Source organism: Mirounga leonina, unplaced genomic scaffold (assembly GCF_011800145.1).
Source record: "Mirounga leonina isolate KUSES-001 unplaced genomic scaffold, KU_Mleo_1.0 Mir_166, whole genome shotgun sequence".
NCBI classification, from domain to species: Eukaryota; Metazoa; Chordata; class Mammalia; order Carnivora; family Phocidae; genus Mirounga; species Mirounga leonina.
The window spans coordinates 28,499,947-28,602,384 of NW_023270418.1; the positions used below are offsets into that span (position 1 = coordinate 28,499,947).

The following is a 102,438-nucleotide window of genomic DNA, read 5'->3' on the forward strand; positions in this document are numbered from 1 at the left end:
TTCTTTCTTTCTTTCTTTCTTTCTTTCTTTCTTTCTTTCTTTCTTTCTTTCTTTCTTTCTTTCTTTCAGCACATCTCTAAACATCCTACTGAAACTGCAGGGAAGGAAGACTCTGAAAAGGGTCCAATGAGCAGGGGATGATACCTGGGGTGGAATTGTAGCATGCCTGTTGTTACGGCTGAAAAGGTGTAAATACCCCTGGGGTTTGCCTTTCTTATTTTTGTTTATGGATTTCAGTGGCGGAACAATGGGGTATAAGGGCTCTTGAGGTTCACTGCTGACCTATGATGTTGTTTAGGCTTATATTCAGCTGAAGGAGATAGAAAAGCCCAAAGAAATAGTGCATCAAACAATATAGAAGTTATTTTTTCTCCCAAGTAAACAACATTTGGCAGAATCGAGTCCAAGACTGATGTGGCAGCTCCACAAATATCAGAACCCAGATCACTTCTTGGTTGCTTGGTACCTTATGATCCAAGATGGCTGCTCCAGCTCCAGCAATCACATACATATTCCAGCCAGCAGAAAGGAAGAAGAGGCGTAAAGGGTGAATGGCCATGTACTTTCTGTCCCTGTGCCTCAGGTAGCCTGGGACTGCCCTTGACTTGTTACTGTTACTCTTAACTCCCCATCACAAAACCAGAACCACGCTGAGAGCAACACCCAGAGCCCTTATTCCGGCGTTTCAAGGCCCTTGGCCATTGGGTTCCTCACCTGCCACGATGGCATGCAGCCTTTGCCCAACCACTCTGAGCTACCTGCCTGCTCCATTTCTTGCTTCACCAGATTGTGCCCTCTGCCTTCTGCCCCCTTCCGGACCTCCTCTGCCAGGGGACTCCTGTTCAACCCCAAAGATTCACCACAGAAATGTTACCTTATCAGGGCAACCTCACGGAGCCCTTCTCAGGAGAACCAGAATCCCTTTCTCCAACCCTCCCTTGGGCTTCCGGAGCCTTCCGTCATCCCTCTATTTATAGCCCTCAAGTCAGGTGCCCCTGGACACATTGCTGGGAGGGAGGGAAGGGCCCCAGGCTGGGAGAGCATGTTCTGTGACCTGCCTGGGGGAAGGGCTGGGATTTTCAGGACAACTCCTCTGGCCTGAGGTCCCTTCATTCATGCCTGGAGCAACCTCACCATTGTTGACTGAGGGCTGTTGCCCTGTGCCCTGGGGCCTAGGTGTGTCCATCTCTGACTCCAAAGCCAAAGCCCAGGCCTGGGCCTGACCCCACCTCTGTCACTGTGTACGGACCTGAGTAATGCAGGCAGGGTTAGAGGTCTCTGTGCTGGGGCAGGTCCTAGCCAGAAAGGGCTTGCCTGGGTGAGAAGGCAGGGCTGGCTGTAACTTTGGGGGAGTCAAAGGGGTGCTCTCTGTGAACACTCAGCTTCCCTCCTGCTTCCCTGGCAGGTCCAGGCCGCCTGCCATGGATGGTGGAGAGGCATCAACCCTCCAGGAAGCCAAGCAGGGAGAGAAGAGCCCTACAGCCCCAGGACCCAAGTCACTGCCCACTGTTGCCTCCCCTTAGCCGGCCCAGCCCCTCCTCTTAGTCAGCTCGACACCAACTCACACTGGATCCTTCAGCCTGTTCAAGCCATCGCTCATCCCCATCCCCAGATCTCAGGCTTCCCATCCTCATCCTTAAAGGCCTCTCCCCACCCCGGTTCCCCAGCGGTTCCACCCCTATTCCTCCAAAACACTGACGAATCTGAATTCTGAGTCAGCGTGACCCCTTCTGCCCTCACCCCCCACCTACACACCCACTTTCAGATGAAGACGGTGACGCCAATGCCAGGATATGTCCCGGCTGCCAGCAGGGTGCCTCCCCCTGCCCTTTCATAAGCCCCCATACCTGGCCCTGACCTCCTGGGCGGAGCCCTTGACCTTTGAGTGGCTGGAGAGGCACTCCATGGAAGACTCAGCCTCTTTGTCACCACTGAGGCTCACAGCCCCAGCTGACCAGGATCTTCCTCCTTGCTACGGGCCACATGACAGGCTGAGTCCAGCATACCTGCCCTGAGCCTCACCTGAACCAGGACTGGGACCCAGCATTTAGAATCAGACAGGCCAGGCTGTGTGACCTCTGGCAAGTTACTAACCCTCTCTGAGCCTCTGATTCCAGTTTGGCACATGGGGCTCCCAAGTGACCAATGGGCCCTCACCTCCCTGTGGGTTTGAGACCCCTCTCTTCCCTCCCTCACCCTGGGAAGATCAGGGCAAGAGACTCCTTCCTCCATGGGAGTGGATTAGAAGGGAGATGGAAGACTAGTGTGCCTTCGGCCCTTTCCCCAGGAGCTGGCCTCCAGCTCCACCTAGCTTAGAAACCGCTAGTGAAGTGGGGGAGAACCACATGGCCTGCCTGGAATCTAGGTGCTTGGTGCCAAGGAGGAGAAACAGTCTAGGGCGCCTCCTAGTGGACACCAAGAAAATATCTACCTTGGCTGAGGGCAATTGAGGGTCTCTGGTCCAGCCCCTTAAGTATGGCTCTCAGCTTGGAGTTGGGGTCCAGTACCCACCCATCACTGCCGGCTGTGGCAAAAGCCACCCCCCATCAGGGAACCCCAGTTTCCTCATCCACAAAACAGAGATGATGATCACACCACCACCACACAGGACCACAGTGAGGCTCCTGTCCGGTCGCCAGGCAACCCCGCCTTGCACCCTGTAATGTTTTCCAAGGTCCGGAGAGGCTGGATCTTGCTCAAGGCCTGCAGTGAGCTGGTAGCTGAGCTAGGGTGAGGAGACAGGGGCTCAGCCTCCTGGTCCAGTGGTCCTTCCACTCCAGGGTGCTGTTCAATGTGACCTTGGACTCCCCGGGCCTAGTAATTCCTCTCGGTGGCTCTGGGCGTTTTCAGATGTTTTAGCACTATTAACACACCTGTCCCAGGAACTAGCTTACGACCGCATCCAATTAACCTGCCTGCCAACAGTGAGTTCTTTTCCATGCACTTGCAGGGATATCTCTGTTCCCATCTCTTTCCCCAAAGACAGAAGGCTTGCGTGAGCTCGGAGGTGGCTGTGATGTCCCTCCAGCTGGGGCCCCTTGGGTCCTCTGCTAGGAAGCAAGGAGGACCTGCTCAGCCAGCCCCCACAGCCCTGGTGCTGGGATCTTGCTGCGGTGCCAGGTCAGGGTGTTTGTGTGTGTGTGTGTGTGTGTGTGTGTGTGTTGTGGGAGGTAGAGGAAGGAGACCTCCCCAGGGCAGAAGGGGGATGCAGAAGCGGAGCCCAGAGCTCCAGACCCAGACGACCAGTCTATTTGATCTGTCATGGAGTGAGAGGGGCCCTGGATACCAGCCATTCCTGAATTCCGGTTCCTCTCGGGTGGTGTTGGGGGCGAGTCTGGGACACAGAGCGACCGACGGGCGGGGAATCGGGCCAGCCAGGTGCGGCTGCATACCCAGCTCGGCTGGAGCTCTCCCAGCTCCCTTGCGCCGGGTCCCTCTCGATGCCGCCCCAGAAGCCCGTCTTATATCCCGGGAAGGCCCCAGGACTTCGCTAGAATCTGAGGGGGCCACACTCATAAACCCACACCTGCTGTGACACATCCAACTTCTAAGAAACTTCCTCGAATACATAGACCCAAGGCAAAGACAGGGACTGTGTGGCCACATGACCAGGATGAGACTCACACAGACACACAGCGACAAACACACTCAGGCAAAAGGAAAGGAGCAGGGTCTAAGGGGCAGGCCGGCCCTTGGGGAATGGGCTGAGAGCTAGCCGTATGAATGGGGAGTGGGGGAAGCCATGGGGGTTCCAAGCAAAGGGAGCTGTGCCCCCTCCTGGCCAGATCACCTTGTCCAAATCCCCATCATCAGCCAGCTCACTGGGCCTGAAGCTGGTAACCTGAGCCAAAGCCTGGACAGCCACGCTGGGGATCGGATGGCTCCAGGAGGCCCTCGCCCCCACCTCCCACTGGTACCCCCGCTCAGTGGGGCTTTACTTTCTCCCTGCTAACCCCTCACCCACCTCTCTGGCTGCCAGTTCCAATCTCCCAGCTCTCCTCTCCCCTCCCCTCCTCTCTCTGGGGCAATGCCCTCCTTGCCTTTACCCACCTGTCCCTGGCCTGCCCCCTCCTACTGTGCCCCCTCCCCGAGACAAAATTAGTCTCTGCCTCCTGGTGCTCCGGCGGCCCTTGCATGGACCTCTGCCTTCGCTCTGAAAGCTTCCTGATGCAATGTTCTGGCAACGCACCTGACTCCCTGACCCCGCTGAGAAGCTTGTGCTTTTTCTGCTGTGTACCAAGGGCACCAGGAAGCCTTGCAACACTTTTAACCGAGCTGGGCAAGGATGGGATTTGTGATTGAGAAAGGTTACCGGGGCAGCTTCATGGCAGCAGGAGTCAGGGAGAGGGAGCGTGGGAGGGGCGGGCAGGTGGGGAGGTGGGCAGAGTCAGATATTCAGGGTACCACCTCCCCACAACCGGTGTTCCCCAAGCCTGGCTGTGCACTGGATCCCTTGGGGGAAATTTAAAAAATAAATAAATAAATTCCTAAGCTCTACCCCAGATACACCTAAATAGGGTCTCAGGGGTCAGGGCCAGAATCTGTATTTTTTTTTTAATTAAAGTTTTATTTATTTATTTGACAGAGAGAGAGGCAGTGAGAGAGGGAACACAAGCAGGGGGAGCAGGAGAGGGAGAAGCAGACTTCCTGCCAAGCAGGGAGCCCGACGCGGGGCTCGATCCCAGGACCCTGGGATCATGACCTGAGCCGAAGGCAGACGCTTAACGACTGAGCCACCCAGGCGCCCCCTGTATTTTTTTTATAGTAGTAAAAAAAAACCATAAAAAATCTTAACCATTTTTAAGCATACAGTTCAGTAGTGTTAAGAACATTCGCCTTGTTGCAAAGCCGATATCCAGAACTCTTTCCATCTTGCAAATCTGAAGCTTTACACCCGTTAAGCAGCTCCCTTCCAGGCCCCCCAGCTCCTGGCAACCTCCATTCTCCTTCCTGGTTCTATGAATGTCACCTCTTTAGATGGGTGAAATTATATAAGTGGAATTAACCAGTATTTGTCTTCTTGTGACTCAGAATCTGTATTTCTTTTTTTCCCCAGGATCTGTATTTTTTAGACTCCTCTAGTAGTTCTGATGCACCTGGTGTGTGGCCAGGAGTTTGGAAACCACTGTCCATGTTACTCAAGCTAGAAGGTGCCCACTCTCTGTCACTCTGCTCTTAGCAACAAAAATCAGATCCTAGGACCTCTGACCTTGAGTAGGTGTTCCCTATGACCTCGGGGAGAATTTTCTTCCAAATAGCCCTTGTAATCTATGGAAATCAGACCAGCTAATATGTCAATACCCCAAATGATTATTACTTTTTATGCCCTACGTTTATATAATGTTTTGGATCCTGGCTACTCCAGTCTGGTCCCAACCCAGCAGCATCAGCATCCTTGAGAGCTGGTGAGAAATCTGAACTCCCAGGCCCCTCTCAGCTGTTGAATTAGAATGGAGCTCCTCAGGGCTTTGTGTGTACAATAAAGTTTGGGAAGCCCAGTTTAGGGTTTACAGAGTGAGGTCTGCTGGGGGCTGGGGGAAGGAGACTTGACCCCAGAGGCCCCCCCCACCCAAGAAGGGGTAGCTGACAGACTAGGGAGGTGACCCAGACTGAAGTGGGCTTGGTTTTGTCTCTGCCACCCCACTGCTGGTCACCTTTGAATGAGGCTGTCTGTCCCTACACGCCTGTCAAAGGCCATCTGCCCCAGGGCAGCCCCTGCTGGCTTAGCCCCTGGCCCTCAGTCACCTGCCTCATGGTCAGCTCTCCCAAGCCTTAGCCGCAAACTCCTAGGCCTTCGGCCTCTGCCTGGGAAAACCACTGTGTCCTTTGCAGCCTGGCTGGGGGAGGATGGCCCTGCACTTGGCCTGACCCAGACCCTTCCAGTAGGGCACCCGCTCTCGCGACATGCCAGTGACCCCATCTGGTCCTCACAATGACCCGGAAAGGGCATACTTAGATGATGGCTTCCTGAGCACTTATGAAGCAGCAGGTACTGGGGAAAGGCTGGGTCCTCCCAGGAACCCCGTGAGGACGTCTCAGGGATGTTTCACATTCGGCAGGTGAGCTAACGGAGGCTCAGGAAGGTAAAGTGATTTGTGCACTGCCCATAACTAAGTGCTAGCGTCGGGATCTGCGTTTAAATCAGCCTGTCAGTTCTGAGGGCTTAACAGAGGTGTCCCGGTCCTTGCTGTCCTTTTATAAAGGGGAGACACTGAAATTCAGTTTTGCGACCTGTCTGAGGTCTTATCTGCTAAGTGCTGGACCAGGGACTTGAACTCAAGACTGCGTCCGCCAGGTCCTCAATTCCTAACGGGTGAGCCTGCTTTCTGTACCCCATCTTACAGACGTGGGAGCTGAGACTCCGAAGCAGAGCCATGTGAGCTGGGTCTGTCCGCCCCATTTCCAGCTGCCTGTGCTCACCCCTGGCATCAGGCCCCTCCGCCTGGGCTGTCTTCCTAGTGGTGGTGACACCGACCGTGGGAGTCCGCAGCCGCAGCCCAGAATGTGTGGGGAGCTCAGGGCCGTGGGGAGAAATGGAAAGAGACACTTCCCAGCTGCACGGCTCGGCGCCCAAGCGGGGGTGCAGATCGCACACCTGGGCCCCAGAGGTGCAGAGCACAGCAGCTGTTGGGGGATCAGGCGGCGGCGGGCATGGAAACGGACAGCTCAGCCACCCGGGCGCCACCGGGCACCCAGCACAGCCGGGGCGGAGGCCGGGGCGGAGGCCGGCGGGGGGTGGGGGAGCCGTGGAGCTCCTGGGGCCACCCCTGGCTGGCCAGGCAGGAGGGGCGGCGGCTTCAAGCTGGCTCCCCATAAGCAGGCAGGATGTGTGGGGGCTACAGCGTGATTCGGAGAGCAGCCTGACCCCTCACGGGGTGAGCCGCTTGACCTCTCTGGGCCTCAGCTCCTCATTTATGAACTGTGGACGGTAAGAGCATCTCGGGCATGGCGGAGAGCCTCAAGAGCATATATTAGGTGCCAAGCACCCAGTACACATCATCATGGGGGCTGCCCAAGTCTACGAGGCAATTTGCACCTGGCTGCAGTGAGGGGACAGACAAATTATAAATAGGAAAAGCATGGAGAGCCTGGCATGCAGTAAGCTCCGTGTCACTAATAGGTATTATTATCAGGAGCAGGGCTGGCTATGTAATCTGCAGAGCCCAGTGCAAAATAAAAATGGGGGGGGGGGCTTTTAAAGCAATTATTAAGAATTGGAAGACAGATAGCAGAGCAGTGAACCAAGCATGCGGCCCTGTGTGACTGCCCTGTTGCACTGGGGAGCTGGCCCTGACTGGGGCACTGGACACGGGGGTCCTTAGAGCTGCACAGCGGTCTGCCCTGGGGAAGGCTGCCCGCCCGCTCGGCGCTGGAGCTGGGTGGAGGTTTCTCCACTCCAGCCTCCCCTGGTCTCCAGATTATTCCAGGAAGCCTCCTTGTGGCAGGGAGCTCCTGACAGCACCCTCTCGGTAGCCCAGCCCCAGATTCGCTTGTCCTGCATGACAGAAGCACTTGAGTCGGCCCTGGGCTTTGAACCCTTCCCAACAGCCTGAGAATCCTTGCGTGTCAGGGCCCTTCAAGATCATCTCCATGCACGCTCCCCCAGGACGAGAAGGCTCTGCCCAAGGAAGCACGGGACTCAGTGGCAGGATGGGAGAAAGACCCCACCTCGGACCCCCAGGCGAGGAGTCCTGGCTCTCAGAACTGGCTTCAGACACAGCAACGGATTGCAGGTGCTGTGGTGGGAGAAGGGTGGGCTAAGGAAGGACATCGGCCCATAGGTCAGCCTGCGCTGTCCCTGGAGGTGGACGTGAGGGAGTTTCTGTTCTCTTGGCTTCTCTGTGTTTTCTGCAATTGCTTTTGTACAACTTGCTTTGGTAATAACGGGGGAAAAAATCAGAACGGAACCTTCATTTAAGGAAAAGCAGCGTTTTCACAGGAACCAAGAAGACAAGCCCTTGCTACAAAGTGTATTCAGAGGGAAGACAAGAATACAGCGATGGTGAGATGAGAACAACGGAGGTTGTAATAAGACCTCGCAGCTCCAGCCTCAGGGCCAGCGGTGATTTGCAGCCGAGGGAGGAGGGGCTCTGCGATTCCGGGTGGGGGCCGGGCGTGCGTGCGGGCCCGTGCCAGTGTGTAGGTGGTGTGACTGTGTGTGAGTGGCCGGTGTGTGCGGTGGGGGGCCCGGCGGCCCCTCTAGAAGCCGTCCCAAGGCGGGAACCCCAGCCCCATCAACGGCCCTGTTGGAGCTGCTTTCCTCTTTAATAAAACAGAGGAAACAGCGTCTACTTCACAGCTTGGAGCTGTGAGGATTCAAGAAAAGAAGGCCCGCACAAAGAGTTAGCACATAGTAGGTGTTCGACCCTCGCACCCGCCCCCTCCTCCCCCAACACCGAGAGTGCCCGACAGTTTCAGAAGCGGGATCCCAGGGCGGAGCCGGTGGCATCCGCAGGCTAGGCCAGGGCATTCTGGCCTGTCACCATCCAGCCGGGGCTGGGGGGTGGGGTGGGGGGGCGCCCCCCCCCCAGTTGCCACTGCGAGCCCTGAGCAGCGGAGCCCGCGGAGGGGCCCTGGAGCCATTTGGCGGAGCGTGGGGACCTCTAGTGGCCTCCTGGGGGATTGCAGCTCTCTTTGTGAAGCCTCCCACCAAGTGGCGGGGCTGCTCTCCGCCCCTGGGACTTCTCTCTGCCGCCCAGCAAACGTTTCTTGAGCTCCTGCTAAGTGACAGGGCTCACGCTAGGTGCTGCGGTGGCAGAGAGGAAGTGATTCGCACCCCAGAGGAGCCCACCACCACCAGAGTTGCAGAGGCTGGGCTACCCTACTCCCACCCCCACGTACAAGTCACAAAGAACTCAGGAATGAGTGAGGAGCCTTCTGGCAAGACACCCCAGCCCCTGTGTCTTGCTCTCCACATCTGCCTCGTGGGAGTGGCATCCCACAGAGCCCCTGGAATGAGCAAGAGTTTAAAAATGATCATGATGGGGCGCCTGGGTGGCTCAATCGTTAAGCGTCTGCCTTCGGCTCAGGTCGTGATCCCGGGGTCCTGGGATCGAGCCCCGCATCGGGCTCTCTGCTCTGCCGGGAGCCTGCTTCTCCCTCTCCCACTCCCCCTGCTTGCGTTCTCTCTCTCTGTGTGTCTCTCTCTGTCAAATAAATAAATAAAATCTTTAAAAAAAATAAAATAAATAAAAATAAATAATAAATAAAAATGATCATGATATTAAAAGTAGAAAAGGGCAGATGCATTGAGCCAGGGGTCACACTCCTTTGCTCCTCTCAAAGCACATTGCAAACTGCTAGATACTTGCTTAAACAGCGCTCACGATGTGCCAGGTACTGGAAGGAGCCCTTTGCATGCGGCATCTCACTGATCTCCAGCCCGTGGATAAGGAAGCTGATGCTCCCTCCCCCTGGGCCCAGGTCTTCTCAATTACCTTTCATTCCTTATTTATTAGATAAGACCTGCCCCTTTAAAGTGTACGGATTGGTGGGCTATAGTGTATTCACACGGTTGTGCAACCACCCCCTGCTACACTTAAATCACCCTAAAAAGCAACCCTACACCCGCTAGCAGCCACTCCTCATTATCCCTCCGTCCAGCCTCTCGAAATCACTGATCTACTTTCTGACCCTACAGATTTGCCCTATTCTGGACAGTTCACGTAAATGGAATCACACAATCGTATGTGGACTTTTGTGTCCAGCTTCTTTCATTTATCATACTTTCTTTCTTTTTAAGCTTTTTTTTAAGTAATCTCTTAAAACATGGGGCTCCAACTCATGACCCTGAGATCAAGAGGCGCATGTTTTTCTGCCTAATCCAGCCAGGTGCCCTACACCGTATTTTCAAGGTTCATCCATGTTGTAGCATGTCCCATATTGACAAATAATATTCTCTTGTATGGATGTACCACATTTGAAAATCCATTCCTCAATTAACAGACAGTTTCAAGGTTCTCACACTCTCTTGGCCAAGAGAGGTGGCTTGATTTACCCAGGTGGTGGGGCCAAGAGAGGCACCAGGGAGTCCGGACACCGCCTCTGGAGCCTGCATGGAGGAAATCCAGCGGAGAAGGGTTGTGAAAATCAACCCTGAAGACCTCCCAGGGGCACAGTGGACACCCCTGAGCACCCCTGTCCCCCCACGTCTTTCAGTGAAGATCAGCAGGGACCTGGGCAAAGCTGGATCCCCAAAGCTGCATCACCAAAGCGTGGCTGAACAGTGGACAGAGATAACTTCAATGTCTGACAATAAAGAATTTGTTGAATAAACTGTCATGTCAATCCAAGGGAATACCATGGAGTCAAAAATGATTCACTCCCAGCCAACTATTTTTTTTTTAAGATTTTATTTATTTATTTGTCAGAGAGAGAGAGAGTGAGAGCGCAAGCAGGGGGAGTGGCAGGCAGAGGAAGAAGTGAGCTCCTTGTGGGACTTGATCCCAGGACCCTGGGATCATGGCCTGAGCCGAAGGCAGACGCCCAACCGACTGAGCCACCCAGGCACCCCATCAGCCAACTTTTATTATGCTTCCAATGCCAAGCCCCATGTGTGCATGTCACATGTACTAACTCAACCCTCAGAGCACTCCGATGAGGTAGATGCTCTGAGGATTCCCGTTTAATTTAATTTAATTTTTTGGGAAAGATTTATTTATTTATTTATTTGAGAGAGAGAGTGACAGAGAGACAGAGAGAGTACAAGCAAGGGGAGAGGCAGAGGCAGAGGGAGAGGGAGAAGCAGATTCTCTGCTGAGCTGGGAGCCCGATATGGGGCTAGATCCCAGGACCCTGGGATCATGACCTGAGCTGAAAGCAGACGCTTAACCGTCTGAGCCACCCAGGCACCCCAGGATTCCCATTTTAAAGGAGGACACAGAAGCAGGGAACAGCTAAGGAGTTTGTTCAATGTTCTGCAGCTAGAAGGTGGTGGTGCTGAGATTTGAAGCAGGATCCACGTGCTTAATGTCTCTGTTCTACCACCTCTCCGAGGGTAGGAAAAATGTTAACCAAAGCAAGAAACCATTCACAAAATATTGGCTCGGGGAAGGAATCAGGTTATGGCAGAGTATGCGAAGTATGAATCAAGACTCGAAGGTAAGATGCCCAGCTGCAAATAGGGAAGCTCTCTGCCCATTTGCAGTAGGTATAATTTTATTTTCTGCTTCATGATTGTATTTTCCCAACTTTCTACAAGGAGCGTGTTTTTGTTCTTGGGAAGAGAAATGTTTTATTTGGCTCACTTTGAAAAAATAAACAACTTACATGCTTCGCTGGCAGGGCTCATACTGGGGTACCCCCAGTGGAGGGCAATTTTGCAGTATTTCTCAAAACTGCAGATGCCTTTGTCCGTTGACTCAGCAATCCTGAGTCTACATTTTACCCTATAGGTCGAGTGAGTATGAGGTTACTCACTGTAGCATTGCTGATGACAGCAAAAGAGCGGAAACCACCTAAACATGCATTTTATAGGGATTTGTTTAAATAAACTCTGGAAGGAATAATATACAACTGTAAAAAAAAAAGAAAGAAAAGCAAGGAAGCATTCTATACTGCTAGGGAAAGAGCACTGAAATATTTTTAATGAAAAGGGCATGATCCAGAACAGTGTATTCATAATGTTATTTCCATGTCAGAAAGAAGGGAAGGGAGAAAAAATACTTTGTATCTGCTTGTACTTTATCCAAGAGGTGCTGGACAGTGGAGCGATAATCAAAATATTGCACATCCAGTCCAGTACAGAACAGACTACATCTGGCCCTGTGACCACCGCAGGAGAGACAGCCAAGAAACTGAAGAAGTGGCCGCTGGTAGAGACAGGAAAATGGGGTGACCAGGACAGGGGTGGGAACCAGACTTCCCAGCTTCTGACTTTTTAGATTGTTTTCATTTTTGAACCATAAACTTGTATTGCCTGGGGACGCCTGTGTGGCTCAGTCGTTAAGCCTCTGCCTTCCGCTCAGGTCATGATCCCAGGGTCCCGGGATCAAGTCCCACATCGGGCTCCCTGCTCGGCAGGGAGTCTGCTTCTCCCTCTCCCTCTACTCCTCCCCCTGCTTGTGCTCTCGCTCTCACTCACTCTTTCTCTCTCAAATAAATAAATAAAATCTTAAAAAAAAAAAAAAAAAAAGATTGAACCACAGGAAAAAAAAAAGATTGTATTGCCTGGTCAAAAAAATGATAATTTTTTAAAATACCACATACAAGATGGTGGCTTCCAGTCCCTGCTCCCCCCACCCCCCTGGGGCATGGGGATGGCTTGGGGAGGAGAGGGCTTGGGGGATTGTGGTGAACTTGGGTGTTGGGGACAACCCCGTTGGGGCTGCACCATCAGTCTATCTGTCTGGTGCTTCAGCTCAGGGGTGAAGGCTCACACCGTCTCTGGGGCGTCACCTCCGTTGTATTGGCCCAGGTATGCAGAAGATGACAAAGTTCTAAGGGCAGCGGTGTTCCTCCCCTCCTGGAGGACCCCTCAAGCTTTCTACTGGGGACCAAGAGCCTGGGGCTTCCTCAGCTGCCTCGGCTTGGCCCAGTGCTGGCACATAGTAGGTATGCATTTGATACGCATTTGCTTAATTAATTGCTCCCTTGCCAACCTGATTAGCTCACCCTTGGGGTGGTAAGCCTCTTACTCACACAGATCTGCCCCAGCGGCTTAAGCCGTTGTGTTGCTGGTACGTGGGGCCATATTCCTTTAATCAGATAATCAGATTACTCCCTTCCCTTGCATCTGGCCGAGACCAGGGCATTACAGAAAGGGAAATGAAAGCCTCAAGTTTCCATCCCATTGGGTAGACGTTTATCACATACCAGCCATGTGCAGGCCCCAGGCCTAGATGCAGCAAAGCGCATACCCTTGGACTTCCTCTCCTGGGGCATCCCATTCTCTGCAGCCCCTCTGCAGGGGGGATTCGCCGTAGCTAACATTTATGGAGCACCCACACATGTAAAGCTCCATGCTGAGCACTCTTTGGCATGCAGCCTCTCTCTTGGTCTTCACGATAGTCCTGCATGGAAGTGTTTTCTTTATTTGCAGCCTGTAGGCCCAAGGGACACGAACCTGACTTAAACTCACTTACGCAAGAGGAGATTTTATTGGCCCATACAACTGAAGGTTTGTAGGCTTCAGGTATGGTGAGATCAAGGCTCTGGCTGTGTCTCCAACTTCCCCTGTGTCCTCTTTGTGCTCATGCTGGCCTCCTCATGGCTGAGATATAGCCACCATAGCAGCAGGGCAGGTATGTTTCTTTGTCTGTGTCCAGCAGAAGAAAGACTAAGCTTCCCAGCATTCTGTCTCAAGAATAAGAGTTTTTTCCAAAAGCTGCAAGCGAGCCTCACCTCCCATCTCATTAGCAGAAATTGGCTTAGTCCATCCCATAACCCGGCGGTTCTCAACCCTGGGGCTGCACATCATAGTCACGCAGGGGGGTTTTTGGAAAAATTACCTGGTGCCCAGACACTACCCCAGTCCTGTTAAGTCAGAAACGTTGTGGGTGGGACCCGAGGATCAGCATTTTACAAAAGCTTCTCGGGTATTTCTGATGCATGGTAAGGGCCTCGGGGTTAGGCTTTCGGCATTGTCTCCCAAGGGAGTCATCTGTCCAGTGACAGAGAGCTGGCCTGACTGAACCAGGAAACTTCCCACCTGCGCCCATGGCTGGACCCTGCCTGCTGCCCGCAGTGTACCAGCAATTAATAATTTTAATAAGTCCTATAATTTTCTTGTGAATAGCATAATTATATTGCTTGGCAATTTGTGTGTGTGCTAAAAGCATTAATTTGTTCAATGTAAACATCTAAAATATGCCACGATTATTGTAAGCCTTGTTAGCCTGTCTTTGGTTTTTTATTCAAGCTGGGAGCTTCCAAATCCAGAATTGGCCCAGGCCCCTCTCTGCTTCTGAGACATTCCCAACCCGATGTCCAGCCACAGGCCAGCTCACCTAGTTCTGGACTCTTCCCAGCGTGGGACGCTGTGTTTTTGAGCCCAGCTCTCCATCGTCCTGGAGTTGCATTATGCATTAGCCTTTTACCGTGGCCTCATGGTGTCTGGATGCACTCTCTGCTCTTGACACTGAGCTTGATCATGTGACTTGCTTTGACCAGTGGATTATGAGCTGAGCAGAGGCTTGAAATGTGCTTTTATGGATGAGTTGGCCCCTTTGCACTTCTGCAAAGGCACTGGAAGAACATGTCCCGGATGCTGCTGCCCCTTCAGTGTGGCCCCAGGATGAGCCATGCATCTGGGCTGAGCCGGACCTGCTGCCTGCAGCTGAGCCACTTAGCCGAGCCCAGCCAAGCTGCAGACCCATGAGTGGGAGAATACGCGGTTGTCTTTTTAAGCCCCTGAGTTCTGGGGTGTTTTGTTATAAAACAGTCTGCGTTGCCTACTACGCCTTTGCAGACTGCACTGTGGGCAGACATACCAGCCTCAAGCTCTTTTGGCTTCAGAGCACATGAGGGGCTCAGCACAATGGTGGGGAGTGTCTAAATCAAGAATGTTCCCCTCCTGGGACCCAGTGATAGCATCTAGTGTTTATGACGGTTGCGACCAGGCCTTATTGGAAACACGGTGATTATAAGCACAGGTTAATTTGGAGCCAAACTGCCCACTGGTTTGAAACCCAGCCGCCCCACTTATGCGCTGCGTGACCTTGAACAGGTCACTAAACTTCTCCGGGTCTGGGGTACCTCCTCTGTAAAATGAGGGTGAGAATAATACTACCTACCTCTGTCACACAGATTCAGCAAATTAGCTTGTGGGAAATGCATCGAGCGTGCCTGGCACGGAGTAGTAAACACCATGTCCGTTGATTATTAAGCACTCTCCATACTTCTCATTCTCTCAACAAAGCAACCAGAGAGATTTATCGTTGTTTTGTGGATAAGGAACTGAGGTTAAGAGAGGTCAGCTGACTTGTCCGAGGTTAAACAGTGTGTGAGTCACTGAGCCAAGGTATGAAAACAATTCCATCTGATTCCAAAACATTTTTTTGGTTTCCATATCCCCCGCATTTTGTGCGAGCCTGGTGCACATCAGGCAACAATAAATGCTGATGAATGAACGAACAGCACGGGAAGGTGGAAAGCAGGTTGGACCGTGACTAGGACTCCTTATCCAGTGCTCTCTTTACTTCACCGGGCTTTTAACTGGGCTGGGGACTGGCTGGTGAGTGGGCACCTCCACTGGGATGGTTTGTGGGGAGTGCGGTACAATGGCAGCCGCCCTGGGTTGGGAGGCAGGGCCCTGCATTCTCTGCCACATCCAGCTGTGTGTACCAGGGCCAGCTACATTCCAAACCCTCTGAGACTCAGTTTACTCCGGAGTCAAAGCAGGGTCTTGCAGGGAGGAGGGCCAGGGAGCAGCAGGACAAAGCCAGGACTGCCTTCAGAGCCCCAGAGCCTCGCCTCTGCCCTCTGCCATCTGCACAAAGGCCCCCTCCTCCCCAGAGGGAAACCTGAGCCCAGCTGAGCCGGCACATTCCGGGGTCCAGATCTCTGTGTCCCCCGCCTCCCAGCCCAGAGTGAAGGCCTGTCAGTCCAAAAGGCAAGGACAGGTGCCAAACCTCCTTGGGACAGCAGCGTGCCCTGGGCTTGACCCACAGGCTGGGCCCAGAGGGCTCCAGGGCCAGATAGGCCCAGGCCTCTCCTGCTGGAGAAGGGCAGGCAGAGTCCCGTGGCCAGGCCTAGGGAAAGAGAAAGGACCCGGAGGCAGGGATCAGGTCCCCACTCTGGCCACTTCGCCCCACAGACCCCCAGTTTCTTTGAAATGGAATCATAATTCCTGTATCTCAGAGCTGTGCAGAAGCTCCCAAGGAGGTCCCTAGAGGAAGAAGACCCTCTGTTCCAAATATATGAGGGTGACAGTGTTACATCTTGACTTAAAACCCTTCCATGGCCCCGGGTGCCCTGTGGCTCAAGTCGGAGCCCCTCTGCCTGGCCCGCAGAGCCCCCCTCCCCCCGCCGTGAACCATGTGCAAAGCACAACCTCATCTCAGCCCTCACTGCCAGGGCCAGTGCTCCAGGACTCAGTTTCCATGTCTGAAACGAGAGCAAGGAGCTCAAAGGGTTCTTCAATCGGGGAAGCACTCTAGTCCAGCCCCGTAAGAAATCGTCACCCCATCTCAGCTCACGCATGTCCTGTGGCTTCTGTGTGACACACCGTGAAGGGCCAGCATCACCCACGATCTGTCCTCACCCAAATGCCTCATCACCTGAGTCCAGCAATTTTACTGGAAGTACAGGAGAAGAAGGAACGCACCTAACAAGAGGGGAAACAGGGAGACAAATCCTGAAGGTGGCACATTTTGCAAGATAAGTGGTCCTATCTTCCCATGTCTTTGTCATAAGAAAAGGATCTGCCAGACCAAAGGAGCCCAGAGGGCATCCGACCAGAGGGTCCTGACTGCACCCTGGCTTGCACGAGTCAGCCTAAAGGATGGTTAGCAGACAATGAGGGCATTTGAATACAGCTGTGCACAGACAAATAAAAGTGTCTTGGCAGGGAGGGGTCGAGATTGCTAACTGAAAAAAACCAAAAAGCTGATTGCAAAGCAACAGGGACACTATGTTCTCGTTTTTTGTTTGTTTGTTTTGTTTTGTTAAGATTTTATTTATTCATTTGAGAGAGAGAGAGAGAGAACACAAGCAGGAGTAGAGGCAGAGGGAGAAGGAGAAGCAGACTCCCCGCTGAGCTGGTAGCCCGACGTGGGGCCTGATCCCAGGAATCTGAGATCATGACCTGAGCTGAAGGCAGATGCTTACCCATCTGAGCCACCCCGGTGCCCCGATCTCATTTTGATTAAAAAAAAAAAGTTATATATGCATAAAAAGATCTGGGAGGACAGACAATAAGGCGTGGTAAGTGATACAGCCCGGATGGTCGGAATAAAGGGGATGTGTTTTCCGAAGTTTGCTAATCGGTGTGCTCTAACTTCCTATGATATACAGACACCGCTTTGGTGATTTTCAAAAGTTATTTTAAGTTAGAGAAGTTCTCATGGCGCCTGGGTGGCTCAGTCGTTAAGTGTCTGCCTTCAGCTCAGGTCATGATCCCAGGGTCCTGGGATCGAGCCCCGCATCAGGCTCCCTGCTCCTCGGGAAGCCTGCTTCTCCCTCTCCCACTCCCCCTGCTTGTGTTCCCTCTCTCGCTGCCTCTCTCTGTGTCAAGTAAGTAAATAAAATCTTAAAAAAAAAAAAAAAAGAGAGAGAAGCTCTCTGCTCAGTCCCTAACTCTGCCGGTTTCCTCTGGCCTCAGCCATGTCTCCCAGCTCCCACCTCATCTGCGACACCATCTGCATGACCTGAGCACTGACGTCTGGGGCCATAGCCTCCTTCCCTCCCTCTCATCATGTCTCCTTGTGGAGGAGTGTCCACTGAATCACAGTAACCTTCTGGCCCCTCTCCCACCTCCTCCCTTGCAGGGAAGTGACTTATCAGATGGCCCAGGCTGGGAGGAGCTCTTTTGGAAGCCCTTACTGACGGTCTGCTCCTGCTGGGCAGTCAGGAGCCTCCTGCGTCCCCACTTTGGGCCAGGGACTGGGTGGTTTCGGTGAGGGAATGTCGTGTTCAAAGATGAGATGGTAGGAAGCCCCTTGGCCATGAATCTGAAGTCATAGCCGTAGGGAAATATTTTGATCTTTATCTGTCTGGCTGTTGTGTGTCTGTCTCTCTCAGTTGGTTCCAAACTCGGAGCGTCCTTTACTGGATTCTCTAAACCCAACATGCTGCTCTCCCGCTGTGGCCCCCGAGCCCCCCAGCTCACCTCTAGGGCCTGGAGGAAGCCGATCCTTTAGAAACGTCGTCTAGAGATAGAACCTCAAGATTGAGTCTCTACTGAAGAGGAGAAGACTAGGAAGTCCCTGGGTAGAGCCAGAAGTGGATGGTGGGGACTGGGCATCCATCCATACAGAGGAGACTAGACGGGCAGAGGCAGAGGCTGGTGGCCCAATGGGAGGGGAGGGGGAGCGGAGATGGGGTTGTGCCTTGCGCATGGCTCACGGGGGGCTCCGACTTGAGCCACGGAGCACCCAGGGCCACGGAAGGGTTTTAAGCAGAGCTGTAACAGTGTCACCTTCGTATATTTGGAACATCTCTTAGGGCCGCTCCCTGAGGACAGATCCAGGAGCAGGGAGACCAGCAGTGGGATTGTTAACTCTGAACATTCACAGAGAAAAGGAAAAAGAGCCATTTTTAAAAGAATAAATGGCAACAGCCTTCCCATTCAGGGGAACTGAGAACTTCATCTCAGGAACAAATCACTCCTGGTTGGCAGGGGCTCAGAAGTGGGTTTCTTAAATTATGCCAAGGGGGGCCCTTGGGCGGTGGTTCTCAACCCCGTCAGACCCAAGCCCCCTTCGGATGGCAAATATTTTGTAAGGTGCTGTTCACCAAGCTGAAATGAAATTCATAAATAATCACAGATGCTTTAAAAAAAAATCAATGTAATAGCCTAACCATAATATGAAGGAGAAATAAAAGGAGAGTGATTTATAATAAAATAATTTTGGGATGAAAATGCGCAAGCTGACTGCATCAGGAGACTGGCTGACGTGGCCACACACTTACTCCTAGAAGTGGGGCCACTGGGAACACCACAGCCAAACAGGCAGACGGACCCAGGTGGTTCCAGTGGTGACTCAGACACCTCGAGCGGTGTTGTCACTGCTGATGTGAAATGGGCAACAGGTCTTGGCAAAATTCCGAACAAAACAAAGGACAATCTTCGCTCTCCATGTACATAATAGTCGCCTTCCTGGAAAATTCTGTGTATGTTAAAAGCATGCAAAAATTATTTCATGTTTTTATATAAATAGGTCACACACACACACACACACACTATGACAAAGGAAATACCCTTACAGATTTCCCAGACTCCTCCTGAGGGGGTTGTTTTGGCCTCATTGAGCATCATTATCTTAGATATTGACAGTAATTGAGACCAAAATGTAGATGCTCTGCAAAATCAACTTTGTATCTTCTCCAGGTGGCTGAGAGGGGGGTGGGAGGCTGTGGAACTGGGAGGAAGGTCCAGAGAAGGAGCTGGTGAGCAGGGCCCAAGAAATGGCATCAACCCCGAGCCAGAGGACACAGCTGACTGGGGAGAACTTTTCTGTGATGGGGATGGACATGATAAACGGGGCAAGAACTGTGGTTCAGTTGTAAGTTGTTCTGATGCTGTAATTCCCCTCCCCACCCTAAACCTCCCATAAAATCAGTTCCACACAGTACTGCTTGGTGGGAAATAAGTAAAAATGAGGGTTGGGGCACCTGAGTGGCTCAGTGGGTTGAGCATTGGTTTCAGCTTGCTTTTTGGTTTTTGGCTCAGGTCGTGATCTCAGGGTCATAGGATCAAGCGAGACCTGTGTCGGGCTTTGCACTCAGTGTGGAGTCTGCTTGAGATTCTCTCTCCCTCCCCTTCTCTCTCTCTTAAATAAATAAATAAATAAATAAATAAATAAATAAATAAATAAATAAAATCTTTTTTTTTTAAAGATTTTATTTATTTATTTATTAGAGAGACAGAGAAACAGCATGAGAGGGGAGAGGGTCAGAGGGAGAAGCAGGCTCCCCGCTGAGCCGGGAGCCCGATGTGGGACTCGATCCCAGGACTCTGGGATCATGACCTGAGCCGAAGGCAGTTGCTTAACCAACTGAGCCACCCAGGCGCCCCAATAAAATCTTTAAAAAAAAAATGAGGGCTCATGCCTCCTAACTGCCAGGCACTGGGTTCTCTACCCACATCAACTCCTGTGACCTTCAGTCAGCTCAGAGAGGGGCTGTTTTCCCTGTTTTTTGTTTTTTGTTTTTTTTTTAAGATTTTCTTTATTTTTTGACAGAGAGAAAGTGAGAGAGGGAACACAAGCAGGGGGAGTGGGAGAGGGAGAAGCAGGCTTCCCGCGGAGCAGGGAACCCGATGCGGGGCTCCATCCCAGGACGCTGGGATCATGACCTGAGCTGAAGGCAGATGCTTAACAACTGAGCCACCCAGGCACCCCTTGTTCCTGTTTTATAATGAGAAAACCCAAGCCAGAGAGAGAGAATACCTTGCCCAAGGTCAGCCAGCCTGTGGATGGCAGAGCTGGACCTGGAACCCTGGCAGTCTTGTGGTCCTGCTCAATCACCCCGTCAGCAAGGGCCCGGGCTGTGTCCTGGTGAAGCACCAGGGAGGGAAACGGCATCCGCAGGTGCAGAGCTGGGGGAGGGGAGCAGAGAGCTTCACGAAAAGGTAACAGGAGACTGATCACAAGCATCCCTCAGAGATTCTCGGAGACACGGAGAAGGATGCTAGATTTCCCCTGGGACAAAGAAGAGGAATGCAAGCCATTCAACTGGGTCTTTCAGGCAGGGCTGACTCCAGGGAGGTGAAAGAACCAAGTGTTCCATCATCACACCCTCCCCACCCCATTTTGAGAAGCCCAAAATGGCAGCACAAGCTTACACCCAGGGCCCATGTGAACACTTCTGTTTTCTACACACTAACATGTCCGCCATTTTACCAATTCCCACCCCATTTGCTAATAACTATATTTTTATGTATTCATTGGCTGAGAAAATATAACACAAAAGACCACTGTGAATTCAGAAACGTTTTTAGTGAATTTGAACGTCATTAACACAATGGCATCCACATGCATTTGAAAAACATTACATATGTGAAAATGCTTTCCAGCTGCCATGCTTGGGAAACGTACGGACACTGCTGGCTGAAGGTACAGGTGGGAACTCAATCCCCCAGGCCCCAGAGCACACCCCTGGGGAGGCTCTGGGTCACCGCGACAGTCCCAATGCATGATATGTCACCTCCTCCCTGCTGGTATATGCCCGGAAGACAGGCTTTGACTGGGTGGTCCTGATGCCACACGACTTTTGTTCCCGGCCCCAATTCCAATGTGTGGGGGAAGGGTGAGGGGCATTCCCCACACCAGCTAGGAATTCTCCTACACCAGCAGCGTGTTCAGTTCAACTCAATTCTAACACGGTCTACCTGGAGACCGCATCAGATTCCACAGGTGAAGGGCTCAGTCCCGTAAGACTGTACTCCACTTTAGGTGCCAATTGCAAGTCCAGGGTGTTCCCTGTGCTTCTGACCAACTAGCTATATATCAGAGGTTCCCATAACCCCCTCCTTGGGTTCCACTAATTTGCTAGAGTGGCTCACAGAACTCCGGAAGCCCATATACTCACTAGATTACCAGTTCACTACAAAGGATATGAAAGATACAAATCAACAATCAGATGAAGTGACGCATAGGGCAAGTTCTGTCCTCGTGGAATTTGGGGCCCAGTATCATGGCACATGGAAGTATTCTGGTTCCCCAACCTTGAAGCTCTTCAAACTCTGCTTTTGGGTTTTTATGGAGGCTTCTTTACATAGGCATGATTGGTGAACTCATTGGTTATTGGTGATTGATTTGACCTCCAGCCTGGAAATTAGGATGTGGGTATGGTTGGCTCCCCTGGCAACCCTCCCCCATCCTCAGGTGCTTTCTGAAAGTCACCTCATTAACATAAACACAGGTATGGTGGAAAGAGGCTTGTTATGAATAACAAGACATCCATTTCACCTTTATGTCTCTGAACGGATTTCAGGAACTGAGGACAAGAGGCCAAATATTATAACAAAAGATGCTCCCAAGGCTCTTTTGCTCAGGAAATTCCAAAGGTTTTGAGATCCGTGAGCCAGGAACCATGGAGGAAGACCAAATATCTATGAGAAACATATTCTGGTCATCTGAATGACTGAATATATATTTCTTAGGAATCACAACACCACACACTCACTATGGAACAGCTCAGTGGGGTGGAGCTTAGACCAACTCCCACCAGGGGCTTAGCTGACCTGTCCAGCCCATACAGTGGCCTTCAGACTGGAGGCCAGGCCAGGGAAATCAGCTCTGACCAAGGGACCCACTGCAGTGGATGGGGAAGAGAACACATTGGAGACCCATTCCTCAAAAGGTGGCTGGAAAATTAGCTAAAACTGAAAGGAGTGACCATACCAAATGTTGGCAAGAATGTGAAGCAACTGGAACTCTCATACTCCATGAATGAGAGTGGAAATTGGTAAAATCACTTTGTAAAACTGGAAGAATTGACCAAACCTAACAAACATATGTCCTATGACCCAGCAATTTATCCCTAGGAACATACTCAACAGCAATAGATGCATGCATAAGTTCACCAAGACATATACACAAATGTTCGTAACAGCAAATATCCATCAACTATATAATGAATCCATATTAGGGTGAGCATTATGAAATGGCCTTTTTTTAGTAGACAAAAAGGTTGGAGATTAGCAATTTCATTTGATTAATCCTCATAGATTTGGCATATTTATGCCATGGAATATTATACAGCAATGAAAAAGAATAAGCCCCTGCTACCTGAAATGATATGGATGCATCTCACAGAGAGAACAATGAATGAAAGAAGCCAATCACAAAAATAAATATACTCTATGTTTCCATTTCTTTGAAGTTCTAGAACAGGTAACCTTATCTGTGGTGACAGAAGGTCAGAATGGTCATTTTCTTCAGGTAGTACTGACTGGGAGGGGGCATCAAGGACTCCTCCAGGATGCTAGAATGTTCTAAATTTGGATATAGACAATGGTTACCCAGTTGATTAATGAATTAATCAAGTTGTTCAGACTTAAGATTAGTATGTAACGGGCGCCTGGGTGGCTCAGTTGGTTAAGCGACTGCCTTCGGCTCAGGTCATGATCCTGGAGTCCCGGGATCGAGTCCCACATCGGGCTCCCTGCTCGGCAGGGAGTCTGCTTCTCCCTCTCCCACTCCCCGTTTGTGTTCCCTCTCTCGCTGTGTCTTTCTCTGTCAAATAAATAAATAAAATCTTAAAAAAAAAAAAAGATTAGTATGTAACTTTTATCTCAATGAAAAAGTAAAAACAAAGCAAAACAAAACAAAAACCACCTTAAAGATGGCCAATAAGCACATGAAAAGATGCTCCACATCACTCATCATCAGGGAAATGCAAATCAAAATCACAGTGAGATGTCATTTTACACCCATTAGGGTGGCCGTTATAAAAAACAAACAAATGGAAAACAACAAGTGCTGGCGTGGATGTGGAGAAACTGGAAGTGTATTACTGGTGGGAAGGTGAAATGGGCAGCCACTATGGAAAACAGTATGGCAGTTCCTCAAAAAAATTGAACACGAGGGGCACCTGGGTGGCGTCAGTTGGTTAAGCGTCTGCCTTCGGCTCAGGTCATGATCCCAGGGTCCTGGGACCGAGCCCTTGGTTGGGCTCTCTGCTTGGCGGGGAGTCTGCTTCTCCCTCTCCTTCTGCAGCTCCCCCTGCTTCTTCTCTCTCTCTCTGTCAAATAAATAAATAAAATCTTAAAAAAAAAAAAAAAAGAAATTATCACAGGATTCTGCAATGCCACTTCTGAGTATTAAAAGCAAGACAATAGGCCCAAAATGGAATAGCTTATGCTAAGCCTCAACTACCAAACCGAGGCTTTACTTCACGACGCTTTTGGCTCTCCCAGAAATAAAATCTTAAGCCAATCAATCAGGAATCACCTGATGGGCAATGAATCACTGGATTCTGCTCCTGAAACCGGTGCTGCACTGTATGTTCACTAACTTAAATTAAACTAAACAAAAAGGGCGCCTGGGTGGCTCAGTTGGTTAAGCAACTGCCTTCGGCTCAGGTCATGATCCTGGAGTCCCGGGATCGAGTCCCGCATCGGGCTCCCTGCTCGGCGGGGAGTCTGCTTCTCCCCCTGACCTTTCCCCCCTCACGCTCTCTCTCTCTCTTTCTAATAAATAAATAAATCTTAAAAAAAAAAAAAAAGGAATCACCTGGCCAGCACTCATTAATAATCTGCCTGATAAACGCCTGCCATCCCCTAAAGGAAAGTAACTTAGCAGTACCTAACCCACTTTCCCTTGTTCTCTCTCCCTTCTGCCTATAAAAGTCTTTCATTTTTTTTTAAAGATTTTATTTATTTATTTGACAGAGAGAGAGAGAGCACAAGCAGGGGGAGCAGCAGAGGGAGAGGGAGAAGCAGGCTCCCTGCTGAGCAGAGAGCCTGATGCGGGGCTCCATCCCAGGACCCTGGAATCACGACCTGAGCTGAAGATAGATGCTTAACCCACTAAGTCACCGAGGTTCTCCCGAAGTCTTTCATTTTGGACAGCTCCTCAGGCTCCTTTCTATCTGCTAGATTGGATGCTGCCTGATTCAAATCAATTTTTGCTCAAACTCTTAAAATTTTTAACATGCCTCAGTTTCTCTTTTACCATAAAGACATACCCCAAAGAACTGTAAGCAGGGACTTGACCAGATATTTGTACACCCATGTTATATCATTCTTGTTATTATTGCCAAAAGGTAGAAACAACGTAATTGTCCATTGATGGATGAAATGTGGCTTCTGTATACAATGGAATATTACTCAGCCTTAAAAAGAGGTTCAATTCTTTTGGGGGGGGGTTTATGTATTTAAGCAATCTCTACACCCAATGTGGGACTCAAACTCAAGAACCCTAGATCAAAGAGCTGCATGCTCTACAAACTGAGCCAGCCAGGTGCCCCAAGATGCAGTTCTGACACCTGCTACAATAAGAATGACCTTGGGCCGCCTGGGGGGCTCAGTTGGTGAAGCACCCAACTCTTCATTTTGGCTCAGGTCATGATCTCAGAGTTGTGAGATTGAGCCCTGTGTCGGGCTCCTTGCTGGGTGTGGAGCTTGCTTAAGATTTTCTCTCTCCCTCTTCCCCTGCCCCCCCATTAGAAAAAAAAAGAAAAAAAATAACTTAAAAAAATAGGGATGACCTTGAAGACATTATTCTAAGTGAAATGAGCCAACTCACAAAAGGACAAATATTGTATGATTCTACTGATAGGAGGTTCCCTAGAGTAGTCAAATTCATAGAGACAGAAGGCAGAGTGGTGGTCATGGGGGGCTGGAGGAAGAGGGGAATGGAGACTTCTTGTTTAATGGTTATAAGCTTTCAGGATGGGATGACGAAAAAGTTCTTGAAATGGTTGCACAGCAATGTGAATGTACTTAATGCCACAGAAGTGTACATTTAAAAATGGTTAAGATGGCTAATTTTATGTTATGTACATTTTAGCAGACACACAGGATGTTTTTTTAACGGCTAAGAAGGGGTGGGGGACGGGCAAAATGGGTGAGGGGGAGTGGGAGATCCAGGCTTGCAGTTATGGAAAGAATAAGTGACGGGAATAGAAGGCACAGCACAGTGATATTGTAATAGCCTCGGATGGTGACAGATGGTAGATACACTTGCGGTGAGCGCAGCATAATGTATAAACTTGTCAAATCACTATGCTGCACACCTGAAACGAATGTAACATTGTGTGTCGGCTAGACACAAATAATTATTTTTTAGAGAGGGAGAAAGAGAGAGAAAGGGGGGAGGGGCAGAGGAAGAGGGAGAAAGAGAATCTTAAGCAGACTTCATGCCCAGCCCCATGCAGGGCTCAATCTCACGACCCTGAGATCATGACCTGAGCTGAAATCAAGAGTGGGATGCTTTAACCGACTGAGCCACCCAGGTGTCCCTTAAAAAAGTGTCTTAAAAACTACGAAGGAGAGGGCGTCTGCAATCCAAGGCCAGCCCTGTGGTTTCCTCGACTGGCCCCACGGGTTGCAGCCGGGCTGGTTCTGTCCCCTCTGATACCTGCTCTCCTAGGGAGACCCACGGCAAGCCTGTACCAATGTCCTACGGAGCAAGAGCTTGCTCACCCTCTGGACACCGACTTCAAAAGGCAGGGAGGCCTCTGAAAGAGACTTTGGAGCCCATTAGGAAGCCGCTGTCAGTCATAAATTTACCAAAAAGTCACCTTCTGACTCACACCTCAGGAGGGGACGTGTGACGTCAGTCGGTCTGATCTCGGGATCAGCCTGGAGTTTCTGCTAACTATGCTCCAGTTTGTCACTGAAAGCCCAGGGCAAAGGGCAAAGCCCCTTGGCTGAGCACCTACTATGTGCCAAGCGTGCCATGCCTGGAATCCTTATCACCGCCCCACCAGGGCAATACGATTAGACCCATTTTCCTGACTAGGCAACTTGAGCCTCAAAGAGGGTCTCACAGCCAGAAAAGTGGGGGCAGGGGGTGGACTTTAAAGCCGGCTTTACTTGGCGCCAAGGCCTGTTTGCTGACCTTCCCGCTTCAGGCCTGGCCGGGGAGAAGCAGGTTCTGGGAGCTTGGTAGCCCAGAAGTACTTTCTCAGAAGAGGCAGGAGAGAGGGCAAAGTCCACTCTTGCAGGCCTATCAAAATAGAAGTCCCAGCTCACCCCACACCCTGCGGGGCTTCTTCATCCAGAAGTCGGTCTGGTAGAAGAGGCTTCTGCTAGAGGGACTTCCGGGGTCTCCCACAGACTATAGCTCTCCTCTCGCCTTTGCCTGTCTCCCCACCCACTGCCAGGGTCAGCTTGACCCTTCCCAGAAAGGAAAGCCTCAGGAAGAGAGAGAGTGCATGTGTGGGGGTGGAGGGCGGGGACAGTAATCCTGAATGGAGGAGAAGCTGATGGCTCAAAGCAGGCTGAGGGGGTGGGGCAGGAGGGATGGGGAGTTGGTGGGGGGTGGGGGGGGTCGGCTAGTGATACCAAGTGGACGGAGCCCTGGAATGGAAATCAGGGCCTTGAGTTTTAGTCCTAATAGCCTCCATCATGCTGTGCAGCCGGGCGGATTCCCTACCTTTTCCGTTCCCCACAAGCGTGGGGTTGGTGTTCATGATTGCTAAGGGTCCATCCACCAATTACCCCAGTATAAACTGAGACTCTGGTCTAGCCAGCAGCCAAGTTGTGGGGACACAGAAGACAGACGGGTCCCCTACCCTCCTTGGGTTGGGTCTAGTGGGGAAGATGGACACTGATAAGTAATCACAAGCACACTGTGTGCCATGGGGGGAGAGACATGGGGGGCTACAGAGACCCATAGCCAATAGATCCAACCCCACCTCAAGGATCAGGCTCCAAGAACAAAGAAATCAGCTCAAAGAACACCCTGCTCTCTGTCTGGCCTTTATTCTGGGACCCCACATGGCTCCCCCAAGTGCTCTAGACCCCATCGCCTGTGAGCAGCATGTCAGGGGCACAGGGATCCCAAATGGGGGGCTCCTATCCCTGCTTTCCTGATGAGCCTGGGAAGAGACAGAAACCTTCTTTCTCTGAAATGGAAGCTCTTCACAATCGACCAGAAAGGGCTGAGAGGAGTGAGGGCAGAAGAGCCTGGCACAGAGCAGCTTGCAAAAGGGAGCAGTGGAGACCGGAGAGGTCCCGAGGGCTCTTCTGGGAGGCCAAGAGCAGAACAAACGTGGGTCCTGCCAGCACCGTGGTTCTCAAACTCCACTGCATGCTGGGATCGCCCAGAGAGCTTTACAAACTCCTGATGTTAATTCTTACCCCCGGAGATTCTGCTGTCACTGTCATGGGGGGCAGCCTGGACAGATGCGTCTAATGAGCTAAGCTGAGGACCAGTGACCTGGCAGGAGGCTGGAGTCCGCTCAGAGGCCACGGAAGGCGGTTCGAGGAGGCCAAGAGGTCAGGGGGCACCCAGGGGACCAGCAGTCTGTGTGATCGGAACTGCATGGGGACACTGGTGCCCAGAAAGGCCTGCTTGGTGGTGAAGCAGAGATTAATCCCCACCTCACCCGCAGCCCCACCCTAACCCTGACCCCCACCTCGGATTGCCAGATAAAATATAGGATGCCTAGTTAATTTGAATTTCAGATAAATGGCAATAATTCTGTATATGTCCGTGCAATATTTGGGACATACTTGTCTTAAAAATATTATTTGTTGTAGGGGTGCCTGGGTGGCTCAGTCCGTTAAGTGTCTGCCTTTGGCTCAGGTCCTGATCCCAGTCCTGGGATGGAGCCCCAGGTCGGGCTCCTTGCTCAGTGGGAAGCCTGCTTCTCCCTCTCCCTCTGCACCCCGCCCCCCGCTTGTGATCAATCTCTCTCTCTCTCTGTGTGTGTCAAATAAATAAATACAATCTTTTAAAAAAATTATTTGTTGTTCACCTGAAATTCCAATGTAATTGGGCATCTGGTTTTTTTATTTGCTAAATCTGGCAACCCCTCCCCATCCCACCCCTGACCTGTTTCAGAGAGACCTGTTTTGGGTCTCAGCTCGGATTCTAACATGTGGGGGAGGGGGAGGCTTGGGCAACTCACTGTCTGTTTCCCAGTCTTGGTCACCTCACCCACTTAAAAATCCCTCCTGCCTTGGGGGCCAGGCCAACTCTTTCCAAGGCAGTAAGCATGAGTCACAGGTCCCTGGGAAGGCATCGAGCTGTCTGTTAAGGAATACAGGGCCTTTCTCACTAAGAGATCATTTCCCTCCTGGGGGTCTGATGCACATGAAAAGTTTTTTAAGAGTCTTCTTGCCCTGGGGATCCTGGTGAACCGAGACTGCAGCAGAGGGCAGAACGTGGGCTGGTGGTCTCCGGGTATATGCTTCTTTCTCTCGGTCTCATCTTTTCTCTCTCCTCCTGTCATCTTCCCTCTTCCCTGCTCCTCCTCTCTGACTTCCTCCTTGAGTCTACTCCCCCTGCCTCTCAAACAGAAACCCTTCATCCAACATTGAGCAGGTCGGTGCTGTGGGCCTGCTGTGTGCCAGGCACCGGACGACGTGCTGTGGACACCGCGGTGACCCAGAGTCTGCCCACACGGAGCTTTGGCTGGGCGGGGAGGGGGCAAGACTCGATTACTTAAAGGAACATGCCATGGCAGACCTTGACAGGGCCCTGGAGAAAAAGAACACATCAGTTAAGGAAACTGATCTCCCTCCTTGAGGACATATCCTGGGCTCTGGTATCTAAAGAGTCAGGGAGGGGGTGCATGCAACAGTGGGAATGGCACGCGCAGAGAGACATCTGGGGAATAGCGTGGCTGGTGTGGCTAACGTGGCCGGAGAGTGGAGGACAGAGCAGAGAGTGGCTTGAGATGGGGCTGCACCTGCTGGCAGGACCAGACATGCTGGGGGTTGGGGACCGTGAGAGGAATTTGAGACGTTAGCCCATCCTAGGACCTAGCAATTCCACACCTACCCATCCACCTGTACGAATTTCCTATTGCTGCCACAACACATCGCCACAAAATTGGTGGCTTAAAACAAAAACAAATCTACTATCTTATAGTTCTGAAGGTCCAAGGTCCAAAATGGGTCTCGCTGGGCTAAAATCAAGGTGTTGGCAGGGCTGCGTTCATTCTGGAGGCTCTAGGGGATGATCCATTTCCTTGCCTTTCCCAGCTCATTCTTTGGTTCATCTTCAAAGCCAGCAATGGCTGTTTGAGTCTTTCTCTCGCTGGTTTGCTCATTGGGCTTCCCTTTTCTACGTACAAGGACACCCTTGTAATTATAGGAGGCCCACCCAGATAATCCAGGATAATCTCTCCATCTCAAGGTCAGCTGATTAGCAAACCTAATTCGATCTGCAGCCTTAATTCTCCCTTTGCCGTGTAATGTAACACATTCACAGTCTCTGGGGATTAGGATGTGACATCACTGGAGGGCCATAATTCAACCCATCACACTATCCAAGAGAAATAAGCATGAAGTCCACCAAAAGACTTGTACAAGAATATTCATAGCAGGCTTATTCATTAGAACCCCAAACCAGAAGAGACCACATATCCATCAATAGCTGAAGAGACAAACAAATCATCGTATATTCACCCAATGAAACACTACACAGTAATAAAAAAAAGAATGAGCTACTGATATACAATAACATGGGTTAATCTCACAGACTTAATGTTGAGCAAAAGAAGCCAGACATAAAAGAGTACATGCTACCGATCTTCCTTGACTTACAGTGGGGTTATGCCCCAATAAACCCATCATAATTGAAAATATCGTTAAGTCGAAGATGCATTTCATATACCCAACCTACTGGACATCATAGTTTAGCCTTGCTTCCCTTAACTGTGCTCAGAACATTCACGTTATCTCTGGTTGGGCAAAATCATTGACGCAAAGCCTATTTTATAATGAAGTGTTGCCTTCCTCATGTAATTTATTGAATAGTGCCCAGCATCGCAAGAAAGGATCACACTGCATGTCGCTAGCTTGGGAAAAGATCAAAATTCAAAAAAGTGTGGTTTCTACTGAATGTGTATTGCTTTTGCACCATTGTAAAGTTGAATAATCTTAAATTGAACCATGGTAAGTTGGGGACCATCTGTATATGATTCCATTTGTAGGGGGGGCGCCTGGGTGATGCAGTTGGTTGAGCGTCCGGGACTCTTGGTTTTGGCTTGGGTTGTGATCTCAGGTTAGTGAGATCAAGCCCCGCTTCCAGCTCTGCACTCAGCTTGGAGTCTGCTTGAAATTCTCTATCCCTCTGTCCCTCCCCCGGCACTTTCTCCCAAATAAATAAATAGGTCTTTAAAAAAATGATTCCATTTGTAAGAAGTTCAGGAACAGACAAAACCAGTCTATGGCGTAGAAGTCCGAATAGTGATTACTTCTGGGCAGTGTGGGTGGGTACTGATTGCACCAGGAATTGGAAATGTTCTGTATCTTCCGCAAGCTGTACATTTTACTGTATACTGAAAAGAAATGGGGTCTGTATTTTAAGAGCAATAGGAAACCACAGCAAGATTTTAAGAAATGACATGACATAATCTGATGTCCATTTATAAAAGGTCACACTATTTATTGGATAGAAAATAAATGAGCAGTCAGAGCAGAGAGGAATCTGTTGCAGTTGCCCTGAAGAGAGACAAAGTTGTCCTGGATTGGGTGGTGCTGGTAGAAATGGATAGAAGTGAGTAGTTTCAAAGACAGTTAGAAGGAAGAATCAAAAAGACGTGATTTAGGATATAGTTGGATAAATGGATGGGAGGATGTATGAAAGAGTTGATGGACAGATGTGTGGATGAGTGGATGGATGGATGGATGGATGGACGAGTAGATGGATTGGGTGGGTGGATAGAGGAGTAGGTGGGTAGATGGATGGATGGATGGGTAGGTGGGTGGGTAATGGACAGACTGGGTAGAAGGGTGGGTGAGTGGATGAATAGGTGGGTGGCAAGATGGATGGGCGAAGAGGCAGGTGGGGGAATGAGTGGCCGAGTGAATGGGTGTATGGATGAACTTCCTCAAGAGTCTCTCTTCTCTTGTTATTTGTGTCCAGAAAGTGCAGATGAGTTGCACTAGTCAGTAAGCACGCAAGCTTTCCCCTGAGATATCTGTGTTTACACTCCCGTAGTTCCCCAGGAGAAAAATTAGTTACTACAGTACCCATCAGGGAGCAGACACTTACAAATAGGCTGGTTTAATGAGATGCAAGGATCCCCCAATCCTCTGGGCATTACAGTCAAAATGCTGGTGATACCCAGGTGGATGGAGGATGAGGCGGGAATAGAAAAGCTTCCCAGTACTTCCCCCATGGAAGCTAGCAGTCCTCCTCCTATCATCACCGCCACCCAAACCATCTTCACCATCACCTCCTTCAGCATCTCCACCCCATGATCACCCCATCACCATATGGATTTGTTGAGGCTCTGCAAATTGTGCTTGCTCAGGTAAAAGGTACAGACTTGTAGGCTCCCCTCTGTGGGGCAGGAACAACTTTTCTCCTCCTTCTCCTTCTTCTCCCCCTCCCCCTCCTCCTTCTCTTTCTCCTTCTTCTCAACTTGCTTCTTGCACAGGACCTCAGCACATCCCAGTAGTGTCTGGCCTTTTAATGCCGGGTGGTCCAGCCCCCACTTCCAGGCTATTTGCCCCCATGACCCATCCCTGTATCTCCTAGCAGGAGAAACAAGAAGGCAGGGAGGGCAGCAGTTTTCAGAGGGAACAAGGGCTGAAATCCTGCCAGTAGGTGCCCTGGATAATCCAAAGCTGGCTCCAGGTGCCCTAAACCCCAATTCACATGCATTCCCTAGTCCTCACAACTGGCTCATTTCTCTCCCTGTGGGAGTCTGCCAGCTCAGCCTCCTGAGAGCTTTTCTCTCACCTCCCCAGGCAGGCTGAGTTTGTGCTATTTGGGTAAACAATATTCCCCTTGGTTGTCAGATGCAGGCTTATTTACCTGGTGATGGGACCGAATGATTCCTTCCCACCACAACACAGGTACTGGGACTCAGGGTGGGAGCCAGTACCCGACAACCCTCAGGGAAGGGGACTCAGCATCTCACAACAGCTACGGGGACAGTCACATTCACAACTACACTCAGGGGCCTCTCTGGACTTTTGCACCTGGGAGCAAGCTAGAGCTAAAGTCACCATGCCCCAGAGCTGTGATTTCATCCGGTTATCCTATACCCTGCATCCAAGCTGAAATAGAGTCATTGGATCTTCCACAACCACGAACAGATACTCTGTACTTTAAAACCCTGCAAGCTTTGAGTCCCCCCAGCCTTCAGCCCGTGTGCTGTGTTGGCCCTCCCTCCCTCAGGCTGTGAGGAAAGGTGGTCACTGAGTCCCCTGTGCCATGGGGTAGTGCAGTCGGCGGCTTGGTGCCCAGCTCAGAATTCTGCAGTTGTCCTTCTGCAGGCAGCTCTGCCCTGAAGCAGTCACTGGCCACGCCATCCCATTCTGCAGCTGCTGGGAGCTGAGAGTCTGGGGCAGGGCACAGCTGTGCCAGCTTTCGGAGACAGGTTACGCTATGGAGCTCAGCCATGACACATTCCAGTACAGGGGAAATGTGCAAAAGTTATACACTGTCTTTGGAGTGCCAAAAATCATCTTGGTTTTTGTCTTGCAAAGTGTTCAGCTTGCGGAGCATGGGGCAGACGGAGGAAGGGGGTGGGAAGAAGGCGAAGGGAGCAGATCGGTCTCCAGTCGACGCTGCCTGTCACCCATCCTCCGAGGCTCTAATAACAACGCTCAGCATTTAATCAGCCCCTTTGTGGAAGCAGACGATGTCACACTCATTAATTAGTTAATCTGCACAGCACCCCCTGGGATGAGAAGCCATGTTATTATCCCCACTGGGACCCAGAGGGAAACTGAGGCCAGAGTGGGAATTTGGCACTGAACTGAGAGAAAACAGCCCGGCAGCTGGACCGGGACCAGTCTGTGGCTTACGGCCCCTTCTGGGAGCCTCACTGTTGTCCTCCCCCCGCCCCCCGCCCCCAGGATTTCAGTCTGCTCACAGCGCTGGTGGCTGTCTCCAAAGACACCTGGCCAAACTCTCAGAATTGGGCCTGAAGGCACTCCTGGGAAAGGAAGCAGGGCATTGGAGCAGAGAAAGTTCGGCCTGGCAGGTGGACCAGACCAGGCCCCTGGAGAATACGTGCTCTGAACCAGACACCTATTCCATTATGCTTCTTCCAAAAGGTCTCAGAAGTGGGGTTGGAAATGATGGTGGTGACTCTTGCCATCATCAGAATGTCTTCCGTCTGCTTCCTGTTCAGACCGCTCTGGGTTTTGATTGTCTTTAAACTGAAGGAAGGAATAGTTCCACCAGGAGGCACAATCATGGCTCCATTGAATTGGAAATTGAGACCACCACCTGGCCATTTGGGGATCTTCATCACACACACACACACACACACACACACACACACGGAGAGGGTGTACGGGTGGAACCGAGGGTCCCCAAGGAGTACCTCCTACATCATCCTGCCCGATGGTAAATGTAGATGGAAGCGAGTTGTGATGCTTTACAGCTGGGATCACCAATGGCTCAGGCCTGCAAGGATGAAGACAGGTCAGTCCACCAGGCGAAGAATCCTGACCAGAGGAGACGCAGGCTGGAGGCCAGCGGAACGTGAAATAAGGAGTCAGAGGACAGAAGTCATAAACACCTTTCAGGAGTTTGCAACTGTTGCGAAAATAAAGAGTTCAGCCCCTGCTTGTGTTTTCTTGCTGGCCACTGGAGTTGCTGAGGATGAAATCATTAACCCCTCCCTCCTTTTCTTTTTCAATAGGAATGACTGCAATGAAAAAATATTTTTCATATCTTTCCTTTTCCTTCCCCCCAATTTTTATAACAACAATTAAGTCAAAGTTATATTTATATCAAACTTTAATATGCACACAAATCGCCTGGGGATCTTAACCTGCTGAGAGTCCTGGGCCTGAGATTCTGCATTTCTGAAACACTTACAATGGTGTCAATGATACACTTCAATCAGGAAAATTTAAAAGACATGTTGGTGGTGGTGAAATGTGCCCTTTAATTCAGTTGTTAGATGCCCAGATGGACTCACTTGAGGAGAAATGGACAGCACCTTGAAAATCTTGGACTTGGATATTAACCATGACATGACATTAAGTCTGGAGGGGCCTGACCATGGAATATTGATACTCGTTTGGATGAATGGAAGGACGGTGTGTGTGAGTGTGTGTGTGTGTGTACGTATACATGCAAATTTGTGTGCACAGGGCAGCTAAGGTTGTAAGTTACTACGATCGACCATGGGCCAAGCTGGACCAATAAGATTCCTTCTTCTGGGAATCTAGAACTTGGAACCAAGAGACATTAGATTTGGCAGTTTTGATTCTGATTAATTACAAGGATCTGGTAAAGGTCCGTAAACTGTTAGTGCTACAGTCAGTCCTTAAAGCCTCCCTGATCATCCCCTTCCTTCAGGCTAGGAGGGTGCAACATTTCCTTGAATCCTCTCAGGCACCCCACCCCACTACTGGTTTCCCCACCCACCCCATTTTCTTTGTTTTTTTAACCTAAACTGGAGTTTGCCTTCAAAATAACACAAGTAACACAGAATTCCTTCTAGAAGTAGTAGCTTCCACCTGCTTCAGCAGAGAGGCAGTCTGCTCTGAACTCAGTCTCACTTCAAACCGGAGTGGCCAGGTAATTTTCAGGCTGATGCTCCACCTCAGACCCCCTTACACACAGCTTCTTATGCTCTACTGTGGCTCCCGTTTGCACTGAGCCAGTGCCAATCACCCTGTTTTCCTGGGATGACAACAGGGCCCAGGAAACACTTTAGAGGCCTTTCCCCTGCAGAAGCACACTACTCCCCTTTTTGCCTCTGAAGAACTTCTGCTGGACTTTTGAGACCCAACTGGGTCATCCAGTCCTCCAGACCCAACTCCCTCCCCTGGGGCTTCCTTATAAGTGCCCCTTGTAAAGAGCCCTCCCTGCTTAGGTCCCACCCACAAACACCCTGAGCTCCCTGAGGGCAGGGCCTGGCTTCTGCTTCTCTCTGTGCCCACTCGCTCTCCCCACTCCCCACCCTTATTAGCACAATGCTCGGGGACAGTAGTGCTCCCAGCTCAAGAGCAGCTCTCAGGGAAGGTGTGGTAAGTGATTTACAGCTTGAATGAATGGGCGTGTGTGTGTGTGTGTGTGTGTGTGTGTGTGTGAAGCCAAATAGGAGGGGAGATTTTCTTCAATTACCAGGAATTTACAATTGACCAAGGGCCCCTCTGGATGTCAGGCACGATGCTGGGCACTGGGGGGATGGGGAACGGGGGGCAGGACACAAGTGATGGAGTGTTCCGACCCCTCACGGACCACTCAGTCACCCCGAGGAGGTGGAACCCATCTCTCTCTTTCCTCCCCCTAAATGAACCAGTTCTCCAGTGATCCTACTTGCTTCTTTACCTCTCCCACGCTAAGCCCGGTCACGCGGGGCCTGAAGGAGGTGGACCCAGGCGCTCCCTTCCCCGCGTGCCGCACGGCGGGTCCTGCCTCTCCCGGCCGCCTTCGGAGCCCCCGCGGCTGCCGGAGCCGGGCGCCCACCGCCCCCACGCTGCGGGCCCGCGCCTGCCAAGGCTCGGAGGGCCCCGGCCTCAGCGCCGCTCCCCTCCCTGACACCAGGGGGCGCTGCCGCCCCACGACCGTCGCCATGGTCACCGCTGGCGGCGGAGTGGGGTTTACGTAAAGGACGCAGCGTCCCCCGGGGGGCGGAGGCGGCCTTCGCGCCGGCGCCGGCGCCCTGCGGAAGCGGCGTTGGTGAATCGGGGCCTTGGGGAGCCCAGGATGGAGGTGGCGGTCGCGGCGGCGGCGGGCCGAGCCCTGCGGAGGGCGGGAGGTAAGGGGGGCCGCGGGCGCGGCGCGAGCGGCGCGACGGGCTGGGCAGTGTCCAGGGCGCGCGGTGGCCGGCCCGACGGGTCCGCTGGCGGCGGTGCGGCTGCCACGAGCGCCGGTGGCAGGTGTGAGATCCGTGGAGCTCCTGGCACCGGCGTGGGGATGGTGACACCCGTGGCACGGGCGTGGGCAGCGTGGGGCTGGCACGGGTGTCAGAAGACTCACCCCCACCCTGGTGTGGTGGTGGCCGCCCAGGTGGGAGGCGGGTGCAGCCCTCTGTGCAGGTCGGTGGTGGGCACCGCGCTAGGACTGGCTCGGGGTGTCAGTGGCCAGTTGGTAGGCGCGTGGCGGTTCTCCTGGCATGGGTGCTAGGGTGTTGGATGGTTCTGGCCTGACATGGTCTGGAATGATGGCACCTGGACTTGAAGAATCGGTGTCCTCAGCATGACAGGACTTTCTGGTGTGACTGCGAGAAATGGCCTTGGCACAGCGTGGTGCCGGAGGCTGCTTGGCCCCGGGAGGGGAGACTCCGTGGCTCCCAGACCCTGGTGGATGGGAAGGGTAAATGTCCATCCTGCCACTCTGGTGATGATGAGGGGCATGGCCTCTGTCACCAGGGCCCACTTTTAATGCCTCTTGGGTACACCGGCACTGAGGAAGGAGAAAGGCTGGGAGAAGGTTGGTGTCCTTTATTAATGGACATGAAAGAGCGATGCCAGGAGATGCTTCTACCACGAGGAACCCAACGGTGACCCAGATGGAAACCTGACCAGGTACTAGCATTGTCCTGGGCTCATGTATTCATCTAGCTTTGGAGAAGCAGGAAGAGGGGAATGGTTCTCAGCTGCGATCACTATACTTGAACATGTGTCACGAGAAATGTGCAGGACTGAGAGTGACCGTGTCAGAGCACTGGGAGAGGTGGGGCACCGTCTGTCTGTACTCTCCGGGCCCTGTCTTCACTTTGGGTTGATGCTTCACTCCAGGGTAGCTGGGAGTTGCTTCTCTTCTTTGATGCTTGGGAGCCTTTGAGTCCAGAGGATCATTGTTGGGGGGGGGGGGAGGTTACTTGAAAGATGAATCTGCAGCCACTGGGAGTGTGCCAGGATTGCGTCTGCTCCCACCAGTCTTTTGGGAAGCATTGGGTGAGGGTCTCACTCTGCACCGCGTGGTGTCTACCTCGCAGAGGGGCAATTTAGAGTTCCAGGGAAGTCTTCGGATGTGGGGGGCATCTTTAGGACTTTGGGGATCTCTGGGGGCAGTGGAAACGGGGTAGAAGAATAAAGGGGGTGAACTTGGGCTGGACCTGGGGAAGGCCTTTAGTAGGAGTCCAGAAGAACAATGTGGAGGGTATGGGAGACTAGGGTGGTGGATGGCATCTCGTTTGCCAAAAGGTGGGTGCTTGGAGATGCCACTGAGATCCCTTAAAGCTGGCGTGTCGTCCCGGTGCACAGGGAGCCAGAAGACTTACACTCCGGTCTTAGCTGTGTGACCTTGGGCAGGTGACTACCTCTCAGATCCATGTCACCAAGTGGTCACAGAGCAGGAAAGGAGATGGTGCACATGGAAACAAACGCTCTGTAAACAGTGAAAGGCTGTACAAAGGTCAGAGATTCTCATCAGGTAGAGAGACCAGGGTGGGAGGCCATGGAAGTGGAGGCCTGGAATGTGCTGGGGAGAAGGCAGCCGGAAGGTCGAGAGCCTGTCACAGGGAATTAGAGGCCCTGAGTGTCAAGGCTCCTGGTGGGGGGAAAAGTGGGATCTGTTGACACTGTGAGTCAGCTGCTGAGCTGGAACCAGGCCCCAGGTCTCCCGAGGACGGTCCCGAGCGGGTGGCCGGAGCAACTGTGTTGTCCTGCAGGAGCGGCCCGAGCGCGAGGAAGCCCTCGCTTGCCCTGCAGACACGCCTCATGGTTGCACAGGGTTGGGAGGTGTATGTGGCTGACGGATCTGGGGGGCTCGTATGGCGGGGAGACTTGGAAGGCTGTGTGTTTTCTCTTGAGAATTTCCTTTGGCTCCGGGTTCTGAGGATGGGGGTGGGGAGCAGTCGCATCAGCGTTTTTGGGGCTGTGGCCTGAGGAAAGCAAAGTGGGTCAGAGCCACCAGAGTGGACGCAGGGCTGGGTGGTCCTGCCAGAGAGGTTGGGGCTGCGTGACAGGAGGTCTGCGGGCAGTGGCGGGTGCTAGCGGACCCCGGGGCAAGGAGAAGGGGCGATGGGCACCCTCCAAGGGGTCCTCGAGGGCGGATGGGTGTGGCACAGATTCCCCAGGACGTCTCACCCCGCATGGCCCCGCTTCTGTCCGAAGGGCCTTCCCACATGGGGAAGGTGAGGGTGGATGCAAATTGCTTTGCTTTCTGCCTCCAGGGGCCTAGTTCCTGACAACAGGCTGAATTATAGACCCCATGAGCTCAGGCCAACTTCTCCAGCACTCCGTGTGAGGGTCTGTTTTAGCCAGCAACCCATTCTACCGGCTTGCTCCCCGAGGCAGAAGGGTTTTGCCCCACGTCCAGGCTGCACTGTCAAGCCTCGTGGGTAGAAGAAGGACACAGCTCCGCCAGACCCAGGGTGGTGAGCTGACTCTTCCATGCCGTGGGACTCACCCTGGCGCCGTGGCTGCTGCCTGGGCCCCGGCAAGGGCTTCCGGACCATTCCTTCCCAGGTTGGTGGGAGGGTTCCGAGGCCTGTCCCACACGCTCCCGGCAGCGCCCTTCTCTGCCTCCCTGGGAGTTGCCCACACTTCAGCTCCTGCTTGGAGAGCTCTCCACGGTGGAAGCCCGTTAAGAGGCAGCCTGGAGCCTCCCCGTTGTGAATGTTGAGCATTCACGTCCCCTCAGCTCACCCTCCACACCTCGGCCCGTTTGTTCTGATTTGTGGCTCCGCCTTATGGGCTTGGGCTTCGGGAGCCCTTTGCAGCTGCCCCTTGCCATCTGCTTGGGATGCTGGGACTCTGCACAGCAGGGCTGGGTGGCAGGCGGGGCAGATAGGAGACGAGGAGGAGTTGGCCTCCGTTCCCCAAAAGCAGAGCTGAGCTTTCTTCCGAGGCTTCAGGGTTTGAGCCAGCAGGGATCCCAGCCAGGTCACCACCCCTGGTCCTTAGGCACAGATGCTGCTTTTGAGCAGACTCCAGCTGGGGCAGGGGGCTAGTCCCATAGGAGTGGACATCAAGGGCCGAGATGTTTTCAACTCTGGTCCTCAGTCCTGTCCCCATTGCTTTGTCCATGTTTCTCCAAAAGTTGCTTAAGTCAGTTCCTGGCAACCTTCATTCCTCAGCTGCCTCATAAATCATGGTGCCCGGCTGCCCTGCTTCAGGGGTGCCAGGGAATCGGGCATCTCTGGACAGAGGATTCTGGACCAGAGCTGAGAGTGCCAGGCCAGCCGGCCACAGCTGAAGGCAGCGCCTGTCGCTGGAAGCCACTCCTCCCCCAGCCCTCCTGCCAGGGACCAGAGGGGGACCTCAGGGTTTAATCACCTGTTGGCCCAGCGCTCCACCGGAGTTCAGCTTCTCACTGGAATCGCTTTACATTACGCGCTAGTGGACCGAGCAAGTAGCGCTGGGGGAAACATCAATGAGCGTGTGGTCAGGGGAAGATAAATCTTTTAGAACCGCGGAGCCCGGGACATTGCAGGATGTGGTTACCTCCCCAGCGGGCAAGGCTGAAAATGGTTTATCTTGATTTTCTTTTCTCCTCTCTGACTTTGGCTGGGCTGGATCTCTCTGGGGTGGACCGGGGAGTGTGCGTGTAGGTGAGGAAGACCCAGGAGACCGCCCGCCCGGACCCCCCCCCCTCTCCCCGACCTTGGCCGCGGAGGGAGCAGTCCAGGAGATGAGGTGCAGGGGAGTGCTGTGGCCACAGGTGAGGGTGTTTGGCAGGAACGCCCAAGCCCTCCCCACGCCAGTGGTTGAGATGAGCAGGGGTGGGGCTGTTTCCGAGGCAGGGCGGTCCAGGGATTGCACGTGTGTGTAGCCGCGTGTGCCCGGAGCTTTCCGTGGGAAGTGAGGGCTGAGGGGGCGGTGTGGGAACTTGTGGGCTCCTGTGTCTGGCTGGCCTGGTGTCAGTGGGTGTGAGGAGCGGGGCGTTGCTGGGTTCCATGGAGCAGGAGAGAACAGTGGGAGCGGGGCGGGGGGTGGGCGCCTTCCAGCTGGGGGGGGGCCCATGTCTCTGGTTGTGATTCCTACGGAAGGAGCCTTTCTGCTTTCTCGGTATTCCTTAGAAGGAAGCCCAGGATGGAGGTGTGGCTCTCCAACGCCCATATGTGCTCACTCATGCCTGCTTCCGTGCTCCTCCTCAAGCCCCCCTGGAAGTCAGCTGGACATAGTCCACTCGGATGACAGAAGGTAGCATGGTAGCCACGGGCATTAAGACTTGGGGCTCTGTGGTCAGACAGACCCGGATTTGAATCCTGGTACCTCTCTATACCTCAGTTTCATCATCTGTAAGATGGGGACAGTAAAACCTCCAACCAGGGTGGTTGTAAGAATTCCACGACCTAATAATGTCTGGTGAGCGGAAAGATCGTGATGAAAGCAAGAACACACACACACACACACACACACAACACACAGGTATTTTTGCTCTTATAGTCAGAATGTTTTCTACAGAAAAGCAGTTACATCATGATCTGCATTATGTTAGTACCAAGGAAGATGTAATAGGTCATGACCTTTTTCTTGATAAGGAGAAGTTAGCTCCACCCAACCCTTGGCTTGGATAGAATCTTGCTTATCTGTCAACAGAATCCTACACAGGAATAATATCTTGACCCCTGGGGACGGTTTCCACTTGGAATTCATCAGAAGTCCTTTCTTGAGCACCTGCAGGGGTTTGGGCTCGGTGAGGCCATGGAGATGAATTGGGCATACGAGCCTGTAAGGTATAGACTCTGCCCTCCAGGTGTTCGAAGTCTATCGAGAAGCTATGCGACCGACGTAAAGGTCTGTGCCACAGTTCCAGGAGAGGGGTCCCTATAGGCCAAAGGAGGTTGAGCAACTTGAACGAGGGAGGTCAGCAGAGACTTGGGTGGTGATGGCCTTTAATCTGGGCTATCCAGGTGATGGTAGAGGAAGTGGCAGCAATGGGGGATGTGGCCGGGAACGTGAGGTGCTGGCGTGTTGTGGTCCGGCTTGAGCGCAGGGCACATGGAATGGAAGCAGCGAAAGCGAGGGTTCACAAAGTGACTTGGAGCTGGGTCCCCGGGGGCGTGACAGCAGGGTTGGGTCTGTGGAAAACACGGGCAGCCACTGAAGTGTTCTGAGCAAGAGGGTAGTGGCAGGCATCTCCATGGGCGTCACCTCCATCGGCATCTGGCAGCAGGTGCCGGGAGTAGGGAGGCCGGCGGGCGCTAGGGCAGTTCCCAGGTGCGGAGGGCCCTGGGGAGGAAGGGGGAAGGGCCAGCCTGCCTGTATGGAGGGGAGGTAGAAGCCAAAAGATCTGTCCGTTTGGTCAGTAAGGGGTGGGCCTGGGGAAGGGCCAGGAGGCCAGGCCCAGGATCAGAACTTTCTGTTGTCTTGATTCCTGTCTGTTCCCTCCTGGGAGTCTGAGGAGAGGCTCTCAGGGACCCCTGTGAGGCTGGTTGTTCTGCCTGCAAGACTGCTCTCATCCCTGAGGACCCATCGAGGGGGTTCCAGCGTTCCTGGCATTTATTTCCAGGCGTTTGATCATTTTCTCACCAGATTACCCCTTGAAATTTTGCCTGCCTGAGTTCAGCCCAGAAGGTTACTATTCTGGGAAGTTTCATCAAAACCCTTGCAGCGTTTGAGAGTTCTCTGAGCTGGGGGGCAGGTGGGAGGAGAACAGAGCTTGTCTTCACCTGTGTTTTAGGGGCCACCAGTTCCAGTACCAGGAGATGCTCCTGGCCACGGAGCCTGCCGGGCAGGGGGCTGGGGACGCTTCTAATCCATCCCCAAAAAGCCTCTTATCGTTGCCTCTTCTGGAGCCATTTAATTAATTTATGATTGATGTTCCTAGACTTACTTGAGGTTCATTTATTATTGATGCGCCTTCATTATATACAGGGTGGGGTGAGTGCTGTGGGGCTGCTTCTCTGGCCCTTACCCCCCTCGCCGCTGGGGACAGAGCCCTGCACTCGGCTTTTGTCCGACTCTCTCAGGTTTGGGGGTCCGAGCAGACCCCAGGGCTTCTGTCTCCGGGAGGCTTTGCTCAGACACAACGTAACAGTAATAATACCGGTTTCCTTTTTGTGAGCTTGGGGGAACTAATCCGACACGGTGCATTCTCGCTCACTCCTTCATCTCTCCGACCCCCAGGCTTACAGGAGGCTCAGGGAGGACACATGGCAGGTAGAAGGGGAGCCAGGTGTGAGCCCAGGACCCTCACCTCCCCTCTCCAAACCCTGCCTCTCCTTCGGGCCCCACACAGGTCGTTCCCCAATCAAGCCTTTCTTCTGCTCTCCTGAACTCCGGCTCTGTCCTAGCTAACATTAGGGCCCGTAGCCCCAGCCCCCCACCCCCACCCCATATGTCCCTCTCCCTAATCCATGGCCTCATTGAAGACTAACAATAAGGGCCGGATAGCACTTCCTGAGCAAAGATGCCAGGCGCCGTGCTAAGCACTTTTCATGCATTAGCTCATTTAATCTTCATGACCACCCCAAGGAGCAGGTGATGTTAACCCATTCTGTAGATGAGGTTTATAAATGTGCTCTGGGCACTCAGCTAATAGATGGCAGAACCAGGATTTGGACCCCGGCAGCCTTGAGATCCAGGGTGCTCACTGATTCTCTCCCTGCACTCCCTCTCTCTCCATTCATCTCCTTGGGCCTGTTTATCAAACATCTGTATGTTTATCCAGTGGCCACATCCTCCTTCTCACATCTGGCCTGAAGTGTTGGCCTGCACAGGGTCGGGGGGGGGCCTCCTTTGCTTTGGGAATCGGGAGTGCACACTCAAGTGGGATGGGTGATTTTAGGGAGACAGCAAGGCATGTGGAGGGTACTGGGCCTGGATTCTGCTCCTGACCCAGCTGGGCAACTTCAGATGAGTCAGCAGCCTCTCTGAGCCTCAATTGCCCTGTTTGTATATCAGCAACAGTGGTATTTATTCTCTCCCTCGCCGGCTGTGCCCATGGTCAGAGGTGATGAGGCATAGGAAAGATGCTGTACTGATCAGGGGTTAGATTGCTTGTGCGTGAGTTCTAAGAGCTGTCATGAAGGCCAGGAATACTTAAGGCTGGACGCAGAAACCCAGGCCAGGGGATCTGTACCCACCTTCTGAGCCACCCTGGATGGGCTGATGCACTCCGTGGCTTGCCAGCTGGCAAGGACTTACTCGAGGACCCTGCGTGGCCAAGAGCTGGGCAGGAGGTCCCTCCAGTGGGGGCCAGGCCACAGTCTGGTGTCCCAGTTGGCTGAGTAGTCCCTGGGTCCCTGGAAGTGGTCCCTCACGCACTGGGTGCTTGGGTTGTGTGCAAGGGCATGGGGCCCTCCTGGTGGCCCTGGGCCCCACTACCCTCTCACCTGGGCAGCCTGCCTAGGTCGGTTCAGGCTAGGTTTAGTGAGGACGGAGGATAGCTTGCCAAGCAGCTCCTGGACCCCCCCTCACCCCTCAAAATATGCGGAAAGCCCGGTGAAGAGGTGAGCCCGGCGTCTGTTCCGGAAAGCCGTGAGGCTGGCCGCCTCCCGATGGCAGGGTTCCCGGGGCGTTGGCTAGGCATCCGCTGCTTTCTCGTCAGCCTGGGGAACACGGCGCGGGCTGCCAGGGGCCCCCGGGGCCCGGAGAGGCGGGCAGAGGTCTGAGACAGTGGGTCGGGGTGAGGCAGGCCTGGCATTGCTGTTGGGAGTCTGTGGCCGGACTGCTGTTAGGGGACGTTCTGCTGCGCTTCCCGTTTCGGACTCCCATCGCCGGGCTCGCCCTTCAGCCAACTCCCACCTCATCCCAGGGCCCACGCTGCCCTGGCATGGCCGGTCCCCTGCAGCTTCGGGCCGGCCGCAGAATCTGGCGGCGGAGGGGGGCTGTCCCGGCCCGTCCCAGGCACCCCGCGGGGGGTGGTCTCCCAGTCCACACCTGCCCGCCTCACCCCTCAGGACCACTGGTCTCCGAGACCACGCCACCCTTCGATTCCTTTGATTATCCACCTCTGATTTGTTCTCTCTCTCTCTCTCTATATATATATATAAATTTAGCATAGCATAGGCCTGCAAGCATGGACTTTAGCATAAAGATGGAGCTTTTTTTGAGTCCACTACTGCTCGGGCAGGTCACTGGACCTCTGAGCCTCAGTTTCTTCATGTCGAAAATGGGGGCTCTAATGGAATATGGCACATGGGGTTGCTGCCAGGATCCAGTGAGATACCACTTTGGAAGTTCTGCCCGGTGCCAAGAACATCATAGGTACTCAATAAACGTTACCTGCCGTTATTAATTATCGTGATTATTTCGGCTCTTCTCGGTCAACCCAGGTGGGCGCTCAGCCGAGAGGACCCTCCCTTTGCTGAGGCTGCTCCCTTTCTCCTCTGCAGCCAGGCAACCCTAGCATGGCTCCTGAGATGCAGGCCGGCCCCTGGGGCTTCCTCCTCTCCCCTCCCACTTCTGGGCCACTTCCCAGGGCCTGGCAGTGTCCCACCTTCCCTCTGGCATCTTACCCTATTCCTGCCTCAACCCTCTTTTAGGCTGGCCCCCATTTCCCCACCCTTCCCCTTTCCTTTCATTCCTCTCCTGGTTCATTTCCTTCCCCTTCGCATCTCTTCCTTCTGGCTGCTTTTCTTGGTACATCTTTTCCTGTCCCGAGGCCTCTGGGGAAAGCCAGTGTCTTTCCTCAGAGACCCTCCGCCTCTTGTGCAGAGTGGTGGCCTCTCAGCCCCTGCAGTTGCACTCGGCTGTGGGAAGCTGGCCTGGGGGTCAGATTGTGCATCCTGAGGGTGGGGGTCACGACTTGGCCCCTCAGCCAAGAACACTGGCAACCTTGACAAATCCAGACTCCCACAGCGCCCACCTCCAGCCCTGGGAGCCTGCCGGGAGGACAGCCACTCCAGGGGCTGCAGAAGGAGGCCCCTGCTGCCAAGGGGAGGGGGCGGGCACCCATGGTGAGCCCACAGTGTGGGGGCCCCAGAGCCCCAACCGAGGCTGGAGGTTCCAGTCACAGCAAATCCTCTTGGGTTCTAAGGACACGCAGAAGGAGAAGGCCGGAGACAACCCCCGCTTCCTGGAGCCAGAAAACCAGCCACATCTGGAGTCTCTTTCCTTCTGGGAAGTCAAGGAATTTGTCTCAAGAGGTTGCTTCAGTTTCATACCTTTGAAAAGAACTTGGTCTTCCTCCACCTCCTTCCCTGGGACGGGGGCCAGGCTGTGGAGAATTGTTTTCCCCCTCTGTCTGGACAGAACCCGGTTCTTTCCAGGACATTTGTCAAGCACCTGCTGCATGTTAAGTTTGTGCCTGGAGCTGAGAATGATAAAAGTTCTCATGTGGTCCTCAGGGAGTTCCCAGGTTGGGGACTGACCTATAACAGGACAGATGTAACAGCAACGTGAGCACGCACTTCCTGGCCTGTCCTCTGCCAGGAGCGGTAATGAGTGCTTTACGTGTAGTAGTTCATTGAATGCAAAGAACAGTGACAGTGGGCAGTGCCCACCCACCCCTCGGAAGGACGCCCTCGTATTTCACAGCAGAGGGGCGGGTCCAAGACCTCAGCTTTCTTAGAGAATTGAAGGGACCCGCTAAAGGCCATAAATTTGCTGCTGGCAGATTGGGACCCAGACCCTCATCTGTCTGGGCCCTGTTCCCGGGGTGTTCCTTCTTGCTCTCCCACCTTGCATCGGGTTTAGGGACCCTCTGAGCCATGGGAAGAGTGGGCTCCTACAAAAGGAAGGCTCCCTTTGGCCACCCTATTGCTGGGAGAGCGGCCTCGCCCACCGCCAGGAGGCCCTGTCATTCCCCACATGCAGGCCGTCGGTGGCTCGCAGCCACCTACCTCCTCAGACCCCGCACCTCTCCGGCCTCGGCAGGCGGCTTTCAAGCACATGCAGGATTGTTCCTCTCACCCTGCATGCCCCCTGCCAGTAACGCTGAGCCCTTGCAGATTGTTCTCCATGCTGCCTCCCTGCTCTCCCGTATGGTTCGATTAACGGGTTCATGGAGGGCCCCTGTTCCCTGGAGCTGCCTTCTCCACTTCTTGGCCCCTTTTGAGAGCCTGGCCCCCTCCCTTCGCCAGGTGAACCCTATTCAGCAGGCTTCCGGCAGTGGTACCTAAGCCAGGCACCCAGCCCACCACCTGCTCAGTACTTTATAAAAGTTTAACCTAATGGTGTAACGAACTCCCATCATAAAGCAGCTGGAGCAGTGCATCCTGGGATGTATAAATTAGAGGAGCCCTCTGAAGTTGTAATTGGAAATGGCAGCAACTGGAAGGTTGAAAGAGGCCAGCCTCGTTGGGCTGAGCACAGCTATTCTCTACTTCCTTTCAAAAGGCACACAGAACTGAGCCTGGCTGTGAAAAAAGAACGTCCTCAGACCAGACCGAGTTCCTGGTTCCTCTGCCCCACTTCCCATTTCCTGCCCCCCGACTGTGTCTGCAGAGCCTGTGGGCTTTGGAGGCGGGACCCCCACCCAGGCGCTGTGCTCAGGCTCTGTGCCGCAGACCGAGTGAGCCAGGGGCCGGGAGGGACTGTAACTCGGGCACGGCTCATGGCCTGGGCCCCGGGCTCACCGTTTCCCAGTCTCCCAGGTCCCCTCTACAAAGTGGAGAGCTCGAGCCCACCCGGGTGGTGGGTTTTCAGCCGGGGAGTCCCCGGGAGTGTTGGGGTGTGGGGTTAGGAGCTCAGGCTCTGAAGCTGGACCATCTCCTTCCTGCTGCAGCTCCGGCTCGTGGTACCTGTGAGACCTTAACCAAGTCATGTAACCTCTCAGCTGCACCTGTAAAATCAGGGGACTCATTGACCTACTTCTGAGGCGTGTCAGAGGATGATGTGGGATGCTCCTTGTTAACGACTCAGCATGGTGCTGCCTTTAATGGGCACACGGATCACCTAGGGAGTTTGCAAATGCAGATCCCTGCGGAGGCTGGCTGGGGTCCCAGATCTGCTCCTAGTGATGTGGCTCATGGACCACACCTTGAATGGCCAGGACATGGTGTTTGACCCATAGAAGTGCTTCGTGAGAGCTAGCTGGGATTATCCGCCCAGGAGAAGTGCCCGTCGCCTGCACCTGCTGCCCTCTTGGCTTTAGTTCAGCGCTCCTGAGTGTGGCCCGTGGGCCAGCAGCAGCACCTGGGAACAGGTTAGAGACACAGAATCTGTGCCCCGTCCCCCAACCCCGGCTCAGAATCTCTGGGGGTGGAGCCTGGGGACCCATGGTTTAACCAGTGCTCCTTGTGTTCACTGCAGTCAGGGAGGTACTGCTGGGCCTCACCCTCTAGAGCAGGGCTTCTCTGAGTGCAGGCTGGTTAACCCGAGCCTCAGAATCTCCCAGGGATGGCCATGGTGGGGCTTGCTCCAAATATAGGTCCCTAGGCCCTACCCCAGACCAGTGGATTCGGAATTTCTGGATGGAGCCTGGGAATCTGCATTTATCCATCTCCTCACTACCATTCCAGCTGAGAGTCACTGGGACTCACTGTGGAGAAGAGCAGGGCCCCCACCCCCGACCCCTCCCCACGTTGTGCAGGAGGCTTTGCCTCTGCTGGTGGTGGGGTGTGGGAAAGGAGCGCTAGGTGGGGGCCAGGAGCCTGTCCCACCTGGGGGGCTGCAGCTGCTCTGCCTTGGGCCCAGCTGTGGGGTTTTCTCACAGTGAGAAGAGGGGAACAACCACCTATGGGGAATTGGGCGAATGAACTCGCGTACGCCAGGACATGGTCTACTCTACAACGATGAGGGAAGATTGGGCCAGAACAGTGTTTAATGAGGAGAAATGCTCACCTTCTCTACTCAGTGGAAAAAAGCGGTAGGTACAGAATGATCCCATATTTGGACAGAGGAAAGACTAGACGGATGTTAATAGTTAATCATTTTCCTAGGAGGATCATGGTGACTTCTGTTTCTCTCCTTCTATTTTTTATTTCTGTGTTCTATAGAGAACATGTATTTGGTAATAAGAAGAAAAAAGTAGACACAGATAAGCATGGGTGGCCCAGGGTCCTTGGGTCACCTTTCCCAGTGAAAGGCTAAGACTCCCAAGACAGTGCTCCTTCCACTTGACCTACCTGCTGGGGTGACCTTCACCACGATCCCCCTTACCTCCAGGCTGTGACCTCATCCCCTCTTCCCCTGCCCAGTCCTTCACACTGTTTTTCCCACCTTTTTTTACTTCCTCTTTGCTTTGAGTCTTCCCTGGCAGGGGCGGAGAACATTTCATGTAAGGGGAGCTGGGAGGGGAGAGTGGAGGGGTGGGAGCACCCCCCCCCCCATCCTGCAAGCCTCTGGCAGAGTTCACTTTTCATCAGGGGGCCACCTAGGCAGGCACCTAAACCTCTGTTCCAGAGTCTGGCACATAGGATGTGTTTGGGAAGTCATGGTTGAACGGAAGTTTGGATGCAGCCGGGGACTGGACAAGACGCATAGCTGTGCTGACCTTGGGCACGTCAGCTTGCTTCTCTGGGCTTAGGGTTTTCGTCTCTAAGATTCGCAGAGGCTTGAGCTCTGCTTCCCCCCAGGCCCTTCCAGATCCAACTTGCGGGGAGTCATGTACCTTCCCACTCCTGCCCCCTTGCCTGGTTTTCTAAGCAAGTTGTGCTGTCCAAGAAGACCCCACCTGTCTGTCCCAGCGGCCCTGGGAGGGTATGTGCAGAAGCAGCTGCTCAGGGCTGGGCCTCCAGGCAAGGGCGGTGGGAGGGAGGGGACCTTGGTGCTGGGAAAGAGAGTAGGCCCCAGAGCCAGAGGACACTGGACGGTCCCGAATCCGCTACTGGTCCCTCGTGAGCCCCGGGCAGCCTCTGTGCCGTCTGTGGGTCAGGTGTCTGCGGTCCAGCTCTCCTGGCCAGAGCTGCCTTTATCCCAGTCCCCCTGGGCGGCTTGGCGGCCGAGACCCCGCTTCCATCAGGCCCCAGCTGCCCGAAGTCTCTGGCCCTTTCAGCTGTTTTCCAGTGAGTGGCTCAGGGAGGAGGAAGGGTGGGAGAAATCCATTCAAGCCATTTGTTTTAAAGACATTTAAGTAAACCCATGGGATTTGTGTGGCCACATCTTTTCAGTCTTCTTTCAAAGAAATGGATAGGTTTCTGGGACTCTCCCACCACCGGCTTCCCTGCCCAGCAAGTGCAAGAGGCCCGGGCTTCAGGAGGAATCATGGAGAGGGGAAGTCCAGCCAGGGTGGGAGGAGCAAAGGGGTGGGGGTGGGGAGGCGGGGGGGGCAACCTGAACTTGAGCTTCATTTCCCCAGCTGTGGAGGGGCTCCTGTCCAGGTAACGCCAAGGGTGTGCCTGCCCTTTGCACCCTCCCTGGCCCAGGGAGCCTGTAGAAATCAGCTTTGCCAGCAACCCAGGGGCAGGAGTTGGGAGCTAATGGTGGTGCTCGGCACACAGCCCTGCAAGGGCAGAAGTGAGGGAGGCAGGGTTCTGTGCTGGCTGGGGTCTGGCCCAGGAATAAGGTGCATTTGCCTCTGGGGTTCTGGGAGGCTTTCTATGGGGCAGGAGAGAACAAGTGAGCCTTACTTTCCTGCCTTTTTCTTCCTGGCGGTGATCTGTTCAGCCTCCAGCACCTCTGGGAAGCTTTCTCTGTCCACCGTGGGCTGATAGGTGTCCCCACTGTGGGGTCCCCAGCATCATAGCTTCATGGCCTCTGGCCTACATGTGGGTTTCCTTCTGCACTGTGAGCTCCTCGGGGATAGGGCTTGCCACCTCCATGTTCTGATCCCCAGAAGCTCCTCCTTTTTTTTTTTTTTAGATTATTTATTTGAGAGAGAAAGAGCATGTGTGTAGTGGGGGGAGGAGCAGAGGGAGAGGGACAAGCAGACCTGTGCTGAGCACAAAGCCCAAAGTGGGGCTCCATCCCACGACCCCGAGATCATGACGGAGCCGAAACCAAGAGTCAGATGCCCAACCGACTGAGCCACCCAGGTGGCTCCCAGAAGCTCCTTCTTAAGGTCCCATTGAGTGGATCTGAAGCCCCATCTGGCAGTCCCCAGGCCCCGGGTCTGGTCTCCTGCCCTGGTCTCGGAGCCTACTGAGGCAGTGTGTGGCGGGAGGCATGCTCAGAACATCACTCTCCCCTCACTCTCCTCTCCTATGCCCTGGCCAGGAGTCAGGCTGGAAGGGAATGGGGTAATGGGGTGGACAGTGAGGCACTGGCCAGAATCCACCACAGGACAGACAGAGCCTGCAGCTGCCCCAGGCGGGATCTCGCAGACCCCCTCCCCTGCACGCTCAGCCCGCAGCAATGAAGTGGCTGCTAACACCAACCGGTCTGGCTGGTTTGTGGGGACCTGGCCCGGTTTCTTGAGGGACAGGATGTCCTGCTGGGAGCAGCCTTTGTGCCTGTCCTTTCTGGCCTTCCCCTTTCAGGCTCTCAGGCTGGTCCTCTCCTGGCCTGTTCTCCTCACTGCCCTCTTGACCCTGTCTTCCTTGAGATGCAGGGCTGCATGTGGTGGGCGTGCCCGGGCAGGAGTCACGGAGGCCAGGGCCTCGCAGGCATGAGGTGGGAGTGTCCGTGACCCTGGCCCGGTGAGGCCCGGGGGTGCTGAGGCCCTGGCAGCAGGACACCCAGTGGCTGGGGGGACGAGTCCCAGGCAGGAGCTACCATGGCTCGTGGAGGCCAGGCCCCCACCTCCTCCCATACTGCCACGCCGAGGCTAAGGGACCGGAGGCCTGAAGAGCCTGCAGGACCAGCGCCTCATGGCAGGGCTCCTTGGCACTGTGACTCCTCCCTGCCGCCACCGCCAGGCTCCCCTCTCAGGGAACAGGAAATGGGGGTGGGGGAGCCCGGGTGTTCCTCTCGCCCTCTGCCGGGAGGGGCTGGGTGCCCCACTCCGTAGGTGTCAATGGAACTGTCACCCAGCGGCGGGCGCCGGGCTGGGATTTCCCTGGCTGACTCAGCCCCGGCCTGGCTGTGCCGCAGCCTAGGCAGGAGTTACTTGTGAAGGTGTCTGAGTCGCTGCAGCGACTCGCACGGGGGGAGTCCCGGGAGTAGGGGAGCAGGTCCCTGGGGCTGGCTGTGGGCAGGCCCCCCATGGGGCGGGAGACCCTAAGCTCTCCATCAAGCACAACAACCGGACTTCCCGACCCAGGAGGACTGGTGAGGAGGCATCTAGGGACCTGAGCACCAGCAGGGCTACTCCCTGCCTCCCTGCGAGAGTCTCCCCCCGCTCCGAGGGTGAAATGCCTTCCCTCCAGAGAATAGAGAAGCCATTGATTCCCTTGTTCCCCAGGCACTGCACAGACAGGCCCCGGTGGGGGGGGGAGGCAGGAAGTGGGGCCAGCACAGTGACCCAGCCAGGGGCCAAGGACCCTTGGAGAAAGGGGAAAAAACCCGCAGCCCAGAGGAATTCACGTAAGTCTGCGTGAGATTTCCAGGCCCACAGACGCCCTGGAGCACATCGCGGGGCCCTCCTCGGCCCCAGCTGCCGGTGCCGCCCTCAGCTGAGAACTGGCAGCAGGGTGGAGTGTCACAGCCACGGTGTGGGGGGCTGGGGGCGGGCCGTGCCGACGGAAATGTGGGGTGTGCGCCTCGCGAGCAGGCCTGTGGGTGGTGGCAGCAGAGCAGCGTGGGGCGGGCTGGGGGGGGAGGTGGGATGGGATGTGCAGTTCAGAACAATTGCCCCAGAGTCTCTGCCTTCCCCTTGTTGATGGGAGGAAGAGTCACCCCCTGACGTCTGCAGGCTGGAATAGCTGGGGCCTGGCAGCTCCCCAGGGGCCAGGCTGCTGCGGCCGAGGTTCACAGGGTGACATTTGGGCCCCTGGCCCAGCTCAGTCTCAGCGGACAGACGTCTCAGTCCCCTACCCACTGCCTGGCCTGCTGAGAAGTGGAGCCATTTCTGTGGGCCAGGTACCACGGGGCAGCCCCAGTGTGTCTGATGAACAGGCCACTTAAACCCCTGCAAGCATGCCTGGCCCCTTTGGCCACACTAGTCCCTCCACGAGCAGGCACAGGGCAGGGTGGCCCAGGGAAGGAATGTGGCCTGTGGGCCCAGCCTCCTGAGTGACAGGGCGGGGGGCACAGCCAAGGGGGCGGGGCAGCAGTGAGTCTGACTGGCAGTGGCCTGAGCAGGCAGCGTGGACAGGCAAGGTGCGGGGGAGGCCTGGCCTGAACCGCCGTGGCCCTTAAGGCAGGGCCAGCCCTCTGAGGGCAGCGCTCTTTGAAGGACAGAGGACAGCCCTGCCTGGGAGCCTGCCAAGGGCCCGGGAACTGGGCAGCGGGGCAGAGTTCCAGGTTCTGCTCCTGGCCCACGGCTGACCTCAGCGTTGCCTAGGGCAGGGGATCTGCATCCTTGGCCCTTACCTTCCTTCCTAAAATGATTGTATGTGACTCAGGGGTCCAGAAGGTTCCTTCATACCCAGATGTTCTCCTGTCATTTACCGAGCCCCCAGCATTAGAGAACAAGGGAGGGCCCCAGAACTTTGTCCTGGCATCTAGGTGGCCAGGCACTTAAACTGAGGAGCACGACAGTGATCCCCCCCTTGGACTCTCTGTCTCCTCCTGCCTCCTCTCCAGGATGATGGGACAAGTCAGATGATGGCCCAGAGTTCCTTCAGCAGATAGTTGGGCTGGAATCGTACCCTTATTATCACCATTATTGTGGCGTTGGCTCCCTAAAGCCTGCAGGGGGGCTCCCTGGAAGAGGCAGCATGGCTTGTGTCCTGGGCTGGCTTCCTGGCCCCATGGTCAGGTGAGTGAGTAATGAGAGGTCAGAGGGGGGCAGCCGGGGGCTCCGGGTGGGCAGGAGGGGTCCCTGGCACCTCTTGGGCTTGGCTAAGCCACCGGCTCCCATCTGCAGAGGGGCGGCTCACCCTCCCTGAGTTGGCGGGGAGACCTCAGAACTGAGGAGTGCATGTCCCCAAACATCTTGTTCACAGCAGATGGCAGCCGCAACTCCCTTTCTCCTTGCAGTGACAGTTGCATTTCCCGTCCCTTTGCTCACCCCTCCTGTTAACTTTTGTTTGCTTTCCAAGTTGGGGAGGCAGCCTGCAAGGCCGCAAAGCCACCTGTGACTGTGGGTGAGGCTAGGTGCTCAGATCAAGTCTCCAAAGGAGAGGAGATCTCCAGCCCCCATCTGTTTGTCAGGGAAGCTCGGTCTTGCCCTGGTTCTCAAGTGCTTAGTCTCTAGAGGCCGCAGCCAGGGATCCGCAGCCACAGGATCTCAGAGGAACGAGGGAGCAGGCCCAGGGCCTGGTCTGACATTCTTTTCTTTCTTTCTTTCTTTTTTTTTCTTTAAAGATTATTTATTTGAGAGAGAGAGAGACTGAGAGAGAACATGACAGGAGAGAGAGTCAGAGGGAGAAGCAGACTCCCCACTGAGCGGGGAGCCCGATGTGAGACTCGGTCCTGGGTCTCTGGGATTATGACCTGAGCCGAAGGCAGTTGCTTAACCGACTGAGCCACCCAGGTGCCCCCTGGTCTGACATTTCTGGGGCAGCTGCAGAGCACCAGGCCCTGAGCTGGGTGCCGAGGATGCAGGCAGAGGGTGCAGCCCTGCCCTCCGGGAGCTCCCAGCATGGTGAGGAGCCAGGGTACTCAGGGGAGGGGTGGAGGGACACCGATCTGGTCTGCTTCGGAGTTCGCAGGCTTCTGGAGGCTTCACAGAGGCTGTGGTATTTGGGCTAAGCCCTGAAAGACTGAGGAGTTCCCAGGCGAGCAGGATTAGAAAAGGCATTCTGTGCAAAGGCACAGAGGCATGAAGTGCTCTGACCCCGCAGAATGCTTGGCTGTGGCAAAAAGCAGAGCAGATGAAGGGCAGGCTGCCTCATCAGCATGCGCCGTTCATCACTAGGGGGGATCTGCAAGGGGAAACCTCGCTCCCCTGACCAGAAGCCCTGTATAGGGAATAGGGGTGGCACAGGCCTGGCTCAGCTGCAGGGATTCTGGGACCTGGCTCGTGGCTGCACTGAGTTGGGGCCCACAGGAGCAACCCCCTGCTGCTGGAGCATCCTGCCCTGGAGAAATCTACCCTGGAGGCTGAGGCCAGGGGGTCACGGAGTAGCTGAGTGAGTATGCCCTTGGAGGGTGAGGTGCCCAGGCTTCCGGAGTGCCGCCCCATGTTCTGTGACCTGCCCCGGCTCTACCCTACGTCCGTGTGACACTGGGCACAGCATCCATGTATTGAGACCCTCATCTATGCCAGACTGTGCTCGAAGTGTTTCCCATACAGACCTCGTCCCATTTAACCTTCCCAAGGGCCACTCAGATGGGCACTGCTAAATGCCCCAGCCAGGGACATGACTTGTTCAGAGTCCCCCAGCCAGGACGTGGCCAAGCAGAGGCTCCAGGCCCAGGTCAGCCTGACCCTCCTCAGCACACCTCCTTCTGGATGACGTACCCTGTCCCCTAGAGAAGGCTCACGGTGCCTGGGGGGTTGGCACCCAAACATGATAAGCCCGGCTCCCTGAGGACTTGTGCCCTGCCCATTCGCCCCTGCCGCTGCCTCCCTCTCTCCTCACGCTCAGGTTCCTCCCAGGGGCCTCAGCAGCAGCTGCGGGCAAGGCCACCGTGAGCAGCCGAGTGCCATCCTGTAGGGCAGCAGGCCCAGCAGAGGAGTGGCCTGCGGTGTTTGCTTTTCCCAGCCCTGCGTTTGCTGTGTCACTCACACCTGGCTCACTGTTTGCCCAAGGATTTGCCCTCCAGGAAGATGGGGTGGGGTGGGGTGAGGCTGGGCAAGGGTGGCAGGCAGGTGGTCCGCCGCTTCTGGGCGTCCAGCTTTTCTGCATGACCAAGGAGGTCCGCACTGCCCGTAAGGGCCAGCCCTCCAGGCCCGCTGCTGCCCCAGCAGGGCCTGGCGTCGCCCGCGCGGAGCACGTGACTCGGCAGTGCCGGGCTTCGCATGCCTGGCGTGCCAGGGCGGTGGTGGCCGCGGCAGCTGGACAGGCGGCAAGGAGCAGAAGAGGTCCCCCGAGCCCTTATGTGGGGCACTGGCCTCAGAGTGTGGGGGCGAGGGGCGGCATCAATGGGGCTTTTGTGTGACTGGGCAGGAGCACGGGCCCGAGCCAGGAGCATCCTGCTCAGGCGCATTTGCCCCCTTCCTTCTCGGAGCTGCTGCTGGGAGGGGGGGGGGGGCCCGCCTGCCAGGGGGGAGCTTGCCTGGACTCAGCCAATCCCTGCCCTGCCCTTCTCCCCTTTTCAGATGAATCAGCCCCCGAAACCTGACGATTTCTTCTTGGGCCCTGGGCCTGCCCCTCTGCCTGGCCTCCTGACAGCAGGCTTCCAGCGCCCTCTCTCTGGTCCGGCTGAGCTCTCTGCTACGTGGGCAGGCGCTGACCAGGGGATGTGCTGCTACCTCCTTGAGGCCACGGACCTGCTCCTCGCGGCTGACGGGACTAGATTAGGTAGACAGAGGCAGGCTGGATCTGGCATCCCAGGGAAGAGGCCCTTTCTTCCCTGCAGCTGGGACCCCAGGGAGAGGCCTGCCTGCATTAGCTGGGGGGAGCTGGGGGGGAGCCAGCACCTCCCTCCTGGCAGTCCTGCCTCTGGTCAGCCTACCGAGTGGCTCTGGTCCTGCGAGGGTGAGGAACCTCGGCATGCCATGGGGTGTCCAGCCTGCTTTGCACTGTGGCCTTTAGCAAACCCACTGCTCCGGCCTGTGCTCTCCCCGCCACTTGGTACCTGTCAGACAAGCTGTGAGGACAAGCAGGCTGTCACCAAGAGGCTGCGTGGCCCCCTCCATGGGCAAAGAGCTCTGTAAACAGAGGGCGGCCGAGAGAAGGCTTAGGGACAGCCTTCCCAGGTGGGCACAGCTTGCTGGAGGTTGCCTGGTCACTCCCATCCTGGCCCTTGGGGAGCTGGCCGAGTGCGTCTGGCTCCTGGCTGTGGGGAGCCCAGTTCCCTCCACCACCACCTCTTAGCTGGGGAGGATGACAGATGCAGAGGAAGGCAGCGTTGGTCTGCTGTAACTTGTTTAGGTCACTGTGGCCGCCAGGCCCTGCCCAGCCTTCCCTCCAGCAGGTCCGGGATGGGTGCCCGCCCCAGGATGGACAGTCCTTGTACCCCACCTGCCACTCCTGCATCAGCAGTAATGACCCCGATGTGTATCGTGCCCCATACCCAACTGTTGCTCCTCACGGCAACACTGTGGGTCTGGTACCTGGTGACCCCGTTCACGGGGAAGGGAACACCTGTCTGTGTCGTACTCTACCTCACATCGCTCAGATGCTATTTATCCCCCTTTTACAGGAACTGGGGTCCAAGGGGCTGCGACGTACCCACATGTATTCATGGCTGGGCCCAGGACCAGGCCTGGATTCTCGGACACCAGGCTCCACGCATGTCCCACTCTGGCTCCTGCAGTAAATCGAACTGCTAATAAATGAGCACATTGATACATAATTAATCCCACCTTGGATCCCTCTGTTCTTTTCTCTCTGGGGAGCTCTGAGCACTTCCCAGACGTGATCTCATGCATCCTCCCGAGGCCCAGAAGAGGTGAAAGGAGGTTCTGTGTAGAGGGCGGTGGAAGAGCTGGCACAGGGGGCTGCGCGCGTCAAGAAACCAGCCCCCTTCCCTGTCTGCGCTGCCCCTGCCTCTGGTCCCTCCAGGGTTGTGCCTGCGTGAGCCAGGAGGAGAGAACCTGGCGTTAGGCCCACGGGGACAGGGATGTAGAGGCCCAGGGCTCTGTCTTCAAGGGAAGTCATCCCGTTGCCCAGGCTTTTTATAGAGTTTTCCTTCCAAGAAGCCCCTGCTACTTCCTGTTTGCTCTCACACTCCTGGGAAGTTGGCAGAGAGCAGATGAGGGTCACGGGGAGGGAGGCAGAATGAGGACCTGCAGGGCAGGCCCTTTACCAAGCCATCTGCTCCCCAGGTGGCCCAGGAGGCAGCCCCATTCTCATCCTCATCGTCTGGAGAGGAACCCAGGTGGAGAGACTTCCTGCGGTCACTCGGTCATGGTCATGGGCAAGTCAGCGACTGGTTAGGTTTTGAACTTCGTTCTGGCTGACCTCACAGGCTGGTGCCCGTAAACTGCTGGGCTGTAGTGTGGCTGTTCTGGCCCATTCTCCCTCCCAGGGCACTCTGAGCCTTCGGGGAGGGATCGCATTCTGGAACCGGAGACTGAAGAGCCTCGGAAATTGAGCATTCAGGGGACTAAACAGGCGAGTCCTAGGGAAATTGGAAATGATCTGGTCACTCACCTTGTTTTCGGGTGAAGATGCTGAGGCTCTAGGAGGGGAAGCCAGATCCCCCCTTTTCTTCTTGCTGACACCCAGGCAGGCTGGATCTGGGCTATAGGCCACGAGGGTTCCACGGGGAACCCTGTTGCTGGGAGAGGGAGCACCCATGGAGGTGCTCCCTTCCTCCCTGCCGCGTGCTTGTCGCCCTCCCGCGGGCGGGCAGGGAGAGCGGGGCGTGGAGGTGCAGAGGAGCCCCTCAGACGGCAGGCCTTGGGCATTGCTCTGCCGCTCTCTCTGTGCCCCCTCAGGCAAGTCACCCAGCACCCCCTTCCTGCCAGTTTTCTGCATCCGTGAAACAAAGATGCCGCCTCCCCCTGCCTCACCCGTGGCATGGTCATCAGGGGCGGGAAGGCCTGGGTGCACCTGCTGCTGGAGGAGGGCAGTTCTTGGATCCAGCCGACGGGGCCAGTGGATGCTGTGCAGAGGGCCCGGGGCTGGAAGGCAGGAGCCCTGGGTTCCGGGCTGGGCTCTGCACAGGCTCCCTCAGCCTGTGCTCTGGCCCAGCTCCTCCTCCTGCAGCAGCAGGGACTCGGTGGGTTCCTGCCTCCTGCAGGGCTCCTGCCCCAGGAGCTGCACCCTAGTGGCGGGGGGGAGGCAGGTAGTAACGAGGCTGACAGACAATAAGGCCAAGAGTGCTAGATGCTGGCGAGTGCCCAGAGCAAAATGCAGGAGGGACAGAGAGGTGATGGAGAGGGACAGGGATGGGCACAGCTGAGATAGGGCAGGCAGGTCAGAGGAGTGAGGTTTGAGCTAGGAACTGAGTGGTGGGACAGAGCCAGCCACGCAGAGATGGCAGGGACGGGGGGCATGTCCAGGCGAGGGGAGGCCTGAGGGCCTGGATGTTGAGACAGGGCACACTTGGCTGCATGAGGGACAGAGAGTAGGCCCGAGCATTGGGGGGTGATCTGCAAGGGCAGCCTGGGAGGAGGTGAGGGCAGGCAGGCCAGCAGAAGAATCCCTGTCTTCATTTTCTAAGTGGGGAGACTGGAAATGGTGGTGGGGGGTTGACCAGCAGACAGACATCCTCTCTCCGAGCCTCTGTTTCCCCTCTTATGTGGGGTTGGCATCGGCTCTGAGATGTCCCCTGCCTGGGTTAAGGCCCCTCCCCGTGGTCATATTTGTGGTCAGAGCTTGGTGGCAGGAAGAATAAGGAGTTGAATATTCAGGGGAAACGCCTCCAACCTCAAGCTCAACACCGGCACCCTGAGCAGTGAGAGAAGAGCCTAGTGACTCCCCTTGAGCAGGTGTGGGCTGGCCGGACACCGGAGCCTGCCGCCCACCTGAGGGCTGGACCAGACTGACCTGGAAGTCCAGGAGAGGACGTAGATGTTGGGGTGGGGCAGGCTGCCCCAGGCCTGGGTTCGAAGGGTGCTCCTCCAGGGTCAGGGGAAACCAGAGCGCCATCCATCCTTCCCTGTCTGCAGGGAGAGAGAGGCTCCTGGAGTATGATGGCCTCCGGAGTCAGGATCACTTGGTGTTTGTCCAGTTACACAGACCACCTGGCTGGGGTGTCCTTGACAGCACCCTCTCCCTTACTGCCCCGTGTCATCTGTCACCACTGCCTGCTGAACCTCAGTGTGGGCCCCCACTTCTCTCCAGCCTCTCGCCTGCTGTGGCCCGTGGTTGCCCTCTGTTCTCCGGATGAAGTGCAGACCCCCTGGGCCCACTGGCCTTTCCACCTCGGGCCTCCTTCTTGCTTCTATCCCGTTCATCTGGTCTCCGCTCGGTCCTTCCTCCTCCTCCTTCATGGGCCTTCCTGCTGAGGGGCGTCCTCTGTGTTGCCCCCCCCTTGTAGCCTCTTTCCTCTGGCTTGTCCTACAGTCCCAGTTCTTAAGGCAGCCGGTCCTCACCTCCTCACTCAGGCTCTGACGGGTCACCCCCTCGGAGCACGCGTCATGGAATTTTCCCTGGCCGTATGTGAAGATTAGCTTCAGGTCTTTATTTTTTTCTGGCCTGTGGGCCCTGAGAAGGCTGGCCCCACATCAGCCCCTGGTGTGTGGCAGGTACTCTGATGACTTGCTGGATGGATGGAGAATGGCCGCATGCACGCATTTCATTTTAACTAGATGTCGCCTGTATTTGCACCACCTGGAGCCCACCCCTGGAGCTGTTCCTAGTCTTTCTTCCTTTCACATCCTCCCCTGCCCCAAGGCAGGGAGCCTGGAACCAAACCCTGGCCCTGTGGGAGGGTTGGGGGTCCTCATAGCTGCTGGGCCCAGGGCCACCTCCTGTCTTGTGCTCCTGGGCTGGGCAAGCAGGGGGCCTGGGGCCTGGGCCTGTCAGGGGTCTATCATGGAGAAAAGGGCCCTCTCAGAAGCATGCTAGCGGCTGGAAGAATGAACAAGGGCCACACATTCTAGTAGAGCACTATCAGGGCCACTCCGGGAGGCTTCCAGGGTGACGAGAAGTTGGGAAACCAGGTAGAATCTTGGCATCACAGTGGGCCCAAGGAAGTGGGGGAGGGGGCCCAGGATCAGGTGGTTTGGGAACCTTCTCCCCTGAGCTTGAGGCCAGAGGTGGGTGGTGTCGGGGCCGAGCTGGGAGCCTTAGGCACGGCATCTCCTTTGCAGGCTGGCCAAGCCTTTGTTCTGCAGGGACCTGGTGTCCTCAACACTTGCCATAAAATGGTAGAAATGCTGGTCTTAGCAGGCTCGGGGCTGGAAGCCATAGCTGTCGCCCTCGGTGTTGGGGCTTTCCCGTTCCCGGCCAGGGCCCCGCTTGGTGTCGGTGGGCTCCCAGGCTGCCAGGATGTTCTAGTCAGACAGGCTCGGTCTAACACCGGCAGGGAGGAGGCGCCCAGGAGGCCCCAGAGCCCACGATTCTAGGTCACCTCCTGCAACATCTAGAGGCAGGAGTGGTATTTATAGCAGCCAGTGGCCACCAAGGGCGGGGAAGTCAGCAGGAACTGTGACGCAGGCCACCCCCCACCAGGTCCCCTAGCTCACTGCCACCCCGCACTCCGGAGCCTTTCTGGGACGAGCGGTGAAGGGCTGGGCCTGCTGTGAGAGCAGGCATCGTCACCCTGCCTCCCCAAGCCCTGGAGGAGATGAGGTGCCACTTTCTGCCTGGCAGGAGCCTCGGCCTCTGCCTGTCTGGCCGGGACCTTGTCTGTCTCCCTGGTCCCAGGTGGGCATCCTGTTAGCACTCAGTGTCTGGGCCTGCTGCTGTCTCCTGGTGCCATCAGCTCTCTGTTGAAAGGTTCATCCTTGGAGTCCCCAGCAGCTTTGCCGACCTTCCTGGGGCTAGCAGGGGTCTGTGAAAGGCCTGCCTCATTCCTCCTGTAGCAGGCAGTTCATGGGGCCGTGGACACCTGCCCCACGGTGACTGGGAAGAGGCCCTACCAAATGCCTGTTACCTCCCTGCTGTGTCCTTGTTAAGTGGGCTAGAAGGGTGGCAGTCGCAGCCCGTGGTCACCAGCACTGGGCTGGGCATGCAGCCCTACCTAGCTCCACCTCCTGCCACACCCAGGGAGCAGGCAGGGAGACAGAGGCCACGGAAGGGACAGTGTGGCAGGGTCAGGCCCCAGGCCCCGAGGGTGAGTCCTCTGGGAAGGAAAGTGACGCCAAGCCCTGGAGTCCGAGGGCAAGCTGGCCGGGCCCCGCGCTCTTGGAGCCTTTCCCTACCCAGATACAAAGCGGGTCCTTTGGTCCTGCCCCGGTGTGAGCAGACAGAAGAAGGCTGTTTGTCAGCTGCCTGATGCGGTTACCCCCAGAGTGGATGCCTGCGCTCCTCTCCCAGGCTTACCCCATTTCCAGACTGCCCACAGCCTCCAGGCCCATCCCCCCAGGCTGGAAGAGAGGCAGGGGGAGCCGAGATTTCTCCCTGGGAGCACCTGCAAGCAGGAGAAGGTGCAGCAGGCAGGCCAGGAGCCCGCAGGAACGTGGGCCCTGGCTCCCCTGGCCCGTCGTAGGCTGATCAGGCAGGACAAGGGCTTACGGCCAACCGGGGACAGGCCCTGAGCGTCACTAGGGAGGGGCCCCTGAAGTGAGTGGGCCATCTGGAGAGGAGGAAACCCCTGGGCTTGCTCAGTTCTGAGCGGATGAGAGACATAGTCAGGAGCAGGAAATGGGCTAGTCCGATGGGCAGGGATGGAAGGGGGGGCAGTTGGTGGAGAGCTTTACAGCCAGTGGTTGGCAGCTTTAATCTTATTTAAAGGGCATTTCAGAGCCTAATATGCTTTTGAGGAGGGGGTTGATTTAATTAAAGCCGTAAACTGTGTGTACATGTAGCTAATGCTGGCAAGCACCTCCCCTGCGCGGTCCCTGCTCTCAGCACTTTACGGCTTTGAACTTTGTCCTCACAGCAGCCCCACGAGGGAGGCACTGTCATCACCATCCCGGCTTACAAAGGAGGAAGCGCAGGGTTCTGTAGTTGATTTGTCCTGGGAATGGTCCCTGCACTGCGCTCTGAAGGTCGCAGCTCAGTGGACGTCTGAGTGAGCAGAAGACAAAAGCAGGGCTAGCCCTGCCCTCCATCCAGGAGCAGAGGACCTTCTGAGCCCCTACCCCTTCCTGGAGGCCGCGGGGTAGCTGGGGCTTGGGTCCGGCTTTGTAGTGCCCTGGGAGGTGGGAGGGGGTGGTTGCAGGGGAGGGCTGTGTGAAGGGGAGCCGAGTCAGCCACAGGCCCCCGTCGGAGCCCCTGCCGCGGTGTTTCCTGTGACCCCTTCTTCCCCTTGGGGCTCAGGCCAGGCAGACTCTGTGACTGTAGAACTAGTTTGGGGTCCTGCCTGGAGCCCCAAGGCCCTCTCCTTGGCAGTTCTACACCAAAACCAGGTAGAAGTCAAAAAGTCAAGGCCAGAGTGGACCTGAGAGGTCATCCTGTCCAGTGCCTCCCAAATGTTTTTAAGCACTGAGACTGTTTCGTTCCAGTAAAATGTTACAAGGAACCCCCATATGTAAAGCAGCTAACATCAACTCTGACTGACATAGCCTGCAAGCCCCGGGAAGCCCCAGCCCTGCCTGCTCTGGCCACTTCCCCTTATCTGGGGGTCCCTGAAGGTTTCCAGAAGCCCACTTTGAAGAGTATTGACTTCCCTTCATTGGACACAGAAGAGGAGGCCCACATAGCGGTGGGGCCCGGGCCCAGGCCTGTGTGCAGTTGAAAGCCCCCCATGCTAACCTCCATCCATGTTCTGTGGGGCAGAGGATGTTGGCTCTTGCTGTTACATACGGGGACTCTGCAGATCTCCCCCCTTGGGAAGGAGCTAGGGTTACGTTGTCACTCGATGCCTGCCTGCTTCCTTGATGCCCAGGGAATGGTAGAAGTGAAACCCAATCGCCCAGGAGGCTGGCCCGTGCCCTAGATGGCCACGCCACCCACGGAGGTGGCCCCTCCATGGATCCGGGGCCCATGCAGACCCTGGGAGGCATTTTCCCCAGGGGGCCAGACCCCGAAACCCAGCCCACAGCCCGAGGCGTGCAGCAGGACCACAGCGGCACAGGGTATGCTGGGCATGGGGCGAGGTGTCAGGCTGGGTGTGGCCCACTTAGCATTCTTGGTAACAACCTCCCTAGGGGACCTCTAATGAAGTGGAAGGTGCTAATTCCTCTCGGAGGTGTTGCCAGCCCCCGGGACAGGGAGTCTCCTCTCCAGGAAGCTCTGAGAAGCCAGACCAGGGCGTTGCACTGAACTGCCTGGTAGAAGGGGCCGTGGGGAGGGTGGGGGGCTCCCAGCAAGGGGCTTTCACACAGGCCCTGCTGGAGGCTGGACAGGGAGCAGCAGGGGGGCGGGTGAATAGGATGCGGAGGGCAGATGGGCATGAATAGTGGGCCTCTGCCCCTTGGGGTGTCCGGAGTTTGAGCAGTGGGACATCCTGAGGCTGCAGACACAGATGCAGGGAATTCTAGCAAGAGCACAAACATGGCCTTGGATGGAGCTCCGTGGTACACGCTGACCCGCGGACCCGCGGGATGGTGATTCCCACCTCACCGGCTCCTTATGGGGTAAAGGAGGAAGGGCCAGTGGCGCCTCAGCATGAGCAGGTGGGGCTCCCAGGAGAGGTCGGTCAGGCATCACGTAGGTTGGCAAGGGTGAGGGCAGGTGTGGTAGCCAGGGATAGAGAGCTGGGCCCTTCTGTTCAGGAGGGTTGTCTTAGAGGGCAGAGAAATTAGCACCCCTGCCACACCTCCGGGGGTAGGGGCTCGCTGCGGTGAGGAAAAGGTCTAAGCTCTCAGGAGACGTGATTAATAAAGATCAGTAATGGCAGCTAGTACTTTCTATGAGCGGAGTGCTTTGTATGTATTATTTCACTTACTCCTCGTGACTCCCTTTGAGGCAGGTACCTTCACTATCCCATTTTGCAGATGAGGAGTCTGAGGCTCGGAGAAGTGAGGGTCACAGGCAACTAGAAAGGACGGAATCAAGATTCACTCCGGGGCTGGAGGGAAGGCAGCCGTGGGCTCACTGGTTGGCTGCCACCCTCCAGGTCGGTGCATTGGAGGGAGGGAGGGTTCCAGGGGAGAGCTGGGCAAAGGCACATATGTTAGAGCATGTGGAAGGGCCACAGGGGCGGTAGGGAAGGGGCTTCCCCTGGATGGAGACAAGCCCTGGGGCTGGCCAAAGCCTGCCAGCCTGCCCCTCGCCCCCCCACCACACACACACAGACAGGCAGGAGGAACTGGCCTGGGGCTTGGAGACAGCCAGGCAGCACCATCAGAAGGCCAGAGCGCCCGCCTCCCCGGGCCACTCCAGGGTACCTTCGCCCCAGGCACAAGAATGAGTGTGGGACAAGGGCCCTTTCCTAATTTCAGGAAAATAAACAGCCTGAGGAAGAATTCAGAAGCAAAATCTGGCCTGGCCAGAACCTAGGGACCCCTTTCACTATTGGAAACAGGTCCTTTGGGCTCTGGCGTTAACCTCCGGGAGGGAGGAGCAGGGGAGGGCCGGGGCGGGAGGAGGGCCCGGGCCCTGCCTCCTCATTCCTCAGCAGCCAGTTGCCCTCCCAGAGCAACTAGCAGGAGACCCAAGTTGATTCCCGGGGAGCTGGCTGGTATCTGTGACAGGGCCGTGGCAGATGGCAAATCCTGTTTGTTGTGGAGGAGTGGAAAATAATTAGCGTCAGAAGGAGAAGCTGGAGCCTCTGTGATAAATGGAGCCCTGAGGAGGGCTTCTCAAGAGGCCTGGGAGCACAGCCTGTGGCTTCCGGCCTGGCTCTGCCACTTCCTAATTGACCTTGGGCAAGTTGCTTAACTTCTCTGGGCCTGAGCTCCCTCATCCTTAGAATGGGGTAAGACCAGCACTAGGTTTGTTAGGGTTGTTAAAAAGATTACATTAAAGGAGGCAGTATCTGTGAGCTCCTTGCTGAAGTGCCTGGCGTGTGCTAAGTGCCATCTAAGGTTTTTTAAAAAAATAAACAGGTGTTGGGGCGCCTGGGTGACTCAGTCAGTTAAGCGTCCGACTCTCATTTTCGGCTCAGGTCATGACCTGAGGCTCCTTGCTCAGCGGGGAGCCTGCTGCAGACTCTCTCTGCTCCCACCCCCGCCCGCACTGGCACGCTCTCTCAAATAAATAAATAAATCTGTAAATAAAACCCAAACAAACCAGGTGTTAAAGTAATTGTTGGGGCTACTTCTGGGCTAGCAGTCAAGGCCCCCAGCAGTTGGGGCTCCTTGTTTTCATTCTCTTCTCTGAACTCTGTGCCCGGCCCCCGATTGCTTCTCTGCGGGAAGGGCTCTGATCAGCAAGCAGGTAGACGTGGCCCCTCACTCATTAGATTATTTAACCTCCTGAGCCTCAGTTTCCCCTCAGGTGACGAGAGAACAGCCATACCACCCCCCAGGGCTGCAGTGAGGAGCAGAGAAGGCGTCTCCCCGTCAAGGCTGGCCTGGTCCGGAGGGAAGGGAAGGTGCTCTGGGGACAGAGGGGACAGAGGCAGTGGCGTGCCCCTCCTGCTCCCCGCTGCACCAGGCACGCTGTGTTAGTCCCAGGACCCATCTCGTGCTGAAACCCAGCCCCAGCCCTGGGCAGGCTTGGCTCTGCCTTCTGCTTGGGCACAGCTGAGGCGTGAAAAGCAACAGCTTTTGGGCCCCTAACTTGGGTAGCACATACCCGGGCCCAGGCTGGTGGCGCACGCAGCCCCCAGCCCACGCGTGCTTTCTCTGTGCCGCCTCCTTTGGCTCCTTCCCCCTTCCCGTGCCTTCCAGAGCCCAGCCTCCGTGTGGGGCCACAGACCTGGGAAGGAGAAGGGGCATTCGGGGTGCAAGGAACACGTGTGGGTCTCGGTGTCTGTGTGTGGGAATAAGGAGTCGGACGGAAGGAGGCAGAGATTCTTTTTTTCCTTGCAAGTAACTCAAGGAGACTGCTTGAAATCCCAGCTCCTTGTCGTGGGATCTTTGGGCAAATGCTGCACCGCCCTGAGCCGTGGTTTCTTCATCTGTGAAGCTGGGGTAACAGCCTGATGAGGCTGGAATAAGACCACATTTACAGCGTTCGCTCTGTGCCCTCTCCTGGCCCCGCAGCGTGCTCGCCTGCAGACAGGCCGTGGGGCCCTCCTGGGCTCAGTCTTCCTCTTCTGCACAATAGGCCGATCCTCACTCTCTCCCACGTGGCGGTGCGACCATGAGTCTGCAGCCACACGGAGACCTGGAGACTTCTTTATGGTTTCCAGGGCCCTGCCCCCTCACGCTGGGAGGGGAGCTTTGAAGCCAACTTCTGCATTCAGAAGCAGCCATTTGATCAAGGCCTGCTCCTCAGAGGCAGCGTGTCACGGTTAAGACGTGGGCTCTGGAATTAGGCTGTGTGACCCTGGGTAAGTCACTTCTCCTCATCTGTAAAATACAGGTAGTAGCAGAACCCGCCTCCCAGAGTTGTTCTGAGGACTGAGTCATGTGTGCCAAGGGCTTAGCCCAGGCCCAGGACATGGTAGGCAACTGACAAACGCTAGAGGAAGTGAAACGACTGGGTCCCCCACCTTACAGGTGGGCTGTCTCCTCCCCATCAGCCTGACACCCTGGGACCGCCCTGCAGTTTCAGGAAATCAGAACCAGGTTACTCTGTGTTGATCCCCTCCCTCTGCAGGTGCTCTTGTGGACGCCACGTGAGTGAGCAGGGAGGTTAACCTAGCTCTCTAACTAGCCATGGAGCTGCAAAGGTGGTGGGGTTGGGGCCTGCCCACCACCGAAGCCCATGCTCTGGACACTGCTAAAGACGGCAAGAACCATCTGCCAGCACAGTTTGGCAAGGGGGTGGCCCATTGGTAAGCCCGTCCCAGCTAGGATGGAGCCTCTGGGGGCCACCAGTCACCCTGCAGGCTCCCCGGGGCCCAGCCGCACTGCAGTCATCCCCCCAGGTCAGACGCCCTTCCGCACTGAGACTAGACGAGCTCCAGCATCCAACACAGGAACAATCTGAATCCGACCAAGCTAGCAGGCAGCAGGCACCTGTCCCTCTCACCTTGTTTGGAGTACCTTCCCATCTCAAAGCCCTTCCAAATGGGGCATCCCATTCATTGTGGGGTAGGGAGGGAGTCCTGGGTCCTCCCCTCAGGGAACCAAGGATCAAAACAACCTGCAGAGCTCAAAGAGACCTTACGGACTACCCAGTTTCCTTTTTCACTTTGGCCACCGGGAAGCACGGAGTCTAATAATAGTTTTACACATGGTTCCTATGAGAGCTTTTATGTCTTCTTACACGTGTGCAACCGATTCCCCCCCGCTTCTATTTTAATTTCCTTATTTTTTGTGCTGAAGTGTGTTCGTTCTTAAATTCATACTCCCCCTCTTCATTGTTTTTGGTTCCTATAAGGCACACACAGCCATTTGTTGTGAAATCACGTAAATACTAATATGAGTACAAAACCACAAGCCTCCTATTGGTAGCCCAGGCTCCTTGTTGTCCAGAAGAGGAAACTGAGGTTTGGAGGGGCAGTGACACTCTGGCCTGGGGACGCTGCTCTTGGTCCGGGACTGGCAGTTCTAGATGTGGCTAGGCCCGGCCTTGTTGCCAGCCGTAGTGGGGACCCTGCCATGGGAGGTGGAGGGCCAGCCACGGATGACTCTGTTTGAAACGGAACATGTGGTTGATGGCTTCTTGGGGACGGAGCTCATGTGGACCGGCCAGCTTCCAAGAGGGTCACGCGTCAGGAGCGTGAGAGAGTGCTCTCTCGTGGGGAGTCGGGGCGGGGGGTCCTCTGAGCTGCAGGGCCTCCTTCGGGAGTAGTGCTGTCGGGGGGTGCGTTGGCTGGCAGCCGCTGTCCTCAGCATATGGCTCATCTAACCCTGTGACAGTTCTGAGGTAGGTACTGTTCTTAGCCCATTTTAGAAATGAGCTGAGGCACAGAGAGGTCAGTAACTTGTCCAAGGTCACACAGCCAGTCAGTACAGAGCCAGCACTTGGGCACGGTCTGTTTTTAGAGCATGCCTGCCATGAGGGTGGAAGGTAATTAGTCCAGAACTTGGGGCATAGGGGGTGCTCACCTGATGGCAGGACCCATAGCCTGGACCTGGTGGTTATCCCTTTCTTCCAGCTCAACCTTCAGCCTGTCCTGGAGGCCTGGGGCCAGCTCAGGCCAGGTGGGAGATCTCATGGGCTGACCTGGAAGCTGGAGGTGGCCTTCGATGGACCTCCCACAGCATGCCATCCTGTTTCCTGTGGGGACTGGGCTCAGCCCGGCTCCAGTGACCGGGCCCCGCTCCCGTCTCCCACCAGCTCTGGGCCATCTGGAGGATAGACACGACAGCCATGCCCTCCTCCTCCCTCACCTGGGGGCTCTCGGCACCCTGCTGGCTAGCACCCACTGTGAAAGGGCCCTTCTCCCCAAAACCTGCTGCCAGGGCCACGCCCAAGGGGACCTTAGGATCAGAGGATGAGGCCCAGCCTGGGGTGCTTTAGCCAGCCACCCCCCAAGGCCCATGGTGAGGGCAGGTTAGCCTGTCTGGGCTTATAACCTGTTCGTTCCAGCCCTTTCCTACCAGCTGGAGCCAGCCACGGGCATCAGCAGCACCTGCCCAGACCCCAGAACCCAGTCACAGATCACCCTGCCAACAAGTCCCCAGAGAGCCCCCCAGGAGCTCGATTACGACAGCCCCACGAATAGACCCTTGGCGTCTACTGGGGCCTGTGCAGGCCTTGGTGACAGTGTCCCAGCCAGTTCCTGCTATAGCCCTCTGAGGGCTGGGGTTATCCCCGATTTGCAGACCGAGAAACTAAAGCCCCAGACTGTCAAGAGAGCCAGAGGAGGGGGAAGATGGTTCTCCCTCAGTGGTCAGGGGAGGCACTGGGGTGGGACATTTCCCAAAAAGCCAAGGATGTGCATGAAGAGGGAAAGGAGCCATGTCTCTGGTCCTTGTGGCTGGAGGGGAGATGTTGCAGCAGCTTCGGGGGGCTGGAGTGGTGGTTTGGGGCTCTGAGGCTGCTCAGGAGGAGAGGGGCTGGTTTGATGTGTTCACACCCCAGGGGCACAGATGGACAATGCTGCAAGACCCAGGCCCTTAGGGGCTCTGATTGAGCTGGGGTGGGGCTAGGCAGCCAGGAATTGGCAAGTTGGCTGTAAGATACTGTGCCCAGGGCTACACTGGGATGAGAGGTCTGGGGATCCCGTAAGGGAGCAGCCTGCTCTGCCTGAGAAGAGTGGGGTTGGGGGGTGGGTGCTGTCAGGGACGGTTTCAAAGAGGCCACGACTTTTGGCTGGCCTGCAAAGCTGCAAAGATGAGTAGGATTTTGCCTGGCAGAGGACCTGGAGTGAGCAAAGCATGGAATTGTCCAGTGAGGTGTTTTTAGGGAGACAACGAGATTTGGGGGGAGTTGGGAAAGAAAGGTGGGGGCAGTGTGAGAAGGGGATGGAGTGCCTCCCCAGCCGGAAGGAACTGGCTGGCTGAAGGCAGGTCCTGTTCCTGTAGCTGACTACGTCCTGAATCCCCAGGGGTTGGAGAGTATCTTTCTGGCGCAGGACTCAGAGAGGGCAAGGCACCCGCACAGGGTTGCACAGCCTGCCAGCCAGAGACTAAGATCCTTAGCCACTGCCTGAGGGGGCTTGGACTTTATCCTGCAGGCATGGGGAGCCACCGAAGGTTTTTAAAATAGGATAGCATGCGCATTTTTAAAAAAGAGTTTTGTATCTTTAGAAAGGAACTCCCAAAATGGTTAATACTTAATTTGGGGGCCTGAATCAGCAGCAGGGAAACGGGGTTTTGTGGATGGGGGCAGAAAGGGACCCCCAAGGACCACTCAAGTCAAACTATCCACGTGAGGAGGTTCTTGGCACCCCATTCAGACCTGCCTGAGCTGGGGGCCCAGCCAGGGGACATGGGGGGCCCCCAGCAGTGCCTCTGTTCTCCCCTGCTGGAGGGGGCCTCACTCCTGCCCTGGAGGTGCCACCGGTCTGGGCTAAGGAGGGGAGGCTGTGTGTCCTACAGATGCCGTTGTTGGAGGGCGTCGACCCTGTGCCCCAAGGGAGGAGAGCCAGAGGAGGTGCTTTGTGGCAGCTCCAGACCAGGAAGGAGCCTCTGCCCTCCCCCTCCTGAGACATTTCCTCCGGATGAAATCACATCCCAGCAGGGGAACAGGCCCCCTTTGTGAAGGGCTGGGGTCTCAGAGAAAGGGTGCCTTTCAGGCCCTTAAAAATAGCAGCCCTGAGATTGATGAGTCCGCATGGAATGGAGTGGCCCAGCCTCTCCCAGCAGCACGGGCCCTGTCACTCCCATCCCACACCCCCGTGACCTGTTGTTGACCAGCTGGAGTATCCACTAGCCCAGGCGGGGGAGGGGCGGCTGGTCCACCGGGGCTCTCAAGCTCTTCCTCTGCCTCACCCGCTCACTGGGCCCGTCCCTGGCATTATCCAGCACGTCTGGGGCCTCTGCAGACGTTCTCCCCTGCGGTCCTCACCAGAACTTTAGCAGGTGGGGTCAAGCGACATTTTACAGATGAGGAAACTGAGGCACAGCTAGTGAGTCACACGACCAGTGGGTGGTGGGGCCCAGCTTCGAAGCCAGGCAGCCTGGGCACCCAGCCCTGTGCCCAGGATTCTGCAGTGGTGAGCTGGCCGCAGGGACAGGCTGGAGGAGCACGGTGTGGTGCAGTCAGCCCGAAGGAGCCCTGCCACGTGATCTAGGTGGGCACTGGCCCCGAGCATGGCTGCTGACCTCAGGCTGGTCGCCCCCTGAGCCTGGGCAGAGGCCACCACTGGCCGTATCTCTGCGGCGTCTTGACACATCTCGGGCTACGTCTGCACGGCCGGGAGCCAGGCTCTCCCCACTTGCCGCCAGAGAGCGGGGAGGGCAGGGCCGTGTGCACAGGCGGGGCTGTGTGTGCGCGTTTGCAGGTGTGAGGTGAATGGCTCGTGTGAGTTGAAGGAGCGTTAGCCAGTCTAGACTCCCAGAAGTGAAGGGTGGGGATGAGAGGCGGGTGCCCCTCGAGGTGATTGGGGAGAGGGCCTTCCGCGGGGCGCACCTGAGAACAAGGTGTTCTGGGCGGGACCCTCGCCCCTCCAGCCCCTCTGGGACGGCACTCCCCTTCAGCCACCCCCGCGGGGGTCCCTCGGATTAGTGCTTAGAGGGGATTGGGAGCTGCCGCACCTGCTGGGACCACCCCCCCCCCCAGCCTGACCTCTCAGTCATCCCGTTCGTGTGAGGAGGCCCCTGAGCCCAGTATTTTTAAGGTGAGCCACCTGGAGACAGGGAGGGGCCATAGAGAAACAGGGGCTGAAACACCACTCTTGGCAGCTCTGCCCTGCCCCAGCCCGGCTCCCAACCCACAGTGTCCCAGCCCCTCCCGTCCCGGGCCGTCAGCCGCTGGTTGCTGGTCGGGGACTTGCACCCTGCTGGAGCCCCAGACCCCCGCCCCCGCCCGGTCACCCCTCCAAGCGGCTCCCGCGCTCTTCATCCTTCTCCCCACTTCCCACAATCCGCGCTCTGACTCCTCCTTGGAGAGAGTGGGATGACATCACTTCCTGAGGGGGGGAGGAGTAGGCACGACCCCGCCAGGCTAGCCCGCCAGGCCTCCAGCTCGCAGGGAGCAGCCTGGCTGCTGAAGTGGCTGCACCAGAGAGAGAGGGACCGAGACGGGCTGGCCTGGACATGCCGGCTGGCCACCCGGCCCCATGGCCCCTCGTCCGACCTGAGCGCCGTGCCCACCGGCCGGGGGATACTTGGTCACTTGCTTCCCGAGTGATGCTGGTCTCCGAGGACACTTGCTTTCCCCGGAGCCGTCACCGGGGAGAGGAGGACTTGCCGCCCACCTCTGGACCAGGTGCCATGTAAGCCTCTGAGCCTGGGGGCAGCTGCCCAGCAGCAGGGCACCCACCCCCACAGCAGGGGTTCCTCTGCACAGTTCAGCGCAGGGCTACCCTGGAGCCCCTCACCAGTATCTCCCAGACCAACCCCCCCTCGCCGTGTGGGGAGCCTCCTGGCCCGCAGCGCTCCCCTTGCTCCTAGGGCTCTAGGGCGTGGGGGCCCTGGATTCCTGGGCCCTCCTCCTTGAGCTTGCCTGTGGCTGATCGGAATTCAGCTTCAGAGAGTTTTGAACCGGGCAGCAGAGGCTGCATGGCTCAGGGTGGGCATGGGAGCTGTGGTTGCCAGGAGGATGGGATGCCCTGCAGGACTTACTCACTGCCCTTCCAGCAGAGGGGCTGGGGGGCCCCAGTCACACCCCTGACCCCAGATCCCAGCTCTGTCCCTCCCTACCAAGAGGCGTAGCTGTGGTTGGGCACTGTGATGAGTGTGAAATCGAGGCATAGAGCATACTCCCGGGGGTCCAGCAAAGCAAGAAACTGGAGACCTCATTCAGCACATCTTTACTGAGCACCTGCTATGTGCTGGGTGCTCTCCTGCCTCCATACTTGCTAGATCCATGCGTGCCCTTCCCCCCCTCCCCAAGGTCTTCAGCCTTCTACTTGTCTTGTTTGGTTTGTGCTGAGGAACAGGCTCATGCTTGGTCTGGGAAGCCCTCACCCTACCCCCAAGGACTACATGCACTGGGCCAGGTCTCCTTGAGAAAAGGCAGCAAGAAAGCTGGGGCTCCCCTCATCCCATGTAGGGGGAGGCAGAGGTGAGCCCAGGTCTTTAAGGGACGTGATCAGTTACTATTGCAGTAACCCTAGGGAGAGCCGATTCCAAAGGGCTGGTGCCAGTCTTGGGGACAAGAGAATCCTCAGGGGTAAGGCCGCAGCCCGTCTCTGGCTGTGGAGGGTGGATAGGGTTGGAGGTGGGTCCTGCCCAGGCATGGATCAGCATTTCCAGTGGCCTGGAAGTACCCGGGCCGTGGGGCCTGGGAGAGATGCTGGTGTGCTGTGCCCACCTGGCCAGGAGTGTGGTGGCTCCGGATGCCGCAGCAGCCCAGGCAGCCCACAGGGTCCTCTGCTGCCTTTCAGGAGGTGAGCACCAGGCCCGCTGAGCCTCTGCAGAGCTGCCAGCCATGCCCGGGATTGTGGTTTTCCGGCGGCGCTGGTCTGTGGGCAGTGATGACCTCGTCCTGCCAGCCATCTTCCTTTTCCTCCTGCACACCACCTGGTGAGTCCTAGGGCCGTGCCACAGGCCTGGAAGAAGGCTTTCTGGCCATCCGTCCCGACCCTGTCATGCTCCCAGCTCCTAGCAGTTGGTGTCTGGAGCACCCACCGCTTAGGGAGATGCCCACGTGGAGCCCAGGGACCCTGCCTGGCCACCACTGGACCCAGCGCCATCACCGGGCAGGGCTGCCACCGCTCCCCGCCCACGGCCAGCACCTGGGCTCCCTGCTCTCGCTTCCCTGCCCCCGGCCGCCCGTGTCCTCAGAGGCATTAGCTGCCAGGTGGACAGCGGTCCTGAGCCCGAAGCAGTGAAGCCCTCTAGCTGCCAAGTCCCAGCTGGCCAGGGTCCATGGGAGGTGCCCAGACTGCCCGGCCCCCTCTCACGTGTGCGTCTCTGCAGGTTTGTGATCCTGTCTGTGGTGCTCTTCGGCCTGGTCTACAACCCAAACGAGGCCTGCTCCCTCAACCTGGTGGACCACGGCCGCGGCTACCTAGGCATCCTGCTGAGCTGCATGATCGCTGAGATGGCCATCATCTGGCTGAGCATGCGCGGGGGCATCCTCTACACGGAGCCCCGCGAATCCATGCAGTACGTGCTCTACGTGCGCCTGGGTAAGGGCCACCCGCCGTGGGTGGGGGCTGCTCCAGACCACCCCCACCTCCACCCTCCTCCTTGTGCTCCACCACTGAGTCGGCTAGCATTTGTGGGGCACATGCGATGGGCCAGGCCCTGGGCCAGCACCAGGGTCCAGCCGCGAACCAGCAGACTTACTGGGCTTGTGTTCTAGACCAGGGGTGGGCAGACTGCAGCCCGAGGGCCACATCCAGCCTGCCGTCTGTTTTTGTAAATAAAGTTTTATTGGAACCCAGCCACACTCATTCACTGATGTGCTCACTCTCTCTGGCTGCTCGGGCACAGTGCGGCAGAGCTGAGTAGTCAGGACAGAGAAGAGGACCCGCAAAGTCTAAAATATTTACTCTGGCCCTTACAGGGGAAGTTTGTTGTCCCCTGTTCTAGGCCAAGCACCTCTAGCTTCTGCTACTTTGAAATCCTCCCCCAAAGAGAGCCCCCCTTCCCCGGAAGCCCCTCAGGGGTCCGGATCAGCTCCCTGGAGGGCCTGCCTGTGTCTTCTTTCCAGGCTCGGATTCCAACCACTCCTCCCCATCTTTCCTACGCGTGCTTCCAGGAGCTGTGCTAAGCCCTTCCCCTTGTTAGCTGAGGGAGGAGCCATTATTGGTCTCCCTTTACAGATGAGGAATCTGGGGGCCCCCCTCCCCGGGGGGGTTAATAACTCCCTCAGGGTCACATGGCGTGTGTGTGTGTGTGTGTGTGTGTGTGTCAGAGCTGAGATTTGAACCCAGGTTGTCTGTCTCCTAAGCCCGGCCTCTCAGCTGCCTCGGGCACTGCCTCTGGAGCTGGGTCCTCTAAGGCTGCCCTATGCCCCCAGCCCCCTGGCCTGAGCAGCAGCTGCTGCCCGCAGGGGCCCCTCCCTCCTCCTGCCCCAAGTGCTGGAGCCTCCTTCTGGGAAATAGCAGTCTCCGTGAGATGAACCCTCTCTCATCTAATTCTCCGCAGTCCTGTAACGCAGACGTTGTCACCCCATTTTACAGATGAGGAAGCGGAGGCCCAGGGAGATTAGGTAACTTGCCTAAGATACGTCTGATAGCAGAGTTCATGGACATAAGTCTAAAATCCTGAAAGAAAAGAGAAATGCCTCTTCATCATCCACCCCTGCGCTCACCCTCTCGGGGAGGTGTCGGGGGGCCTGAGGACACTTACACTAGAACAGGTGGTGGGTGCGTCGGAGCAGGATGGAGCGGTGGTGGGACAGCCGCGCTCCCTGGGCCCTACCTGCCACGAGGCCTGTGCCGGGGGCGGGGGGCGGGCGGGGGTCTGGTGCCCCTGCTGCCGAGGGGCCAGGCAGAGGCTCCGGGGCCCTTCCCGGGCAGGCCGACCGTGGCCGTCCTTCAGCCTGGCCCCTGCTCTCCTCGCAGCCATCCTGGTGATCGAGTTCATCTATGCCATCGTGGGTATCGTCTGGCTCACTCAGTACTACACCTCCTGCAACGACCTCACTGCCAAGAATGTCACCCTCGGTATGTCAGCCAGCCCCAGTGGTGGCCGGGACAGGGTCAGTTCAGAGAGGACGAAGCTCAGGCACCTCCCAAGGGGGACGGTTGCTGTGAGGATGCCGGGCAGGATGGTGGCTGAGGCTGTGGGCTTCCTCCCGAGCTCGGCCACCCGCCCTCAGGGGAACCTGCTGTGGAGGGGTGGGCAACAGTGGAGGGCCCCTCAGCTCCTCACTGGAAACCCCCAGAGCTGCCTGCTCCATACCCAGGCTGGGCCTTGGGGTCATGGCTCAGCACGGGGCAACCAGGTGGCCAGAGGCTGGGGTCAGGGGCTTCTGAGCCTTGCTCTTGGGCCCCAGAAGCGGATGATGATAGGGAGGCGCCAGCGCCCCTTTCCGCAGAGCAGGTGAGCCAGGGAGGTCCCCGCCAGCACCTCCACCTCTTGCTTCCCACTGCTGCCCTGCAGGGATGGTCGTCTGCAACTGGGTGGTCATCCTCAGTGTCTGCATCACCGTCCTCTGCGTCTTCGACCCCACGGGCCGCACCTTTGTCAAGCTGAGAGCCACCAAGAGGCGGCAGCGCAACCTCCGGACCTACAACCTCCGGTGAGTGGGCCGGGCGGGCGGGCAGCCCCCTAGGAGATTTGCGGGCAGGTGGGCAGAGCTGGCCCCCGTGCCTCCCAAACCATGTATCAGCTTGTGGGAGCCATGGGCATTGGTGACAGTCTTAGCCTCCCCCGGCCTCAGTTTCCTGGTCTGTAAAGTGGGAATCGTGACTGCTCAGACTGCAGCCGTGAGATTTAAATAAAACAAGCGCAGAGCGGTTGATGTTCTGCTCGCACATTTGGTACGTGCTCAGTCAGTGCGGCCATCGTGCCCATTGGCACCATCTTCAGTGCTGTTAACCATGCGGTCATCACAGCAGGACGCACGCCCGAGCCAAGCCAAGCACGTGGGGCTGCTTGAGGGGGCTGTTAGCATCATCCCTGCAACACAGACAGAGCTGGGACTTGCCCAAGTGACACAGCTGGGATATGGTGGGGCTCGGCTCCAGCCCAGGCGGTCTGGCTTTAGGACCCTTGCTCTTTTTTTTTTTAAAGATTTTATTTATTTATTTATTTATAAAGATTTTATTTATTTATTTGACAGAGAGAGACACAATGAGAGAGGGAACACAAGCAGGGGGAGTGGGAGAGGGAGAAGCAGGCTTCCCACTGAGCAGGGAGCCTGATGCGGGGCTCGATCCCAGGACCCTGGGATCATGACCTGAGCCGAAGGCAGACGCTTAACGACTGAGCCACCCAGGCGCCCCAAGATTTTATTTATTATTTGAGAGAGAGAGACAGCACAAGTGGGGAGGAGAGGGAGAAGCAGACTCCCCGATGCGGGGCTTGACCCCAGGACCCTGGGATCATGACCTGAGCTGAAGGCAGGCGCCTAACTGACTGAGCTACCCAGGCGCCCCTAGGGCCCTTGCTCTTAACCACTAGGCTGGGCTGCCTCTAGGATTAAGGGGGCTGGAGAAGGTTAATCAAGGAAGGCTTCCTGGAGGAGGTAAGTTTTGCATGATGTTATGAGGGAAGGGGAATGCTGTGCCATGGTAAAGAAAATGAGAGAATCCAGGGTCACAGGAATTCCTGTTTAGTGAAAGAAAAAGATGGGCGGGGTGGGGTGGGGGCTTCGGCGGGAGGGGGCATGGAGCTTCTACTATGACTTAGGCCCTGCCATGAGTCCTTTCCCACCATCAGCCCATTCAGTCCTTTTGCCGACCCTGGTGTCCTTAGGAGACCCATTCTACGGATGCGGAGTCCAAGTTCTGGAGAGGGCAGGTCACTTGCCGCAGGTCACGCTGACGGGGAGCAGACCTGGCACTCCATCCCCAGGGCAGGGGAGTCAGGAGCCCTCGGCCAGGCCAGCGGGTTGCCCAGGCCCCCAGGCCCAGTGGGAATTCTCCTCACCCCACCCTCCTGCACCTCTGCTTTCAGCTCCTCTCAGGCCCTCCACGTCAGCTCGGCAGATCGGCCAGAGCCACACCCGCGCCTGGGCTGGCCATCTCCCAGCCCAAAATACCAGGTCTTGGATCCAGGGCCCTGGAGCCTGTTCTCCCTCCTGGCGTAGCAAGCCACCACCACCCGTCCCATTTTGCTCATTCTGAGCATACGCCCCCACCTGACCTGGTTTCTAGGCTTCTGGGGCCCTGGGAAAAAATCTCCCCTCCCTGACTCTGGGTAATTGCCTTTGGGGCCCAGGGAAGCCAGCGCCTTTGCAGCTGGGGGCTGTCGTTTTAATTAGAAAGTTTTCCTGCAGTTTCGGGCCCTGTGGGGGTGAGTGAGAGGCCTCAGAGCTCACAGGCTCTGACCTGTTGCATCTTCTCCAGCTCTCTGCAGGGGTCAGGAGGGCAGCCTAGGCTGCGGCTTGGTTAATGTGACCACCTCTCGGGCTTGTCTCCACTGGCCCTCCCTCAGCTCTGAAAACATCAGTTTTTCTAACAAGGACATTTTCAAACCTGCCTGCCCTTCATCCACTTCCAGGTTTGGGGACGCACACAGACCCCCCCGTGCCACACTGATAGGTTGTTTTAGCATCTCTGGAAGTCAGGAAGCTGTTTAAGTCCCGGGCCCTCTCTCCTGCCGATGAAATCTGGTAGGGGTGGGGAGATGGGTTCTTCCCAGCACTGCTTCCTGGGAGCCTCGACCTTGGATCTTTGCAGGGGCGTCTGCATTCCCAGAGGGGTGCTGGGTCCATGTACTTGCTGTCCAGCTTCACTATCTGCCTGTGCTGGTCTCTGCAGCCTAACTGATGCATTAGGCCAAACCTTTCCCTGGCTCCATCTGCCTCCTGGTGGGCATAAGGGGTAGTGCAGTAAAGCGTACAGTCAGCACTTGATCAGCCAGAGGCCTGGCAGGAAATATGCTTTGAATGTTTAAAAGCCCATTAGATTAGAAAGGGTTAAAGAATGTGATGCTCTGGGATCCCGGCTTGCCAGCATGCTGTCCCTCTATCAAGCCCCTGGCAGGGGGATGTTGCTTTATGATGTAAGGCTGCCCAAGTCCCTTAGAGCTCGTAGATTCCAGAAGCAGCAGTTTCCTTGTATCCTTCTTACGCTCTCCTAACTCCTCCTCTAGTCCTGGAAAGCCCTGTGGCCTTCCCTGTCCTTGTGGCCCACTGCCTTATGGAACTAGGGCTGTAGGAAGCAGCGCTTTGCTGCAGAGGGAAGCCAGAGGGCTCAGGAAGGAGGGCCTGGCCTGTCGCTCCTGATGGATACTAAGTGCCTTGCAAGCATTCGGGGTCACCGTGCCTTCCCCTACTGACCACTAAGCATCAGCATCTGCAGGGACCAGAGGGAGGGGAGGGCACATGTCACGAAAGCAAACCAGCCTCTTCTTGCTCAGTCTGGAAGCTTACATATTTAATGTTGCGTCTCTTAAATTTATGCTCAAAACACATCGATTTCGGGGCACCTGGGTGGCTCAATTGGTTAAGCGTCTGCCTTCAACTCAGGTCATGATCTCAAGGTCCTGGGATCAAGCCCCACATTGGGCTCCCTGTTCAGCAGGGGAGTCTGCTTCTCCCTCCTCCTCTCCCTCTGCCTCTCCTCATGTGCTCTCTCACTCACTCTCTCTTGCAAATAAAAATAAATAAAATCTTTAAAAACAGAACAAACAAAAAACCACACCGAGTTCTGGGCACCCAGCATTGGAAGGGCCTCTGTGGATAATCGGCCAGCCGCTCTGCCCTTGGGTGTGGACTGCTGGACACCCTGGCTCACCATCAGAGCAGCTAGACACGTTGGGGCTGGGGCTGGGGGCGGGAATGGACATGCGCCAGCCATGCAGATGAAAGGCGGGGGCCCTTGTCCCCTCTAAAGTAACAGACCCAAGGAGTTGGGAGATGCAGAGCCTCACGTGCCCCTTAAATTTCCCCCAAGTACAGAAAGTGCTGGGTATCTGAAATCCTTTCCAAGGGGAAGCAAGTCTGTCCTACAGGTCTGCTCCGGTGAGTTGGCTAAGAGGCCCAGCACCCTGCTACAGTGTCCCGGGGCTCTTAGTTTGAGCCGTTGGACACCTGAGCCACAGAGCGGCCCCCAGTTTGGGCTCCCACCTCTGAAGCCCGCTGGGCATGCTGGTGTTCAGTCTGCCAGAAGCTGGGAGCATGGCCAACCGTAGGCCATCTTAGGCCAGCAGGGTCCCCCCAGGGGACCCTGGCCAGGCCCAGGCCTGTTCTCTCCTAGACCCCCTGCTGGAGAGCCCTCTGGTGGGTCAGGGCCACCCTGTTCCCCTCGCATCTGGTCCCGCCCCCTGACCTCACACATACCAACTCTGTCCTCTTGCAGGCATCGCTTGGAGGAGGGTCAGGCCACCAGCTGGTCGCGCCGGCTCAAGGTGTTCCTGTGCTGCACTCGGACAAAGGACTCCCAGTCAGTAAGTACCGGGACGTCGCTTCCCTCCGGCGCACGCCCGGCCGCCAGCCACTGAGGGGCCGCCAGTCCTCGGCACAGCCGGTGGGGCAGGGCTGCCAGAAGGGCGCTGGGTTTTGAGCAGGAGCAAGGTGAGGACCTGGTATCCACTGACCAGCTGACTCCCTCCTGCATGTGAGATGGCCGATCCCTGGCTTTGTCGAGGGGACGGAAAGGTTTCAAGACCTTTCATCCACCCCCTTGCAACTTAGAGTAGTTTAGGAGAGGAGACACTAAACAAGCAGGGTGACCTGAAAGCACAGAAAAGCAGCGTGTCACCAGCTGCAAAGGCCTCTGGAAGATCCGTCGCAGCTGTCAGGCGCCGAGCCCAGACGCGCGCAGCAAGCCTCCGGGCCTGGTGCTCGGAAGAGCAGCCTGAGGGGCCTGGTGCTGCCGAAGCAAGGCCGGCTCAGTGGAGGGCAGCCCCTGGGGGGGGAGGTAGGGCCCCTGGGGTCCTCGAGACAGACCCCCCATGCCAGCAGGGCCCTTAGAGACCATCTAGTGTCCCCCCACCCCCCGCCCCTCGTTTTTCAGATCAGACAGCTGAGGCCCAGAGAGGTGGTGTGACTTGCTCAGCGTCCCACAGCTAGTTAGTGGCAGAACCAGTGAGGTCAGGAGACCACTCCTCCCTGAGCCAGACAGCAAGTGCCCTCCATGGAGCCACCGGAAGCCTGAGTGGCTCCTGCCCTCCAGCAGCCCCTGGTGAGCTGTAGAGTGAGTAATCAGGTATAAGAAAGCCCCCCTCTCCCCGGAGGTTCCCGGGTGGGCGGGGATCCCCCCCATGGGCCTCTCTGGGGGGTCGAGGGGGACGCACCCAGCCCTCCTGGGCACATGGCAGAGTTGGGGCTGATGTTAGGGCACTGCGGGGAGGGGTGGCCCAGGATCTGGGTCCCATCAAACACTGGGGATCAGGTCCAGCCCAGAGCACGTTTTGATCCCTCTGTACCTCTGGCTTCAACTCTGAATTGAGTGCCAACGTGAAGAAGCAGGGCATTCATATACAGGTTCGTATTTCTAGATCTGGCAGTGGGGGCCCCTCGCAGGGCAGTCAGCCGGAGCCGACTAGTAGCTAGCGTCGTTTGGCCTCATTAGGCCTTTGAGTTTGCAACCCCCGATTTTTGTTCTCTTACAAATGCCGGGCACTCAAGGGTGAAACCCAGCGAGAACCACTTGCCGTGAGTTTGCTCCCATCGCAGCGCCACCCCCCCAACAGGTTAGGGAAGAGGTTCCCGACTCCCACGCGGACCGAGGCGGGGAGGATGCCGAGCGCAGGGACGGGCGGGGCTGCCTTTGGATGTGCACCTCCTGCCTCCTGCCCTGGGCTCGGGCTGGCCCGAGAACCAGGCTTGCGGGGAAGCCAGAGGGGCCACAGGCCCAGCGTCCTCACCCTTATCCAGGCACATCGTGAGGGTCCCTGAGCCGGCAGCTGTGGGCAGGTGGGGGAGGGGGCCTGCCACCCCCCCACCCCGGAGGCTCGGCCCTTAGGAGGCCTTTCCAGGTCACAGCTGCTGGGAGGTGGGAAGCAACTCAGTGTGGGGAGGCAGCAGTCAGGAGCTCAGTTTGGGCTTCTCTGCTAGAGAGAAAGGCGGAGGAGAAACACGCCGGGCTGAGCAGGCCTTGATTCCTAGTGGCTGGGGAAAGAACAGGAAATGGCTCACGTTGGCATTTGTGCGTGGTGGGCGGTGACGGTGAGTGCCGTAGGAGCTCCGAGGACAGGAGAGGGCCGGGAGGTGGAGGCCGGACAAGGCTCGGTGCCTGTCGCAGACAGCTCTGGCCACGTCTGCGGGGTTCCAGAGCCCAGGCCAGGGCCCTCGGGGTCACGGCTGCAGAGGGCCAGGCGGGGGTGGGCGAGCTGGCCCTGGGCCCGGAGCAGGGCCCCAGCCCCGGGGGATTCACGCCTGGTCTCTCACCCTCTCTCCCGCTCCCCTGCCCCGCCTCCCGCCCACCCCCGGACCTCACAGGACGCCTACTCAGAAATCGCCTACCTCTTTGCCGAGTTTTTCCGAGACCTCGACATCGTGCCGTCCGACATCATTGCTGGCCTGGTGCTGCTTCGGCAGCGACAGCGGGCCAAGCGCAACGCCGTGCTGGACGAGGTGGGCGCCACCCTCCTCCGGGCCTCCCCCCGCCGCCCTGCTCCCAGGGTCCCTCCGGTCACCCCCTGGTGCCAGCTCCTCTCCTGGCTCTGGCTTGAGGGACGTCCCTCTGCTGGGCCAGCCGCCGTGGGCTTCTAACCACGTGGCCCTCGTGAATAATGATGCTCAGCGCCTCGGCCCTTCGCACTTGCCTCCATCCCACCCCCCCAACGCCCCGATCCCAGCCGGGACCTCCCAGCGTCCCCTACAAAGCACGTTACCCTCAGCCTGGGCAGGAATGTCCCTGGGGCAGCGGGGGCGGGGGGGGGTGTTTGATGCTTTTGGTGGAAAGAGAGCAGTGGACATGTGAGGAGACCTCAGATTTGGGGAAACTGGCTGGGTCATGGAAGAGCTAGAAACCACACCCTCGTTTGGGCGTTCAGGCCCTTGGGAAGCAGGCAGAGTCAGAGCCTAGGGGGCTGGACCCCCTTTCTCAGCCATGCCCCCTGGATCTGGGACAGCCACCTTCACACCCCGGTTTTGCAGGCGAACAATGACATTTTGACCTTCCTGTCTGGGATGCCAGTGACCAGAAACACCAAGTATCTCGACCTCAAGAACTCGGTGAGTCAGACCCCCTGCCCCGGGTCCCTCGCCCTCTGCTGGGGCGGCCTGAGCGGGCCACCTGCCCACTGCCCCAACGGCATGGGCAGCACCTCCTCCTCTGTGGGTCCCCCTGCAGCTCCCCACGTAGCCTCCCTCCTCAGTTCACACCCCTTCCTCCTGAGGACCGCCCCCATCATGCTGGTCCCACGGTCAAAACCCTGGAATCGGCTTCACCACACTCAGAATGTTCGGTCCTGGCCTCTTGAGATCCTAAAGTGCTTCCCAGGCATGCGCGGCTTACACGGTTGCTACTCTGTTCTCCTAAGAGGCAGCACGACGTAGTACCGCACTGCTTACGGAACCTCTTCCAGGCTTCTGTACTAGAGCCCCAGTGTTTCACAGGTAAAGGTGGGGCCGGTCCCGTGGCCAGGGGAGCCCCTGCACCACCACAAGGGTCCTGGGCTGCCCAGGCCGACGCTGCAGCTGGCAGCCTCAGGAGCAAACCGATTTGAGGGTGCTTCAGCTCTGCCACTGTCGCTGTGACCTTGAGCAAGTCCTCCGTCCCCTCTGAGCCCGTTCCTGAGTGGGTAATGATGCTGGGCATACCTTCCCCCCAGAGCTCTAGTGGGGAGGAAATGAGCCATTCTGAGTCCAGTTCCGCAGTCGGGACCGACTTGAAAGGATTCCTCCCTTGTATCTAGATCCCCTAGAAAAGCCTCCAGTCCCCGTCTGTCCCCACTGCCCAAAGTAGCTGCGTGTATCCCCTCTGAAAATGGCCCGCCCGCAGCAGGTGCCCCGCCTGGCCTCGCTTACCTGGGTCGCCCCGGGCTCTCTCGCCATGTGAGGGGGGGGCAGAGGCAGGCCGCAAAGCCTTGAGGTGCTGGGGTCCCTGCCTGCCACTTGGCAGAGCCTGCCAGCGCCCCGCCCTCCAGCCGGAGCCGAGCTCCGACACACGGAGAGGATAATTACCTTCTCTAGCTCATTCCTAAAGAGCAGACAGAGCTGGCCCGGGGATGGTTCCACCCCTCTGGGCTCTTATTAAGGAGCTACCTATTTCACTTCAGAAGATGACTAATCACCCTCTTTAACTTTTACAAGGTGACTAATTCCCCCTAAGTGCAGGAGCCCTCCGGCGCCTGGCACTCCCGGGACACTGGAAGCCGCTTAGCTGGGACACCTGTGTCTCCTGTCTCCTTCCAGCGCATTGGGCTGATAATTACAATAGCCACCGGCCTCAGATGCTGGGTTTCAAACTGGCGCCTTTCTCTGCAGAGATCCCAATCTGCTCCAGACATCCATGGGGAGCCTGTGACTTGCCCAGTCAAACTGGAGTCTCCCCATATTTGCAGACAAAGAACTTGCGGGCTGAGAGAGTGTTGCTGATTTGTCAGGTCACCCAGCGTCTACAGGGCCAGCCCTACTGCTCAAGGCCCGGACACCCCCAGCTGGAGGGCAGGGCCCAGGGCCTCTGAGGGTTAAACTTCCCTTCCCAGGCCTGATTGCTAAGGCGGGTGATGGCCACTCACGCCTCCCCCTCACTTCCCTTCTCTGGAAAACAGGCAAAGAAATCGATCCAGTGCTCCGAGTGGTTTTCTGTCCCCAAATCATTAATTTGGAGGTTGGAGCATCAGGACAGGCCCCAGGAGGCTTCGTGCCCTGGTTGCATGGAGATAATTAGGGAAATGGAATTATCATCTGGAGGAGCAGTCCTTCCTCCAAGGCGGGAGCACGGTGGGCTTGCAGTCCCTGGGGAGGTCAGGAGGGCCGCTCCCTCCTCCATCCAGGGGAGCCCTTGGGCCTAGAGGCTGTAGGCCGGAAGGGTGAGAGGTGACCACCTCCCCCTGCTTTCTTCCAGCAAGAGATGCTCCGCTACAAAGAGGTCTGTTACTACATGCTCTTCGCCCTGGCCGCCTATGGGTGGCCCATGTACCTGATGCGGAAGCCAGCCTGTGGCCTCTGCCGCCTGGCGCGGTCCTGCTCGTGAGTACCCCTGTCCCGTCCTTCCGGCCGGCCGGCGTGTGCGGGCGAGCAGCGGTCCTGAGGCTGGGCCAGCCTGGGGGAGACTCTCCCCCACCTCCGTGGTCTGTGGCCTGCGTGGCTTCTCTTCCACACCGCCTCTGGGCTTCGGCCTCTCTAGGTCTGCATTATCCTTAGGCGGGGAAGAGCGTGGGCTCTGGAATCACACAGTATTTGGTTTGAATCCAGATGTTGTCGCTGGCAGCCATGGGCGAGTCGGCCTACCTCCGCAAGTCTCAGTTTCCTTATCTGTAAAGTGGGGATGGCCATACCTACCTCCTGGAGTTGGTTTGAGAGGATCGAATGAGGGTTGCCCAGCATCGGACCCTGCTGGCTCCCTTCTCCTCCCGCCCCTCTCTGCCTCGCTCCCCTCTGCCTACGTCTTTCTTCTCCTGCTCCTGTCCTGTGGTCTGCCTTTCTGAAAGAAGGGACTTTCCTAGTAGAGGCCCAGTCCATGGAGGCCTCTGGAAGGGCGTCAAGAAGGCCCTTTAGTGAAAGACTTTGACCCTCTTCACAGGGATTGGGCAAGCACCTGCCCCAGACCTGCCCACAAGCCAACCCTGGGCACCAGTGGACTCTGCTTTCCCAACTGGGCCAGAGAAGGGCACAGCTCCAGGAGGGGCCCTTCCCCGTTGGTGTCTGCACCTTCAGCCTGGCCCAGACAGAAGGAGGACAGGTCCCTGGCTCCCTCGTCTGGAAAGGCTGACCTTCTGTCTGTGACACCCCTGCCCTTGGGGTAGCCACACCCCTCCTGCGCTGCCCTTCCTTTCTGCAGAAGGCTGGGTGGCCCTTGGGACCCTGTTCTCCCATCCCCAGTGACTCACCAAGTGAGTGGACCAGGCACCCCATGCCCCCTCCCACAGCTGGCGTTCCTTCCAGCATCCTTGGGAGTCCCTGCCACTGCTGAGAAGCTTCTCCAAATGAGCACCAGACCAGGAGCCTCGAGCCCTGGGCTCTGACAGGCTCTGCTCCGTTACTCATTGGCGGGGGGGGGGGGGGGACATCGCCACCTGGTGCCTGTCCCGCCTGCCCATGGGGTATTTGAGAAGCCAGGGAGTCGCTGGCAGGCTGGGCCCTCGGGGGGATGTGCAGACAGGAGGGATGCTTTGTCAGCTCCTCAGGGCTGCGAGGAGAAAGCCCAGGTGTATGTCCCTGAAGGCCACATTGTGGTGTCCACATGCCAGCTGAGGCTGCAGAGAGGAGGCAGCTCCCTGGGAGCAGGAGTCTGGCCCCCAGACCCGGGCCGGCCCCCACTTGGCCCTGCAGTCGGGGGAGGGCTCCCCCCATGTGCCTTGAGGTGGTCGCCCACCACAGGCCCCGTGGCTTCCCAGACTCGGCTGGACCCTGAGTTTTCCCAGCGAGGCCTCTCCTCATTGGGAAGTGGGTAACAGTCCCTTAGGCACTGCTTGGGTGAGGACAAACCTCTCAGCATCCCCGAAATTCAGGACTCTTCACAAAATCTCAGCTGTCCTCTCCAGACAGGGAGCCCCCAGGGGCCTGGTGTTCTGGCTCACGGCTCCAAGGCCCCATCTGTTGGCTGCTGGCTCCCTCTGGCGGCCTGAGGAGCCGCTGCACCCCGAGCAGCGTGCCCCGCTCAGACGCTCCGCTGTTCTTTTGGGAGACGCCTCTGTGTGTCTGGTGCTGGGCACGTGGCTGCACACGGGGCCGAGCAGCCCCGGCCCTGGGGAGCCGTTGCCGGGGGGAGACGCAGACAGTACACAGACAAGGACGCGGAGCCTCTAGGACCAGAGGCACGCTTGGGAGAGAAATAAAGGGGGTGTTGTCCGGCCGGGGAACACTGGCAGGGGGCTGGCTGGGCTAGAGGGGCCGTCCAAGGTGGACCTCACCATGACAGACATTTGAGCAGAGGCCCGAAGGAAGTGAGGAGTCCGGTTGGGCAGCCTGGCCAGTGCATCCGAGGTGGGCAGGAGGGCCAGCAGGGCCCGAGGGAGGTCGGAGGCAGCGAGCCAGGGAACCGGGCCAGATGGGGCAGCGCCGGTGACCCTCGCAAGGACTCTGGCTCTTACACTGGACGGGAAGGGCATCGCTGTCGGGTTTCGAGTGAAGCGACGCGGCTCGACTTAGATCTTAGGGGGTCGCTCTGGCTGCCAATGGAGAACGTCGAGGGCAAGAGTAGACGAGGGAGGCCCGTCAGGAGGCCACCGTGACGCTCTGAGGCAGAGGTGATGGTGGAAGGGGGGCATCTGGGGGCCCGGAGCAGGTCAGGCGGTTCGGGAGCTCAGAGGCGGGGGACGGGTGAGGAGCTAGGGAGGAGAGAAGGGCGCAGCTGTGGCAGAGGACGGGCCCAGGGAGGCCGCCAGTGAGGGGGCAGCGATGGAGGGATGAGGCGGGGAGAGCGGTGCGGGGAGAGGGAGAGGCCCACCGGGTCCCCTGCCGCCAGGAGGCCGAGTAGGGCGAGGACTGTGGGACCTCTGGGGGGCGCTCCAGAGAGGCTGGCAGGGACAGGTGCTCTGGGGTCTCTGAGCCCCTGCCCCCCCCCCGCCAGGTGCTGCCTGTGCCCCGCGCGGCCCCGCTTTGCCCCAGGAGTCACCATCGAGGAGGACAACTGCTGTGGCTGCAATGCCATTGCCATCCGGCGCCACTTCCTGGACGAGAACATGACCGCGGTGGACATCGTGTACACCTCCTGCCATGACGCGGTGAGGGGCCACGCCGGCCCACGTGCAGCGCCCCCCAGCCCCCAGCCTTTGTCCTCGGTGGGCCTTGGGACCTGTCCCCTCCCCCCAGCCGGGCCTGCACCCCCCTGGGGCTAGGGAGTGGTCCCCGACCCGGACCGTGGGGGAGGGGGCGGGGGACTCAACAGCGAGGCCCTGGGGAGGGGGCGGCGGTCCCTGCAGGCTCCGCAGGCAGGACGCAGCTCTCAGGTGGCCTGAGCTGGAGGGGAGCCTACAGGGAGCCCCGGCAGCCTTGCAGGGGCCCAGGGAGCTGGTTCCTTGGCCAGGAGACCTGTGTAGGTCACTCCCCGAGTCTGGCCCCATCCCAGGGCCACTTGGCTCATGAGCCCCCCTTATCCTAGGTCTACGAGACCCCCTTCTATGTGGCAGTGGACCACGACAAGAAGAAGGTGGTGATCAGTATCCGGGGAACCCTTTCCCCCAAGGTATGCTGTGTGTGGCTCCCAGCCCACCCCTCACGGCCCCTGAGGGGTGTCCGCCTCCCCCTTCCTGTCCCCACCCCAGCCCTCACCTGTCCTCTCTCTCCACAAGGATGCCCTGACAGACCTGACCGGTGACGCCGAGCGCCTCCCCGTGGAGGGGCACCATGGCACCTGGCTGGGGCACAAGGTACTGCTCCTTCCCGGCCCCCGAGGCCCCTTGCCTCCTCTCCTCCCTTGCCAGCACACACACCTGTCCTGCTGTCGGGGTGGGGGGTCCTCCCTGCTTGCTGGGCCCCCAGGGAGAGATGGGTCAGAGGAGCATGGATTCATCTAGAAGATCCACTGTGGCCCACCCACTGGGACCCCCACCGTCCTTCCTGGCCCAGATCCTGCCCCAGAAGAGCCTGAAGAGGCAGCTGGGAAGAGACTGGTTTCCGTGAGACACACAACTCTTCTGAGCCTCAGTTTTGTCATCTGTGAAATGGAAATGATGTGATAAAGTGTCCACCAGCCCCCACAGCCAGGTTGTTAGGAGGGCCAAAGAGGAAATAGTTGGGACAGGATTGGTGAGATTCCAGTCATGGTTTTGCTGGTCTCTGAAAGACCTCCCTCCCGGGGCGCCTAGGCTACAGCCTGTTAAGCGTCTGATTCTTTTGGGTTTTTTTTAATATTTTTTGTTTTTCTTTTTTAAAGATTTTATTTATTTCAGAGAGAGAGAGAGCACGCACATGAGCAGGGGGAGGGGCAGAGGGAGAGGGAGAAGCAGACTCCCCACTGAGTAGGGAGCCCGATGCGGGGCTCGATCCCAGGACCCGGGATCATGACCTGAGCTGAAGGCAGACGCTTAACTGACTGAGCCACCCAGGTGCCCCCAAGCATCTGATCCTTAGTTTCAGCTCAAGTCATGATCTCAGGGTCGTGAGACCAAGCCCTGTGTCCAGCTCCACACTCAGCACAGAGTCTGCTTAAGACTCTCCCTCTCCTTCTGCCCCTGCTCCCTGCGTGCTCTCTCTCTCTCTCAAAATAAATAATCTTTAAAAAAAAAAAAAAAGATAAAAGACCTCCCTCCCCGTGACACCCACCTCTGTCCCTCCTTGCCCAGGGAATGGTCCTCTCGGCTGAGTACATCAAGAAGAAGCTGGAGCAGGAGATGGTCCTGTCCCAGGCCTTTGGGCGAGACCTGGTGAGGCATTTTCCCTGGCACTGAGCCCTGGCCATGCCGACTCTGCCTCCCCCAAAACAGCCCTGGGGGCAGGGTGCGTGCATGGTGGAGCCCCCCTACACCGCACAAGCCAGGCTCCTACACTCCCCTTTGATGCCTGACTCGCAGCCCCCTCCTCACTTGCTCAGTCCCTCCCCCGCCTCTGACCCCTTCCTCTCTCGTACCAGCATTTCTTGGGCCTCCCTGCCCAGCCCCCCCAGTTATGAGCACCTGCTCCATGCCAGGCACTGGGGGCACGAAGATGGTTCTGGTCAGGGCCTTCAAAATATAGAGCAGGCCACAAAGAAAAATAATTCCAGAGCCCATAGGAAGGGTGTTGCTCTGGTTGGGGCAATCCGGATCCTACCCAGCCCCTGCTCCCCGGGCAGGCAGCCCCAAGGTGCTCCAACCACCCTTCCCAAAGCCAAGCAGTCCCTGGCCTCAGGAGACCCCAGTCTAGTAGCTGGGGCACAGAAACAGGGGCAGGTGAACCAATGATTATTCTAGAAGATAATCTCCGTAGAATGTACACAATTACAGTAGAGTATAATCACCATATAGAAAGGTCTTCCATGCGTATAGACACAGCGTCTAGGAGGGAGTAAGTCTCTCCCGGAAAATCAGGAGGGGCTTCTCCAAGGAGGTACTCTGAACAAGGTTTTGAAAGGTGAGTGGGAGTTTATTAGAAGAGTCTCCCCAGGAAGTTGCTCTGTGCGAATCTAGCTTGGCTCTTCCGCTGCCTCAGTGACCACGCCACGCACACCCCGTGTCAGGACTCTGGGAAGACCCCTCTGCCTGCCCGGTATCAGCTGTAGTCCAGACAATCCGTGGGGCAGGGCTCTCAGACTTCTCCTGGTTTTCAGGGCCGAGGAACGAAACACTATGGCCTGATTGTGGTGGGCCACTCCCTGGGTGCAGGCACCGCGGCCATCCTCTCCTTCCTGCTGCGCCCCCAGTACCCTACCCTCAAGTGCTTTGCCTACTCCCCACCAGGAGGCCTGCTGAGGTGAGCAGCCCGGGGCCTGAGCTGCCTGGGGTTGATGGGGGCTAAAGGCCTGGGAGCTGGCCTGGGCAGGCTGCCTTCTGGTCACATGGGGGCCTGGAAATGGCCTGGTAAGTGGAGGGAGGGGTGCTCTGTCAAATGCCAGGCAGACCCCAGGATCTGCACCCCGCAAAGCCTCACGGGCAGGAAAGGTGCGACCAGGAGCAGGCAGCCCAGCCTGGCACCTGTGAGCTCCCCAGAGGGCCTTGAACCAAAACATGAACCCCAGGAATGCTGGAGCAGGGCCCCCTCACCACCCCTGCCTTAGCAACCCCTGGCTTCCTTTGCAGCGAGGACGCCATGGAGTACTCCAAGGAATTTGTGACGGCCGTGGTTCTGGGCAAAGATCTTGTCCCCAGGCGAGTTGCAAGTCACAAGTCGCTCCCTCTCACCACCATCCTGGCCAGCTATTCCTGCCTCCTTGGGACCTCTCCCTCAGATTCCCATCTCCCCAGGGAATCCCAGAGCCCCCAGAGTCCCCAGAGCGAGAGGACAGGTGGCCCCACCCTGCCTGAGCTGCAGACTCACCCTTGCCCACCCATCCCACCCCATGATACCGACGCCGTGGTCTTCTCCTTTCTGTGGCTGCCATGGGCCTGCCCCTCTGCCCCCACACGCCACACCCCTCCCAGTCCCCGGCCCGGCCAGGCTGACACCCGGCTTGCTTCCTTCCCCAGGATCGGCCTCTCCCAGCTGGAAGGCTTCCGCAGACAGCTCCTAGACGTCCTACAGCGAAGCACCAAGCCCAAAGTGAGTCCCCCGCCCCTCAACCCACTTGGGCATGCTGGGCTTGCACAAAGCACAAGAGAGCCCAACCATGTGAGGCCAGGCTCAATGTGGCTGATGTCACGGGAACCCCGGGCCATCAAACTCTCAGCACCTCCACACTCATCTTGTCTCCCCTATGGCCTGTCGTTGTACAGAGGGGGAAACCGAGGCCCAGAGTGGGTAAGGGACTTGCTTTTGCTCACACAAGCTGTCAGGACTGGGACCAAGGGCTCCTGAGTGCCAGCCCTGTCACCCAGAGCTGCCTAAAGTCAGGAAAAAGCAGGCCCAAGGCTCAAACTCGAGGTGCTTCGAGTTCGTGACAGGAAGGCCTCTGCCGAGCCCGCTGCGGTTCCCCAGACTCCACGAGTCCTGATGCCACCGCCGGAGGGGGTCTGGGTGCAGTTTGTTCTGATGCTCCGCTGGGGCTAAGGAGAGGCTCAGCCCTGCCTCATCCCTTATCAGGTCTCCAAGCACACGGGGGGCTCTTCCTGTGCCGAGCCAGCCTCAGCGTGCCAGGCGGGCGTGGGTGCTGTGGCCAGGTACCCCGAGGCAGGCAGGAAGGGGCCAACCTGAACCAGCATGTCTTCTCTGACCCCCGGCCCCACCCCACTCATCATCTCCGCCCAGTTTGGACTGTTCCCAGCCTTGGTGCCCATGACCTTCTGGCAGGCAGGGCCCTGGGCCAGGCACCAGGTGGCAGGGGTGGGCAGGGCAGCAAAGCCTTAGGGGGCCATGTCTACCTGCAGGAGCCTGGTTCTGGGAGGCAGAACTGCTCCTATCGGACCCAGGCCTGCGCACTCGTCAGGCCCGGGAGGTGGGTGGCTGGGGGCCAACCCAGACGTGGCCAGGCCTCGTAGATGCAGCTGGACTGAACTTCGGGGTCTGCTCTGTCTCTGATGCGGGACATGACCCAGAACAAGTCCCTTCCTTTGCTGGGCTGTTTCCCCATCCTCTAGATAAGGAGTTGACTGGTCTTCCAGCCCCTTTCTAGCCCTGAAATTCAACACTGTCATGTCATCTGTCCTTGGCATCTTTTTGGCCATTGTGGCCACCATATGCCTCAGCCACTGCCTCTTCAGGTGGGCACTGTTCTTGCCTCTGCCCCATGGCCATCCATCCCAGCTCCCACCTGTCACCCCTGAGCCCCCTTCTGAGGCCTCTCCTGCCGCTGCCCACCAGCCAGCCCTGGTCAGCTCTGTGCCCATCTCCCCCCCGACCCTGCACAGTGGCGAATTATCGTGGGGGCCACCAAATGTATCCCCAAGTCGGAGCTGCCTGAGGAGGTCGAGGTGGCCACCCTCGCCAGCACACGGCTCTGGACCCACCCCAGCGACCTGACCATCGCCCTGTCCGCCAGCACCCCTCTCTACCCACCCGGCCGCATCATCCACGTGGTCCACAACCACCCAGCAGAGCAGTGCTGGTAGGTGCTGCCTGCGACCCTGGGTCAGCTGGGAGGCAGCAGTGGCCAGGGGCGTGGGGGACGGGGCTGGCCTTGCTTAGCCGCCCCCTGGGACTGTGGGCAGAGGCGGGGAGAGGATTGCCCAGGACACTCATGGCAGGGTTGCCCTATCCTTGGGCCGTGGAAGTAGAACAAAAGAGCAGAGCAGGACCCCAGGCTCCTCTCTGGACAGTCCCAGCCTTTGTTCCCAGTGCCAGGCCTTCCCTGGTGTCCCCCAGGGTAGCTCTCCCCACTTATGGTCCATTTAAAAGTGGATGCCCTGGGGGGTCCCCCTGAGGCCCTGGCCAGCTCCCACCTCAGTTGTGTGGCATCCCCTCTGGAATTAGTGGGCAGCATTTGTGAGCAGGGCTGGGGCGGGGGTGGGAGAGATGAACGGGCCAGCAGTACATAGACTTCTCCCACTTCAGGCTCTTTCAGAGGGTGGGGCCTGAACCCTCTGTCCCAGTGACAAAAGGCTTGTGAGCTGGGCCTTGCCCAGGGTGGAGCAGGTGTGGCCCAGGCCACGAGCAGGTAGTAGGCTATGTAAGGACTGTGGCTTAGGCCCATTTGGCATCAACGTTCCTGGCCGGGGGAGGGGGAGGGTAAGGGCTTCGGGTGAGGCCGGAGCAGGGAGCCCAGGGACCTGGGGGCCGGAGCCAGGCTGCCACCCACCCTCAGCTTCCCTCCGGCCCCTATGCCCCCCCAGCTGCTGTGAGCAGGAGGAGCCCACGTACTTTGCCATCTGGGGCGACAACAAGGCCTTCAACGAAGTGATCATCTCGCCGGCCATGCTGCATGAGCACCTCCCCTATGTGGTCATGGAGGGGCTCAACAAGGTGAGCCCCCGGGGCAGCCTGGGCAGGGACGCCTCATCAGAGCCCTGCAGTGCCCTGTTGGCCAGGTCTCCGTCCCCGTAGGACAGGCAAAGGTGCGGATGCTCAGAGAAGTGAGCCAGAACTCGCCTTTTGGTCCCCACACCTCTGCTGTCCACATCGCTATGTGGGCCCCATGGCGGGGAGGGGTCTGGGAGTCTCCCAGGGACCTGGCCCATGACAGATGCACAGCCGAGCAGGGGCACCCTCAGCCATCACGTGGCCACGGAAAGGCTGACCATAGGGAAGGAGAACACCAGCTTGGTCCATCTGCAGGGCAAGGCATGATTGCAGGGCCAGTCCCAGGCCGTCCTGGTGGAGCAGGGACCTGGGCTGGAGGTGGGGGGCAGGAGTGGGGCCCGGCCGACCCCATGAGGCTCTGGCCTGAGAGGCTTGGCCTGCTGCCCCGCCCCCACATGTGATTGTCACCCCTCCACCACCGCCACCAGCTTGCCCGACCTGTCCCCAGGTGCTGGAGAACTACAACAAGGGGAAGACGGCCCTGCTCTCCGCTGCTAAGGTCATGGTGAGCCCCACTGAGGTGGACCTGACTCCCGAGCTCATCTTCCAACAGCAGCCGCTGCCAACGGGGCCACCCGTGCCCGCTGGCCTTGCCCTGGAGCTGCCCGCCGCGGACCACCGAAATAGCGTCAGGTGAGCCCTGCCTGCGCAGCCCCATCCCGCCGCGGCGGGGGGGGGGGGGCGAGCGGCGCCACAGGTGCGTTCCGAGCATGAATGCCTGTGCGCGTGCGTATCCCGTGCACGCGCTGGGCCTCCGGGTGTTCACGAAGCTCTGCACAGCGGCGCAGAGGGCTAAGGGACTTGCTTTTGTGCCCGGGACCTCCTGGCCTGCTCCCCGGGCCCCCTAGCCTGCCATCACCGAAGCCCACGTGGCGTGGTGGTCACCTAGGGATGCACAGACCTGGGGCCACAAGCACATAGATTCACTCAGAGCCGTTTAGCCCACACAGATGGGTACCGTGCGCTCACATACACGCACACAAGTGTACTCGTGGTGCCACTTACACGCGCATGTACGTACGTGCTCACAAGCAGTAGCTCTGGGTGCACGGAGAGCCCCACACAGACATACTCACGTACGGGACACACAACAAGACAGGGGCCGAGCCACACGCACAGAAGGGCTGCAAGAATGGGCCCCCGTGTACGTGAGTGTGTGAATGCACGTGGGCCCAGACACACGGACGCATGCAGACACCTGGGATGCACGCTGCACACGTCACAGGCCTCGCGTGCCTGCCCCTGGTCCCGCACACACGCCGTATTCACACACACTCTTACAGGGGTTGGCTCTGAAAGGGTGGCTCCTTCGGTGGCGGGGGGAGTCTTCCTGCCTCCCTGGGACCCTTCCAGGGCAGGTCACAGATTTGGCCAGGAGGCTGCTCCGAAGGGTGGTCGCCACTTCCAGGCCCTTGGTGGGGACACCTGGACACCTCTCCCCACCATTTGTGCATTTCCTGTGGCCGCTGCATGGACCACGTCTGCTCGGAGGAGCTGCTGGGCCCCCTCTCCCCCCCACCCCCGCCTCTCTCCTGTCCGTCCAGCAGAGGGTCTAACCCATGGCAGAGGGGGGAGGAACCCCAGTGTGGGATCCCGGCCGCCGCCGCCCCCCATGCAGAAGGGGCACTGGCCCTGAGGGTGTGAGAGAACCAGTGGGGGCAGCTCGGGCAGTGCTCTCTCCCTTTCTCCCTCCCCCTCCCCGCTCTCCCCTCCCACCATTGCCTCATGAGTGACTGGGGCAGTGCTCTGGGCACCCCAGGGCTCCCAGCGGGGCCTTAGGCCTTCAGTGACCCCACCCACAGCATCAGCCCCTTTTGTCTTCTGTCTTGGGTTCTTGTGAGTTGTTTTTCCAAAATAAGCCTCCCTGCCCCACACTGTTGAGCAACCGCTAAATTAACTCTTCCCTCCTCCCTTCCCCAAGTTCCCTGCAGCCCAGGAGGGGGACTCCCCCCCCCCCCCCGGTGTCCCTGCCCCTCCTGAGTCTCGCGCCCCCCTGCCCTGCCCTCTGTAGGAGCAAGTGCCAGTCTGAGATGAGCCTGGAGGGCTTTTCGGAGGGGCGGCTGCTGACGCCGGCGGCGGCGGCCCGTCAGGACCCCGTGGAGCTGCTGCTGCTGTCCACCCAGGAGCGGTTGGCGGCCGAGCTGCAGGCCCGGCGGGCGCCCCTGGCCACCATGGAGAGCCTGTCCGACACCGAGTCCCTGTACAGCTTCGACTCGCGCCGCTCGTCGGGCTTCCGCAGCATCCGCGGCTCGCCCAGCCTCCACGCCGTGCTGGAGCGGGACGAGGGCCACCTCTTCTACATCGACCCCGCCATCCCCGAGGAGAACCCGTCCCTGAGCTCGCGCACCGAGCTGCTGGGGGCCGACAGCCTGTCCAAGCACTCCCAGGACACGCAGCCCCTGGAGGCGGCCCTGGGCAGCGGGGGTGTCACCCCCGAGCGGCCCCCCAGTGCGGCGGCCACCGAGGACGAGGAGGAGGGTGGCGGCGGAGGCGGGGCGGCCCCCGGGGGGGAGCTGGCCCTGCACAACGGGCGCCTGGGGGACTCGCCCAGCCCTCAGGTGCTGGAGTTCGCGGAGTTCATCGACAGCCTCTTCAACCTCGACAGTAAGAGCAGCTCCTTCCAGGACCTCTACTGCATGGTGGTGCCCGAGAGCCCCACCAGCGACTATGCTGAGGGCCCCAAGTCCCCCAGCCAGCAAGAGATCCTGCTCCGCGCCCAGTTTGAGCCCAACCTGGTGCCCAAGCCCCCGAGGCTCTTCGCCGGCTCAGCGGACCCCTCCTCGGGCATCTCGCTCTCGCCCTCCTTCCCGCTCAGCTCCTCGGGCGAACTCATGGACCTGACACCCACGGGTCTCAGCAGCCAGGAGTGCCTGGCAGTGGACAAGATCCGGACTTCTACCCCCACCGGCCACGGGGCCAGCCCCACCAAGCAGGACGACCTGGTCATCTCGGCGCGCTAGCACCCCAGCAGTGACTGCTGGCTGAGGCCCGGGCGGGGGGGAGGGGGGAGCAGGTGGCCCCTCGGGCTCCTGGTGGCTGCCCCCAGGGCCAGGCCGCTTTGAGGAGAGCCCCCCCCCAGGGGCCAGTTTAGCCTCAGGCATGGGGCACTGCTGCTGAGCTGGGGGTCCGCAGCCCTACCTCAGCTTAGGGCCACCGGGCGGGCCGGGATCCAGGTCCTCTAGATGGGGGAGGAGTGTGGAGCAGGGAGGAGCCTGGGGCAGCCTGTCAGGTGGGCAGGGCAGCACTCCGCCTTCTCAGCCTCACTGTGCCCCACAGGACGGGCTGTGGGCCTGGCGACTCCCCATCACTGCCCTCCGGCTGCTCTCCTGGGGCCGAGATGGAGAGCAGCTCTCTCCCCACATACTCACATCTGTGGTCCAGGCTGGCATCTGCCCTGGCCACCCCCCAGATCTGGTGCCTGCTGGCCAGCCCCCTGGGGTGACCCCACACCAAGATGGCCCGCAGTGCTGTGTATGTTTACAGATGCTGCTGGGCTGGGCTCAGGATGTTTCCTGGGCTTGCAAGCACCCCCCCACACACCCTGTCCTATCATGGGTTCCGAGCAGGGAGGGGAGGGGGCCCGTCTCCACAGAGCCCAAGGCAGCCACGGGGCCTGGAGGGGGCCTGGAGGGGCCTGGAGGAGAGTGGGGTCGAGACTACCCCTTCTCTGCTTGGTGCCCCTCATGGTGATCCCTCTGGCAACTGGCCCGAGGCACCTTGGCCTGCCCCATCTGCCCATTACTTCCCGGCTTGCCTTCTACCCCCAGGGATCCTGGCCACTCAAAGGGCAGAAGTCACAGGTGTGACCACCCCTGGCTGCAGGGTCAGTGCCCTGGGAAGAAGGAGGACACCCAAATCCCCCTTCCTTTGAGGGCCCCATGTAACCCCTTTATATCACCTCGCCCCCACGCCTAGGCAGCCTCAGGCCCTGGGATCTGAAACCAAACACGCCTCTGCTCCTCTCAGCTCCCCCTCCTCACTGGCCTGAGCTCTGTCCTAGCAGCAGGGCTTTCTTCCTCCCACCCCCCATCCTCAATGTCCTGTTGGCAGGAAGTGGAGCCAAGAGTGGTGTATTGTGGGACCTGGCTAAAAGGGGAGCAGGAGGGCCAGGGGCTCTGGGGCCTTCCCCGTTTAGCTGGAGGCCTCCAGAGCCCACGCTTGAGGGGTTCCTTCCCTGCTGGGTTGGGGAAGCGAGGGGGAGTCGGAGAACGCCCCCCCGCCCCCGCCCCGGGGAAGCTGGCTGGGGAAGGTTGTGCATGCTGGCGTGGGGCGAGTCTGTGCATGTGCATGAGTGTGTGCCGCTCCTGAGGAAGGGGCTGCTGGGGCTCGCACCCCACCCGACCTGCCCTGCCTGCTTGCTGCCCCTCCCAGCCCGCGAGAAACTAGACTAGGAGGGGGGCCTGTGCAGCGGGGGTGCATAGGACGAGCTCAGTTTCAGATGTTGCCATCCCCCGTGTCCTTCCTGTTGCTCTGACCCCGGGTCTGGAAAACTGGTGTGTGCCCAGGCGCTGATCGCCCGCTTGTGCCTTCGTCTTGGAGGCAGACCCCCCCATGCTGGCCCTTCCACGGCCTCTCCGGGGCTGCTAGACCCCCCTGACCAAGAACACCCCCCCCCCAATCTCATGATCACTGGTACCTGGGGCCTGTGTCCTGACCTCCGGCCCACACAGGGACTGGCCCGGCTGCTGCTCTGGGACCCCCGCCCACCCTGACAGATGGAGACAGAGAGCGGGGAGCTGGGCCTCCCTCCCTCTCTGACACCCACCCCCCCAACAAGACTCCAGGATGCCCCTGCTGAGGGGCCCGCTGCTGGCAGAGCCTGGGCCCAGCAGAAGCAAGATGGAATCAGCGGCTCTTAGAGTTTAAAAAAACAAATCGTAAATCAGAGTAAAGTTCCAACAAGCACCTCAGCCAATTGCTGGGCGAGACTTGGTGTCTGGCCTTTTAATTCTTCCTCTGCCAGGGTGGGCCCTGGGACCTCTAAGGGGGCGTGGTACCCACCCATGCCCAGGACTGAGCCATCAGGGACAGACTCCCCACCCCCAAGGCTGCAGCCGCACAGGGTTACAGACTTGGGGCTGGGGCAGGCTCGGACTCAGCCCTGGATGCCCCAGGGTCAGCCCGCCCCGAACCCGCCCCTGCCCCCCATATCCCTGAAGGAATGGGCCTGCTGCGCATCTCTCCCTTCCTCCCCACACCACACTTTGGGGGGTCTGAGCCACCCCCCTCAGCCCAGCTAGGCTCAGACCCACCCCCACTCGCTCCCCCAGACCGCAGCACAAACTCTCCCAGCCGTGAGCTGGCCTGTTCCCCCAGGGGCCCGGGTGACCCCCATATGCAAACGGTAGCGAGCAGCTGGGCCCCAGAGACACTCATGCACTGTCCGTGCCATTCGCCCACGACTTTTTGTACTTACTGTATGAAAGATCCAAACTAATATTGCTGTAAAAAGGAGAGACAAATTAATATAGCTTATTCTATAAATATATCTGTATATAAAGGTTTCTGTATATTGTATAGAGCTGTGTATAAACTGGATGTAGAAGCACGCTGCCTTGAGTGACCTCTCTTCCCAGCAGGGGGCGATGGGCTGGGGGGCCCCCCCCGCAGCTGAGGTCAGTGGGGGGGGTCCTCTGAGCCTGGCTCGCGCTGCTGTCGATGTCCTGGTCTAGGACCACACTTAAGAGTCACAGTGAGGGACCAGAAGACCCTCAGAGCCCCACACGAATGGGGGCAGTCCCTTGTTGAGCCCTGCCCCTGTGAAAGATGTACGGGGTTGGGGGGGGGAATCCACGTTCATGACCTCATCAGGGCCTTGAAAGACGGGACTTGTCAGCCGCTTTTCTCCTCCCTGAAGGGTCTGGGGCGCAGAGAGGGTAAGTAAGCTGCCCAAGACCACAGAGCCAGCATGTGGGGTACCAGGCTGGTCTGACAGTTCCCACCCCTTCCCAATACCCAATACTGAGAACTAGAGCAGAGGGGGAAGGACTCCACTAAAACGCCCCAGCAGGGTAGCACTGAAATGTGAGGGCCACTGGAAACCTTTGCTGAGTGTTTCTTTAGGAGGGTGCAGAATAGCTGGCCAGGCCCAGCCGGGCCACCCCAGGGTCCCCAGTGCATGAAGGCTCCAGGACCGTGAGGCCTGGGAGGCGGCTGGCTGCAGGCCTTGGGTGAGCAGGCAGTTTGTTGGGCCTCCTGGAGCCCCAGGCCCGGCCTGCCCCCGCCCGCACAGCAGGTGGCGCTGTTCCTCCAGCCAGTCCCAGGGTGCCTGCAGAGTGGGCCCAGGCACTGAGCCAGCCAAGCTTTGACCTGACCTTGACCTTCCCCTTCCCCACACTGCCCACCCTCTCACCACCCCCAAGTCCGGAGGGACCCTACTGGTGGAGTCTGGGGGAAGGTGACAGACCAGTGCCTGGCTTCACCCCTAGCCTCTTTGAACAGAAGAGGCTCCATGAGGGCAAAGACCTGCTTAAGGTGACTCAGGCTGTGGGGACAGATGTGAAGACCAGAATCCGGGCCTCCTAGCTGAGGACTCTGGCCTCCACCCTCATTTTATGGTTTTCCGAGGTTCTTCCTCAGAAACTCAGTCTCACTGAGTTTGCAAACTGTCCTGTCGGATCAGTGGAGCAGAAGCAGAAGAGACCTGGGGCCAGAGAGGCGCTGTGACTTGCCCAAGGTCACACAGTCAGACTGTGTGGGGAAGGGCTCTCACGAGGGGCAGTTCCGGGAAGGGCTGGAGCAGCGCTGTGCCTCCCATCCCCACGCAGGCCCTGTGGACGGCCCTGTCCACCTCAGCTGGGAGGGAGGTGGGAGGGCGGTCGTTCTGCAGGGCTCCCCCTGCCCCTCTCACCCCAGTCCGGGGAAGCCCGCACCCCCAGCCTCACTGACGCTGGGCTCCCACTCACCACGCCTTGGGCCTTCCTCCCGTCCTCTGCAAAGGGGGGCAGGTGCCAGGGCTGTATGAGCCCACGGGGGGTCGGCAGTCCCGCAGCAGGGAGGCCTGGCCCTCTGGCTAGCTGATGAGCCCCACCCTCTCCTGGCCTGGCCACCAGCCCGGTACTCTGTTCCTCCAGTCCCCCTCAGTCCCTTCCTCCCGCTCCCCAGCGCTGCCTCCCGCTGGCCCTGCTGTCACTCAGCGGCCAGAGCTGAGCACCAGGAACTGTCCTGGAATAGAAGAAAGCAGGATTTATTGATCACTTCCCTGACATTCTACCTGCTCAGAGAGGCGGGAAGAATAGGCTGATTTACAGATGAGTCCTCCAAGGACCCGAGGGCAGGCCCTGGGGGATGGCTGAGATGACCACAGGAACAGCTGTGTCTGCAGGACCAGGAATGACATGTCGGTTGCTCACTCAGTAGGGCTTGGTGGGGACGGGGTACAGATGGGGCCCCTCTCTGTGGATGGCTCCCTCATAGTCCTGGTTACGCAGGTTCCTTTGGGCTCCCTTACCAGCCCTCGCTGTCATCGCCCTGTCCCAGACAGGCTTGGGCCCCACCTTCATTATGGGCTTTGGGGGTAGCAGCATCAACTTTTGGCTGAGCCCCGGAGTCTGGGACTGCAGCCACTCCTCTCCTCCAGCCCAGAGGTGGGAAGCCCTGGGCCCGTTGCTCCTTGGCTCCGTGGCCCAGGGGAATCAGGGGAGATGGTAAGGCCAGAACCCCCTTAGCCAGGCCAGCTCCCACAGGATGAACCGGAAGCCCCATCCCACCCCATCCAAGTTCAAGGCTACCCCAGAGGCTTAAGGATCCAGCTCGAGGAGTTGGGGTGTTGGGGACAAAATATGCACATCCCACTCCTTTGAGGACCCATACAAGGACAATGCTTAGCTCATCACGATGGCCCTCAGATGGTGGACATTTCAGCACCATGTGGAATATGGTGGAAAGACCTTTGGGTAGGTGGAGGCTTAGGAAGGAGCTAGTTTTCCAGCTGGTCCCGGGCAACTCCTAAAATAAATTCATTTAAAAAAAAAAATCACATGGCGTAGGCGGGTGTCTACTTTGTCCACAGGCAGGCCTGACCGGGTGGGGGAGGGGACAGAGCAGAGAATAACAATTGTCTTAAGGGAGGCTGCGGAGGGCGAAAAAAACCTCTGGGGTGTATCAGCTGGAAAAGAATAGGCGTCTCAGTGTGGCCCTCTCCCCCCTTCTCAGCCCGGCCCCTGCGGGGGGAGCACTGGCAGCACACACAGCTGGGGCCTCTAGCAAAACCCCATTCTATATATCTGGGAGCAACGGCTCGGAGAGCGGCCCCCGGAGGGACAGAACCTCATTGTGAGGCGCCCGCCGGCCTGGGCGCCCCCTCCCCCAGCCCCAGAACTGTCGTGGCATTGACCCTCCTCGGTGGGCCACCACGGGCCTGCTGACTGGGCCACATCTGGGGCTCAGGCACCGGCCGCCCCTCCCCCACAGCTGGCCGCTGAGGAAGGGGAGGGCTGCCTGGGTGGGAGCAGCCTCGCCGGCTCTCACCCCCATGCCCACTGAGCAGCCCGGCTCGCCCCCCACGCTCCTCTGGGGGGCCACTGGCGGGCAGCGTGGCACGCTCTTGGCCGGCGGGGCTGCGATCTCGGTCGGCCGGTGGTCCTCCCGCCCCTCCGGGCCTCGCGGTCTCAGTCCCAGTCCCATCATCTGGCAAACAGGGGTCGGGTGGGATCAGTTTTCCAGCTCTGACTTGCTGTATCAGAGGATCCCGAGCGGCTGTCAGCAGCACCACTCCGTAGGGAGATGATTTGCTGGGTCCCAGATTCCAGAATTCTCTGCTTCCAAAGTTTCAGAGATCTAGGATTCTGCGGTGTGAAGATGCTATTGTCCATCCATTCCACGTCTATTTACTGAGAACGTTCTGCGCCCCGGCTAGTGTTCTTGGGGTTGAAGCTGTGGCAATGACCAAGCCGGAAAAATCTCTTACCCTCACAGAGCTGCCAATCTAGAGCGAGAAGGATAATCACAAAGACTAAGTAAAAATCTTTTATGTGGTGAGAAAGAAGGGCAGGTAGGGGGAATTGCTTCAGGTGGGGTGGTCGGAGAGGTGATGAGTGAGAAGGAACCAGTCATGCGGGGTCAAGCATTGTAGACAGATGGAACCGCATGTGGCAGACATGTGGCGCCTGGCATGTTTGAGGGAGGGCAAGGAGGCCTTGGGGGCTGTGACTTAGTGAGCGATGAAGAGAAAAGGAGGCGCTGAGGTCAGTGGTACGCGCAGGGGCAGATCACAGAAGGCCTCAGAAACCAGGACAAGAGGATTAGGTATTGTTTTGAACACGATGGGAAAACTACTGGTTTTCGAAAAGGAATGACATGATCTGATTGACATTTAAAAAGAGTGATTTGAGGGGCGCCTGGGTGGTTCAGCTGGTTCAGCTGGTTAAGCAACTGCCTTCGGCTCAGGTCATGATCTCAGGGTCCTGGGATCGAGTCCCGCATCGGGCTCCCTGCTCAGCTGGGGGTCTGCTTCTCCCTTTCTCTCTGCCCCTCCCCTTCAGCTCGTGCTCTCTCTCTCTCAAATAAATAAAATCTTTAAAAAAAAAAAAAGAGTGATCTGGGAGGTTCTAGAGGCCATCACTGAGGACAGACGCAGTGCCATTGGGCAAAACAGAGACGAGGAGGCGCTGCCGAGATGGAGACAGAGGGACGGGGATGGTGGGTTTATCCTGGACACACTAGGACAGGAGGTAGAACCTGTGGGCCGCACACTACCCCACAGGGAGACAGTAACCGAGAGGCTGCCTTTCCAGGTCAGCCGGGATCTGGCTCTGAATGCGGCTTGGACCCCAATTACCTTGAAAGCCTCAGACCTGGGCCGTCCAATACCGCAGCCGCACATGGCTATTGGCGCTTGAGCTACTGAAAATTAAATAAAATTGAAAAGCCAGTTCCTCAGCCTCACCGGCCACATTTCCGGTGCTCGATAGCCACGTGTGGCTAGTGGGCGCCCTACTGGATCTCCCAGTCACCCAGAGAACATTCCGGTCACCAGGGAAAGTTCTACGGGACAGCGCTCCCTCCGACAGGACTGCTCATCCCTGAGCCTGAGCGCGGGTCCTCCTCTGCAAAACGCACACAGTAGTGTGTCCTCGGTGGGACACCTGCCACGGTTAGATGAGGTAA

At 57.4% G+C, this 102,438-nt stretch overlaps 1 protein-coding gene across 3 annotated transcripts; it reads left to right on the forward strand.

Moving 5' to 3' along the window:
• The first annotated feature begins 35,853 nt into the window (after nucleotides 1-35,853).
• Nucleotides 35,854-97,879, forward strand: DAGLA (diacylglycerol lipase alpha). 3 transcript variants are annotated; one of them, XM_035012982.1, is made up of 23 exons: nucleotides 35,854-35,964; nucleotides 46,770-47,189; nucleotides 47,700-47,852; nucleotides 52,550-52,724; nucleotides 72,512-72,650; nucleotides 73,047-73,258; nucleotides 74,642-74,743; nucleotides 75,183-75,321; nucleotides 79,049-79,136; nucleotides 81,133-81,267; nucleotides 81,793-81,870; nucleotides 83,708-83,832; nucleotides 86,375-86,528; nucleotides 86,906-86,989; nucleotides 87,096-87,173; nucleotides 88,089-88,169; nucleotides 89,051-89,193; nucleotides 89,520-89,588; nucleotides 89,907-89,979; nucleotides 91,224-91,420; nucleotides 92,145-92,274; nucleotides 92,780-92,964; nucleotides 94,343-97,879. In XM_035012982.1, the coding sequence occupies exons 5-23, from the start codon at nucleotides 72,556-72,558 to the stop codon at nucleotides 95,289-95,291; spliced, it is 3,117 nt and encodes a 1,038-aa protein (XP_034868873.1). In that variant the 5' UTR covers nucleotides 35,854-35,964; nucleotides 46,770-47,189; nucleotides 47,700-47,852; nucleotides 52,550-52,724; nucleotides 72,512-72,555; the 3' UTR covers nucleotides 95,292-97,879. The 3 variants fall into 3 exon arrangements, with proteins under 3 accessions (XP_034868873.1, XP_034868875.1, XP_034868874.1); XM_035012984.1 differs by lacking the exons at nucleotides 46,770-47,189; nucleotides 47,700-47,852; XM_035012983.1 differs by lacking the exons at nucleotides 46,770-47,189; nucleotides 47,700-47,852; nucleotides 52,550-52,724.
• The last annotated feature ends 4,559 nt before the right edge of the window (nucleotides 97,880-102,438 follow it).

Coding starts and splice junctions, on each gene's coding strand:
- DAGLA (XM_035012982.1), top strand. CDS start 72,556: ATGCCCGGGATTGTGGTTTTCCGGCGGCGCTGGTCTGTGGGCAGTGAT. Junction 74,744..75,182: donor TGCCAAGAATGTCACCCTCG/GTATGTCAGCCA, acceptor GCTGCCCTGCAG/GGATGGTCGTCTGCAACTGG. Junction 83,833..86,374: donor CGCCTGGCGCGGTCCTGCTC/GTGAGTACCCCT, acceptor CCCCCCCGCCAG/GTGCTGCCTGTGCCCCGCGC.